Raw genomic sequence first — 110,312 nt, forward strand, 5'->3', positions numbered from 1 at the left:
CCCATTCCACTTGCAGACTATATTAACTGGGTCCTCTGCCGTGCTCCTTTTGTTCTCATTCCTGGAGTTTGGCATCACTATTTCAACAGCCCATTTTGGATGCCAGGCAGCTTGCTGTCCCAGCAATCAGGTAAGCCTTTGTTAGTAGGTTTGGAGATTGAAAAGATCTTACTGAAATGCTTGGTGGGTTGCTTTGTATCACCTGCTTCTTTAGAAGCAGAAGGCTGCAGGAAAGTACTGTGCTTTTTCTCTCAGGCTGCATGGGTTGCAATTAGTCCCCAATGCAAGAATCCTGGACAAAACATGAGAACTTGATTTTGAGATATAAAAATGGGAAAAGGATAATCTAGCTAAACACATATGACGTAGATTATGGGCCATGGGAGAAAAATGCCTCCAGTGCTTTCAGTTTTGATTAGATGGTTCAGAGAGAAAATGCCTTTGGAAAAATAACTTGGGTGAGGAGAAAATCTTTTTTTCTTCCCTCCCTAATGTACTTTCAGAATGACTCTAACACAACAGCTTTGGTATTGAGACCACTCCTCCACCCCTTAAATTTCTGGTGATTCAGCTATAATACAGAAAATACATTGATAGCAGGGAAGAACCTGGGGGTAGTCAATTGAATGATGATAATTAGAGAGGTGAAGTGGCACTTAGGACATTCCTGAAGGTGGCAAGGATGATGACACTGACAATGCTGGCAGCAAGGGCAGTTTTTCTTGTAATGAATCATTCTTTTATGTTACAGCAGCCAATGGTTTTTGTACCCTACACTGTCAGTGGAGGTGTGGTGGCTCCTGGAGAAGGCCACCACCCTCCTCCTCCAGCCTATAATCCCGAAGACCCATCTCCCAAATGAGAATAAAGAACACAAAGGAAACCAGCTATGCCAGAAGTTGAAAAACCGTGGATTCCCTTCTAGCTCCTTCCATGCACTATGCCCATTGAAGGTGACAGAGATGTCCTCCTTATCTCCCACATTAGATAGAATGCCTATTCTATTAATGTGGTTGCACATTTCTCAATTTTTAAATTAATCTGGGGGGGGGGGGTGCAATATTTCTTTGAGTTTGTGTAAGAGTTTGTGATTGCTTTCCTCTGAGGTCGAGAGAATGGAACTTACCCAGGGTCAACCAATGAGTTTTCATGGTTGAGCAGAGACCTGAACCTACACTGTTTTCTTGTGATCATTTTCCTTGAATTTGATTTGGTGAGATGTAGGATAGGAGGGAATAAAAGCATAGTTGAAGAAGAAAGGAAAATGAAATTGTATTAAGATCACATTGATCAATAATCGTTCATGTACTAACCATGCAATGTAACTGATTTGTCCAAAAAAGATAGCTTTGATTCCAAAAAACATGAAATGGAATCCCTTTCTTTGTCTGATTTTACTGAAATACCAATTCAGTGGGAAATGGGTAATTCATTTTGTTTGTACATTAACATATATTCTTTGTAAATCTTTCTCAGCTTGTTTCCATGTAAAACTGCATATAATAATAATAATGAATAATAATGACTTTATTCTTATATTCTGCCCCATCTCCCCAAAGGGACTCGGGCCAGCTTACATGGGGACCAAGCCCAGTAGAAAAAAAATAAAATACATCACCATAAAATAAATTTTCATTACAAGGCATTAACCACATAAAAACATGTAAAAACGTCATATAAACACCGAGAAGGCCCTCTCCCTCGTCCCCACCAACCACACTTGTGACGGAGGTGATAATGAGAGAAGGTCCTCCCCAACAGAGGTTTGAGCAGGTTCAAAAGATGTGATCGCAAAGTTAAGCTGGACCCAAACAACACAAAATGAGTAGTTTGCACAAAAATAAAATTGCATTTAAAAAGAAATAAACATTTTTAAAATTTGTTTTGTCTCAAAAATTGAATTATTTCTGTACACTTACATGATGTGCAAAACTGAGCGAATAAAGATACTTTTGTTGATCTTGACATCTTTATACATGGCAGTGGCTTAACAAGGAGGAATGACCATTCTAGAATCTGATTGTTAAACAAAAGGGTGGGGGGCAAATATTTTTATTATTTAAATAAAAGCACTCCCTAAATTTATTTGAAGAAACCCCTAGAGCTGACTTCCCTATTTATAGGCTGGCTCTGGCAACAATTCTGGAAAGACTATGCGCTGTCAGTTTCTCTCCAGCAAGAAAGGAAAAAGCAATTCTAGTAGTAAATGAATATCCAATGTTATTTATTATTAGGCATTCAAATGCAGTTTATAATCAAATGAAAATCAATAACAATCAAACAATACAATAAGAAATAAAGACAGTTTTTTTTAAAAAAAATCTCCAATACTTGATCTTCCCTCTATTTTATAGTTTTTTAAATGAGATATCAAAACAAATCAAGAAAAAAAAAAACAATGTTCAACGTATTTGTCTACATTTCTTATGATAATCCATTAATCTCAATTTTGCCTGGGGACAGTTCTGAGATGTGCTGCTATCACTGAAGATCTATATACATTAACTAAGAAAGATTATTGAACTAAACAAATAGCAGTATATAATATCATTCCTATAATCAAGGCCATCTACTAGCTCTAAGTAGTGTCTTAGCAAGTATTTATCTCTTGAGATTACATATGATTTACAATGTAACATATCAAGTATTATGATCTCAGTCATATGGTTTCCACAGTCATAAACAAAATTAACAAAGGGAACCATGTACTTTTCAAGTGGAAGATTTGATATTTTGACTGCAGAAGATGGGTAATGAAATATCCATTGTGGACACTGGATTGGGATTAGTTCAAAATTTAGATTGGCTTGCAAATTGGGGAAGAATTAAAAAAACACCCTAAGTGACATTAAGAGACAGGTCCTTTATACTAAAACCCAGAAAGGTGTGTGTAAATGGTATATGCAAACACTCCAGCATATAGAGAAATAGTCCAACAGAGGTCCTCAAACTTGTTAAGCAAGTGGCTGCTTCAAGGTCCCTCAGATTGTTGGGAGGCCGAACTATAGTTTGAAAAAAACATGAACAAATTCGTATGCATACTGTGCATATCTTATTAGTACTACAAAAACACGAAAGAAAAATGAAATATTTGATTCAAAGAACAATTTTAACCAAAATAACCAGTATTTCAATGGGAAGAGTGGGATTGCTTTTGGCTAAGATAGTCAAGTTTATTAGGGTTGTTGTTGTTGTTGTTTGCCTTCAAGTCATTTCAGACTTAGGGTGAAATTAGTTTAGAGTGGGGGCCAGGTAAATTATCTTGGAGGGCCTCATCTGGCCCGTGGGGACCCCTGGTCCAGGGCAATCTAGGGGTAGAGGACAAGGACAGGGAGGCAGAGGAGGTTCAGCTCCACCAGGAATAGGTAAAGGAGAAAAAGTACCCATAACTGAAAGAATACTCCTATGGAGAAAACTGAAGGATGCAGGGTGGACAAAACAGAAAACCAGTTAGTGCAGACACAGGATAGACTTCAATAATAGCCTTAGCAAACTACAACAACACAATTGTAACAAAACCTTTCCAACTATATTAGGTATCAGAATATTAAAGAATACTACTGAGGGGAAATGTGAAAATAATGGTAAGTCTAGGTTATGAGGATATGGAATCCTCCAGATTGCAAATGTAACACAACACCATGAATGCAGAACAATTCTTCTCTGGGAACACCGTGAAGTCTTCATAGCTTGAAAACACAAAGCTTTAAATGCCTTGGAAATAAAATATAAAATAATCTGCATGAAATACAACTGTTCCTCAATCCTAACTATACCAGCAACAAAAAAATAAATCTGTCACGTTACATCATGTACTAGTTCTCATCATTGGTTGTACTATTGCAGTATTGGCCTTCATCAGAACTTACAATAACTTTTAAAAACCCCAATTGATAATTATTTTTGCAATAGTTTCTAAAGCTCCAAGTAAAGTCTATATATATATATAACACATAGAATTTCATCTTTGTAAATTTGCTTCATTTCATCAACGAACCCAAGCTTCTTCACTGAAGAACTGAATTGTTTACTTGCTGTACTATGATATGCTTGGTTGAATTCAGTTGAGGAATTAAGTATTTGATATTTAATATTTAATTAAATATTTGATATTTAATGTGGGATGTATGATATATCTGAGTGGATCAAAATATCCCTGAAATTTCTAGATCTTTTATGTGCTATGATTGGTTTAGATAAATACCAATCTAAAACACAATCCAACAGAATTATTTGCCCCCTCACCTTAATCACACAGACATCTAATATACAAAAAATAATCTTTAAACACTGGCATTTATTACAGGACATCCCTGGTTGTCAATCTAAACCAATCATAGCACATAAAAGATCTAGAAATTTCAGGGATATTTTGATCCACTCAGATATTAGAAAATCCAGTACGGTTCCACGAAACCCAACCACCGGTAACTTTAAATGTGGTCATTGTGATTGCTGTAAATTCACAATGTCAAAGAATTCATACATCCCACATTAAATATCAAAATTAAATTAAAAAACTATACCACCTGTTCATCTGAAAATGTGGTTTATGTACTCTCATGTCCTTGTAATAAATTATATGTCGACAGGACAACCAGAGCCATAAGGATTAGAATACAGGAACATAGGTCACGAATTAGAAAACACAGAATCCACACTGTATCTACACTTTAAAGACAGCACCCATTCCTGTAACGACCTTAAGTAACTTGCCTTAGAAAAACTACAGACTTCAATTAACACTGATATCAAGAAATTACTCCTCTGCAGGGAGGCTTTTTGGATTCACAAATTGAAGACTTTAACCCCACAAGGCCTGAACGATAGGCTAGATTTCACCTGCTTCTTATAATGGGATTAGAAATACTTAAGTCTTTACAGAACTACTACTGAATGCTTGCAACCTGAGGTAGAATACTACATGTAAGGATCCTCCACGGACATGTAAGTTTCATTTGTTGTAAATCTTGATATTTGTATACTATATAAGATATTATTGGGGTGTATAATACATGTCTATCAGGGCCGGCCGGAGATAATTTTGATTGTGAAGCGAGGGTGCTGAAAAGCGCCCCCGCCACCGGCCCCGCATCCCGCGCCCTGGCCCCGCCCAGTGTGCCCTGGCCCCGCCTCCCATGCTGCGTGGGAGGCGGGGCCAGGGTGAATAGTGCGGGAGGCGGGGCCAGAGTTGCCCCCCCCCCCCCGCCCAGCATGCCCTGGTCCCACCTCCCACGCTGCGTGGGAGGCGGGGCCAGGGCACGCTGGGCGGGGGGGGCACCAGAGCTGGCCCCGCCTCCCACGCTACTCCCGCTCGCCCGTCTGGCCTTTTCTAGCTGGCCAGACTGCAGCGGAGGTCCCTGCAGGCCGCGATTGCGGCCTGGAGGGACCTCCGCTGCAGTCTGGCCAGCTAGAAAAGGCCAGATGGGCGAGCGGGAGTAGCGTGGGAGGCGGGGCCAACTCTGCCCCCCCGCCCAGCATGCCCTGGCCCCGCCTCCCACGCAGCGTGGGAGGCGGGGCCAGGGCACGCTGGGCGGAGGGGGCGGCGCCAGAGCTGGCCCCGCCTCCCACACTACTCCCGCTCGCCCGTCTTGCCTTTTCTAGCTGGCGATTGCGGCCTGGAGGGACCTCCGCTGCAGTCTGGCCAGCTAGAAAACGCCAGACGGGCCAGGGCGCACTGGGCGGGAGGCGGGGCACCGTCAGGGCGGTGCCCCGCCTCCCGCCCAGCCTGACGCCGCCCCCCCGGACCTGCGCCCGAGGCGGCGGCGTCAGGTGGCCTCATAGTGGGGCCGGCCCTGATGTCTATTTTCAGTATGGTTTGTATTATTTTGACTCAACTTACAAATAGTGCACTATATAGTTCTTTTCTATTTATTTTTAAAAGAAGAAATAAGACAGCAGAGCATCAAGATATACTACCTAAAGCAAACAGAGGAAACGCCAGGATTACCTGAAGAAGATCTACCTGAAGAAGGTCGCCAAAACTGGATGCATACCCAAGAGACCAGTCGATACCACAATCATAATATATAAGTGACTATATCACTTGAGAAAGTATAGAACTATAACTTACTTTATATTATAGTATATACCATACTTTTCTTTTTTTCCGTTTTGCCGGCTAACAGACAACACAAAGTGCCTAAAGATAAACATAAAAATGAACACAATATAAAATGCAATAAAATAAAACACAGTAGCCATGGGGTGGCAATTTTTAGTGGAGTAATGATTCAAAAGTGATTAAAATATCAGCACAGAACATTTTTATTTCAAGTATACAAGTCTTTTTCACCAGCATTATTTCTTTTTCCCTTAAATGTTTCAAAGGCAATAGGCAACATCACTGAGGCTCCAACAGTATCAATAGTCACCATCAGGTCTCCAACAGGGCTATCAATAGGTTCACCAAGAAAGAGGGGGCGGGGCAGAGAGTAGGTCTGATTTCAATCAAAAATGTGTGATGAGCATCCCTGCTAGATTTGTTATGGGGCAGACCAAAGCAGGCAATCTTTGCTTTTATTTGCAGCTCTTTTGAGCCCTCATTTAATTGATATTGTTTTAACTTGTTATTATTGCTTCTCATGTGATTTGTATGATTGTTGAATATGCTGTATTGTCTATTTGAATTTGTTGAATTTATTGTTGTATTTTTGATGGCACTGAATGTTTGCCTTTTATGTTGTGAGCCGCCGTGAGTCCCCTTGGAGAGATAGGGTGGGATAGAAATAAAGTTTTACTTACTGGCTTGCTTACGTACTTAATGCTGCCTCCTCCCTGCCATCTCATGAACAAAAACCTGAAGAAAACGATGGGGATGGAGGCAGTAGGATTTCCTATGGAGCAGGGAAATCATGCTACCCCTCAATTCTGCCTTGGTGAGACCATATCTGGAATACTGTGTCCAATCCTGGGCACTGCAAATGAAGGGAGATGTTGACAAGCTGGAAAGTGTCCAGAGGAGGGCAACTAAAATGATCAAGGGCCTGGAGAACAAGCCCTATGAGGAGTGGCTTAAAGAGCTGGGCATGTTTACCCTGCAGAAGAGAAGGCTGGGAGGAGACATGATGAGGGCCATGTATAAATATGTGAGGGAAAGTCATATCGTAGGAAGGAGGGAGCAAGCTTGCTTGCTGCTGCCCTGGAGGCTAGGATGTGGAACAACGGCTTTAAACTACAGGAAAGGAGATTCCACCTGAACATTTGGAAGAACTTCCTAACTGTGAGAGCTGTTCAACAGTGGAACTCTCTGCCTTGGAATGTGGTGGAGGCTCCTTCTTTGGAGGCTTTTAAGCAGAGGCAGGATGGCCATCAGTTGGGGGTGTTTTGAATGCAATTTTCCTGCTTCTTGGCAGGGGGTTGGACTGGCTGGCCCACAAGGTCTTCCAACTCTAGCGGTATGATTCTATTATTTTTTCTCCACAAAATATCTTGGAATTTGGCCTCCCCATTAAGGTTCTGGTCATGGAAACAAAATATTTTATGTATTTCTAGGCAAATAGCTCTGCTGCCATCCCCATATATATTCCCCTTGATTTGTTCTTTCTTTCTGGAGAGATGGCAGAGGAACTATTTTGTAGTTTTGAGAACAAGTGCTGGGAGTGAATGAAATTGAAAGCAAAAACAAGGTTGTGCGTTTTACATAAGTCAATGCCCAGCCCTCTCTTATTCTGATTATGCCCACCATATTGGTTATTGGTTGTTGAGGATGGTTTTGATTCATTTTAATGATGTTTTATACCCTGCTGTTTTTAATTGTTTAATTAGATTGCTATATGTTATTATGTTTTTAATTGCGTTTTAGTTGGTAAATTTTGTTGTATGCTCTGGGCTTGGTCCCACATGTAAGCCACCTTGAGTCCCTTTGGGGAGAGGGTGGTGGATTAAAAATAAAGTTATAATAAAAGGTAAAGGTTTCCCCTGACGTTAAATCCAGTCATGTCTGATTCTGGGGGTTGGTGCTCATCTCCATTTCTAAGCTGAAAAGCTGCCATTGACACCTCCAAGGTCATGTGGCCGGCATGACTGCATGGAGTGCCGTTACCTTCCCGCTGGAGCGGTACCTATTGATCTACTCACATTAGCATGTTTTTGAACTGCTAGGTTGGCAGAAGCTGGAGCTAACAGCGGGTGCTCACTCCGCTCCCGGGATTTGAACCTGCAACCTTTCGGTCTGCAAGTTCAGCAGCTCTGTGCTTTAACACACCTCGCCACCGGGGCTCCCAAAGTTATAATAGTCTATTGATATATCTGGTACAGTTCTAAACAGAAAGCAAACTCCCCAAACTGACCAAAGGAAGGGGGAAATCTTTGTTGTAATGTTCATAAAAACCAATCCCATGTCACTGCTTGGAACAGGCTAAAATATGGACAATACCAGAAAAAAAAAATATTGTCAGCGTTTCAAATTCCTCTTCATTCATCTGAAGCAAAATATTTCTTGCCAGGAAATCTCTGTAAGATGAAGGCAGCATTCACATTGCAGAATTATAGCGGTTTGATTCATTAATTACCATGGCTCAATGCAATATGATCCTAGGATGTGTAGTTTTGTGAGATATTTGCTCTTCTCTTTTGGAGGGTTCTGATTTCTTTCCCCCCCATGTCAGGAGCGACTTGAGAAACTGCCAGTCACTTCTGGTGTGAGAGAATTGGCCGTCTGCAAGGCGTTTTTGATGTTTTTACCATCCTTGTGTCCCCGTATGGAGCTGGATCTGATAGAGCAGGCGTGGGCAAACTTCGGCCCTCCAGGTGTTTGGACTTCAACTCCCACAATTCCGAACAGCCTACCAGCTGTTAGGAATTGTGGAAGTTGAAGTCCAAAGCACCTGGAGGGCCGAAGCTTGCCCATGCCAGCAATAGAGGGAGCTCATCAGCGCTCTCCCCAGGTTGGATTTGAACCGACAACAGCAACCCAAGCTTCAAGTCAGCAGTCCTGCCAGCACAAGGATTTAACCCACTATGCCACTGGGGGGGGGGGGGGGCTCCTGGTGCTGCAACAAGATACAAATGCCATGATGCCATGGGATGAAGCTATGGCAGTTAAAGTATGAAACTGCTATCATTCTGTTGCGTAGATGTTTTTGATGTCTCAGGTGTCACAGCAGGATGCGTGAGTGTGAGAGTCAAGTGTCATCACAGAGTGAGACAAGGACAGCAAGGAGTAAGTGTTGGATCTTCTAGGAGGGCAAGATAAAGCTCCTCCTACAAACTCACTTTCGTTTTCCCTTACTGCACGTGAGACACATTTCCAGCCAGCCACACTGGGAGTTTGCCAACAAATACAACACAGGCCAAAAAATGTGAGTAATTCTGGAGAGAGTTAATTTCACTCAAGAGCAGTGTTTAATTTCATCCAGAGCACACCTCTGAAAAGTTTGAATGAACAACAGGTTAGTTTTGTGTTCTGCTGGAAATGAATGAGAGGCATTATTTTATGGGAGAGGCTGATATCTGGGCAAATATACTGTCCAACATATTACAGCAGGCATGGGCAAACTTGGGCCCTCCAGGTGTTTTGGACTTCAACTCCCACAATTCCTAACAGCCTACCGGCTGTTAGGAATTGTGGGAGTTGGAGTCCAAAACACCTGGAGGGCCCAAGTTTGTTCATGCCTGTATTGCAGGATGTTTGGCCAAGCAAGGTCAGGCGGTGGGCTGTGGGGGTTCAAAGATGGCAGAGAAGAAGTTCTTCATGAGGAAGGACAGCCAAGTGAGGAGGGGCTGTGGCAGCTTGCTGTTGTATGGGGACTCATCCACTCTCTTCTCTCCACTGCTGAGTTGAGGGACTTCAAGCTGTACTTTTATAGTTTGAACTCACTTTGCAGCAATGAGCTAGGCTGAGGACAAAAGAGGAGAGGTGTGGGGGAGGAGAGAGAAAGGGGGCATTTTAAAAGCAGCTGAAAAAGTGGGAAGACAGAAGAATAATTGGGACTCCCTCCCCAATCAGGACATTAGTAAAGCAGGAGTAAGGGATGCTGTTCCTGTCCCCCGTCTATAAGGCTATCTTTGTGGAAATATTTTCCCTAAAAGCAGGCTCCCTGGTCTCAGACGTGAAGGAATTAGAAGAGAGGACTTGGGCCAGAGTGAGTGAAATAGGTGTTAGCTGTCTTCTTGTATGATTTCCTCTTTTCAAATCTGCATACTACATGATTTCCTCTTTTCAAATCCACATACTGCAGACACCTTAGTGTTTTTCTTGGCTGCATCACTAGAAAAGAAACTAATAGCCTGCTGAAAATGTATTCGCTGAGCCCCCTGCCCACAATTTCATTCAACTTGATTGAAAAGATATTGCTTTTTAAAATTGGCTCGTATTTGAAAGTCTCATTAAAAGTTTGAACACTGGCAACTGGAATTATTGTCTAGCCAGTTCAACCCAGCCGCCTTGTCTCCATGTCACTGTTGCTGCTTTCCACCAATGTCAAAATGGGGCGCCCATACAATCAGCAAGGAGGAGGGTCAAGTGGCTCCTTCTGCCATCAGCAGACATGGCCATAGTCATCCCAAAGGCATGAAGCCCAACATGAGGCCTGAACAAAATGGAGACCTCTAAATGTACTGACAAAGTCTAAAAGCCTGATTGTGTGGCCTGAAACAAAACGGAGGCCTCCCCATATACCAGCCCATGCCTAAAAGCCAACACAAAGCCTGCAATAAAATGAAGGCCTTCAAATATCCTGGGAAAGGCTTAAAGCCTAATCTGAGGCCTAAACAAAATGAAGTTTTACAAATATACCAACAAAGGTTCAGCGCCTGAACACATGGCCTGAAACTAAATGGAGGCCCCCCAATATATTAGAAAATGGTGATGATGGTGGTAATGATGATGATAATAATAATAATTTTACTTCTTACCAAGTTACAAAGTAATTAAAACACATAAATGCATTGTCGAAGGCTTTCATGGCCAGAATCACTGGGCACATGGCCATACAGCCCGAAAGACTCACAGCAACCCAAAACACATAAACATTGTAAAATACCACAAATACACATATTAAAACATATTTCTATAAAATGCATATTAAAATACACGAAACAGAGATTAAATAAAGGACACGGGCTTAAAATTCATACTTAAAAACTGGCTGGGTAGGCCTGCCGGCAGAGATAGGTTTTTAGATGGTTTTAAAATGTACAGACTGAACAAGATGACAAAGAGTCTCATATTTTGGAGTGTAGGCCTTCATTCATGTATGTGGGCAATATGTCAATTTCACAGAGAAGTACATTCCAAAATTAGCTGAAACCAATACTTTTATTTGGTATTTAATCGATACTTCCTGATTGTCAACACTGCCTATCATGAATTATAACTGTTCCTTATTGCTATTTTGAAAACCTGGGAATATTACTTTGACCCCATTTGCAAATGTTTCCCTTTGTGTCCATGAAATTTCTTGATAGCTAATGTTCTGCATTCTGCTGTAGCATTGCAAATATATACCAGTTCAAATAGAGATTTAGGAAAATGGAGAAAGAGGCTGTGTTTCCTAAAATGGGGTACTATGAAAACTCAAGCTGGAACACAAACTGAAGAGGAAGTTGTCCTGCTAGTTGGTTTGAGCAGTGTTGATCTGTTGTTTTTAGACGACAAAGGAGTTTACAATTTATCGACTTTAATTTTCTCTAGAACAAAAAGGCAAAACCCTTCTTTTCTCCCCCTTTTCACAATTTCATGTATGTTGTTGCTGAAAAGGAACAACTCATGCATAAGTTCCCCTATAACAAACTTTGAGGTACAGTCTATCTTGCTTATTCTATTACATTGCAATGATTATGAAGAGGCTAAAGGCTCTTTCACACAGTCGTATATCCAGATTATCAAGGCGGACAGTCTACAATATTTGCTTTGAACTGAGTCCACTCCACACTGTTATGGATGTATTAAGAAATATATAAACATAAACACACACATATTGTATGTAGAAGCACCTTGAAATATAGGAAATTAGATTTTTAGATGCAGTAGCTAGAAGGCAAAGGAATGCCCAAGAGGTCTGTTCAATGTAAAGGCAAGGGAATTAATTATCTGTTATCTGTAAATTCCAGGTATCAGGGAACAGGCTGACATGAAGCCTAATGGAAGGAAAGTGGTAGGGCATTTTGATGGATGAACTGAAAATATGTTTATAACTGCTTTTAAAAGAAATAATGTATGTAGCATATGTTGAGAGGATCAAAGGTTATCTCTGTGATGTAGAGCTAACTAGGCATGTAACTTTACTTGTAACAGGAATGTTTAAAATAAGATAATTCCCTTTGTTTGGGTCTCTGGCTTTTGGAACAGATTTCCAGCAGAGACATACCAGCTGGAAATTAAACTATGATTTTTCAAGTCTCAAGAGCAGTCTCGGTGACCTCTCTCTTCACCCACTTCAACACTGCCATATAACCCAGTTCAAAACAGATAATATGGGGTTCTATACAGTTGTGTGGAAGGGGCGCCAGAAGGATTTAATGCATCCTCCAATAAAGTCTTTTTCTGACTGTGTCATCACTTTCTTATGTCCATGCAATATTTAGTACTTGCAGAAAAATTATATTGTTTTATTTCTGTTAACCTGATTTTATAAATCCAAATGTGTTTAATGACTGTAATGTTTTGTGTTTTAATGCTTTGTCAACTGTGTAAATATAGATTCTCTGTTGATTGCTTATTCATGAATCAAATGAGTGGCTGGGAGTTTGATCTATGTGTCCACAATAGTGGATGTTGGTTCAAATCTGAGAGAATGTTTGTTTTTCTCCTTTGACTGCAGATTACTTATCTGAGGGAATTGAATACATCTGTTGAACATGGCTAGTGGAATAGTAGTGCACATTCCCTTTGATGGTGACAACGCATATCAAGCAGGCCAGGGATTTCCTGGTACAGGTACAGGTGTACAACAACTAGGGCAGCAGTTTGGAAGCCCCGGCAACCCACCTGAGCAGAATCCTCCACTGGGACCTCTAGAGAAACTCGCCAAAGTAGAGCTCAAGACTTTGGGGGTGAGAATCTTTGATCTCTGCTCAAAGAAGCAAGGACTCATCAACCCAAAACAAAAATAGTTTCCTTCCCGATTTTGTCAGTGTTTTGGCTTTGTGGATCAACATGAAATCAGGGAACACATCCCCTGCAGATTTAGAGATTGTACTGTGAGCTTTTAATTTCCAGCTAATTTAGCTGCCCTTTTGGTGAAAGAAGCATAGGAGAAATGAATAGGTCATATCCAGCAAAATGTGACTTCTTCGATAGAAACATCAGCCAATAAAACAGAATAAGGAACTAAGCATAAAATGCAAGCTGGATATTGTTGGTGTATTCTTAGGGTACATCTACATTGACGTATTTATTGTGAAGGGAGAGCTAATCAACTCTGTGCTGATTGCACAATATACTGACTGATTCTGGTTAACACAGACTTAAATTGGGTAACTTCTACAGAAGGGATGGCACCTATCTTGCCACATTGATCTGACATTTTCAGTCTCCACCAGTTATGAAAATGGTGCTAAACAATTATGTTTGCACAGTGAGGCCGCCATCCACCTTCTGAGCTGGCTCAGGGGTGTGCAGTGTAGCTTCCAGTGACACATTTCCAGAGTATCCCATTCTGGATCAGCATTGTTTTCTGGCCAGTGGAGAGCACCCTTAGAAAGCCTTGAGAAGGAGGCTAAAGGCCTGTCTACATTTGCCAAGAAACCTCGACTCACAGTGAATCCACAACAAACAGCAACTTCGGGGAGTATCACCGAGTTTTCTTAGGTTTAATCTGGCTTTGCTCTGCTTTAGGCCAGGTTGGAGCATATTCTGGAGTTTCCAGCAAACTCCAGAGTATTCCCTGACTTCCTAAAAGCCACAAAGTTCTGTCTGAATGCTTACCATTACAGTCATGTCACTGATGTCAGAAAGGCACATCCATGTGATCAGCAAGAAGAAGGAACAGCAGACTTAACAAGTGTTGGCCAGAGATCCATGGCCGGTGAAAAGCAGTGGTAGTGATATAGAGGACAAGGTGACAGTCCAGCAGGTCTAAGGCAATCCTGACTTATCTGGACACCGGTCCCACTTTCAGCATTTGTGAAACTGAATAGGAAACCACACCCTGTTTGTCCTTGCCTCACTCCAGAATTAAAGGGAATCACCTTTCTAGTTTTTGTCCTGTGTTTACAAATGCCATTTTCAAGCTATAAGTCAGGATTCATGTTTTCACAGGGAAAAGGGTCACTATTTTATTTTGCTTCTGCTGTATCTTTCTCCAGGCTGTCCAGATTATGATTGGATTACTAAATATTGGATTAGTGACTATTCTTTTTGACTGGCTCGTGTTATGTGGAGGACTTTTTGTAAGTAGAATATTGTTATTTTCATTGTTGATATCTGCCTGAGACCTTGTCAGTTTCATTGTCAATAGTTGGGAATCTAGATATTGCAGAATGGAGTACAATTAGTTTTGACAAATTGTGTGTAGTGATTGATATTGTATATACTCATGTGTAAATTGACCTCTTGTGTAAATTACAAGATGTTGGTTTTGATCTTTAGCCCATAAATGGTTTGGGTCCAGGTTACCTACAGCAGGGGTTCTCAAACTTTTTAAAGTAAAAGTTTCTCGTGCAGCCCCAAGATTATATTATATACCAGGCGTGGGCCAGGTCAGTGGCAGGTGGCTGGAGAATGTTTGTGTGAACTATTTCACACAGTGCAAAAAAAGGGGAAAGTGCAATACAATTTTTAAAATTAAGAACAATTTTAACCAAATTAAATTTAACAGTATTTCAGTGGAAGACCCCAGGGGTCATCCAGTCCAGCCCTTCTGCCATGCAGAAACAACATAATCAAAGCACCCCCCAACAGATGTAGTAGTAGTAGTAGTAGTAGTAGTAGTAAGAATAATAATTGCAGAAACTCCAGGGGGCATCCAGTCCAACCCCCTTCTGCCATGCAGGAAAATCCAATTAAAGCACCCCCTGAGCGGTGGGAGAGAAATAGTGCTTTGGAAGCAAAGAAAAAAGGGCAGTGAGAAAAAGAGACTGAGGAGCAAGGGAGGAGGGGAAAGGTATGTGCCCTGCTGTTTCCAGCAGCTCAAAACTTTAATTTCCCTACATTTCTCAAGAGGAGGAAAAAGAAGGAGGTGGGAAGCAGCATGGTGCTATGGAGCCCCTCACTATTATCTGCAGACCTCCAGGGGCTGCACACTTAGGTCCTCTGGGGGGCAGCTACTCCAGCCAGAACCCGACTGGCGACTATCACCTAGAGGACCTTTCCATTGGCTGCCTCAAGACTGTGGAATGACCTTATTTTATTTATTTCCAATATTTATATCACGCCCTTCTCACCCAAAGGGACTCAGGGTGGCTTACAACACTCAGGGCTGTGGCGCAAGCTGGTGAGCAGCTGAGACCAATCACTCTGACCAAGAGGTCATGAGTTCGAGGCCAGCTCAGAGCCTGCGTTTGTCTTTGTCTTTGTTCTATGTCAAGGCATTGAATGTTTGCCTTATATGTGTAATGTGATCCTTCGGGGTGAGAAGGGCGGAATATAAATACTGTAAATAAATAAATAAATAAATAAACACTGGCACAATTAGATGCCTATACAAAATCAATCAACAGTACATAAAATCAGTTAAAAAACAATTAAATACAATGTAAAATTACAGTATATAAATTTTAAAAATAAATGTGCTCGGATCCGTTCATCCGAAAACCTTGTGCCTTATCCATAGGTCAGTCTGTGTCATCTTTATCATTTATTTGTTAAAAGCCTGGGCACTTAGCCATGTTTTTAGGGCTGTTTTAGACCTGCCGGAAGAGCTCCAGCAGCTAAATTAGCTGTCGGAATTTAAAAACCGTCTAAAGACCTATCTCTTCCGGCAGGCCTACCTAGCCAGTTTTAAACATGAATTTTAAACTCCTGTTTTGTGTTTAATCTTCTGTTCTGTGTATTTTAATATGTATTTTATATAAATATGTTTTAATATGTATCTTTTATAGAAACGCTTATATTTATAGAATTTTTACAATGTTTGTGTTTTAATTATGCTGCAACCTGCCTCGAGCCACAAGAAGAGGCAGGTAAGAAATAAATCATTATTATTAAATTAATGACAGGTAATTTAATGGGAGCCAAAATTATGAATTTTGATATGATCCATTGATAAGTTGAGGGTCATTCCATAGAAAGAAAAAATTGTCAGTGCCATCTCAGGAAGCCAGTTGTCCCTGGCTGCTGCCGTCATTTCCTCAGCCTTCTGGCATTCAAAAACATCAGAGCCATGGTGGAGAGAAGAGAAATGATCAATGCTTCTTTTAGGTTCTTCCAAGAAAGATTAAGCTTGTGTGATTCACCACTCTAATCAAAGAAGGGCGTGGTTCCTTTTTTATCAATGTTAAGGTACAGTACTTCCAATTTTGTGGGGTTGATTTTTTGAGTAAAATTTCTCGACTTATGCATGAGTATATACAGTAAGCAATTGTCTTTAAAAGGAATTCCATATAGGTATAATGTGAAGAATAAAAAAAAAATTACTCGTTCATGTGCATATATGTTTATGTTATAGATGTTAAGCAAATTTGACAATCGAATTGAAACTCCACAAGAAAATGTCCCACTATTAGTGCTGAACCATAGAAACAGTTCCTTCTTCGGGGATTTCATTTGTATTCTGTATGCATCAGTTTTCTCCCAGTGCTGTTGATACCTTCAGTTTCCTTGCAAATAGTATTGTATTGCTACGTAAAGATCAGTAATTGGATTGTGATCTACATTTTGGTAGAAGAAGGTGATATACATTAAATAAGTCTCCTACTTGAAAGATGTCACTAGTTGGCCTCATGTACTCCCAGTGATTCCATTATTAGTAACAAAGGTGGAGCTGCTAAAACCCAGAGTAGTGTAGAGGGCTGCTGTTAAATCTGAGGATGTAATCACTTCTTCATAATAATGAAGCTACTGGATATACAGTATTTGACTGCCCTTCAAGGGAAAGAGTGAGCTATTTATTCAGCATTCATTCAATGCAAGACAAGTGTTTTGTTTGTAATACAGAGATATTTTTAATGTGAACTGTAGACCAGTAAGTTTTTTTCAAACATCAGCCTTTGTCCTCCCTAATCTTAATGAGTACAATCTTTGTATCCATTGGCTCAAACACTTCCTTTCATTTCTGGAAGCTCTCAGTGGACCAATAGTCAATGATTCGTGGACTGTACAGGTGCAGGAAGGGTAGTACTGTTCTAATGCATCATTTCCCTTCTTTTGGGCAGTTTATTGTTTCCGGATCGCTATCTGTGGCAGTTGAGAAACGTCTGACACGTGGATTGGTGAGCGAGACACAACAGTTTCGTATCTTCTATAATGCTGTGAATAACAACAAGCAAGCTTCCTTTTCATTACACTTTGGGAAGCTACTTCTGCAATCTATGTTATTTTGAATTTTGTTCTCTAAATTTAAACAGGGGACGCACTTACCAAAATTCCATGAATTCCTCCCAAACTGTTCAAGAGTAAGCTCTTGTACACATCCAGTTCTTCTGTAAATGAAGACCATCCTGAAAGGATGGGAAATTTTCAGACTCCTTTGCATCTGCTACTCAGCATCTAGTCCAACCACTTTCTTTGGTGACCCAGACAGACAACAGGGTTGTACAGACTGGGAGCCTTCCTTTGTAACTTATGCATGCACCATATGGGTTGATCCCCCCTGATCAGAAAAACCAAAACTTTTTGCTGCCAGCTACCAACTTCTACCTTTGAGGCGGCAAAAGTAATTTACCATATTTCACTGATTCATGGTACATAGTTTATCCCCAAATCAAGGTTCCAAAAAAGATAATATTTTTTATAAAAATACAACAACCACCTTGCAATAAAATGAACCTGGAGTGAAAGGGAATAGCAGTGACCAAGGACCTAATTCTATTGAGTCAGAGAAGCGTCTTCTCCTCGTTTCTCCGTGCTGCTGGCACACTGCCGCCACAGACTCCCTCAAAGCCTATCATATGATGCAGGGCTACTTCTGGCAGAGCTCCACTGGGCTCTGTGCCAGCAGCACAGAGAAACTGAGCTCATAAGAGTTGACTGTATACCTGACTTCATAGAAGAAACTGGGGAGAAAATGGGAGGAAGCCAGGGACAGCAGGGAAACATCATGGCAAGGGATCCCACAACCCCTGACAGTAAGAGAATGCAGTGTGATACTGTGCCATGGTTTTCCCTGCCTTCCACTGCTGTCCCTCAGCTTCTTGGCCTCAATGTGATGGGGTCCTAAGAATGGCAGTGACAGCCTGGAATCAAGAAGCCACACATATTGGCCATGTTGAGTGAGCAGTGGTAGGCACTTCAGCCACAGAGCTTCCATGGAAGTAGTTATCTGGGGTGTGGTGGGAGTCATCGGGCTCTGTGGCTGAATCTCCAAAACCCAGCTGCCATCACTGAAAAATTGTACGTATGAAGAGGTCCTTGTGTGGGTTGGCAGTAAGAAAAGAAGATAAGGTGAGGATAAGTATTCAGTGGGGAGTCAAAATAATAACCGCTTCCCATATCGTCTTGATCCCCTCCTCACATATTCTAAGATTTCTTTGAAGAATTGAAACTTGAAATTAACGTGCATCTTATCATTATGGCATCTTATAATTGATGAAATATGGTATTTATTTGCAAGGTGAAAGCAGGGTCCTCAGAGAAAGAAAGGCTGGAGTGAGATAAAAGAAGCACAAGGCTGGAGAGATATATGAGGATCTGTGAAATAGTGAGAGGCATGGATTCTCACTGAGACCTATGCTTTGTTTATTGCCATTTCATAGATTCACAGTCTCTCTCTCTCTAGCCTCATGCTTCTCTCCAGCCTTATGTCTTTCTCAAGCCTCTCAATTCCAGTATATACTATGCTGCTTACATTATGTCACATCTCCAAGATATCTCATTATGTATATGCAAATATTGCAAAATTTGTAAAAGTCTAAAACACATAGGGTTCAAAACATTTTGGATACTTGACCTGTAATGTCAGAAGTGCCAGGAGATCTGGGGTGATGGCACTATCTCTTGTTTCTTGAGTAATTTTTTCTGATGGTGAACACAGAAGCATGGATATGTTTCCTTCTGGTGTGGCATGAAGCTACTGGCTTAGTAACATGGGAAATAAGATCATACTCCAAATATATCCATGCCTGACAGCAACACAGGATCCAGAGTCCAGTATAGCAGAAGACGTACTAATGAGTTGTTTAAGGTATGCTTTGCTTGATACTAATTTGAGTGGAAGGATTCCTTTTATGTGACAATTTCCCTCCATAAAGACCTGTGTTTGCTTGCCTGCTTGCTTGCTTTCCTTCTCTTCCTTCCTTCCTTCATTTCTTTCTTTTTTCTTTCTTTCTTTCTTTCTTTCTTGATAGCCTCATTCTTTGTCTATCTCTTTCAGGTACGATGCAGTGTGGGAATGAACTTGACGAGCGCTATAATATCATTGATTGGCATCATTCTCTATATAATAGGTTTGGCTGTAGTTAATCACTATCTGAGTAGTGATCCAGATTACTCTCATCACAATGACATGATAATGGTAAGGGGAAATCTCATGCAGGACATCGACTTTATGATTAAGCTCCAAAAAGGTCAATATATGTAAGTGGGAGAGAAACGATATGTACCTTGAGTTTTCTGCTTTTCATTACAACAGTTCTCGTTAGTTTAATACATAGCCTGTCTTTTGGGTAATTAGAAATGTTCTGCAAGTTAAAGCTAAAAACCCTCAAATTATGCATATGATTCTCTTCCATTCATCTGTCTTTGGTTTATGGTTTTATAAACCTGGTTTTGGAAATCTCTGGGGGTCTAAGTAGACATTTTTGCCCTCAAGGTTAAGAATTTGTACTAGCAATAAAGAGTTGAATATGTTAATATTTCTGTCTATTGAATGTTTCACTGTTACGATTCAGCCTTTCTTCTTCATTGTGTCAGTGGACAATTTTTAAAGAGGCATTTGATTTTGTGGGGTTTTGCCAACTCTCACCTCGGCATCCACTTCCATTTTGGGGGGGGGGGGGGGGGGCTCATTCTGTAGTAATTTCTTGGATCTGTATTAAGGAGTTTTCCACAGTTGAAGAGTAAATTCTCTAAAATGGTGGGGTCACATGCCAGGAGAAAATTGGATATCAATGAAATGAATGAATGAGCACAGCAGCACTAGCAATAGAAATAACAACAGTCATTCTGGACACTTATAAAAATGATTTATTTTACAATTAATATGGTCAAAATAACTTGAATGATGTTCTGTCATTCCTCCACATTTGCTGTTTTGACTTTTGTAGATTTGATTATTCACAGATTTGACTAAATGTTTTCTCCCTAGGAATCTTTACCCTATTCCTAAATCTCATTGCCTTGTGATTTTGCACATGCCTGCCTTCCCTGTAATTTATTAATAACCCCACCATTTAGTCATGATGCTCGCTATGTATTTTCTGAATGTTATTTTGCTGTTATTGTTTTCATTATATATGCTGTCATATTTTGTATCTGTTGAGTTGGCTTGGTCCCCATGTGAACTGCTCTGAGTCGCCGCGGGGAGATAGAAACGGGTTATAAATAAAGTTTTATTATTATTATTAGTATTAGTATTATCTCTAGAATCTCAAGTATGACTCTATAGTCACTTTCCTCTAGCCATGCTGGAAGATTTAGGCCCTTTCTACATTACCATATAATCCAGATTAACAAAGCAGATAATACACATTATCTGCTTTGAACTGGATTATATGAGTCTACACTGCCATATAATCCAGTCCAAAGCAGATATTCTGGATTTTATAGGGCAGTGTAGAAGGGACCGTAGAGATCTCTAGAAATAAGATCTTTCTAGGAATCCATAGCCAATGTGATTTTGTGTTTAGTTTCCAATTGAAGTTAACGATAGAGTCATGCTAGAAGACCTAGATATTTCTAGAGAGGCATCCTCTCAAGCAAAAAAAAAAAGCAATTTCTTTATTTGTGGTTTTTCACTTTCATGGGGATTATGTGCTCCTAACCCCAGTGCACGTTGAGGGCTCAGTGTAAAGGATAAGTCAGCATAAATAACTCGTATGTTTAAAACTGAATTGACACTATGTGTGTATCTACACTGATATAATTTTACCCCACTTTAACTGTCATGGCTCATGCTATGGAGCTGTGGGATTGTAGTTTGATGAGGCACTAGCACCTTTTGGCAGAGAAGGCTAAAGACATTGTAAAACTACAACTCCCAGTATTCCATCATATTGATTCCATAACACAGGCATGCCTGGAACCTGCTTATGATATTGCAGCTTCATGCCCACTATCAAAGTTTTGACACTATCTCTCTAAAAGGTGCATCACCCACCCCCTACCCCCGCCCAATTCTGTATGCCTGGTAGACATCTCGGCCACCCAATTTGTCAGCCCTTCTGCCCCAAACTTAATGCTTCAATTGAGCATGAAGTTATTTAAACTCTTCAGCTGAACCAAGAGCTATATATTTGAGATATATTTGAGATGCCCCCCCCCCCAAAAAAAACCATTTTCACACACCAAAATGTCTTTCCAGATTCAGTATGTAACAACTAGAATCTATTTCCTGCTCCTCGTGTTCAACTTATTAGAATTCTGCATCACTGTTTCTGCAGCACACTTTGGGTGCCAGGCAACTTGCTGTAAGAGTGACCCGGTAAGATTTGGATTCCATACTTGGAATTTGAGGTGTTATTTGGCAGACTGAGGCCCCTTTTACAATGCCATTTAAAATCCAGATTATCTGCTTTGAACTGGATTATATGGCAGTGTAGAAGGGGCCTGAGATTGCTCTTCTTTTTTATTATGCTTATATATTATCATTGCATTAACTGCTTTTATGCTAATCCTGTTGGTTAGTCTCAAGTACAATTGGCCTGCTGAATCAATTACTGAATAGTGAGCCAACGCTGGTAAATTTGATTGATTTAATGGGTCTGTTCTAATTGGAAATGACAGTGAAGTTCAGGCCAGAGACTGACTTGCCTGAGACCATGTAGGGTGCTTCCAAACAGCCCCACAAAACCTGCTTTGATGCGGATTCCTGACCCTACTTCTTCCAAAAGGAGGTGGGTGGCTGACTACATGACACCCCAATTAAAATTGGGATGACATGCAGCCACCGCAAAAACCCCCAAATTTCCTCCTAAAAATTAAAACATACCTGGCTGCCATAATTTTGCTCCTTTCGCCCTCCTGGTGCATCATTTCCTTGCGCCAGGGGGCCATGAGGAAGAATGTTATGGAAGTCAGGAACTTTTTTTAAAAAAATTAACTTCATAATTGAATGGAGATTTGATAATCAAGAAGTGATAATAATTTCAGACAAAAGTACCAATGTGGAATCGACATACAGAAAAGCAGTTACCATCACGTCCAGTAATATATATATTGTCCTTAGAAATATACAAATACTATATAGTATATGTGAGAACCAGCGTGGTGAAGTGATTTTGTATTGGACTATGGCTCTGGCAATCAGGGTTGAAATCCTCCCTTGGCTATGAAACCCACTGGGTGATTTTGAGCAAGTCACGCTCACTCATCCTCGGGGAAGGCAATGGCAAATAAAATGTGAAGGTGGGACTTTACACGGCCACAGTGCTAAAGACAATGAATATGATGATAGCAAGGATCATGTTTCTGAGAATGGATTACCTTTTTATGTTACAGGAAGCTCTGGTTTGTGTGCAATACACTGTCAGTGAGGATGAGATGATGCTTCCTGAAAACTGCCCTTTTCTTATGGAGCCTTGTCTTTATTATTATGTTACAGGAGTCTGTGGCTTATGTGCCATGCACTGTCAGTGGGGATGCAGTGATGATTCCTGAAATCTATCCTTCTGCTCCTCCAGCTTATGATGTTCCGGAGCCTTCTTTTAAGGGGAATGAAGAATAGATGGAAGAAATTATGAGAGTCATTACACTGCAATGTCTGCCATCCAGGCACCTCAGGAGTAAAATATGAAGCATTTCCTTTTTCAGATTTTGCAAAATGTATTACATCTACTCAGACTATCTAATCTAATGTAAATCTATATCTATCTATATATATAATAAAAGTCAGTGTTTGTTTGTGCCAGCATTTTGATTGGTCGGGCGGTGTATGTGCCAGCTTTCTGATTGGCCAGCTAGAATATGGGTCAGCTTTCTGATTGGCCGCCACTTTCACAGGCCACTGGGACCCCTGAGGCAAAAACTACCACAAACAGGCTTCGGCCTACTCTCTCTCTCCTCAGAACAATGCTAGCTTTGGTACCCCAACATGGCCAACTATGCATACTGATAATAAAAAACATTGGGTGCTAGGAATTACAGTTCACTCACACATTCACAGCATTCTGAATCCAACTAATGATGGAAAAAGGGAAAGCACTCAGTAGTCAGCCATTCAAAAATGCCTGACCATCATAATTTTCCTAACCAGCCATTCAGAAAAGCCAAAGGCAGCACCATGCCAAAGAAAATAGAAGAGCTCAGTTCTTTGAGATCCCTTCTACGCCGCCCTATATTTTAGGATATGACCCAGATTATCTGCTTTAAGCTGGATTATATGGGTCTCCACTGCCAGAAAATCTGGAATAAACATAATCTAAGATCAGATCCTGGGATATGGGACAGTATAGATGGAGCCTTAGGCCCATTCTACACTGCCCTATATTTCAGATTATCAAAGAAAATAATCCACATTATCTGCTTTGAACTGGATTATATGTGTTTACACTGCCATATAATCCAGTTCAAAGCAGATAATCTGGATTTTATAGAGCAGTGTAGAAGGGGCCCAAGTCTCTCCAGGGCCAAGTAAGCCTTTCAGAAGGGGGTGCTCATTTTTAAATAGAATACAGTAGTCATATTCAACTAGGTTTTGGGGGTAACTTTTTTGACTAAAATTTCTAGATTGGTACATAAGTATATAGGGCAATATTTTTATTTCAAAAACATCAGGTGAAAATGACACAGGTTATCCATCTGGGTTCAGAAGCCCCTCAGGCACCATCACCAATTAAACAAGAAAGGACCTTCCAAAGAGTACTCATTTTTGGGTGCAGTAATTGGGATCCCAGTCTGGAACCTAGAAACAGTTAGCAAATGTATAGGCATTAGGCAACATTCAGCAGTGTTCTCTGGTTTTTCAAGGATGTGGACTATGGTGGTCCAAACATCACTAACTGAAAGCCTTTTAACCATTTTAAATTATCTCTTCCTTCATTTTTCCAGCTGAAATATGTTTAAACACAAGCAGTATTGAAAAAAAATACAAGTCAAAAGAGACACCTTAAAAGATATCTCACTCTCTTTTTCTTCCTCATGTAAAAAGGGTGTCACTTCAGTGAAAAGGCCAATTGTCACATAATATAAAGAAAACATATACTGTCCCCCCTCATTAGAATGACTGTACTATTAATATGAATACATTATCACTGATTGACTGTTGAAATACATATTAGCTGTGTATTTTATTTAGAAAGGACATGTCTATAAATAAGAATAGTTAAGAAGTCAAAATTGCATATGGTCCATTGTTGCTTTCATAGCAAATTCTGTAAGCAAATTACTCCAAAATGTTAGAAGCTGCAATGTATTAGAATTTTGTCATCAGTTTACATGGTTAATGTTGATGTAAAAAATAATATACATGGTTGAATATCATCTCAATATGTTGGAATTATGTATGTATACATCATCTCCAATTTTTTAATAAACTTGTCTGCTAATAATCTTTAAATAATTAATATGTGAGTTCAGTCAGAAACCATAGACCAAATACACCAATTCCAAATTTAGAGTTGGGGGATCTGTGGCCAGCAGTGTGTCCATTGGAGGTGTGGACACAGGTTTGGGCCTGACCCAGCTGTCAACAAGTTCCTGGAACATCCAAAGTAAATCTTGTTTCTCCTTGATGACTGGATAGATTGATTCTGTGATGAAACTAATTGTGCATCATCTGAACTCCACATAGTAGCAGAGAGGTGAGTCCTCTTTATTTGGCAGTGTAGACATGGCTTAGGTGCTTGCCAAACATGTAGCTGGAGTTCAGCCCCTTCAAGGTACTGGTGAGAACTAGTGAGAAAAAGTTGCAATGTATCCTTATCTCCAAACAGGAGTGCTGCTGTTTAAGGTTCCAGCCACTTACAAGATATTGGAAACTTCAAGTTGAGCATTCTCGTCTCATGTCTCTGAAGTCTCTTAAGTCACTTTGTATTTTGGAAAATACTTTGTCCTTTTGCCCATCGTGATCATTTATTGTTCCAGGACTTTTTGATCAATAAACACAAAGCAGTTAACACTTAACCAGCCTTTAGCCTAAGTCAGTGGTGCTCAGAATATGATCATTACATACTTCCTTAAGTTACAACTGAATTCATCTTTTAAACAAAAACAAATGTTTCTTGTGCCACAGGTTGCACAACTTTTCGTTTCTGCCCAGCTTTTATTGTTCAGCTTGCTGGAGTTTTGCCTCACAGTTTCAGCTGTTCTGTTTGAATGCCAGGCAACCTGTTGTTACAATGCATTTGTAAGTGTTTGAATCCTGATTACTTCTTAAACTGATTGGAAAAGATACCAAAATTTCTCTTACTTTTTATTGTTGTCTGTTCACATTATGCCCACCCTTATGTCAACTCAGGGGCCCATTTTAAGCCACTTCTTTCTTTCAAAGACTTAGGTCCCTTCTATACTGCCATATAATCCAGTTCAAAGCAGACAGTCTGGATTTTATATGGCAGTGTAGAAAGGGCCTTGGAGAACCACATGGCCACTAATGACCTCTGAAGTGCCTTGCTCGTGGTGATCTTCTTCACTCCTTCATGTCTACCTTCGCTCTCTATCCAGATATTCTCTGATTCCTTGAAAGACCTCTTTTCCATGGTGTTCTGAATTTTCAGAACTGCCCTTCTGGAAACATATGAGATGCAACCAGTTTTACATGTTTCAAACCATTTCTTGAAATCCACTTTTCTCACAAGGCCTGTAACTCAACCCACTGGTGCTTGTGCCTGACCATAACTCAACTTCCAATGAAGCCTAAGCATATCTATACTGTAGAATGTATGCAGTTTGACCCCACTTTTAACTGCCATGACTCAATGCTATAGAATCTTGGGAGTTACAGTTTGGTGAGTCACCAGCACTCTGCAGAGAAAGCTTATGACCTTGTAAAACTACCACTCCCATTAATTCTACAATGTAGAACCAAACATGAGTTGCTTCCCTGTTTACCCTGCTTTTACTGCCTTACCTGTGCTCAGTTATTTCACAGTGTTGAATTTAAGATTATTAAACTCCTCTACTGCAACGTTTTTACTTGGTAAAAGAATTGTTAGAGTGTACTTCAGCAACATCTGAAGAGCCACAAGTAGCTCATTCCTACCAGAAGGTGTTTGACACCTTGACGGCACACCAGCATCATCACATCTGCAGTCTGTTGTTTAGTTTTCTTCTAATTTCATTCCTTTATAATACAAAACATGTATATACTTCTGGAAGTCTTTTTATGGGAAGTGGGTGTCTAGTCAGGAACAGCTGAGGTTTTTACTATTGATGTCAAAACACGGGACCATTAATGGATGAGCAGAAGGATATGTTCCCATCCCCTTTTTTTCTAGTACATTTGATGACTTGTTTAGAAAAAAATTGTATTGTGCAACACATGTGCATACATCTTTTGGTTCCTACAAATAATCTTCAGCCTCCTTTCAAAGTTTATATCTTGCGCAAGGATATAGTTTTTTTCCCCTCCCAATTGGCAATTATTTTGTATATGGAGAAATGTTTCTTTTTTTTTGCCTCTTCAGAAAACACATTGATTCCAATTGTGGTTTCTAAATCAGATCTGACAACATGATCATCATGACTATCATTCGTTTGTGTTATAAAATAACTGCCTTTGTAATGGAAAAAACAAAACAACAACAATGAAACTACTGTGTCAGCCATTGGGAAGAATCATGTCAGGCTGAAGAGAGTGACAACGGTGACAATGATGACAGTGACAATATTATGTTAAATGTTTCATTCATTCCTTTATTTTTGCATTTCGGACTGTAGGATATGTTCCATATACTGTCCTTGGAGCTAGATTGGGTCATGCTGCAGGCAATCCTGCTCCTTCATACTATTCCAACCTGCTGGCAGTTTTCAAGCTTAGGAACAAATATAAACTAGAAGTTATGGATGATATCACTAACATTACCAGTCGCAGAAGTGAAATTATACCAATTTTGCAAACTGCATCAAGACTATGCTGTGGCTTCAGTTTGTTTAATGACCTGAAATCTAGGATGTGTTGAATATGATGGTCTTGTTACATAGCAGATTTGATGGCCCAGTCTTCCTTAAATTTCAAGCTAAGAAAAACTGGGATTGAAAACTGCCCCTTGTCTGGGTTCCTTTGAGCCCCCCCCCCCCCAATCATTTTTCTGTCCCAGACACTTAGGTCTATGGGCAGAAGAATGGCATTCTCTACAGCAGTGGTTCCCAACCCGTGAGTCCCCAGAAGTTTTGTCCTTCAATTCCCAGAAATCCAAACAGCCTCCACGGCACTTCGAGGCAAAGAGTTCCACTGTTGAACAGCTCCTACTGTCAGGAAGTTTTTCCTTATGTTCAAATGGAATCTCCTTTCCTGTAGCCTCCCGTAATAATGCTAAAAGATGGGGAGTTGTGCAAAATGTTCAATTAATAGGGGAAATACATGTTACGAGATTTGGTCCAGGAAAGGACATCACAGTTCTTTCATTTATTTTTTTAAGGAAATGAGAAAAAAGGCTTAACTTTTTGCTTTGTAGCTGAGACACATCCAGAATAGGCATCACAGCCCTACTAATTCATTATGTCTCAAGATTCAACTTACTGCATTACAAAATCCACTTTCTAAAGCTCTTTTAACGCATGCTCAGAAGCCAAAAGACAATGAGAACATGTTTTTATTTAGTACAGCTACAACACGACTTAAAGATAAGTTTAGGGTGATGTTGTGCAGTGGTGTTTTAATCATGTATAGGGAGCCTCCAGCACACTTTACAGACATGTGCAATAATCTCCACAGTAGCATAAACCTACATGAGCACAGCTACACCACTATTCCACAAAATAAAGGCAGCTTCTGAGGTTTAACTCTGCCCTGAGCACAGCTTGGCCATGGGGGAGGCTGTCTGGGCAAAATCCTGTTTCCTTGTGCCCCTGTGGAAAGAGGAAACCACTTTCACCTTCCTTGTTAAGAGCAAGGGCTGCTGCTTCTACCTGCAGGGTACAAGAACATCCAAACAGAAGCTGGATATACTTCTTTGGCCAAAGTGTGACCTGGAGGGAAAAGGTTGCAATCAACAGAATCTGGCACATCAACCATGGGCAATAAGGTACTGGATCCCTCTTTCTGCAATGCCTAAAGAAGTAGTTATGCTGATGTTTCTAGGGGTTATTTTAGCATAGACTGCCTGTGGAGTTCTGAAAACCCCTTAGTGAGATTCTGGACACTTTGAATATGATTAAAGGGACCTCTGAAGAACACAACATGTGTATAACACGACATGACATAAAAGGCAGCTGAGGCAAAAGGTGCAAAACCTATTGGGAAGGGCAAGAGTTAAATTCAGATTTAACACCCCTCCTATGTTTGGTGTCACTTGCCCTTACTTCCTGGTGAGGTAATTTACAAGGACTCTGAAAACACAGGCAACAAGGAAGGCACAGTAAGTACTTCTGATGGGAGTTAAATTAATTGGGATGGGGTCTGTATTTCAAATGGGTGACAGCTCTACCTTTAAAACATACCCAAAACTATGAGAGAGATTATCATTCTCATGATTTATTTATTCATTCATTCATTGCAGCATCCATATAAAAGGTAGAAGACATACAGGAGTTAGGTGTGTTTAGTCCCTAAGTGAGCTTTTTCCCTTTCTATCAGTTCACTTGGAACAGACATCCAAAACCAGTCTGGCTCAAGACAACTGTGGATCCTCTGTCCTTCGTATTCAGTCTGATTTAAGACATCCCATCCTCTGGCTTCCTCAGAGTATGTGGGTGAGAGGATGTGCACACATTAGCCATATCCAGTACAATCTTCAATCTTGACTATTGATAGTGCTACTGTTTTAAGTTATTTTAACTTTTGTAAGATGTGTTATTATACTTTGATTTTATTGTGTTACTGTTTTTATTGATGTAATACTGTTTTGGGCTTGTCCCAGTGTAAGCCACCCCAAGTCCTTCAGGAGATGGAGCAGGATATAAATTAAGTGTTGGTGTTGTTGTTGTTATTATTATTATTATTATTATTATTATTATTATTATTATTATCTCGTAATAGTAATAAGGTGGGCTTGCTACCCAGGGTGACAGGAGGAAAATGTTACACATACACACAAACACTCAGTTGAAGGCAGTAGCAAAGGAGGGGAAACTGTATTGCTGATGGGATTGACTCAATTGGCAAAACAAGAACCCTGAGTTTATCTGATCTGAAGGGGGGGGGGGCTTGACAGGAAATACACACACACACACACACACACACACACAAAACATGTATAGGTAAACTGATTTTAGCTGCTATTACAAGTGGAAAATAAAAATAACAGGAAAATTAGGATTAAAATGGCTAGGAGAGGGTACTTACAATCAAAGCTTTTGAAATGTTACATTTTGGACCACAGTACCAAAATTTCCCAGCCAGTATGGCCACTTGGATCTGGAAAAGTAATATTTTCAAGCTCTTCTTGTGATGCAGCTTCAAGTTACGTTTCAGCTATCACTGTTTGAGTAGACACCTAGGATCCATAGGAACTTAGGACCACTCCTATAGCTATATTCATTGTGTTGCTAGCTGCTTTATGTGATAAAAACCCTCTCTTTAAGAGAATGCTATAAAACTTGAAACATTTGACTATAGTCAAAATAAACTAATATAGTATTACAGGAATACTGTATAAATTTTCTAGGACAAATACTGACATTTCCTGGAAATGTTTATTATGGAGCTGGGAAATTTGCATATAGTTTAACTATTTGGCACAGTGTCATCACTGGCCTGTTCAAATCCTCTAGTGAATCATATTAGATTGACCACAGTAGTTTTTCGAGTTCATTGGTGATCCTATTTTTAGTGCCAGCTTCTAATTAATGCAAATACAATATTTACATTCATTAGTTGCACATTTTGGGGGTCAAGAATGATGCCACAATGTGTGAAGAAGTATAAAGGCCAGAGATAGCTGCTTCCCAGATTGGTCATGATCCCAAACATTGCAGAACAAAGTCATTTTGCTTGAACATGTCATAGAATCATAGAATCATAGAATAGTAGAGTTGGAAGAGACCTCATGGGCCATCCAGTCCAACCCCCCGCTAAGAAGCAGGAAATCGCATTCAAAGCACCCCCAACAGATGGCCATCCAGCCTCTGCTTAAAAGCTTCCAAAGAAGGAGCCTCCACCACAGCCCGGGGGAGAGAGTTCCACTGCCGAACAGCCCTCACAGTGAGGAAGTTCTTCCTGATGTTCAGGTGGAATCTCCTGTAATTTGAAGCCATTGTTCCGCGTCCTAGTCTCCAGAGCAGCAGAAAACAACCTTGCTCCCTCCTCCCTATGACTTCCCCTCACATATTTGTACATGGCTATCGTGTCTCCTCTTAGCCTTCTCTTCTGCAGGCTAAACATGCCCAGTTCTTTAAGCCTCTCCTCATAGGGCTTGTTCTCCAGACCTTTGATCATTTTAGTTGCCCAAGTCTCCCTAGATGACCATCAGGGTTTTCTCTCTTGTTTTCCCTGATATAGTGCAGTAAATGAGGTGAATAGTGCTAGTGTCCTAGAGCAAAAAAATCTTTATAGTGAACAGAGGGGTACAGCACACTAGGGATGGATCTCAGCAGGAATTCAGGGGCTCCACAACACAAGGATGCTCCAGTCATGAGATGATCCCCGATGGGCAGGCAGTGGTTTGCCACAGGCATGACAGAGCCCACCATGACATCCTGTTTTCTTCTTAATTCTTAAAACACATTGAAGTCAGAGGCAGTCAGCAGGGCATGTACATAGTTAAAGATTCTCAAGAAATTGAGAACATGAACAGACCATTAGAGGCGAGCAATGGGACTATAATGGCAATCAGGGCCGGCCCTAGGTAATTTTCAAGTGTAAGCAAACAGAATTTTGGCTCTCCCCCCAAAACCAATGACTGAAAAATAAAAGTGTTGGATAAGCGAAAATGTTGGATAATAAGGAGGGATTAAAGAAAAGCCTATTAAACATCAAATTACATTATGATTTTACAAATTAAGCACCAAAACATCATGTTTTACAACAAATCAACAGAAAAAGCAGTTTAATACATGGTAATGTTATGTAGGAAGTACTATATTTGCGAATTTAGCACAAAACATTGAACAGGGATATAGGGCAGTGTGGACTCAGATAACCCAGTTCAAAGCAGATATTGTGGGTTATTCTGCCTTGATATTCTGGGTTATATAGCTGTGTGGAAGAGCCCTGAGGCAGGCCCAGGCTGGCATAAGGAAGGGATACAGTCTCATAAAAACATTATACATTACAACCTAAAAGGCTAGAAAACAGTGGTATGTTGAAAACTAAAACACAAAAACACTTGCATTCCTTCTATTGTGTAAATGTAACCCTAAGTCAGCAGAGTACATAATTTTTTTGGGGGGGGTGAGCGGGTTGAGACCCCCACAAGAGCCTTGCTTCCTTCCTTCACCTGCTGAAACCTCTCTTAGCGCATGGTGGCTGTCATCCCATTTGGTCACTTACTGTGCAGAAAACAAGCACAAGGGGCTTTGCTTGCTTTTGCTTCTAAGCTCCAGAAAACAGCCAGACTGCGTTCCTTTCTTTCATTCACTCAAACACCCAAAGGGGAGGCAGCCAAGCTTACCTGGCAGAAACACTTCCGGGGAGAAAGCAAAGACGGGGCCTACCAGAGCCTTTCCCAACCTTCCTGGTCCTTCTCCGGAGATGGGCCCAGGCTGTGCCGCGGAGGCGGGCCCAGGCCACGGAGGTGGGCCCAGGCCACGGAGGTGGGCCCATGCCACAGCGGGCGCTGTGGGCAGAGGACCAGGAGGGAGGCCCAGGTGCAGCCTTCCTCTCCTTCCGCTGCTTTGTCCCCGCCGCCTCAGCCTATTTCTGGACGGAGGAGGTCAGAGGGCGCAAAGAGGGTGGGGGAGTCACGGAGGGGTAGGGAGGTAGGCTGCGCCCTTCCAACTCATGGCGCCTTCAGCAACCACGTAGTCTGCCTAACAGTTGAACCGCCCCTGATGACAATTTGAATGTAGCATGTAAGGTTGAAGAGTTTAAGGATAGATGACGATAGACAAGGATTTAGTTTCAAAATTTTGTGATAAAAGATTGCCAATGTCCGTAAGTTTTATCTGCCTAGGCTCAGGGGCTTGAGAGGTAAAGTAGTTGTAATTTCAAATGACTTTTTCCTTCTAGATGAGATTATGAGAGGTTTTGTGAATCTTTTTAAAAAAAGAAATGATTGTTCACATTGCAGAATCTTTAGTGAAATGTTTGCAAACTTTCACAGTTGGGGACCAAACATTCTTTCCACTCCTGGTGTAGAGTCCGTAAATGAGATGGAACCAGGGCCGGTCGGAGATAAATTTAAATATTAAGCGGGGGCGCTGAAAAGCGCCCCCCGCCGGCCCCGCCTCCTGCGCCCTGGCCCCGCCTCCCAACCAGCGTGCCCTGGCCCCGCCTCCCGCGCTGCGTGGGAGGCGGGGCCAGGGCACGCTGGGTGGAAGGCGGGGCCAGGGTTGGCCCCGCCTACCATGCTATTCGCCCTGGCCCCGCCTCCCACGCAGCGTGGGAGGCGCGGCCAGGGTTGGAAAGAGGGAGGCTTCACCGCCCGGGGAGGGAAGGAGGGGATCTCTCCTCCCCTCCCCGGGCGGCGAAAGAAGCCGGCTTCGCCGCCCGGGGAGGGAAGGAGGGGATCTCTCCTCCCCTCCCCGGGCGGCGAAAGAAGCCGGCTTCGCCGCCCGGGGAGGGAAGGAGGGGATCTCTCCTCCCCTCCCCGGGCGGCGAAAGAAGCCGGCTTCGCCGCCCGGGGAGGGAAGGAGGGGATCTCTCCTCCCCTCCCCGGGCGGCGAAAGAAGCCGGCTTCGCCGCCCGGGGAGGGAAGGAGGGGATCTCTCCTCCCCTCCCCGGGCGGCGAAAGAAGCCGGCTTCGCCGCCCGGGGAGGGAAGGAGGGGATCTCTCCTCCCCTCCCCGGGCGGCGAAAGAAGCCGGCTTCGCCGCCCGGGGAGGGAAGGAGGGGATCTCTCCTCCCCTTCCCGGGCGGCGAAAGAAGCCGGCTTCGCCGCCCGGGGAGGGAAGGAGGGGATCTCTCCAACCCTTCCCGGGCGGCGAAAGAAGCCGGCTTCGCCGCCCGGGGAGGGAAGGAGGGGATCTCTCCAACCCTTCCCGGGCGGCGAAAGAAGCCGGCTTCGCCGCCCGGGGAGGGAAGGAGGGGATCTCTCCTCCCCTTCCCGGGCGGCGAAAGAAGCCGGCTTCGCCGCCCGGGGAGGGAAGGAGGGGATCTCTCCTCCCCTCCCCGGGCGGCGAAAGAGGGAGCCACAAGGCCAGGGCGCACTGGTCGGGTGGCGGGGCACCGTCAGAGCGGTGCCCCGCCTCCCTCCCAGCCTGACGGCGCCCCCCGGGACCTGCGCCCGAGGCGGCGGCGTCACGTGGCCTCTATGGTGGGGCCGGCCCTGGATGGAACAGTGGTTGAAGTCAATATTGAGGACCTTTCTATGTTCTTTTGTGGCGTCAGGAAATTTTGAATGAATTATATTTGTCCAAATATAAGAGTGTGTTCTTTTTGTTTTTCATGCTTTTCTCCACTCCCTAGAAAATTTAACTATGGCAACAGATCCACTGAGAATGAACAATGGGATAATGGTCTTTATTCCTCCAAATGGAGATAATGTAATCCCAGCAGGCCAAGGTATCCCCGCCACTGTAATCTCAGCACCAGGCACAGTACAATATCCTCAATTTGCAAACCAACCACTTAGAAGCAACCAGTTCCAGCAAAATCGCCCACTGGGAACATTGGAGAAATTCCTAAAAGTTGAGGCCAAGACTCTGGCAGTAAGTGTATTTCTTATCTTTATGTTCCTGTCCATGGTGATTTCAGAGTTTTCCTTGTAGCAGCCATAGGGGAAATGCATGCATTTATATATTAAAAGAAAATGAAATATAAACATCCTTCTTGATACACCCTGGCTGGAATCTTGCTAGTTCCATACATAGATATACATTTTAATGCCTGCATATGTCCTTTTTTGGGCAGCAAAGAAATTGCATTCCCACCCCTTCTCCCTCAAAGAAGAATCTGGCTGTGTTTCATAGTGAGGGATGAAAAGTAGTGTTGAGACATCTAGAATACCCCAATGAGTCTAAGCACTCGTGTTCTCATTTGGCTATAATTGTTTCTTTCCTGGAAAGTCTCCATGGAGTAGACACTAGTGGCGTGTGGACCTACACTGGTCCACCACTTGGACAGCTATTGTTGCTATAACAGTCCATCAGAAAGTTAAAGCTCTGTCTCTCCATCCACACTCAGCCCATATTGTAAGGCACTTCAAGGGTTTTAAAATGAAAAACAACAGAGAAATGTCTTCAACAATAGCCAATAAATATAGATTCTATTAATGAAATGCAAATCTTTCAAAACACAAAGAAGATCTTTTTGATTGGGTGAATGTTGCAACCATAAAATGTTTTGCCCCTCAAAAATTGGGATGGCTTATCAATATTTGAAATTAACTGGTAGAATAAGCAGGGATGAAACTGAAGCAAAATCCTATTCATACACCCAGGTCTGTGAAAGAATTCTGCAGATGTGTGGAAGCCATTTACTATTTTTTGTATTTAATTTGTGATGGATTTAAAAGAATTTGAAAATGAGATGCTTGTTGTGAGTTACAGGTAAAGTTTCTGTCCCCTGTTCCATTTCTTTTAAATTTTGTAGCAAGTGAAAGACATCATTTGGCTTTTGTCTTAAATGTAAGCAGATGTCTCTCAACTGATTTTTAAAGTGCACATAAATACTCAGAATATTTTTTATTCTGGTTTTCATGAACCAGGACAGTAAGCAAAAACACATAGAAATAGAGAAAAGTATATCAAATAACAAATTTTAGTTCAAATTAAATTGCTAGTGCCATGTTAAATAGATTAACTGAATTAATTGTTGAGAATTAAATCAATATGTATGTAAATTCCAATGGCACAAGGGTTGAGAGCAGTTAGTAATTGAGATTTAGGCTTATATATCCACCCATCATTCCAGAACTTTATTTTGTATATGTATGTTCTCCCAACAGGCTATCCAGATTGTGATTGGATTCATCCACATTGGCTTTGGGGCTGTCTCATCTATTGTTGCTTATCCGTATACCAACATATCTACTTTTGGAGGTTATCCATTCTGGGGAGGATTGTTTGTATGTAGAACATCATTTATCTTTGAATACTTGTTAGGAATAATGCGAAGAGTGTGAGAGAGAATGGGCACATTTATTCTGTACACCCACACTTCTTGTGACACTTCCTCATCATCTTCCTTGCAGACAGAGTGAATAGTTGAATCCTTTTTTTATCTATGTAACAATGAAAGATTGCACAAAAGGATGGCATTGTGGTAGTTTAAAATTTTATCCCAACACCTTGACTCTAGGTGACTCAGTGGATCTTGCAAAGCAACGCCATAGATATCTGCAATTCAGGATGTAGATATATGCACACCGCACACATTTTGACATGCACACCAAGAAAAAATGGGTTCTGTAATACAGAAGCTTCTCTGTGTCCTCACTGACTATGAAGGAGACTTCCTTAATTCTGAATAAGAATGCAAACCAGTTGGATGACTCTTACAAAGTTTTCTGAAGAAATGCAGAAATCAGTATTTTGGATTTCTAATGTCTTTGAGAGAGACCTGGAGAATTGCTAGGGAAAGGTGCTTATTTTATTCATCTACATTGTTTTTCGTGTCAAGAGTGACTTGAGAAACTGCAAGTCGCTTCTGGTTTATCTAAATTGATGCCCATAGATTGAAAAATCCATTTTTACAATGGTTGAATATGGTCTGAATGTTATCAGTGATCTCAGAGTAGACACACTGAATCAATTGTTTCATAATCAGTCAACATTTCTATAAGTCAAATTGTTCAACCATTTATTTATTGGAAATACCAGTATGTTTCTGGTCAATGAAAAGGAGATGAAATATTTTTAAATAAATAAATCAGAACCAGATCCTGAGTAGTTCTTTGATTACAATCAAATTATTAACATCACTTCTGAACAAAGTTCTATCACTTTTGATATAACAGTCTGCTCTGACTGGTCTTTGGAGATTTTCTTTGGATAAACTCATTCCCTTGAATTTTAAATTATATTCTATAATTATAAATAAATTGGAGACAACTATAGCCTGTGCATCCTCTGGTCAGACTGATATTTGTTATACGGTCAGTCCTCCACATTTGCTGGAACTAAGAGTGTAAGAGGCCCTCAAATGTGGGCGGATGGGGAACAAATAAAACCCCCACAATTTTTAGACCTAAGGGAACACCTCTTTAGGAATCTGTAGGTACAGTAGGGTCTCACTTATCCAAGCTAAACGGGCCAGCAGAACCTTGGATAAGTGAATATCTTGGATAATAAGGAAGGATTAAGGAAAAGCCTATTAAACATCAAATTAGGTTATGATTTTACAAATTAAGCACCAAAACATCATGTTATACAAAAAAATTGACAGAAAAAGTAGTTCAATACACAGTAATGTTATGTTGTAATTAGTGTATTTACGAATTTAGCACCAAAATATCACAATATATTGAAAACATTGACTACAAAAATGCATTGGATAATCCAGAACCTTGGATAAGTGAGTCTTGGATAAGTGAGACTCTACTGTATTCAGCATAGATCTATAGCATGAATTGACCATAGAATCATGCTGTAAGACTTAGAAATTCCTAGAAATAACGTATCACTCATGTCTGTGAATAATCGAATCCACAAAAGTGAAACCTGCAAATATGGAAGGCCAACACTTATCTGATGCAGCCTGATGACATGGACCATCTGTCTTCATAGGTAATTATCCGCACAGGCACTATACTCTGGCTTGAAGCCAGCTCGAGGTCAGGGTGACCAGATAACATCCGCCCCACACAATGTGATATCCAACTCACATCTACCCAGAAAAGGCATGATAAAAAGACTTGGTGTTGTTGTATGTCTTTCGGGCTGTGTGGCCATGTTCCAGAAGCATTCTCTCCTGACGTTTCGCCCACATCTATGGCAGGCATCCTCAGAGGTTGTGAGGTATGGAGAAAACTAAGCAAAGAGGTTAATATATATCTGTGGAAAGTCTAGGGTGAGAGAGGTCAGTGTGAATGTGTAGTTAATCACTTAAATTAGCATTGAAAAGCTTATCTGCTGTCTTCTTCCTGCCTCTGGGGCATCCTTTGTTTAGAGTCGTTAACTGCCCTTGGTTGATTCATGTCTGGAAACCCTCTGTTTTCAGAGTATTGCTTTTTATTTACTGTTCTGATTTTTGAGTTTTGTAATACTGGTAGCCAGATTTTGTTCATTTTCATGGTTTCTTCCTTTCTGTTGAAGTTGTCCACATGCTTGTGGATTTCAATGGCTTCTCTGTGTAGTCTGACATGATAGTTGTTAGAATGGTCCAGCATTTTGGTGTTCTCAAATAGTATTCTGTGTCCAGGCTGGTTCATCAAATGCTCTGCTATGGCTGATTTCTCTGGTTGAATTAGTCTGCAGTGCCTTTCATGTTCTTTGACTCTTGTTTGGGCGCTGCGTTTGGTGGTCCCTATGTAGACTTGTCCACAGCTGCATGGTATCCGGTAGACTCCTGCAGAAGAGAGAGGATCCCTCTTGTCCTTCGCTGACCGTAGCATTTGTTGGATTTTCTTCGTGGGTCTGTAGATAGTTTGTAGGTTGTGCTTCTTCATCAGCTTCCCTATGCGGTCAGTAGTTCCCTTGATGTATGGTAAGAACACCTTTCCTCTGGGTGGATCTTTGTCTTGACTCTCCTGGCTTGTTCTTGGCCTTGCAGCTCTTCTGATGTCTGTGGTGGAGTATCCATTGGCCTGTAGAGCCCAGTTTAGGTGGTTGAGTTCACCTTGGAGGAGGTGAGGTTCGCAGATTCTTTGTGCACGGTCTGTCAGGGCTTTGATTGTGCTCCTTTTTTGACTTGGGTGATGGTTGGAGTTTTTATGAAGGTATCTATCTGTGTGTGTAGGTTTTCTGTAAACTGTGTGGCCCAATTGTTGATTGGGTTTGCGGATGACCAGAACATCTAGAAATGGCAGTTTTCCTTCCTTTTCTTTTTCCATGGTGAATTGGATGTTTGGGTGGATGCTGTTAAGATGGTCCAGGAACTTGCTGAGTTCTTCCTCTCCATGGCTCCAAATTGTGAAGGTGTCATCTACGTATCTGAACCAAACAGTGGGCTTTTTTGGTGCTGTTTCTAGGGCCTGTTTTTCAAAGTATTCCATATAGAAATTTGCTACTACTGGGCTGAGAGGGCTCCCCATGGCCACTCCATCCTTCTGTTCATAGAATCCAGTGTCCCACTGAAAGTAGCTAGTGGTGAGGCAATGGTGAAACAGGGCTGTGATGTCTTCTGGGAAGTTTTGTTTGATTAGTGTGAGGGTGTCAGCTACTGGGACTTTGGTAAAAAGGGACACCACATCAAAGCTGATCAGGATGTCCTTGGTGCTTAGATTGAGGTTGCTGATCTTTTCTATAAAGTGTGTAGAGTCCTTGATATAATGTGCAGTGAGCCCAATGTGGGTTTGTAGCTGTGTAGCCAGAAATTTTGCCAGGTTGTAAGTCGGCGATCCAATGGCACTTACAATGGGTCTGAGTGGGATGGAGTCCTTGTGGATTTTGGGGAGTCCGTAAAGCCTGGGTGGGAAGGCTTCTGATTTGCACAGCTGTTGGCGTATGTCAAAGTTAATGGAGGAGTTCTTGATTAGAGTGTTCGTTTTTCTGGTGATTTTGTTAGTGGGGTCTTGTTTCAGTTTCTTGTAAATTGTGGGATCTAGAAGTTGTCTGATTTTTTCTTTGTATTGTTTTGTTTCCATGATTACTGTGGCATTCCCCTTGTCAGCTGGAAGAATGATGATTTCAGGATCTGAGTTGAGATCTTTGATGGCCTGTCTTTCTTTTCTCGTTATGTTGCTGGGGGGGAGTTTTGCATTTCCCAGGATCCTTGCTGTTTCCATTCTTACTTCCTCTGCTTCTTCCTCAGGGAGCTGGTAAATTGCTGATTCAACATTGGCAATGATGTTTTCTACTGGGATCCTGGTGGTGGTGACTGCAAAATTTCCTCCTTTTTCTAGAATGGATACTTGGTCTTCAGTGAGTTGTCTGTCTGTCAGGTTGATGATGGTCCGTGATTTATCCAGTTCTGGCTTTGGCTGTTGCTTACGGCATTTGTCAAATTTTTGTTTTTGTCTCTTGGTGTGGAGAACCATGTCTTGCTCCATTTTCTTGTAGGTAAGGCTGTCTATTTTATCCCAGTCCTGGGTATTCATCTTTTGGCTGATGTTGATGTGGAGGTGCAGCAGTTCTTTGTCTGTGTTTGCGAGTTCTTTACGGATGGTGTGGATTCTCTCTCTCAAGAGGTTGCGTTCCAGGCGGTTGTAGATGCGATGAGCCTGTGGTGTTTTGAAGGTCCTTTTGGCTGCAAGAAATTGTGGGATGGTATCTGTGTCTCTGCAGCGTAGAAGGAAGGTCAGGGAGCACAGCAGATGTGCTTTCCTGGTCCTTAGTTTTTCCAATCTCCGTGTGTCTTGGAACAATTTCTCCCCGTAGAGATGTTCAATGTGTTGTCGAAGGCTTTCATGGCCGGGATACTCCACCACAGACATCAGAAGAGCTGCAAGGCCAAGAACAAGCCAGGAGAGTCAAGACAAAGATCCACCCAGAGGAAAGGTGTTCTTACCATACATCAAGGGAACTACTGACCGCATAGGGAAGCTGATGAAGAAGCACAACCTACAAACTATCTACAGACCCACGAAGAAAATCCAACAAATGCTACGGTCAGCGAAGGACAAGAGGGATCCTCTCTCTTCTGCAGGAGTCTACCGGATACCATGCAGCTGTGGACAAGTCTACATAGGGACCACCAAACGCAGCGCCCAAACAAGAGTCAAAGAACATGAAAGGCACTGCAGACTAATTCAACCAGAGAAATCAGCCATAGCAGAGCATTTGATGAACCAGCCTGGACACAGAATACTATTTGAGAACACAAAAATGCTGGACCATTCTAACAACTATCATGTCAGACTACACAGAGAAGCCATTGAAATCCACAAGCATGTGGACAACTTCAACAGAAAGGAAGAAACCATGAAAATGAACAAAATCTGGCTACCAGTATTACAAAACTCAAAAATCAGAACAGTAAATAAAAAGCAATACTCTGAAAACAGAGGGTTTCCAGACATGAATCAACCAAGGGCAGTTAACGACTCTAAACAAAGGATGCCCCAGAGGCAGGAAGAAGACAGCAGATAAGCTTTTCAATGCTAATTTAAGTGATTAACTACACATTCACACTGACCTCTCTCACCCTAGACTTTCCACAGATATATATTAACCTCTTTGCTTAGTTTTCTCCATACCTCACAACCTCTGAGGATGCCTGCCATAGATGTGGGCGAAACGTCAGGAGAGAATGCTTCTGGAACATGGCCACACAGCCCGAAAGACATACAACAACCCTGTGATCCCGGCCATGAAAGCCTTCGACAACACATAAAAAGACTTACTAGAAATCCCAGTTCCAGACAGGAAATCCACTGCATTTCTCCTGTGTATGAACAAGTCACAGGAAGGAGTGAATGCCAAATAAAAAACACTGAGAAAGCAGTCAGAAAGCATATACACAACTCAGCAGGAAGGTAAAGGAAGCTTCCCCCTGAACTCTTAATTTATCACCATGCTTTGCAGAGCTGTAAAGCAAGCTCTGGGGAAGCTATTTGCTAGGAGGTGAGGTAAAAAAAATAAACAAAATCCTTGGTTTTGATAGAGGCATTTAATCAGGATCAAAATGTGGCTCAAGAGATCTGGTGGATGTGTGGGTGTTCTTTGATCTTTCACCCAGTTTCCAGGGTGTCTGTGTAGGCACTTCGGAACAAACCAGATCTCTTAAATCCACATTTTGCTCTGGATTAAATGGCTGAGTGAGGGTTGTAGCTTCCTTTTTCCTACCAGCAGCTACATGAAAGGTAGGTGTATGATTATTCCCCAGATACATGAAATAATTGTTTCGTATTGAATTTGAAACAAAAAGATGTTCAATGCTGCTATTATTCTTATATCACATTTTACAAATAGAGATTTTTTTTCTCATAAAATTTTGGTGAATTAAAATGTTTTTTGTTTTTTTTCTCTGTACAGTTCATTGCTTCTGGAGCCATTTCTGTGTATACTGAGAAGAAATTTAATAAGACTTTGGTGAGAGAAAAAACAAAATAAAAATCTTATATGTGCCACTTCTATCATGTTGCTTATGCAAACATGTAACTTTTGTCCAGGGTTGTATCCACCAAATGTCAGAACCATTTTCTGTTTTCCTCTTTATATTTCATGCTGTACTCCCTAATGTCAAGTGGCAAAACTGGTCCTCAGAGAGCCAACTCATTCCAAATCTCCAGCTGACTTCCATGTTATTTCTTATTAGAAGAACAATTGCTATCATAACCTGCAGCACTTCCCACATGCGAACCAGGACACATTTGACTAAGCAGCATCATGAGTGCAGTCAAGAAGACAAAAAACCATGTAATGAGGAATAATACACCCATTAGGAGATGTTGCAGTGGTGTGATTTCACCTGAGTCTACAAGAAAGATTCCACCTTTTTTTCCCTTCTCCCTCCTCACAAGTTGACGGAGTGTAACTACTTTTGCACTTTAAAAGTATTATGGTGTAGTGATTTGAATATTGGAATACTATGCTGGGGGTTAGGGTTTAAAACTCCACTTGTGCATTGGAACCCATTGAATGGGCAAGCCACAGTCTCCCAGCTTCAGAGGAAAGAACAAATTCTGGAGAAATCTTGTCTAGAAACCTCTGTGATATATTTGCTTCCTTCTTTATTATTTTCTTTCAGGTAAAGTGTAATATGGGAATGAATCTTACCAGCGCTATCATGGCATCAATTGGAATGGTTCTGTTTATAGTTCAGCTGACTGTAAATTCTAATGATTATTATGGTCAAGATCGTTTACATGTAAGTGAACAAATTGCAACAACAACCCATGAATGAGAGAGCTCCAAGATCATTGACATCTCTGTTTAAAACCTCTGTGGCTTCCTTTATTGAATAAATCCATCTGCGATGTGCTCTTTTTCTTTTCCTACTTCTTTCAACTTTCAAATCTTTGCCATTTTTTTCTCTGTGTCATGTCATCTCATGATGTGTCTTTTTTCCAGTGAGAGTTCAGTGTATTTGCTCTTAGACCTACTGATTTGTCTTTTTAGCATGGTATCCTTGGAGCTTTCCGCCAGTGTCCATTTCAAAAGCTATCATTCTCTTCCTATTAGCTCTCTTCATTTTCCAACTTTTACAACTATTCATATATTGAAAATACTATGGCATGGATGATCTTGACTTAGGCAAAGATATAGATTCTAGTAATACATTTTCAACTCAGAAAGTGGTTGCTAAGATTCCTTTCACTGCCTCAACTACTGAATTCACTTGCCAATTCTGTGAGGTATGTGAGACATGCCATTGCACCTGCTTCTTTTCTCTACAGGCTGTAGGTACTGGTCTCTGTGTCATGCTCTTCCTGTTTACCTTGCTGGAGTTCTGCATTGCTGCTTCAGAAGCACATCTCAGATGTGAGGAAACCTATCATAACTGTGATATGGTAAGTTTATTAAAAAGTCCAACAAGGTGAGAAGAAGAATAAAACACTTCACATATAAAAAATAAATGAGCATGAATATGAATGAATGACTTCAGAAAATATCAATTGTTAGGGACAGAAGGGAAATTCAAAATTCGAATGTAGAGCTTCATTATGGCAAATAAGATTCAATACAACTAATTTGAAGTGACACATGGAGGAAGGAAGATGTTAGCAGCAACCAACCAAAAATGGGATGGTGGCATTGTGGATGGATAGCTTGATGGACATGTCAATCTTGGGTGAATCTGTAATAATAAAACAAAATTGTAACACCTAAAACACTGACAGGATAAAAAGATCCTCCCCATCATAATTGTGCTTCAGACAAATGAGGGGGGAGGACACAGAGGATTTCTCATAATGTCTAGAGAAGTGATGGCACTGAAGACTCTTGCTATGACACTGATGGTGAAGGCAAGGGTATTCATTCATACGGCAGCTTTTCCCTCCTGTTTCAGACGATGGCTTTTATGCCCTACTCTATAATTGAGAATGTGACTCCCACTCCACCAGCATATGATCAGGTGGTACGTCCTCCCAATGGAGAGATTCCAAATGGAGAAGCTTCATAAACTACACAGGAGAGGAATGAAGGCTACCCCTGCAAACAACCACATCAATTTAGAGCTCAGGACTAAACTACAGTGTCTGCCACATTAAATACAGTGTGTACAGCCTAAACTCTTGTTGTTTTCCTTTTTTGCTTTCAAGTTAGAAGTGAATGTGTTCATAGTCTAATTATAAATTACATTTGATGCACAAGGTTAATTTAGGTTGAGTGTGTGTGCTCTATGTTTAACATTGTTAGGAGCCAGCATGATGGATTGGTTTGAGAGGTGGAGGAGGACACTGGGAGATCAGGGTTCAAATCTCCACTTGGCAATTGAAACCTACCAGATAACCTTGGACATGTCACATTCTCTCAAGCTCAGAGGAATGATAAATCCTCTCTGAATTCTGTAAAGTTCACTTTAGGGTCACCACTTGAAGACACATAACAATAACTTTAAATCCATATCTCAATCTCTGTTTCAGATGTATGAATATTTATACTTTGTACCCTGCTGTTCTTGTTGTTGTGTTTGCGACTTATGGCAGTCCTCAGGCCAGTCTATCGCAGGGTCTCCTAGAGCTGAGTGTGTGAGAGACTTGTCCAGCACCAACAAATCAGGTTATCATGGCTGAACAGGGATTCAAACCCTGATCTCTAGGATTGTAGGCCAACACTCAAATCACTACATCACTTTAGCTCTAATAGTATCCAAATATGATAGATTTGGAGCAATTAGTTAATTCAGCTAATCACTTCTTGATATGAACTTAGATTATTATCACAAGAAAACGTAATATTGATCAGTTCATTCTATCCCTATTTTGATACATCTCCAATAGTTTCTTCTGAATACTTTTTTGTTATATGTAAAAATGATGTATGTTTTGCTGATGTTCTTCATTAAAAGACTTCTTATAGATGCTGCTCAATAAATAACAGGTTGCCTTCACGTTTGTTTCTTATTTTAATTTATGTGAGTCCACTGTGGTATAACATTTTAACAAATGTCTTAGATGATGGAACAGAAGACATGCTTATCAAATTTGCAAATGACACTAAATGGCTGGGCTGGGGGTGGAAGGTAGTTACTACTCCAGAGGATAGCCTGAGAATTCAAAATGACCTTGAGAAATTGAAGAACTGGGCCAAAATTAACAAAATTAATTTCAAAAGGAATAAACATAAGGCACTACATCTAGATAGGAACAAATGAAATGCACATATATAGGTTTGTGCAAAAAAGGCCTAGGTGTCTAGTAGACCACAAGCTAAGCATGAGTTTAAAGCCAGAGCCATTTAGGACTATATCAACGGAGCATAGTGTCTCAATCAAGGGAAGTATTGGTCCTACTCTATTCTGTTTTGCTTAGACCTCATTTGGAATACTCTGTCCAGCTTTGGTCTCCAGAATTTAAGAAGAACATTGACACGCTGCAGCATGGCCAGAGAAGGTCAACCAAGAAGATCAAAGGTCTTGATTTTTATAGCCTGGAAAAGAAAAGAAAGAGAGGTAATATGATATCTGTCATTTTAATATCTGAAGAAATGACATCCAGAGACAAGGACACCAGCAGATTCAAATTACAATTTTAAAAAACCCAGATTCCACCTAGAAGTTAGAAAGAACTTAACACTAAGAGCAGTTCAACAGAGGAAAACATTGCCTCAGAAAGTGGTGAAATTTTTCATCTTTGGAGGACTTTAAATAGATCAGATGGACATATTTCTGGAGTGCTTTCACAGTGTGTTCCTGCATGGCAAGGATTGGGCAAGATGACCCACATGGCCCATTCCAATTCTAGGATTCTAGATTCTACGTAGCTCAAATGCCTTAGGGTTTTGACAGGTGAGTAATACTAAAGAGGTGGGAGAACTTTTTAAGACTTTATTGCATAAACCACCCTCCTGCAGAATTTGCACGATAATTGATCCTGACAACTAACCAGAATGATCAACCGAAAATTGTATTACTTTGCTCGTAGCACAACAGTGACACTTTGCTACTCTGTGGTTTCACTGTTGTAATTCCTTTTGGGAAGGGAACACCGCCCTCCTGCATTCACCTAGCTGTGTAAGATTTTTTTAAAGCATTTCACAGATTCTATCAGGTTTACTTTTTAAAAATTAAAATATTTTTTAACTTTAACTACTGGGAGAAGAATTGGGGGAGGGGGGAGAGCAGGTCAAGGTGCACAAAAGCAGCCTCAGAGGGATCACTCCTGCTTGATATATTCTTCCACTCCAAGACAAGCCTAATACTAATCTAGTATAGTCTTAAGATCCTCAGAGAAGAGCTTTCTCACAGTTGCAACTCCAGGCAATATTTAATATTTCATTAAATTCTCTGCAGTTTGAAATTTAAATTTGTTTCTCAGGGGCCTTTGAAATAAAAATTAGATATGATTAAATAATGGTTTTATTTAAATACTTTAAAATACCCATAAAACACACCTGTGCAGGGTAACATACAAACAGGCAATTACCAAATTCATCAACTCCATTATGAAGAAACAAAAATGCATAGCTCTATTCCATTGTGAACATTGTTAGTGTATAAACGCTGGGCTGAAATACAGCACTGTCTGACTCAGACCGAACAACCATTTAGCAAATTCACTAACTCCATTATATAAAATTATGGTTTAATTCCACTGGCAACATTCTTCAGGTGTAAACATTGGACTGAAATACAGCAACTTGCCTCTTGCGTATATGCTGCTACATTCCACTTTAACAACACAGAGCCTTATTGCTCAACACCCCTCTCCTACTATAATTGTTTTGTCTGTAAAAATGCTATGCAATTGGGATTGCTGTGCTTTGTACACCTTGAGAACCATTCCAGGATTACAGTGCCTATTTATGCCAAAGCCTTATTGCACACCCACTACCTCCTTTATCATGCTTGTGCTCCTTTTCATTCTTTCTTTTCTAGGAAGTGCCAGACAGAGGGAAGGGGGAAGTGGGGAGGAGAAAACACATGCTTGTAGCACACTGCTTGGGGACAGTGGCAACCAAAACCTCCCCTCCTCTCTTTCTTCTCCATATTTTGTGGTTATAGCTTTGAGAAGGTAAATAAGGTATTATATGGAAGGGTCAAGCAGAAAAACAAACTCTTGTTCACCATCTTGTGTTTCTCATCCACCCTGATCCTGCAGAAGCTCAGCCATATGTGTGTTTGGATATGGATATTGAGAAAGAAAGGGAATGAGGCATTACCATGCCATGGCATTGTACCATTCTAGCAATAGAGACTCCGGAAAGGCACTGGATCTCCCATCCAAAACACATGCTCCTGATCCCCCACAACGGGCATAATAGCACAATTGAACTTTCACACAGGAAATCATAATGTGACAGAAATGGGAAAGGAAGTGAACAATGGATTTTTGTGTTAGTAAAAGAATCACTTGAAAAGGGTCTTCCATAGAATAACAGCAGAAGAGCAATAACATTTGTGCAGTAAGCCCCAACAGAAGCCACTATTAACCAGATGCAACTGCAATTTCCTTGCCTTGTGCGATAAGGCTCTCTTCTGCTATTCAGGCCAGACCAATAAACACATTAAGACATTTGAACAACCTTACACAATGTAATGTTTTTCAGCTTTAACTAATATTTAGGTCAATAAACAAATACAAAACATTTTTCTCAAACAGCAACAATTTTCTCAAGTAAACCAACTATCGTTCTTCTCAGTGATCTATGCTGATCATTTCATTTTGCCCACTGTTATAAGTTTCTCCAAAATGACAGTACAAATTGACTGCCTTTTATGGGCTCCCACAGAGAATACAGACCTGGGAGATTTTGTGTCAGTATGTGATGGGAAGCAGCTGTTTACCATTAGCTGACATTTCCCTTCCTCAGAACAAGCTTGTATAAACACAAAACCGTGATCTCAGTTCAAGGAAAGTTCAATATCCTCAAGTAAACTTGGAGCTAGGTGACTCTGAAGCCACATATCTGGAAAACCTCTATTTCCAGAATTGATTTAAAATTTCTTTACACCAAGGAATTAAAGCACTTTGATTCCCCTTGAACTAACTTGTAGCTCTCCCAAAATTGCGAATTCCAGATCTTCTTATACAAAAAAATTACTTAGTGAATCAACTGTGTATGAAATATTTCTCCCAAAATGGACAGGGAAGGGAATTGAGAAGGGGGAAATGTAATTTAAGAGGTGAATTCTTAAGTCCATATAGTACTGTAATCTTGTTTTTTATTGAGCATTATGGAAACTTTAAAGAGTAAGCCATTAATTTTCCACACATATACTGCCATAAGTGGATAGTGATGCTGGTGTACACCACTGAGCTTCCTTCACTTCCTTGCTCCTCTGCAGCCTAGGAGCTGCCCAAAACTGTGTTGGGAGTGGGGATTCCCAGCCTCCAGTGCAAGTTTTGAGGGTGTTCAGGTAGTCCGAGCTGAAAGAAAAGACTTTTCTTTTTCATCTTGGATCCTGCGGTTCTGCTGAATAGTGATCCAGAGTCTATGGTTGTAACAGGTTTTTGGCTTCATTTCCCATAATTCCTAACCATTGGCCCTGTTGGGTGAGAGGTTTGAGTTAAACTCCAAAATTATTTCAGGAGCCAAACGTAAGTGTACTAGGGAGTGTTTGGAATATCATGCTCTTGATTTGAGACCCATTGGGGACCCCACGGGCTGCCAAAAATATCAAAAAGAAAATCAAAATGTAAAGGGGTCAGACATGGCCCTTTGCATATTTGTATATGTTATACGATGCATAGAATAGAACTACAGCCTATTCAAAAGAGAAAATATCATTCCAAAGCTAAGGTTTTCCAGCCTGCACCAGCATACAGGGGTGGTTCACCTGCCAGGCAAACTAGGCATTTGCCTGTGGCGCCATCTTGTTCAGGCAAATCCTGGCTCCGCCAGGAAGGCGTTCTGTGCTTTGCAGACCAGAGAAGCGGCACCAACTTCTCTGGTCTGCAAAGCGCCAAATGCCTTTCTTCTCACCAGGAAGGCGTTCCTCAGCGCTCTGCAGAGCAGAGAAGCGGCGCCCGCTTCTCTGGTCTGCAAAGCGCTGAGGAACGGCTTCCTTCTCATTCCTTGGCGCTTCGCAGACCCCTCCCCTCCCTTCCCTGCTACTCAGCCCCCCCCCCAATTGGGGGGGGCACCAAAATTCTGATTGCCTACTCTTAAAAATTACCTAAGTACGGCTCTGCCAGCAGACTTAGTGTATTGGACAGAGCTCATTACATTTAAAAAGGAGCTCTCAAGGAATAAAATTAACAATATGAGGGCAGTTTGGTGGATCAATAACATTATTTAACAAAATTTCAAAAATAAAATTGTTCCTGGTTTGAAAATGTTATTTCCTGTTTAATTGTGCAGTACTTACTTTGAAGTTACTCCAGAGACTTTGTTTTTCTGGCTGCCATTTTTAACCTTTCATGTGCCATTTTAAACCTTTTTACAGACTGCATGAACAAAGTTTTTGTAGTGTAATAAAATTTTCTATGTTTTTATGATAGAACCAATTAGATAACAATATTTATAACCACTACACTGTGTTACACGATTTTTGTTCCTAGGTTATAAATGTCATAGAAGATAAGTGAGTGGCCGAAGATAGAGTGTCATTGAAAAGTAGCATCAGATATTGAAAGCTTCTAACCTTTTCAAAAGTATGACTATCGAGGGGTCATCATCATTGGAATTTTTTTCTCAAAAACCATTATTTTAGACTTGCTGTGATTGATTTTTTAGGTCATTCTGTGAGCAATCATTTAGGAATTTTCTTAAAAGGTAATTTAATCCTTCCCTGGAACATGAGATGATAGTGGCATCATGCAGCCTTGTCTGACTCCTTTGGACATGGATATTTCTCTAGAAAGTTGTCCCAGGTTTCCACATCCGATCTGTGGCTTACTATTGCTATACAGGGCCTTAATAAGGCCTAGAAGTCTTTTATAGTTCAAGTCTTGCCCATTTTTCCCATAGTTTATTTCTAGAGATGGAGTCAATGTTGATTTCAAGTCCATGAAGGCCACTGTGATTGCACGCCTGATCCTTTGGGAAAATCTATAGTGTCTGGCTTTACTCGAGGGCTATCTGTATACCTTCTGTTAAGATCAAGACCCTTAACATACAGGCACTTTAGGCAAGGTGAAAAGATAACCAAATAAGCCCCTGGTGGCGGAGTGGGTTAAACTACTGAGCTGCTGAACTTGCTGACCAAAAGGTCAGTGGTTCAAATCCGAGGAGCGGGGTGAGTTCCCACTGTTAGCCCTAGCTTCTGCCAACCCAGCAGTTCGAAAACATGCAAATGTGAATAGATCAATAGGTACCATACCAGTGTGAAGGTAACGGTGCTCCATGCAGTCATGTCAGCCACATGACCTTGGAGGTGTCTACATACAACACCGGCTCTTCAGCTTAGAAATGGAGATGAGCACCCCTTCCCCTCAGAGTCGGACACAACTAGATTTAATGTCAGGGGACAACCTTTACCTTTTTACTAAGATGATCAGAGAAGGGAGGAGGGAAAAGAGAGAGCAAATCCTTCCTTCCCTCATCCCCTCTCTGGCATTACTTTGTTTCTCTAGATATCATCACTCTAGGTGCTGAGTAATGAACAATGACATTTTTCAAGTGGGCAAGGTAAGTGTCACGGTTGAGCAGCACCAAACCACTTCCAGAGCTGCTCAGCCATGCAGCTGCAATTTAGCCACCAGGGTGGCTTGGGGCTGTGCAATAAAGGACCCATCTACACAGTACCTAAAACACTGGATTTCCCAAGTTCGAAGAGGGGGGTGGTTACATGACGCTAGCAGTAAATCCATGCCAATTCGCTCCGATGGGCAAAAAGTGTGGGGTAAAAGGGTCTCCTTTTATCCTGATTCCCACCAAAAATGCGCATATGCACATCACTGTATATCTCTGCACTCATGAAAAACACATGATTTCTTTCCCTCCCTGCTGTGGAGACTGCTCCAGCACATTTCTACTTTTTAAAAGCCCAAAACAGTTGATGAGCTGATTAGGCTGTGAAACGGACATATAACTGATTTATAGGAATCATGAATGGAGAGCAATGAGAACTCTTTGAAACTCTTTATTTTAAACTTTATAATATTAAACAGAGCTTGAATAAACTATTGGGGAAAGAGAGAAATCCAACGTTTTTTTAAAAAAAATCCCTCAATTATCTGCTGAACCTCATTTGTGCACGTGAATTGGCTTGTATTTTTATATTAAGATATTTGCATGTGCACATGTGCAATCTAGCACATAACAGAGTGATTTTTAAAAAACTTCCACTAGATGTTCCCCATCCGTCCTCAATCTTGTTCCGATACAGAGGAAGCCTGTGAGGATGGCTGGGGAAGAAATCCCAGGACCCACAGGTCTGTATGAGGACATGTTTTTTTGTTCTCCATTTAAAAACCGCATTTTTGTGCTGTCTGGAAGTGCCCATGGACTCCATCCAGCCCTGAGCTAGTTCAGGAGCATGCAGTATAGCCTCTAATGATACTGATCTGAAATATCCCACTCTGGATCAAAATCTCTATTTCTGGCCTGTCAAAATGTTCCCTCAGTTCCTCCAGTTGAAATGCTTTCAATTTCTAAACAGTCTGTACATTAATTGAAAGAAATTCATCTCAGTTTCTAAGTTGCACTTTCCCTGAGGACTCTCACATTTTCATGGTACACATCATGTTTTACATTTTACATCCTGCTGTCATTTCTTATCACTTGGCCCTAAGGTTGAAATACATTGTCAAACTAAGAACATCATAAACTTGTGGAGTAAATTAAATTAAAATTTAGGCCCCTTCTACACTGCCATATAATCCAGTTCAAAGCAGATAATCTGGGTTTTATATGGCAGTGTAGAAGGGGCCCTAGAGGAAGCAGGGGCTCAGCACTTCAGGGCACCAGGAATCCTGGTCCTAGGATATGAACGTTAATGAGGGGCTGTTATCAGTTGCACTTTCATTTCTCCTTCTCCATCAGAGTTCATGGAAGAAGCCTGTGTTTGTGTGGATCTGCTCCAATAATGAAAACCATCCTACTTCCTTTGTACGTCAAGCATAACATTCGTTTCTTCATTCTGCTGGTCTCATTCCAGATATACTGAGCAGCTGTGAACAAGCACTTCAAGGATCTTCTGTGAGTATGTATTCCTTTTGTGTTAAGTTAAATAATATTAGTGCTTGATTTCATCCAGGGACGAAAGGCTTCAAGGAATAATAATGTTTCTATGCATGCTCAAAGGCTTTCTTCCTCTCTAGAATTACAGATGCTGTTTTTAAAATCGAAGCCAGTCACCACCCTCAATTTTTGTGTGAAATGCCTTGTGAGTTATTTTCTCTGAGAATCAGATGCTGAGAAATTTATTGTGCTCTCATCAGCTCAGTTTTGAAAGTTATCGGAATAAGAAGGAAACTGAGACCCAAAATAAGCCAGAACACTTCTGATATTCCCTGGGATAATCTGATATTATCAGGTTCTGTGGATGAAGATTGTTTTTCAAATGAATAATGTTGCACAACATACTCTGGGTGCTTTTTAGCCTTTATTAGCTATCTAATAGAAGGCTGTAAAACGTAAGCCTTGTTTCTAAAGTTCTGTTTTTGTGGATGGGTGATGCCTGATGAGCAAAACCAGAGACAGATAACTTTTCTTTTTGAGTCCCACAATCTTGAACAGTAGCACTATTCCTTCAGTGCTTCTCTTAACCCTTCACCCCAGATGTAACACCTAGTATCCGCACTGCTACCAAATGAACCACAGGTTGAGCATCCCTTATCTGGAATTTCGAAATCTGAAATACTCCAAAATCCGAAATTGTCCACATGGGTGACTCAGGTAATGACAACTTTGCTTTCTCGTGGTATGCAAACTTTTATTTCATGCACAAAATTGTTAACAATTGTATATTCCTTCAGATTGTGCATATTTATTTGTATAAATTAATCTGCATGTAAATTTTGTGTTTAGATGGGTCTCCATTTCCAAGATATCTTGTTATGTAAATACAGACATTCCAAAATAATTAAAAAAAAATCAAAATCCAAAACACTCCAGGTTCCAAGAATTTCAGATAAAGGATGCACAACCTGTATACTGCTTTATAATTGACATGTTCCTACTCCTCTAACTTCCCCACAAGGAGCTCTAAATTCTTAATCACTTGAGAAGTTCCCTTGGATACCCTGTTCACCCGTTGATGAATAGGGGATTATAAAACCGGGTCAAGAAAAATGCTGTAACTACTGTACCTCAGTGTGTCCATGGAGAAAATGGACTGGGAGAGGCTGGGGGATTGGTTTGACCTGTTTCCATGCTTTGAACAACTTATGACACAGAATGCACATGAGTTGCCCACAACATGAAGATTAATGTTATCTTATGCTACTCTTGATTCGATACCCTGCTGCTAAAGACACAGCAACAGGAGGTGTTGTAAAAGTTGCCCACTTTATCTTTTTTTCTTCCCAATGTGTTTACCTTTATGATCTGTGCTTTGACAAAAGAAGAAAGTGATCAATGTCAGGGCTCTAGCCAAGGGTTGGGGGGGGGGGGGGATAAGGGTTCAACATTCCCCCCCCCCTGAAATTTTTCAGGTTTTAAAAAACCTGGTTTACTCATGAATTTTAACTGGTTAACCAAATTAAAAGTTTATCTGAAGTTTATCTGTCTTGAATGTCCACTAAAGTGTATCGATGGAGCCTGATTTCTAAATTATTTTGCGTTATGGAACTACTTTTCATGATTAGCTAAAAAAAAAAAAGTTTTAACCCCCCCCCCCCCTCGCTGATTTTTTTTCTGGCTATGGCCCTGATCAATTTATATGTTTGGAAACAACTTTGAGTCCCCCATCCAGGGTGAGAAAAGTGTTATACAAGTGAAATAAGCTATAACTATAGCTTGAGACAAATCATGAATAAGGAATGTTAGAAGCCTTGAGAAGTATCACATGGGTTTTATTTGGTAGATTCGTGTAATATTCATGGCCCTGATTTTCACCTTCAAAGATTTCATATCACCTTAAACAAAAAACAGCAGGACACTTATATTCAGTTAAATGGCAGTCAATTTACCTAATACCCAGTTCTAGCTCGGAATGCTGGTCTCAGAGATATCTGTGGTGCGGAGTAGAAAATGTTATGTCTGTCTACATGGACCACCTTATCTTAAAGCTTACAGCATCATTCCAATAATCATTCCAGGAAGGATTTTTACAACCCAAGCTAAGCTGAAGGTTACGGGTATTGTCTGTTCCAGATGAAACTGAACACCGCTTGATGCATAAAGTTTGGAACTTGGTGGGGGCTTCTTGACTGGCATTGTTCCTGGATACTCAGTTTTCTTTCTGCTGTTGGCTAGGAGTGTTGGGTGGGAGAAACTATTACATTTATCTGTACAGGGACAGCAAGTACTATTTTGGAACTGAGGGATTTATAAGAGAGTTACTCATGTGATATTTCAGCCTTATTCTGCTGCTATTGGTAATATTGTGAAAATGTTTTATTTTACAATTAAATGACCAGCTGACTTTGAGGTTTGTAGTAGTGCTTGTGTGATCATTCATGCACTGGAGCAAAGTATGGCTTGGCATGGCCTCCTACTTTCTTTCAATTTGTCTCATTTTTTTAAACAGGTCAGCTAATAAAACAAAATATGTTCACCTCTTTTCTTTCGTCCCCTCTTTCAAATATGGACAAGTGACTGGTTATATAATTGGAAGTCAGTGCCAGACTGATAAGCTTATGATGGTGCATGATATTATTAATCGCTAGAGTAATATAATTATTACATGACTGAATTGTGAATCATAAGCTGCAGACCAAGCATAAAAATCTCCCCATTTCAATTGTAACACAGGATGCCCTATGGCAGTGGTTTTCAACCTTTGGGTCCCCAGGTTTACCAGCTGTTAGGATTTCTGGAAGGCCAAAACATCTGGGGACCCACAAGTTGAGAACCACTGCCCTATGGATTTCGGCAGGAAGACATGTACCATGTTCATACTTGTAGGAATGAGTGCAGTTGTTTAAATACTTACACTGAAAATATTGATCAGTAGAGCCAAGACCAAGACTGAACAATTGGAATATCAGAAGAGGTAGGGACCTCTAAGTTTGGAAACATATTCCATCCACAGCAAACTTTCTGTATGAGTGCTATGGAACTTCTGTGAAATATTATATTTCATTTGTACTTTTTGTAAGGAATACTGAAATGTATAAAAAGTTAGATAATGAATATTGGAGAAACTGATAATATGATAACTGCCAGAATCCTTTGCTTTGTTCCTACAAGAGTCGTTATTTGAATACAGGCAGTTCCCAAGGTACAGACAAGATAGGTTCTGGAAGTTTATTCTTAAATTGAGATTGTATGTAATTTCTTAAGCTGAATTTGTATGTAAATCAGAACAGGTACATTTTTAAGTGTAACTCCAAGCACACACACACACGTTTTAGATAGTATAGAAAAGGGTTAACACCCCTGTGATGTTTATTTTGTTGGCTGTGTCCCTGTTCAGACAATTTCACCTCACTTTCTGTCCCTTTGATAATTGGATTTTTTTTAAAAAAATTGGCTTGTTGTGGAAACAAAGATTGGTGATAAAGCTTCCGTGGAGACACCTTTTCTCCATGATAATGCTTACAATAAGTTGAAGCATGTGAGAGTAGCTTAGCACCTCCACCTGCTCGCTTGCAGGCCTGGTTCACTGTTTCTACTAGAGTTATTTTCATGTCAAAGTAATTTACAGCACTCTCTGGTCATGTGGCTAGTTTATCTAGCTCGCATTCCACATTATCACTTTCGACAAGAGCTGAAAAATGGTTTGTATAAAAGTCAGTGATCCTCTTTTGCTTGGCTGTTGGAGGGGCTGTTTCGGAGTGTTATCCTCCACGTCTCTTAGACGCTTCTTTTGCCCCATGGTCGACTACCAAAAAGTGTTCTTATCAGCAACATGGCATTTCCTGCACACTGAATAACTGAAGTAAGATGGCTTAAAAATTACTTTCGTGATGAGAAGAAAGACATTAAATGTCTGTTAAAGAGTCTTATTTGTCCTTGCAGACAGGACATAATGCTTAAAAGAGTGATTTCCCCTTCCTAGGGTTAGATTTCCTTCCTGTTACTTCAGCCCCATTCTTAACTATGAGACATATGTAAGTTGGATGTCTGTAACCTGAGGACTGCCCGTAGTGACTCCTCAAAATTGGTATACACATAAGCTATTGATATCTGCTGGAGTAAAGTTCCAAGACTCCCAGTAGATCCCAAAATCCATGAATGCTCAAGTGGTATTGTACACATTGTGTAGTAAAAGGGAATCCCTTGTATAAAATGGAACAATCAAGAATTGCTTTTTGGAATTATTATTTTTAAAACTTTTTTTTTTCAATCTTTGGATGGTGGAATCTGGAAGCAAAATCCACAAATACAATGGGCCAACTGTACTTTTTTAAAAAAAAAATGGCTATCATATGAGCCAAATCCATGATAAATGGAAATTATTAGACTAGAGAAGGCAGTTCATAGGATAATAGTTTCATTGAAAATGGGTTTTATTTATTATTTTTATTATTTCTTGGAATATTAAAGTACAAAACACAATGCTCAGTGACTTGTCTTACTAAGAATGTTAGAGAAGCACAGAAGGTTGAAGAGAATAAAAGTGATACTTAAATAATACGTCAGGTTTGGGTGCATGTTTAAGGGTGTACAAATGATGGATTCCATTAACAACCTCTTTACACAGGGCTAAAATGGGCAGCTTGTGCCAATTTTAGCTCAGGTCACCCACAGAGCTGGCTGGCTCCCATCAGACAACGTCAGCACGGTTCTGTGTGAAGGAGGGTATGCTGCTGCCAAGGCAACACGGGAGGGATCCTGTATTGCTGTAGAATCAATGGGGGGGAGCTGCGCATTACACGCCATGTGATCACCCTCATCTGGATCCAGGCGATGCAGGGTGTGGCGCGCCAAATTCCCACGCCCCCTGATGAAGCACAGCAATGCTGGCGGCCATGTGACAAGATCGCAAAACCACTCTTTCCATAGCATCCATCCTGGAAATGTTTCAAATAACGTATTTAGCTGAATGGAGCAAGGGAGGGGAGGGGAAGAAAAGGATTCCAATGCCACCCTGAATTGGGTGGATATACCATCTATGAATGGAACACCAGCAATGGAAGGAGCCTCTGCCCAACATCAGGGGAACTCCTGTGTTCTCCCTTCATGGCAGTCTACTCCGGTTAATTTATTAATTTATTTATTTACAGCATTTATATTCCGCCCTTCTCACCCCGAAGGGGACTCAGGGCGGATCACATTACACATATAGGCAAACATTCAATGCCTTTTAACATAGAACAAAGACAAACAAACATAGGCTCCGAGCGGGGCTTGAACTCATGACCTCCTGGTCAGAGTGATTCATTGCAGTTAATTGCACTGGCTTGCTCTCCCGCCTGCGCCACAGCCCAGGCCCGGGTTAACAGGGAAACATTTGACAAATCATGTTTGAACAAAAGAGCTGGAATCCTGATAATGTCTTATGCAGATGGACATTTCCCTATGGAAGTGGAGGAACATTCCCAATTCCTAACAATAGTATTCAGTTCAAATTTGCAAAGGTAAAATTGCAATGCCATTTTGTACATGCAGATGTACATTAATAACTAATGTGCACCAGTCTTCCCCGGCTGATGTTGGAAGTACTACTTCTTTTCATTCCCTGTAACCATGCATGCAACTTTGGGGTGGGGTGATCCACAAGCAACATGGCCTCTATTAGATAGCTTCAATCTCAGACAGTGATAGTTAATGACTTCACAGAAACAACATTTCCCATTTTTGATGGCCATGGATGATATTGCTTAAGTGGACATCAAGATCTGGTGGCTAATGGCAGCTGGAAATGTTTTGGAGCTCTCCTGGTTGCTGTCTGTCAACTATGATGCATTTGAGAAAGGGAAGGGAATAATGGGGAAGTCTCAGGGGAATGCAAACATGAATCAATTTAGGGACTTAACAAAATGAGATGATTGGGCTCATCAAATTCAGTAAATCAATATTTTATTTATTTATTTATTTGATACATTTATATCTCGCCCTTCTCACCCCGAAGGGGACTCAGAGCAGCTTACACATTAAATTTACATACAATATTATATTATTAGCATAGCACAATACTGGCAATAAATTACTATATTGTACTATATCAATATATTGTAATATTATTATTAATATTACATGTAATATATAATATATAATTAACATTATTATATTGTATTTTTAGTATTATATTATATTACAAAATATACCATCAGTATTATTATAACGTTAGACCAAGGACTTCATCAGACGGGCAGGAGGGAAGTGGGGGAAAGCAACATGTTATCTCCCAGCAGCTTTCATCTTTGCCATCTTCTTCCTGCTTTCCTTCGCTTCCCCCCACCCCCCTGAGAGAGGAGTCTCTCTTCACTGACAAGACAGAATCCTACAGACGGAAGTGGCCTTGGTCATGGGATGGCCTCCATAGGACTCAGTTTCACCAGCATGTGAAAACTGAGAGAACATGGGGGGAACATCCATGTGATTAGGTCTCATGTTTCCAGTCTTTATCCATCACTTTCTTAGTTGTTAAATCAAGTGCTTTCACCTGCTAAAAGTTGCATCCCTAGCACACAGTCTTGCTTGTGAAAACATGAAAAGATCAGCCACATTTTATTTTACATTTTACAGTAGTTGATGCACTGGTATGATATCACCCCGAGTGACTCACTTCACAAAACCTCTCTATGTAGGGGAGAGGGCACCATGACATAGAGCAGATAAGCAGACTTGTCTTCAGTGTGATCCAATCCACCTGCAACAAGTATCCAGCACTACCTGCAGTCTGAAACACAGACACACGTGCGATAAACAATATTTTTATTGCTGTTAGCATCACCTTTGTCATCCCTTTTTCCAGTACACCATCATAGCATCATCAATAAAACTAGTGCCTAAAATGCATCTGTAGAAGAAACAGAGCTCAGTAGAGTCACTAGGACATCAAGCATTACCCACACAGAAAACCTTTCAGGCTATTTTACCAGGTGAGTTTTTGCAAATCACATTTTTAATGATCCCATATCCCACTTGTACCAATTTGGTTTCAATTTGCATTCTGTTATCTGAAGACTATGGTCTGTGTGTGTGTGTATCCTATAGAGAAGGGCTCCATCCTGTATTGAGATGGAATATTTAATGTGCTGGTACGGCTGTACCAGAAGCTTTGACTTTATTTTCTTGATGCAAATGTTTGCAATCATAGGACAGGCCGCCTGTCAATCATCATTAAATTTGGTTCCGCCCCTTGTTCAGGGCTCTGGGAGGGAAGGAGCCATTTTTAAGTCTGTCTCTCTTAAGGAAGCTAAGCTATAGGACGTAGACCAGCTCGTCCCATAGAAAAGCTTCATATTTCAAGAACATCCAGGGATATAGAACATCCGAGGAATCAGAAACAGAAATTCCAGGGGGAAAGTCCCAAAAGCTCTGGCTGAGAGCTTACAGCCTCTCAGCCTCACAGCTCCTAAGGGAAACAGCCCTAAGTTTCTAAAGACTCAAAGAGAGAACAGCATCACAGCTCCACGGAACCCCAGCTGAAACATCTGCAAGCCTTGGCTGGTAGGTCCACTCGATACCCAGACGCATTTGGAATCGGTAGTGTGTCCCACATCAGCTAAGCCCATATTGATAGACAGCCTGGGAGAGACAGTTATAAGAGGGTTTTCACAGTTATCCAAAGCCAATTGCCTGTCCCCTGGTGACAAGACTGAAAGGGCCAACAGTTTATTAAGGAAACTTCGAAGTGTTATTTGACTCCTTGAAGATATATTATTTGTTCATCAATAAAGACTTTGTTATTTCATTAAAGACTCAATAGGCCATCAGGGAAATCCTCAAGAACTTCTCTTTAGGCGCCCTGGCTTCCCGCTGGGCAAAAAGTATACGTCCTATACAAAAAGACAATAGTTACAGGCCCAGCGCGTGACAGAACATTTAAAATGGATGCATTTTCTGGAGGAAAAGTCAAATTTCCCCATTCACAGACTAGGAAAGGCTTCTCCTTTAGCAAGGGAATTGAGAAATAATAGTATTGCTTTTGCGTAACATGCAAGTATTCTTGAAATGCCTCCCGCCCAAACGGAAGGAATCCGGTCCTCATGTTTGCCAGTGGTTGCCCAAATGCTTTCTTGCCTGCAGAGCAGTTGGCCCTAGCCTTGTCCCCAGACACCTTAATGCCAAATGATTCCAAGAAGAATGGGGTCAGACAGAATGAGAGGAACTTAGGCTCCTTATTACTGGAAAACTGAAGTCATACGATATCCACACAAGGAACGGAGGACTGCTAGCACTGCCCCAGGCTCATGATCCAGGACTAACATCCAAAATGGATCATATTGTGCAATTTCGAGGCCGTTGCAAGATGTTCATCTGGAGACATTTTTATCCTTGAATAAATATCTCTCACTATCCCATTCCTGCCTTCTCCACAGCCTTTTCAACAGGATTTGCTTTCTAACTCTCAATTAGACATGGAATCCTCACAATGTCAGGAACACAACAGGCCTCGAACATCTACGCAGTGTTTCTGTAATATCTTTCTAAGTGAAACTGAACTGATCTGATAATGTAAATAACATTGAATGTGGGGAGAGATCACAGGAGAGCAGTGCTGACAAGTTTCCATCATTTAATTGAGGGCTCTGCCAGACATAGAAATGGCTGTTTGAACATGAGACGGCAAAATGTTCAGATAGTGTACAAGAACCTGGGCAAAAATCATCTGCATTGTGCTTCAACACAAAACAAAGTTCCAAATACACAATATTGGTCTGATAGGCAAAGGTAATGTGAATGCAATTCACTTTACCTTTTACATACTGGATGTGTAAATTGTGTGTGTGTGTGTGTAAAATATACACATAAATTTCTACTATTACTAAGAGAGAATCCTTGGCTACCTCACCAATAGAAACTGTGCAAAAGAGAGCAGGGGAATGCATTTGGCTGGAGTTCATGGACAAATTTTGAAAAAATTTCTCTCTGATCCTACCAACATCTTAGGTAGCAGCAATAAGGAAAATTATACTTTCTTCAGTTTTCAGGCTAGGAGTGCTTCTTCGAGGAGATGAGGTTCCAGAACCACAGCTTCTGTTTCCTTTGCTACCTTACCTATATGTCCTATAACATTTCTTCACTGCTATAGGCCTCCTTCTCATATTTTTCCTTGCCTATTAGAATGTTAGACCAGGGTCCAACAATTGTACTGAGAATAACAGAACTTTATTAATAGTATATTTGCAATTAAAGGTGAATCAGGGCACATGTTTGACCCTCAATATTATTTTCCTTGTTTACATTGAACCCCTACTTATCTTATTTTCATTTTAGCAGAACGTTTGCCTCCCTGCTATCAAATGAAGTCATGACCCTTGGATATTTTATTAGTAGTTTGGTCAGCCACCTTACATGACATTGACATAGTATGAAGAGCTTTTGTTTTAGGACCCTGTCCTTTGGAATCAAACTCTGTTCAGCAGCCTTGTGTTTCCTACAGTGGCCACATTCCTGCAAGGAAACCACTGTGTACCATGTACCTCAACATGACCAGATATCAAACACACTCATAACCCAGAGTGTTGGGACTTTATCACAAAGGCGTTTCCACATGACAGTGTCTTTCCAGTGGTTCCAAATAAGGGAATTTTGGTGCTAGGTTGCCAGGACTTTTCAACTGTGGTCCTCTATATGTATTGTGCAACCCATGGTGTCTGGAGAATAGAAGTTCCATTATTCCATTATTATTATTATTGCACAAGACAAGCTCATGGGCTGCTTGGTGTATGCTGGCACCATTTGGAGGCAATCTTTTATTGTGTTCCATTCTCTTCCATTCTCACTGGATTTGTCATTGCTGAGCTGATCACCATCATCATCATCATCATCATCATCATCATTATTATTATTATTATTATTATCCTGCTTTCCTTTCCTAAAGTGTGTGTAAATTAACAAAAATGATTTTAAATACTTAGTCAGAAGGGATAGACATAGCAAATGATTTCTATTATTATCAAACACACTGAAATCTGAGATTTGAATGTGAAATCTCTGACAGTGAACTGACTCATAAGTTGGGATTCAATGGGACCTTTACTCAGGATAAATAAATCCTGTAGTGTTCTGCAAATGTTAATTTTTTTTCATGCCATTTTTTCATTAACTTTCCAAGCTTTGAAAAAAGGAATAATCTCTCCTTGCCTTCCCTTTCTGAAGGAACAGCTCTTCCTTCAGAAAGGGAAGGCAATGAGGAATTACTCCTTTTTTCAAAGCTTGGAAAGTTAAATTTAGGAAGAACAATTGTAAGGGCACGCTGCAGCCACCCATAACTGAACAGTGATATAGAGATACCATTATATTCATTCATCCTAAAAGTGTCATTTGGAATCCACAGGAGGTGGAGGTGAGTTAGCAGGGTATCAAGCAAACATAAGGCAGAGTGAATTTCACAGCTACTGTTAAAAGGGTTGTGGTTCAGTCTATTCAGGATTTAATTCTAACAAGTTGTTTTAAGAAGGCGACTGTTTCAAAATTAATAACAATTCTAAGAAACATAAAAACAGAAGAAGACAAAAACAATTGTGTTGTGCTGAGGTATGATTACTGATAGATGTTGGTGCTAATAAAGCAATTCAGTATTGAAGCTCTGGCTTTATCTAATGCTTAGGTTTTACCAAATGGCAACCAATGGGTTCAATGAGACAGTGAATCTCCTCCATTGTTGGTCTCAATTAACCATGAGGGTGGCAGTTAGCATTTTGGAAAGCTCCTTTAAAGTTCAGACCATAACCTCTCATGAAAGCAAATAATTTCTGTTTCTCTGTTCTTTCTATGAGGTTTCCTAAGCCTCTGGAAAGCCATCGTTCTGCCAAGGAACAAATAGAAATGAATACCTTCTCCTCCCATCCCTCATCTTTTGACATGACTAACATCAGTAAACATCTGAGAATGCAACATAGAGCACATCACTTGGGAAATAATCTCCATCCACCCAGGTTCTTGGGCATTGGGTCAACTAAATTTAACTTGAAATTTCAAAGCATGTTATAATTTTATTTAAAGGATTCTAATGCTGCTATAATCAGAAGTACCGTAATATGCAAATACTGTATAAACATTCCAAAATTTGAAAAAATCCAAAATATTTCTAGTCTCAATCATTTCAGATAAAGGATATTCAATATGTACATATTTGTTAATGATGCATGACTGTAATGCTTTCAGTGTATATATTTAACAGAATTAATGATCAATGCTTATTGTGCCAGTGAGAAGCAGTGTGGTGTGATGGTTTGAGTGTGCAACTAAGGGTACACCTACACTGTAGAATTAATGCAGTTTGACAACAGTTTAATTTCAATGGCTCAGTCTTAGGAGTTGTAGTTTTATATGGTTTTTAGCTTTCTCTGCTAAAGAGTGATATAGTCTCACCAAGCTACAAATCTCGGAATTTCATAGCACCGAGCCATGGATATTAAAGTGAGCCATGGATATTAAACTACATTAATTCTACAGTGTAGATGTGCCATAAGATTCTGGGAGACCAGCGTTCAAATCTCTGCACAGGCATGGAAATCTGTGGGTCATTGTGGGCAAATCACCCCCTCTAAACCTTAGAGGAAGGTAATGGCAAACTTTCTGTAAGTAAATAGCAACGAGCCTTGGCAATTAAAGTGGTGTTGAACTGCTTTAATTCTACAGTTAGTTTTTGTATCATAGTACATTGACTTAAAAGAAACTTGTCAACAATTTCACAATGGCATAATAGACGACATTTAAAATAAGAAAAACCAAAGCCACCCCACTTCCTTCATATGCTCAATTTTGAGTGCTGCTTGCAATTTTGCCCCCCCCCCCCCCCATATTGGGCTAAGGTGTAAAACCATTATCAGGAGAAAAAACCTGTGAAAGAAAGAAAAGTAAATACTTGTAGAGCAGTGGTTCTCAACCTGTGGGACTCAGATGTTTTGGCCTTCAGTTCCCAGAAATCCTAACAGCTGGGATTTCTGGGAGTTGTAGGCCAAAACACCTGGGGACCCACAGGTTGAGAACCATTGTAATGTAGAGGAATTCAAATGAGTTTGATTTGGGTCAATACTTTGATTCAGGAACCAGTTCTGAAAGGCTTGATATAATAAAGAGCGTACTTCTAAACATGTCAGTGTATAATATTTCTGGTTAAAACGAATATAAAAAGAAAACATTCATAACTCTTTGAATAAGGAAAAACCACTGTCCGTCTTGTGGTGTATGCACTATGTTTGAATATTCTCTTTGAGAAATCAGCTCCTGGATGAGGATTTTCTCCTTCTTCTCTCTTTTGCAATATGGATGGAATCAGGAAAATAAGCCAGAATTAATTCCCCATTGCTCCCCCCCCCAAAAAAACAAACAAACCCCAGACTGCCTTAAATGCAGTTCTGATGTGTGAAATGGCTTTTCTCTTAAAGTCTACAAAAGATTGTGTCAAAGCTCTTGAGTCTGCCTCAAAAACTATCTTGTTTTTTCTCTGGAAGTTTATTTGTTGGACTCATGACCCATCTCCACAAATCCACATAATGGAAACATTTAGGAATAGCTTTCTTAACTATTTACAATCTGCAATTCTTGGGAAAATTAGACATTAATGAACTTAGAAAAATTCCATAGAGACAGAACACCCTTATTTTGCTTCCCCATGTTATTTAGCAACACCTCTGGGTTACATTTTATTCCCTGAACATTATGATCCAGATGACAATCTGTTTTTCTGAACTCAGTGTTATGAAGTTCACTTTATTACTACAAATCTGCCCCATACTGCTCTTTGAAACTCTTGCATTTGGCCTGGGATCTTTTGTGTTAAAAGTCACTGTAGCATTTTTTTTTGAAGCAAACAAAGCCATCTTCCTTGCTTTAAGTGATCATGGATCAAAGTGCATGGAGCATAATAATCTGTATACACATTGCCATGCACTCCACCCTCTCTTGAAACAGCGTCACAGTCATTTACTGGAAGGCAGAAAAGGAGGGGTAAGAAAATCCAGCAATAGCTGTAGAGAAATGAGATCATTCAGAAAGATCACGATTTCTGGACCAAAAAAGCAAAGTTTCTTGTATCTTCTGAACAGAGCCGGCCCTGGGTATTTTTCAAGAGTAGGCGGAAAGAATTTTGGCGCGCCCCCCTCCCAACCAATCACTGAAAAATAAAAGTGTTGGATAAGCAAAAATGTTTGATAATAAGGAGGGATTAAGGAAAAGCCTATTAAACATCAAATTACATTAAGATTTTACAAATTAAGCACTAAAACATCATGTTTTACAACAAATCAACAGAAAAAGCAGTTCAATACCTTGCAGAGGCAGGCCGCAGGAGACAGGAGTTGCCTCGATGGCGCCCCCAACAAGATGGCGCCACAGGCAACTGCCTAGTTGGCCTGGTGGTTGAACCGCCTCTGCTTCTGAAGTAAACTTATGCACTTCACTGTGGACATGAAACCCAAACATTGCATGGAAATAACATTTATACTGTTTTACCACTGTTCACCCCTTTCAGCCTCTTTAAAAGAAAAGAAAAAAGCTTTATATAAAAATATAATAATAATAACAGCAGCAGCAACAACAACATGGTAACATGACTGCAATTGTTACACCAAGTTCTTACTGAAAACTAGATTCTATCTCTGATTTCAGTTTGTCTGAGTGTTAGGGAATGGTGGTGCTCTTTCTCCATTTCTTAGGAAGGCATTGGGTTTTTTATGGGTTTTTCCCCAGCAAGACATCCAGTGAGAATGACACTTGGAAGAGTGGTGTTCCTTCCTCCTAATGGTGACAACAAAATCCAGCAAAGCCAGGGGATGCCTGCTACTCTTATCCAGCCACAAGGAAGAGTACAATATGTACACTATAATAACCAGCAGCCTTGGAGCCCCAATACTTCATTACAAAAATTCCTCAAAGTGGAGACAAAGATTCTCGGGGTAAGTGTCTGGACGTTCCTATTAAGTCTAATATTATATTAGATAGAGAGTCTGGTCACCCTTCCCACATTGAACCTGCAGAACAATTCACCCACTGGTCCACATAGGGCTCACCTCTAGGCCCAAATACCCAAGCTACGGACGGATCTTGAGGAGGAAAGGCGCAAGGTCAATGACATGAGCCCAAATGCTGGAACTACTAGGCACTCTGGAAGGGGATCTATTCCATTCAGGCTGATTCTATAACCACAATATAACATATTTAGCTGATACAATTCCCTTTCAAACTTTAAAAAAGATAACAAAATAACAACAGCCAATTCATAGCTGGCATAAAGCGGTCTACCCCCCTCCACAGGAATATATTTGATTTCTGGACCGCTAAAGTTTCTCAATCTGATCCATAGTTGTCCTTCTTAATAATTCATGAATCAGGTAACAAAAGACATGGCAGTTGAGATCCTCTGTGGCAGAATAAAGTTTGAACGTTCTGCAAGTGAAACTATTTATCTCCACTCATCTGCTCCCTGACTCACTGTTTAGTCTGATCTGTGTGAACAACTGCTTGCAGCCTCTTGCCATGTCTTTTTTTTTTACTATGGACCTCATTACATGGAGGTCCAGAAGCCATGGGACAGTGTGGGAAATTGTGAGGCAGCCCAGCTTCGTCACCTTACTGTTGTGGATTGTGGGCTGCCATCTCATGGTGTTTCCATGCTGTCCCTGGCTTCTTCAATTAGGAGGTGAATAGTCACTCGACTGTTCAGGGCACACACAGCATGGAGCCCGATGGAGCCCTGCTGAAAGTAGTCCTACATCACTTGATGCGCTCCGGCGGACTCCATCCTGACAACGTTCTGGCAACACACTGAGATGGGGAAAACTGCCCATCTGATGAAGTCGTTAGAGAAATACCATATTTACTCTAAATCACTGGATGATTTCATCCTTCCTAGGGCGATAGGTGTGGTAAAAATGGACTTTATGGGGATTTCCATGCAGAAAACATTTGGTTTCAGTGATTGTGGCTTACCGACTCAGTTTTTGACAGAGAACAAAGATTTGTACCCGTGTTTTCATGATCAAGGGCTGATGTGATGGCATATATCCAGGCACTAGTCCCAAATAGAGCTGATCCATTGAATCAATGAAATGAGCTCCATTCTGCTCTGCCATCAATAAGGCATTAGTAGCTTTTTGCAGCAGCAGTATGTCATAGAAGATTGTTTTTCTTTACACACCCAGTCTAAACAAAACGACCCAGATGCACAATTCCAGGAAGATTGTATTCTGTGAAATACTGCTGCTACAATTCTAATTGGGATTAATGGCTTGGAAAATTACTTTTTAAAAATAATTACATCCTGCTAGTTATGAAACTGTCCTCAAAGTTATTTGCCCCTTTTTGAACAGTAACTAATATTTTATTTGTTACCTGTGGCTTTTTTTTATTACTGGTGATAGGATTTTAGGGTTGATAAGCAAAAGGCAGAACAAATTGAATCATGAAATTGCTTCAAGAAATACCTAAAAGGGACCTTTAAAATAACTTTTTAAGTAATTATGCAAATTACTCATCAAACAGCAAAGTGTTATCATTCCTGTACATTTTATTAATTTTTAAATGGAACTCTCTTGTTACCAAAAAAGGAGGAACTCATCTCAGTTAACTCCATCACTTCTAATGCATTATTTCCAATCTCGGACTTTAGTACAAAGCAGTTAAAGCGAACTTAGGAGAAGTGGGAATAGCTTAAAACCAAGAGAGCATATGGAATGAACAAATAGAAAAACAGAGAATCTTTCTCACCCCACATAAAAACATGAGATGCTCACTGGTGGGTTTGTTGCCATTGCTCAGTTGTTGGATCTTACCCATATCTACATGGAAGAGGACTGGTTTACCTTGTTTGTATGACTTTTCCCACAGGCCATCCAGATCATAATTGGAATAATACACATTGGCTTTGGGGCTATTCCAGTTTATCTTTTCAGTCCAATCTATCAGCCTCTTTCTGGAGCTGGAGGTTACCATTTCTGGGGTGGACTATTTGTAAGTAGCATTTGTTTCTCTTTGGCAGCCAGTGAATTTCAGTATGTATGGAATTGACTTTAGCTCCTCATAGGGCATGGTTTCGAAAACCTTTACCATTTTAGTCAATCTCCTCTGGACCTGTGCCTGCTTGTCAATAGCCTTCTTGAATTGGGGTGCCCAGAACTGATATAGCATTCCTGGTGAGGTCTGACCAAAGCAGAATATAGTTTGATACTATTGCTTCCCTCAGTCTAGACATGATGCTGTATTGATACAGATTAAATCACACTGGCTTTTCTGATGCTGCATCACACTTTTTAGTCTACTAAGATTCCTAGGGCATGTTCACACTGAATGACCACTTATTGTGGAACAAGCGAGATCAGCTCCATGGCAGCCAAACATTGCATGGAGCTGATCCAGGGTAATGTGGCATTGCCCTGCAATAACTAAATTCAGGAGACAGTCTGAACAGAATTGTCAAAGACAGAACGCCACAAGATCAAAGATAACAGAGTTTATTGGATAACAGAACTCAAAATGCCCGTAAAATACAAGGGCCAGGCAGTATTAGCCTTTAAAAGCAAAAAGGGGCAAGGAAAAACGTTCAAAAAATAAACCGGATTAAACCGGAGTTTAATCCGGGTAAAAACAAAACAGCTTGCTTCAGCCTGGGGATAAACAAAACAGAAGCCGGGGAACAAAGTGTTCAAAAGAATGCAATTAATTGGCAGCAGATTCCTCTCTGCTGCCAGCACTGTGCTTTGAGTAACTTGAGTCACTCCTCCACACAGCAGGCAAGATTTCCAATACACACAGATCAGCCGAGGATTGAAGCAGTAGAGTAGACCCAGTTCCTTTCCGTAGTTCAAGCCAGAAGCAGACGTTTGTAGTTTCACCAAGTCCGAGTAGGGGGAAGTCAAGCCGTGGTCAGTTCAGTCCAAAATCCAAAGCAGGAGATGGCGTCCGTCAAGAAGACGACGGAAGGTCAAAGGTATCAGCACACGAAAACACACCAGTCTTCAGGAAAGCGTCCCACACAGATCCCAAGCGTTCGTCCAGATTACCTTGCCCAACGCAATTTGCAATTGCTCCCAAGCCTCATTTTATGCCAGTTACAAATCCTCATCACTATCAGCTGCCCTCCTTAACCCGGGCGTTTCCTCATCACTTTCCTCATCAGAGCTGGAACACCTCTGACTACGCCCCACAGCATCCCCAGCTGTGGATCCCGTCCCATCCCTCCAGCTTGTCCATGGGTCTAATCCTGAAGGTCCCCATTCATCTTCCATCCCATCATTGCCAGTGGCACCCAATTCCTCCCTCACCCGAGTCCAATCCATCTCATCCTCCTCCGAGCTAACCAGCCCCTCCTCCATTCTCTCCGTAAACCCCTCAAAAGACTCTTCGTCAGATGGTGCTGCAAAGATATCTCGCAGTCTCTTTCTTTCTCGCTCCTCGAGAGTATCTGACTCTCGAGGAGTCTTACGCCCACGTCTGCCAGTAACAGAGCCATGAGGCTCAATCATAACACTATCCCCTCTCACAAAGGCCTCCTCCCCCGAAGGCGGAGAGGTGGCAGTGATACCCTCCACTATAGCACCACGACGACTGGAGGTATCTAATTTTAACAGTGAACGATGGAAAACTGGATGGACCTTTAAACTAGACAGTAAACGCAAACGAAACGCAACGGAAGAAATCTTTTTAACGATAGGAAAGGGACCCAAATACCGAGGCGCAAACTTTCCCCCAGCCTGTTTAATATGTTTGGAAGACAACCACACCAAATCCCCTTCTTCCAACTCCTCCCCTGCCTGCCTGCGGCGATCGGCCTGAGTCTTTTGCGTTGCCTTAGCTTCCAACAGTAAGCGACGGGCAACATCATGCAACGCAGCCATTTCCGAAGAGCGGTACACAGGGTCAGAAGAGACCACATTGGTCGACGGCGCCACACCTCCCCGTGGGTGAAAACCATATGTTAGCTCAAATGGCGTATGCTGACTAGACGTGTGCACCGCATTGTTGTAAGCGAACTCCGCCACCGGTAGCCACTTCACCCAAGCAGTGGGTTGATCTAAACAAAAACAACGTAAATATTGCTCTAAGAGCCCATTAACCCGTTCCGACTGACCATCCGTTTGCGGATGAAACGCAGAAGAAACGTTTAACTTAGTACCTAAGCACTCATGGAAGTGTTTCCAAAAGCGTGACACAAATTGCGGAGCCCTATCCGAAATAATCACCTCGGGAGCTCCGTGCAAACGATAGATGTGCTTAGTAAACAGTAAGGCCAACGTAGGGGCCGCCGGAATGGTTGAACAAGGAATAAAATGAGCCAGTTTGCTAAATAAATCCACCACCACCCAAATACAAGTATAACCCCCAGACTTAGGCAAATCCGAAATAAAATCCATGGAAATGATTTGCCATGGCCTCTCAGGAACAGGTAGAGACGACAACAAACCTCTAGGGCGCCCAACAGGCGTCTTACTCTGCTGGCAAACAGCGCAGCTGTCACAAAAGCGCAGAATGTCTTGCCGCATCTTTGGCCACCAGTAGCTCCTGGTGATAAGCTGCACGGTCTTGAACCTGCCAAAGTGCCCAGCCATGGGTTCGTCATGGTGGGCTCTAATCACCTCCAACCTGAGGGCCCCCACTGGTACATAGACCTGCCCCCTGCGTACCAATACTCCGTCTTGATCTTGTAGATGAGGCAGTATTGTACGGTTACCTGCTGATAACAGCATAAGTTGCTCCTGAGTCCACACATCGTCCCTCTGAGCCTCAAGGATCTGGTCATGTAACCCGAGCTCATTATCTACAACACATAGAGAGGCAGTAGGCAAGATGGTCTGACATACTACCTGCTCATTGGTCTTAAACTCCGGCTTGCGGGACAAGGCGTCGGCCCGCAAGTTTGCCTTCCCCTCCACGAACTGCACTTTGAAGTTAAACCTGGAGAAAAACAAAGCCCATCGGATTTGACGCTGGTTTAACTTTTTTGCTGTTTGCAAGTGCTCCAAATTCTTGTGATCAGACCTGACCACGATTTGGTGCCGCGCCCCTTCTAGCCAGTGCCGCCACACCTCAAACGCCACCTTAATCGCCAACAACTCCTTCTCCCATATGGTATAGTTCTGCTCGAATGGTGTTAGTTGCCGCGAGTAAAATCCACAGGGACGCAAGGTCCCTGAGGAATCTTTCTGAGACAATACAGCCCCCAACGCGTAGCTAGAAGCGTCCGCTTCTACCACGAACGGTTTGTCAACATCAGGATGTGTTAGTATGTTGTCTGATTGAAAGCTAGACTTTAGTTGTAAAAACGCGTCGTGAGCTTCCCGCCCCCACACAAATGGCTGTTTCTTACGCAGGAGCTGCGTCAAAGGCACCGTGAGCTTTGCAAAATTAGGGATAAACTCCCGGTAGTAATTAGCGAATCCTAAGAACCTTTGCACATCCTTCTTAGTCTTAAGCTCCTGCCATGAGTTGACGGCGTCAACCTTATGTGGGTCCATTTTAAGTTCCCTACCTGACACTACATGACCTAGGAACTCCACTTCAGGCACATGAAAGACGCACTTGGAAGCCTTGGCGAAGAGCCCATTAGCCCGCAGACGGTGCAGAACCTGCTTGACATGTTGACGATGTTCTTTCTCGTCCTTAGAAAAAATCAAGATATCATCCAAATAAATCACTAAAAATTGGTCAATTAGGTCCCTAAACACATCGTTCATGAACCTCTGGAAGACCGCAGGCGCATTGCAAAGTCCGAAAGGCATGACTCGGAACTCGTGGCATCCGAAGCACGTGTTAAATGCCGTCTTCCATTCATCACCTTCCCGTATTCGGATTAAGTTATACGCCCCCCGCAGGTCAAGCTTGGTAAAGACCTTAGCCCCTTGCACCCTTGATAACAGTTCCGAGATTAAAGGCAGCGGGTACCTATCCCGAATGGTGTATTTGTTTAGGATCCGATAATCGCAGACCAACCTAAGTTCCCCAGTCTTTTTGGCTACAAAGAATACCGGTGCCGCAGTTGGAGAGCTAGATGGGCGAATAAACCCCTTGGCTAAATTTTCATCTAGGAACTCTCGCAAAGCTTGCCTTTCCGGTACAGTCAAGGCATACAGCCTCCCTGCTGGCAATTTCGCACCTTCCGCTAGCTTAATGGCGCAATCATACGGCCTGTGCGGCGGTAACTTGTCCGCTTCTTTTTTACAAAATACATCAGAGAACTCCCCATACTCAGCAGGCACTCCCTCCATATCGGATTGAGAAACGTTCAGAGTGCAACAATCCTGCCTCTTTAAGGTCAACTTACGCGTCACCCAATCTACTTGTGGATTTACTACAGCTAGCCAATCCATCCCCAGGATCACATCGTATCTGGGCAAGCTTGTAATATCCCACACAAACGTTCCCGTTACTCCCTGCACCTCCCACATTACTGCTGAGGTCTCATGGTTAACCACCCCAGTCTCCAGCAGTCTCCCATCCGCTCCTTCCACCCACACGTCGCATGCCTTGCGCACTCTAGGAATGCCATGCTTCCTAGCAAACTCAATATCCACGTAAGAGACCGTAGCCCCTGAGTCCAGCAGTGCCAAAGTAGAAACAAGTTCCTTTCCCCCAACAGATAATGTAATGGGTACGAAAACATGCTTCCTCCCCTCAGTTGACTGCTTTAGTAGCCCTAATGCGTTGGACTCACGTCGCACTAGGGCTGGCCTTTTCCCGAAAGCTGGGAAGGTTTCACATTACAGTTTTTGGCAAAATGCCCAGCATTCCCACAGTACAAACACAACCCCAGCTGCCTCCTGCGGTTCTTTTCTTCTGTAGACAGCTTTTTAAAGACCCCAAGCTCCATAGGTTCTTCCCCCATCACCACAGGTGCCCTGGTTACATGCATAGGTGGCGCACACATTGCTTTCGAGTGTTTACGGGACTTGAACCTGGCGTCCAAACGCAGCACCTTAGCTACTAAGGCATCCCAATTCTCAGCCGGCTCCAAGCGTGCTAATTCATCCTGGAGATAATCACTTAACCCAGCAGTAAACAAAAGCATGAATGCATTTTCCCCCCAGTCCAGCTGGTGGCGATACAAATTAAACTTATTTAAGTAATCCAAAACAGTCCCCTTTCCCTGTTTCAACCGATACAGAGCCCACCCAGCATTCTCCGTGCGGAGAGGGTCCCCAAAAGTGTCAGTTAGTAACTTCTTGAAATTATTCAAATTGTCCTTGACTGGGTCATTTCCCAAAATTAAATTAGTGGCCCATTGTCCTGCAGGACCAGTCAACAAACTCAAAATAAATGCCACCTTGCTAGTGTCTGTAGGGTAAGCATGAGCACTGAGCTGGGAAAAATAAAGCTCAACTTGTGCCAAAAAAGTTGGCAACTTGCACCTGGTTCCGTCAAAGCGTTCAGGAGTCAAAACATGTCCTTTAACAGCATTAGCTGTTTGACTGACAGTAAAGGCCGTTTGTAATTGATCGAACTTAGCCCTTAACTCATCCATCGTCTTCCTGACGGGATTTATTACTGCAATAAACCTTTTTTATGGCGTTGGGCAATCTGTCAAAGACAGAACGCCACAAGATCAAAGATAACAGAGTTTATTGGATAACAGAACTCAAAATGCCCGTAAAATACAAGGGCCAGGCAGTATTAGCCTTTAAAAGCAAAAAGGGGCAAGGAAAAACGTTCAAAAGATAAACCGGATTAAACCGGAGTTTAATCCGGGTAAAAACAAAACAGCTTGCTTCAGCCTGGGGATAAACAAAACAGAAGCCGGGGAACAAAGTGTTCAAAAGAATGCAATTAATTGGCAGCAGATTCCTCTCTGCTGCCAGCACTGTGCTTTGAGTAACTTGAGTCACTCCTCCACACAGCAGGCAAGATTTCCAATACACACAGATCAGCCGAGGATTGAAGCAGTAGAGTAGACCCAGTTCCTTTCCGTAGTTCAAGCCAGAAGCAGACGTTTGTAGTTTCACCAAGTCCGAGTAGGGGGAAGTCAAGCCGTGGTCAGTTCAGTCCGAAATCCAAAGCAGGAGATGGCGTCCGTCAAGAAGACGACGGAAGGTCAAAGGTATCAGCACACGAAAACACACCAGTCTTCAGGAAAGCGTCCCACACAGATCCCAAGCGTTCGTCCAGATTACCTTGCCCAACGCAATTTGCAATTGCTCCCAAGCCTCATTTTATGCCAGTTACAAATCCTCATCACTATCAGCTGCCCTCCTTAACCCGGGCGTTTCCTCATCACTTTCCTCATCAGAGCTGGAACACCTCTGACTACGCCCCACAGCATCCCCAGCTGTGGATCCCGTCCCATCCCTCCAGCTTGTCCATGGGTCTAATCCTGAAGGTCCCCATTCATCTTCCATCCCATCATTGCCAGTGGCACCCAATTCCTCCCTCACCCGAGTCCAATCCATCTCATCCTCCTCCGAGCTAACCAGCCCCTCCTCCATTCTCTCCGTAAACCCCTCAAAAGACTCTTCGTCAGATGGTGCTGCGAAGATATCTCGCAGTCTCTTTCTTTCTCGCTCCTCGAGAGTATCTGACTCTCGAGGAGTCTTACGCCCACGTCTGCCAGTAACAGAGCCATGAGGCTCAATCATAACAAGAATTCAGAGTATCCCCTGACTCTGGGCCCATGTAATCAGTTGAGCTGGTTAGAAGATATAAAGCATCGTCCAAATCCTCCATCTGGCTCGAGAATCTGTATTATACTCCCTCCCTTTAGAATCCCCCGGATGATCCTGTGGGTTGAGTTGGGTCTTAATAGTACTGGTATGTGGTCTTTAGCCTAGATTTTAAATTTTGTCAATGATTCAATTTTATAATGGTTTTTATTAATATTGAAGTTTGAAGTATATAACCTTTCAGGTTTCATATGGATGTACGGGAATGGGTACCCTTGATATGAGCTGGTCATTGATCGTAATAAAAAGTTTACTTACTTACTGTAGTATACATTAATTACTCTTGTTTTTCTTCCTCTTAATTTTTACCCGGACAATGTCTACCTGGTTTCCAAGATTTCAGTCATATCCCCCCCCCACACACACACACACACACAAATACATTTGACACATAATGCTCCCCCTTCTCCTTTCCATTTTGGTCTATTTCTCTGAAATAGGTTATGTCCCTCTATTACTGCAAATATTCTGCCCCTTGAAACTGATTCAAAATCTAAACAGACCTCCTTTGACTGATCTAACTACTGCTTCTTAGGGTGGGCTGGTCAAAGGTGGGCCAGGAGATGTTTTAGGACCTCGTCCCACTAAAGCTTGGATCCACTTTAAATCCACTTTAGGGAGGGGGCTTTAAACAGCTCAGCCAGACAGGTCCTGGGCCTCACCAAACTACAAACCCCAGAATTCTGCAGGAGGCAAAAACCGGATTTAAAGTGGATTCATGCTCTAATGTGATGACGCAGTTAGTTATATCTTTACAAGTAAGTAGCCAAAGTAGAATTCCAGCCATCACTAACCCAGATGGAACAGTGGTCTGAGTCAATATAAGACATGTATGGCCTGTTTTTATTTTAAATATATACTTCTCACATCAAAGCACACTCACCAGTTGAAAAATGTTGTCAATAAAAATTCCACTGGCTTCTTGTCACATACAATTCATTTCTGTTTGAAGAGATTAATAATTCAGATAGGCAGAAGATCAGAGGTTATTCTTCTTAGCAATGAACCAAAAGGACACAAATTTGCTTACATATGATTGCACTCCTACAAAGAGTGTTGCCAGTGGGAGCAGAATTTGATCATGAATTTTTAAGTGAACTGCACTGAAATACATTTTACCCCTTCTTTTGCACAGTTCATTTTTTCTGGATCCCTGTCTATTGCAGTTGAGAAACGTCTGAACCCATGCTTGGTGAGATATGCAGTGTTGTGGTTGTTACTGTCTGTCTTAAAGTTATTTCTAACTTATGACAATCCTAAGGTGAATTTATCATGAAAGTTTTTTGACAATATTTGTTCAGAAAGGGTTTGCCTCTGAGACTGTGAGAGTGTGGCTTGCCCAAGGTTACCCAGTGAGTGTCCATGGCTGAGCAGGGACTTGAACACTGTTCTCCAGTCATAGTACAGTGCTCAAACAACTACACCAAACTGTGTAATATTTTCCCCCTTTACTAATATCAGTGATGTCATCATTCCATATTTGTTAGAGGTCCAGGTTTAAATCAGCTGTCTGTGTTATTCATGCAATCTTTTGCCATAGATGTAAGTGGTTTTCTTGAATCATGCTCATCAAACTCCACCATTGTAAGATACCCAGATAAGGGAATCTGGCAACTCGGCCCAGTGGCTCCATTCAGTCCAGGTGGCACTGTAGACCAGAACAGAACTGAGGCAGAGGATTCTCTGACTTGAGTCTAGTGAGGAATGTAATGCATGACGAACCATCCTTAGAAACAATACAGTTTGCTCAACTCGGTTGATCAGCCAGACTAGAAAAGTTTTGTGCACTATAGCATCCCACCCCACACACATTAAAGACCAGACCATAGTTGTGAAGGTGGGTAATCAAGACGTTGTTTGCAGGACCTGTTGGGCATTGGTTTGGAAATAGGCATGGAGGGCTGATACTATTCCATTATTCCTAGCCATAAGCGAAAAAAATGCATTCCTTTCCCATTGCCATGCAAACTCTCTTTCCTTGTACTTCTTGAATCTACATAAGTACTGGGAGGCAGTTTGCCATCAAAATCTGTGCAACATTTCCAACACAATTCCCAGAAGAAATAAATATTCCATAGTAGATGTTTAAAAATTCACAAGACTGTGTTTATCTAAATGCTTGAAAAATAAGTACAGTGTGGTTTTTACAAAATGTGTGTATATGCGTGTGTGTGTGCATGCTGTATAAAATTTTGTGTGGACAAAAAAATGTGTAAAACTATAAACCAAAGCCAATGTGAAAATTAGATGAAATGAGCTTTCCAGTAAAGCAAGACAGAGAGACAACTCTCCAAATAGAATCAATTCAACAGATTTGCCTATTGTAATCTAGACCTCAAGAAACTAAAATTAAGAACCCTAGGGAAGCCTCAAGAAATGGGAGGTCGGGAGGTGATAGCTCAGATGTCAGTTATGTATTGCCTCCATTAGTTCTGGAAATACCAAAGTTATCATTCTTGGAACAGCCAAAGGAATCAAATCTGATTCAAGGTGTCATTCAGTTCTAGCCAACACCTCTAATGCGATCATTACTAATTTAGCTCAGGCTGAGAGACAGGAGCCACCTGAATATTCTCAACCCCCAAAGTAAAATGGCTCATGTCAGTAAGGGGCCCAGTGCATGAGTGCTCATTTCATAGAATTATAGAATCATAGAGTTGAAGAGGTCAGAAGGACCATCCAGTCCAACCTCCTAACATGCAGGAAAATACAATCAAAGCACCCTTGACAGATGGCCATCCAGCCTCTGCTTAAAAACCTCCAGAGAAGGAGCCTCCATCACACTCTGAGGCAAATGATTCCACTGCTGAACAACTCTTACCATCAGGAAGATCTTCATAATGTTTAGATGGAATCTCCTAATGACCTAATCTACAGAGCAGCAGATAATAAGCTTGCCCCCTCCTCAAATATTTAAATGTGGCTACCAGGCAGTTAAAAAGGCCAGATGGCACTACTGTGGAGAGATTAGAGCAGTGGTTCTCAGTGGGTCCCCAGGTGTTTTGGCCCACAACTCCCAGAAATCCCAGCCAGTTTACCAGCTGTTAAGATTTCTGGGAGTTGAAGGCCAAAAACATTTCGGGACCTCAGGTTGAGAACCACTGGAGTAGGGGGTACTTCTTTTAGATTCTCCTGAGATAAGTTAAACTCGCTTTTTGCCACTCCAGAGAAGGAGATGGTTGCCTTTTTTAAATCAGTGTTAAAGTACAGGACTCACAATAACTTGTGGATAAGTCACCCCAGGTTTGTGGGGTTGATTTTTTTGACTAAAATTTCCAGACATCTACATGAGTATATAGGTTATATCCATCCTTCCAAGGGTTCCCATCCTGACATTCATGGGCAAAACCTCAGCAGGTTTGGCCCCTGGCCACAATCATTTGCGCCAAAGTCATGAAACAGTCCCAAGTCCCAACAATATCCACGGGTCTCTAAAGCACAGGTATCGCACTGCAATCTCTTAAGGCCTCTTCCACACAACTGAATAAAATCCCACATTTTCTGCTTTGAACTGGAATGCATGGCAGTGTGGATTCAGATAACCCAGTCCAAAGCAGATGTTGTGTGATTTTCTGCCTTAATATTCTGGGTTATATGGCTGTGTGGAAGGGCCCTTAAATGCTTCTTTCACAACTGATCCCAGTTGCTGGCCACCCTCTCAAGGCCCTTCCACACAGCCATATAACCCAGAATATCAAGGCAGAAAATCCCACAATATCTCCATTGAACTGGGATATCTGAGTCCGCACTATCATATATTCCAGTTCAAAGCAGATAGTGTGGGATTTTATTCAGCTGTGTGGAAGGGGCCTCAGCTATTCTAGCTGAATGCCACACCTAAAAATTTTCTCTTCTATGTTGTGCAAAGGAAGGCACAATTAACTCTTCCTCAGCCTGTTGCTCAGAAGCCTCTTGAGTTTGGCCAGCAGGCTAAGTAGTTGTTACCTCTGGATGTGGCTAGGGAGTTGCTGTTCCAGACTGGTCTCTGCCAAATGCTCATCCACGTGATCCATGACAACTGTTCTCCCTATTAAAACATGGCTATCTGAATCTACTCCAAAACACATGCTTTCAGAATGAACTGAAACAGTTTGTTAATTGTATACACAATTCTAGCCTATTTCTTTAAATGAATAGTTCCGGAACTTAATTGTGGTTTAATTGGATTTTAATTTTAGTTTGATTTTTACATTATATATCTTGGGAATAAACCCCCTAATATGCAGGAAAGCACAACTGTATTTATTGTGCACATAAGCAACAGTTTTAAATCAGAAATTTCAGAATATTGTGCACCAACGCAGATTTCTTTACACCATAATGCCCTCTCTTTTCAAAAATAAACATTATATAGTTCTTCCATGGGGAAAATGAAAATACAAGTACAAAAAAGGATGAAGCCCAATAGAACAATTACAGCAGATTCTCTGAAGTAGCTTAAGACTAATCTCTGTTTTCATATTACTGAACCCCTCAGTACATAAACTTTCTTGTTGTGACATACTCTTTGTTGAACTGTTTGGTCTCAAGGAAACTTGGGCTCGCTTTGTTGTTTTCTGGCTGAATTTTCTGTATCTTTCAGGTAAAATTCAATGTGGGAATGAACATTGCCAGTGCTATTGTGGCATTAGTTGGCATCATTCTCTGTATATATGAGCTGCATTCTAATCAACACTCTTATGAAACCTATAAAAGAAATTTTAATGATGATAACACAATTGACCCATGGGTAAGTGAAAAATAAACCTCTTGTAAAAACTTGCATATGATGAGCAAGATCTAAAGCATAGGGGGAATGGGAGGGACCTTGGAAAAGCCGTGATCCGTTCTTATTGTTTTCAAGAAGCAGCCATCATTTAACCTCAAAGCAGCTCATTGGGCAACAGGAAATACTATAGAAAATATAGCAAATGAAAATTGCATTCATTAACACCCTACCCTACCCTATTTAATTCATTTATATCTTGCCAATGGTTAACTATGATTCACACTCACAGTATCCTCACCTGTCATATCAGCTGTGTATTTGGAACTTTGTTTTGCAAGACATTCTTGCCCTACTGCATAATGCTGTCACATGCATTTTAAAGCCTTTTGGATACATTCACTTGATCACCTCCATTAGAACAAACCTGCAGAATCTACAGAATTTATATAACTGTTGACATACCATGCTGTCGTTGATAGAATGGGTCTAGTCTAGTTGAGACTACTGAATGTATTTAGCCCTGATGTTTAAAGAGGCATTTCTATGCCTGGGGGAAAAATGGCAGACATAGATCAAATGAGTCAAAATAGTCACCACTCTGCAAGATAAATTCTCTCCCACCATGTTTATATTTGTAAATCAATTGCACCGAGAGGGAGTTTATGGGGGCGTTTTGTAGTGCTGTAAATCTTGGACTATGAGATATGTAAGTTGCACCATTTCACTTGCTTCTCTACTCTGCAGTCAGTAGGTGCTGGTCTCTGTAGCCTGTTCCTCTTGTTCACCTTGCTAGAGTTATTCATCGCAGTTTTTACAGTATATTTTGGGTGCAAGGCAGTCTCCTGCAACTCTAATGACACGGTAAGGGTGCCATATCTGTCTGAGAATTTTTAAGTCAATTGTGCTGAGGGGAAATTGGAAGTGGGATGGACAGGATTGTTACTCAAGGGTAAATAAAGGTCTTCAGGGTACTGTGGGTATGAGGACTGCCATATTGAAAACTGCAGATAGCTCTTGTACCTTTAGAGGTAGGTAGAAGAGGGAATTTTAATTGGCATTGCTTGTCATGCATTAAGGCATGTAAGGGCCAGGCGAAGTGACCCATTTCACCTGGCCTTCAGGGAGGAAATAGGGAACTGTGGGGCAAATCTGTCACCCCACATGTAGTTCCCTCTCGTGATGCTTTGCCCATCATATGGGCAAAGTGTTGCCCTCTTAGGGAGGCCCCGTGTTGGCTCCAATGGAGCCAGTGCAACACGGGATGCCTCCCATGTTGCCGAGAAAAGCATCTAGTGATGCTTTTACCCCAGTTGGGGGACATTGGGGGCGAAGCCACACACAACATTGTCTGATGGCTGCAGTGGGGCTCCATCCCCCAAGCTGGCTCCAAGCATCCTGGAAGTTTTGATTTGAGCTGTATGATGAAGTAGCTAGTTTGGCCTTTTGTCTAAGCTCATAACTTTCATACTCCCTCCCACTCCACCCCACCCTATCCCAAAAAAAGGAATCCAGATGGGGAAAATATTACATTGAAATGATAATATCCAGCTGTCAGACACTTAGACAATTTGTTTTTTATGGGAGAAACATAGTTTCTGTGTATGGATGAAGTGGGGCATAGATTAGCTGGTAGAACACAAATCGACCTGGATGTCTCACTAACAGGACATTGTTCTTTTAAAATTGGTTCAGCAGAATTAATCTTGACACACAGACACTAGTTTTTTTTTTCCAGCTGGGGCACGGAAAGATTTTTAACAATTAGAGGAGACTTGCTGGCTTTTCTGTTCACCAGTATAATTTTGGCAAACGACTAGCTTACCAGTTCAAGCACTAGCTTTAACAGCAAAGTTAATGGTGACACTGCAAAATGCTGGTGTGGTTGTGACAATTGTCAAGGTGTCTTCAATACAAATATTGCTTATCACACATGATGTTTCTGTGTATGAATGTATTTGTGTGTTTCAGGACACAATTGTATTGCCATGCACTGTCATTGGAAATGAAATGAATCCCAATGAAGACAGCCTGAATCTCCCAGCCTGTGAGCATGGTGCCTATTCTCCCGCATAGAGAATTCAAGAGAGAAGTTATGGCAGCCAGATACTGCCTCAGCATCCCAGCAAACCCCATTCAACCCTAATCCCCCTTCCTCTCTATGGCATTGGAGTGGAGGAAGCCCGTTTCCCAGCAAAATTGTACATGATTATATCTAAATCCAGCCCAGTGTACTGCAATATTCTTTAACTGCTTCACCTTGATATACGTAAACTGTTCTATCTGTGTAAGAGAAGTGGCTGAACTGAGTCCTATGCATAATATCCCAAAATGTAACATTCCAACTATTATTATTGCAATAACTCATCAATAAACTTTGCATTTTAAGGATGTGATTAGTCGTCTTCCTCCTGTCACAATGTCCTCAAATATCAGGGAGTCCATTCATGCTACACAGGTATAATACTACTAGTAGTAGTAACAATAACAACAACAACAACTCGGGCGGCTTACATGGGGACCAAGCCCAGCATAAACGAGGATTACAAGGTAAAACAAAATTAAAAACATATAACAAATAAAAAATATAATTAAAACAGAAACGTAAAAGCATCATAAAAATACATAATCAACTGACAAAAAGTGGGCATGTTCACATTTAATTGCCATTAGCAAGTCTATGATATCCTAGGATTGCCAGCTGAGAGACTGGCATTTAGAATTCTCAGGCAAATTGCTCTTCTGGTATCTTTGACCAAACTATAAGCTCCAGAATTTCACAGGCTGTTAATCTGGAATAATAATGTGATAAGTGTGTGGCAAGAATGCAGGGAGTGGTGGGTAATACATTTATTATTATTATTATTATTATTATTATTATTATTATTATTATTTCCTATCATCAACAACTCTGGTCAAGTTTTGCAGACTCAGAACCATGGCTTGTTGATTGGATCTATCCCTCTGCAATTTGGTCTTTTTCAATTGTTTTCTACCTTGCCAAGCATTCTAGTGACTCGTGCCTTCTCACAATACGGTCAAAATATGATGGCTTCAATTCATTTACCTTGGCTTCTAGGGAGAGTTGTGGTTTGATATGCTCTAGGATCCATTTTTTTATCAGTCCACAGTACCACAGAATTCTTCTCCAGCACCACATTACAATTGATTTACATTACTGCTATAACTATATTACTGTATATACTGTTGTATAAGTTGAAGGGAATTTTTGGGACTAAATTATGGATTTTGATATAACCCATGGATAAGTAATGGATAAATCTGTGGAGAAGGGAAAATACCAGTGCCACCTTAAGGGGTCAGCACAAGGGGTAGACTAGCTACGCAGGGGACTCTGAGGAAATGGCCTCTGCCCCTTCTGCAGGTGGCCACACTTGCTGTAATAGGTGTCTTATTTTAGGACAAGTCCTTAACATATGAGCTATACTGTGCACTTGCAGGGTAGTGGCACCAGCATTTATCATTCAGCTCTTATTTGACAGCCCTTTCTGGAAAAAATTGGAACAAGATTTTACATAATTTACATGTTTACATGGATATAGTCTTTCAATAAACATCTCTCCTCATTTCATCTAAACTGGCAGATGTAATATGGGTGTTTGAATGGAGGTTCAGTTCACCCAATCTACAAATGTATAGCACCCATCAATTTTTGAATGACAAATGGCCAAGCTGAAGAAAAAACTGAGGATCTGTCCAACATTAGAATAATGGTTCAGAAGTACAACTTGTTCTAAATGGAATTCATTCCTGTATTGATTTTGGGTGGTCATTTTTCTATTGTGGCTAAGAATGGTCTTGCTCAGCTTCAGATGCGAGGTTCATCAAGGTTGTTAGGTATTCCAGTAAGGATTTCTAAGAAAGAAGATGATGGAAAGCCATGATTGGGTAAGGGCTACTGACATGACCATACTGCATCTATCTTGCCTCAACCACTAAACTGGCTGCCCATCTTGTTTCTGGGAGGAAATCCAAAGCTCTCCATGGATTGTATTCAGGACACCACGTGGAGCACTTTTTTCTGTATCAGACTGTCTTATCTGTTTCAATCCGCAAGATAGGCAAATTCCTTTTGGTCTCCTTACTCCAGTGCAAGCCCAGCTGAGACAAAGAGTGAGTGCAACCAGACTGCAGAATATCTTTGTTTTTCAAGACACATTTGGTCCCAAGTTAACCCTCCATTTGTTGGAGACTTTCCCTTTCCAGCACATGTTTCCCTTGCTAGGCAGATAATCTTTTCTGCTGTGAACTTTCTCTGTCTTTGTTTTAATCTCGTAAGGCTGCATCAATTTTATATCACATTTTTTTCATTGTGAATGCTGGTTTTTATAGCAAAATTGGTTCATTTTAACTGTTCTAAAATTGCTCTTCCTAGTGCATGTGCATTATAGAAAGGTGAAAAAGAAATCCTTGAATAAAATTAAATGGAAGAAAACAAAACAAAATAAATGGCTCACTCAAAATCATACAGTGAACATGAATGTACCACAGCCTAAACCATCCTGAGCCACCCCCTTTCCCGTTTTCCTCTCACCTCAAACTATCATTTCAAACTATCATTTCTTTATCACACCCTGGTGAAGTGGCAGACCCACTGTCAGAACAAGGACATCACAGAGTATAATACAACATGTAAGTATTTTGACAGTGGGAGTGAATGCACCTAGGAACCATGATTTGTTCCATGGTTCAGCTCTGAACTGTTTGGTACATCCACATCTTCTCAAAGTAAGCTGAGGGGTTTTCCATCTTTGCTATTGAATAACCAGAAGCCATCTAAAGAACAGAAGGTAGTACATGAAGGCTTTTAACAATATGCCACAGTATAGTGTTCTATTTTTGTTGGTCAGTTGGTTGTCTTCCAAATGTGGAAGGATAGGTTTAAAATAGGGGAAAGGTGCATTTATTTTCTTAATCATTAGTGAAGTCAAAATCTAATGTATTTTGGTAATATTTTTAGACATTTTACATGTCTTAATTTTTATATCCGCCGTTTTCCTGAATTGATAGGCAATCTATTAATAGGAGTGTTTGTTCCATACAAAACCTTGTCAGTGTCCATAGCAGAACTTCTCTTTCATGCAAAAAATTCAGCACTTTTGTTCCATATTGCACTGTTCATTATTTTAGTAATTACCAAGATTGGGAATTATTATGTGAAGAAGTGGAGCCCTTTCCCTCACTATTTAAATAATCCTAACCAGTTAACTTGTTATTTGTGTCATGTTATTTCCACACCATTGATTCTATTTTCTAGGACAAGAATGGGCTATGTTTTATTTTGACTGAATATATTTCTTTTATAGGCAACATGTCATCAGGGCCAATGGAGAGTGCTAATGGAAACATAGTAATCATAGCCCCAAATGGTGCCAAAACAATCCAGGCAGGGGAGCAGATCCCCAGCACCTTAATGGACTATATTCGATCTGGAGGCCAACAGAATGGAAGTCTGAGTAGCCAGCCCCAGCAGAAGCACTGTGTTGGGGCATTTGAGAAGATCATTAAACTAGAAGCCAAGACTCTGGGGGTAAGTATATTTATTTAATATTCACTCAAGCTCGAGTCCAACATAATTTCAGTTCAAACATACTTTCAGTCCTTTACTCTAAGGAAATGGATCAACTGTCAGAAATAGTTATCTAATCAGTATAAAAAATGCAGATGTCTGGAACCAAAGAGGAAGCAATCCAGATTATTTTCTGATCTGAAGTAGATGCTTGGTTCCTGCTGCCTAACTGAATGAACTATCATACCTACTATTTTACTTGGCCTGTTAGATGAAAAAGAGAGTTTAGCTCACCCTGAGTGTAAATCCAACCTGTATGAATGATCAGGCACTAGACCGGAGGTTCTCACACAGTTCATCTCCACTCCTCCTGCATGGCCACTATGAGAAGATTGACAGAATTTACCTCCTCTGTTAAAGTAACTTCAGAATTAATGATCACATTCAAACTGGGCAGAAAACTTCTTAGTTTAAAGTACTGTTGTAGAAAAAAAAATATAGAGTCATGTTTTATTTTTCCACTGTATAATTTCCATAGATTGGATTAGCAGTTAATTCCAATTAGTTTAAATCAGGAAGAAGATGGTTTTGGTCTCCTCCTGGCAGCCAATTGAAAGAAGAATGTGGAGAGACTAAATCCATAATGCAGATACTTATTTTGTGTCTCCTAACAAACCTAGGACCTCATAACACAATGGAAATTCAGCATCCTAGGATGCTTTTGCCCAGTTGACTCATGGAACCCTGCACTGCCCATCATATGACGTAGCCTCACTTCTGATGGGGCTCTGTGGGTAAACTGGGTGGCAATATCGTGGGATGCTATGCCGGCAACATGGGAGCCTCCGTGTGGTCCATTTGGAACAACAGGGCTAGCACAGGGGGAGGCCGTGCAGTGATGCTTTCCCACATGTGATGGGGAAGTATCAGCTGGCAGTGAGGCACAGAGGGGTGCCCAGATTGCCCTGCTGCCCCCATTTCACCTTGGAAGCTGGCAAATTGGAACCCTGGACCTCATCAATGTGATGAGGACCTTAACTCCCTGCACTTTCCCCTCCTTCCAAACTATGGGCCCTTCTACACTGCAGAAAATGAGCAGGGAATCAGAGTTTCAACCTCCAGTTCCCTGCTCATTTGCTTGCACACAGAGAGGGCCAAACCTCATCTTTTTGGTGAAGGGTGGCCACATTCCCACCCTCACAGACTTGTAATCGGAATGGGAGGGTAAGGCCACCAACCTCCTAACCTCTCTCTTCCCCTTTTCAGGCTTGAAAAGGGTAAAAATAGGCTCCTTACTGAGCCTGGAGGCTTCTCCTTCCACCATGGAGCCTCTAAAGGATGAATGGAGCTTTTGAGGGGAAAATGTGTTCTGACCTCAGGCATATCCAGGCCTCAGGGATTTGCTTTATCTTCTATGTGCCTTTTATTTCCACAGGTCTTGCAGATCATGATTGGACTGATACACTTTGGTTTTGGGATTATTTCAGTAATTAATGCAGTCAATCACTTCTTAACTGCATTGTCTACGATATTTCCAGTGTATAGTAGCCTAATCGTAAGTCCTGTATTAGTTGTGTTAAAGAGCGAACGTGCTTCAGTGACTTATGCACCTCAGTTTTCATCTGTGAAATGTTGGAGAGTATAGCATTAATTCTACTGGTCTCATATGTTCTCTTTTCTGGAGGGTGTGCATGAACTGTTAACCTATTGGTCTCTGTGGCTGGGTTGTTAGGATCCTCAAACTTATCGAAATGGTTTATAACAGGGGCTGTATTAGCCATGTTTAAACATTTGAAAAGATGTAATATTGAGGAGGGGGCAAAGTTATTTTCTGCTGCTTTAGAGACTAGCACATGGAGCAATTGATTCAAATAGCAGGATACAAGCTGTAAAAGGGAATAGTCTGAAGGAGAAATATGATATTAACTGGAATCATTCCATAGCACTAACACAAGTATCTGTGTCATTTAGGAGTTTATTACACGAGGCAGGCAAGTCACAGTTACAGTGTCTTTGCCTTGGACATGTCACATAATGTTGTTTCTTTGTTGCTGCTCTGTCAGTGCAGCCTGGAAACCCATTATTTTACAAACATCATTTATTAATTATCTCCTTTTGGAAAAGAAATACCTTCCAATGGCCTCCTACTAGGAGAGTGGCAGGAAAGGAGCAATGTCATGTGATTGGTGCAAAGCAAATGCACTGTTGTCCTGCTGTAATTACACTTTGCCTGAATGGTGTGATAAAGTTATTAATAGTGGGCAGTTTTCCTTAAATTTTAAGTTAATTACCTTTATCAAGTTCACTGATTCCTTTTCTTGTTGACAGTTTATTGCTTCCGGATCTTTGTCTGTGTCAGCTGAAAAACACTGGAATACTAATTTGGTAAGATACAATCCCCCCCCCCCCAAATGCTGCAAAGTTTTGAAATATTGTTTTTTTATATTCTCCAGGATATTCTTTCAGCCAGCAAAATAACATTTCTCTCTCTTAGTAATGCTGAAAATCAATCTGAAAATGAACTACATATTCAGTGTGATTTCTATAACCAACATTATGCAAATAGGCTACCATGCATCATAATTATTTGTAGTAGTATTGCTCTTCCAGACCAAAATGTTTGCAGATAATTTTCTATCATTGCCAATTCCCACCATAGCTCTGTCCTGGTATGCTTCTTCTATGGCTTGGACAGATAACTGGGCACTCCTTCCACTTCCCTTCTTTTATTTTAGTCATCATTTTTACTAATTTTGATGGAAATCATGCAATTCACATCTAAAATGGGGGAAAAGCAAAAAAAATGACAAAGAAAGGAAACATCTATTCTGTAGAATTAATGCAATTTGACATTATTTTACTGCCATGGCTCAATGCTGTGAAATTCTGGGAGTTCTAATTTCTCTCCCAAAGAGTGCTGGTGCTTCACCAAACTATAGAGGTTGCTGTTTTTCCCAAGTATAGATCTGAGATCTTGGCACTCCACATGCTCTTCTGGTGATTTAGAAGATGTGTCACCATCCTCTTTTAAAATATTTTTAAAGAGCACAGAATGCCGTCATGCAATCTGGAGGCTAAGAAGAGTTTAGCCATATACCTTGGCATCCCCCACCCCACCCCTATGTATAGATAGTCTTTTAAAAAGTAAACTCCTGAGCTCAAAAATAGTTGTGGGAATAAGGCTACCTACTCCTCCTCTACTTTGCTGACTTTTCTATTTCTGTTTCAGAAAAATACCAGTGTGGCAATAAACATCTTAAGTGCTATAATGGCATCCTTAGGCATTATTTGGTATATATTTGACATAGCTCAAATCGTAAGATTACCCAAACAGCTGATTTCTTCTTCATCCCACGTAAGTGAAAGGGAGATGGATTAATGGAAAAGAAACATGTAAACACACTTTGAGCTTTGTGGGGAAAGGGGTTCCTTTACAAGTTCTTGCTGCTAAAGAGATGAACTATTTAGTTTCAAAATATCTTGTCTCTTATAAGACATGCCATGTAAAAAAACAGCAAGCAAATCTCTATATGGTTCTCCAGCTCATCCCTCCATTTTAATCATAGTGAATCATAGTGTTTCCGATATGGTCTCAGTCCAGACAAACATTCACATCTTTACAAATGAACCAGGATTTGGCCACAAATCTACAAGTTTTGTTCTTCCTTTGTAATGGAAAATTATCAGTTTGAAACAGCACAATGTTTCAAACTGTTGGGGTGGGCTGGATGTGCTCCTGATACTTTAAGGCATGTGTATGATAGTGCTGTAAACAGTTTAGATATCCGTTGCAACAAAACTGATTTCCTCCAACACACTCTGATGTCTTGACACTGTTTTCACAGATAAGGAATATGCTGAGATCATGAGTTCTTCATAGAGCTCAAGTTAGTTCAGAAATGAGCATATCACACCTATATTAAAATCACTCCACTGGCTGCCAATTGATTTCTGGGCAAAGTACAAAGTGCTGGTTATCCTTTTAAATCCTACATGGTTTGGGTCCAGGTTACCTGCAGGATTTTCTTCTCCCATACAATCCGCCCCTTAGAACACATTGGTCCTCTGGGGGGCGGCTACTCCAACCATCCAGAACCCAACTGACATCCGTCACCCAGAGGACCTTTTTGTTGGCTGCCCCAAGACTATGGAAGGACCTGCCAAAGGAGATTTGACAGTTAAACAACAGAATTAAAGGGCAATCTCTTCCAGAAGGCTTATGTCTATGTGTTTTTTGATCTATGTGTTTTAAATGGTTTTATCTACTGCATTTTAATTATGTTGTTTCCTGCGTTGAGTCTTGGGGAGAGGCAGATAAGAAATAACAACAACAACAACAACAACAACTTATTATTAAGTTGACAGTGTCTGGGTCCTCAAGTAATATGTCCTTTTTGCCACTTGGGAAATGGGATATCATTGACAAATGTAAGAAATACAACGACGACAGCTGATCCTTATGTGTCATGAATAAGGCTGAAATGGCTTCTCAGTTTCATTTGTGCTTAAAGCAAAGGTGAACAACTGCATAGATGTCATGGGACAATTTCCTCCTCACTCCACCCCATGTGCTCTTCCAAGAAGCCTAAACACTTGCTTTTCATTTGCAGTCCCTTGCAAAATGGTGACCTGAAGTGATGAGCATTGACTGTCACCATTTTGAGAGAGAATGCAGTGGAAAATGGAATATTTGTACAGGTTGTACAGAATTTTACTGTACTTATGAAAGGTGGAGGTACTTTTATGTGCTTTATGAGGCTTTCTGCATGATATGGAGCAAAATTGCACCAGTGTTTAAATACTAGGGTTAGGAAGCTGGGGACTTTCAGGTGCCACAAAATGGGAAAATATGCAGCCCATGGGCTATCCCAGGTGTGGGCAAACTTCGGCCCTCCAGGTGTTTTGGACTTCCAACTCCCACAATTCCTAACAGCCTACTGGCTATTAGGAATTGTGGGAGTTGAAGTCCAAAACACCTGGAGAGCCGAAGTTTGCCCACACCTGGCCTATCCTATGTTTACCTCTGATTTTAAATATAATTGCAGATCAAACCATTTAAAATGTAAAAACTCTTTACTGAATCACAATGTATAAATATTTTAAGAAGGGTTTTTCAGGGATTGAGGTACCATTCTAGGTTTTGCAATTTTATATCTTCACAGAAAGATGCATATATTGGGCAGATTGCTTATCCTGAGGATTCAGATCCTCTGTAGGTGAATTGCTCCGAGATGTTATTAGGATTATCAAGGGCAGAAAGTAGAGCCCTTTTTTATGAACTAGTTTTACACAATTAGATTAACGCACACACTCATACAGATCTTCCATCTGTTTCTTTCCCCAGGTGTCAATACATCTCGCCTTCGTTGCACTATTCCTTATATTGACTTCACTGGAGTTCTGCATTACTGTCATAGTGACACATTTTGGGTGCCGGGCAAACTGCTGCACTGATGATACAGTAAGTATTTGATCTTTGTTTCAGAGTTTAAGCAGATCATGACCACTGCAACTTCAGTGACTCTGTGATCAATCATGTGAATTTGTTAACACAAAAGGCAGGCAGACATTTATAGATACAATTTTTTTACTGTAGCAGTTTTTAGTTCATGAAGCTGTCTGTACGGGGGATGTGTGCTGCTGCTGAGGACCGAACACAGGGAAAACCATGAGCAGATTCCCTGCAATTTTCCCTAAATATTTTCCAAATAATTAGCTTATTCTTCAATAATAATAATAATAATAATAATAATAATTTCTCCTTGTGGCTCGAGGCAGGTTACAAAACAGCTAAAAACATATAATCATTATATAAAATACACATATTAAAATGTATTTCTACAAAATACATATATTAAAATATACATAACAATTATTAAAATACAGTGGACACTAGACATAATTCTAAAATTCATGATTGGAACTGGTTGGGTAGGCCTGCTGGAAGAGATATGTCTTCCGATGCGTTTTAAATTCTGACAGCTCATTTAGCTGTTGGATCTCTTCCAGCAGCAGGTTGTTCCACAGTCATGGGTTTTGAGTTTTTATTTAATTATTGACTAGTAGATGTAGCTGTTTTCTCAAAGCATAATTCTGTTACCTGCATATTCAATTTTATGACTCCTGAGTATTTTCAATTTTATGAAACTTAATTTTTTCCCCTTCCCACCTTCCAAAATATGTTCTATGCCATTCTGAATTTTACCCCAACTGGAAACTTTTTGTGATGTGATTAGTATTCATGAAATTATCTTTCCTCCACTCCATCACTGTAAAGACACATAAGCCATGATCTTGCACTGCAAATCATGTGTAAAAGGTGCATGTATGTGTGCTTTGTGATTACTGAAATAGATATAGGTAAATTCATGCTTCGTTGAATAAATATTATTATGTGCCTGTGGTTCTTGCTATTTACCACAACCTTTTGTACCAAAATGTGCACATAATAATGTCTGTGTCTTTCAGCTCTCAAACATCTGTAATTTATCATATGTGGCTCTTGTATTTGGCATGTTTGGCCACCCATTCTCTAGGTTATGCATTTATAACTATGACTATTAATTCTGGCCAATACTTTGTTCAATACAGCAATAAAAGGATTGTTTGACTTTATTCTTCACTGCTGTGGTAATAACAGCAATGCTTCTGAGTCTTTGGAATGATTTCTTTTATGACGACTTGAAGAGATAGGGCAGCCTTGGAGAATGTCATCATGCAGCTACCATTGAGAATAGATGATAACTAATGAAAATGCTTATTCTGTTTTAGGCTATTGTGTATGTGCCCTGCACTATCAATGGAGAGAACACCATTCCTACTGAAAAAAATGTGGCTTCCCAGCTAGCAGTTTAAGAAGGAAGAAATTATGCAAGATATCATACAGGCAATCAGCACACTGATAATCTCACCATTTTCTGTAACTGTTCACAATATATTTACAGCTGTAATATTTAGCAGATTAAAGGCCCTCCCTCCAGATGCCCCTGGAAACAAGAGAGAACCTTGACCATGAGGCGTGCCTCATTTGTTGACAAATGTCCTCTGCTGAAGGCTCAGTCGGCACCTGAATTGTGGTATATTTAGCACCAAGTCTCAATCTCTTTGGAGATGTAGGGAAGTCACAGAACTGTTTTGAATGGTTGCCTTTAAACTCATTTGTTCTCTTCTATTGTGGCCAAACTATGGGCATTTGTTAAGGCATTTTGAGCAGACATATCCAGTATCTAGCTAATTACTTTCCATTGCTTTCTTTACACTGTTCTGCCATAGCTATTAAGATCATAAGTGGTGTGCCTGTGTTGTGATGTATCAACCTGTTTTCTTTCTATAAATATTTTTGGGCAAAATAAAGTCTATATTCTTCAAACTTCCCTTGTATCAATGCCATTTAGCTGCTTTTTGCATTATATCAAAGACAGTGAATAATGTATTCTGTGTGCACCACACCTTTGATCATAACTCTTAATACTGGCCTGTTTGCTGAGTACATAGGAATACATGTAAGTTTGCACAGACAAAATAGGATCATCCTACCACTCCAGTGGGAGGTGTTTCCTTGCTCAGACCATGCATGTGATTGTGTACATAGACATGTACAGTTGTGTAGCCATCTGACCTGGGATCATAGCAGCAGCCAAGTTGTTTTCCTAGTTCTTTTCCATTCTTTATGACCTCACCAGACAGGCGGGGGAAAGTGAACCATCCTACTTCATTCCCTATAGCCTTTTGGTCTTCAGGGATGGCCTCTCATCCAACGTCCTTTCCCCGCTTCATCTCTGTGTTCTCTAATTAGGAGTTGGGTAAAATCCGATTCCTGGAAATTGAGTCTTCTCTCTGTTTTCAGGTGCTGGGAAGACAGATTCCCACGGGCAGCCACTGGAAATGGCTGTGCATCATGAGATGGCCTTTTGCTGGACTCCGTTTTGCCAGTGCCTGAAAAGGGAGAGAAGAAACCGTCTGATAAGGTCCTAGATGCTGCTTCAAGTCTGTACAGTAAGATCTAGATCACTGGTTCTCAACCTGTGGGTCCCCAGATGTTTTGGTCTTCAACTCGCAGAAATCCTATCAGCTGGTGAACTGGCTGAGATTTCTGGGAGTTTTAGGCCAAAGCACCTGAGGACCCACAGGTTGAGAACCACTGGTCTAGATGATCTAGAAACACCAGAAACTATGTTCCCCTGCTTTGGTTTTAAAATTTCTATGCAAATTTATATAGATATACACTCACCTGGATTTATACAGATATATGCTCATTTCGATGGAATCCTTTAAGAAGATTACAATCTCATTTATGTGGATTTACAAAATCCTTTCCCAGTCACTTTCCAATAATACATTTAAATGGGATTCCCGCTCTGTTCAGCGCATTTGCTAGTCCAAGAATTTGGTGCACAGATGTACCAGATGTGTGGCAATTAATGTTGCTGATGTTCTTGCCAGTTGCGTGGCTCATACAACTTATCAATAAATATTTTGCATTTCAGGAGCTGTACCTCAAATTACATGTATGGATGTCTGTGTAATGTTCCACTCTACTGCTTTTGGTAACTCCCAGCAGTTTTCTCATGCATATATAGGTAAAACTATGGCCTAAAACAAATTTAATGCTAGCAGAGTGAAAATCTCTGTACGCACAGTTATGTTGGATTGCAACATTACCCCATTGTTAGGGTCCATTTACACTACAATGAATGCAATTTGACATCGCTTTAACTGCCATGAATCAATGCTATGGAATTCTGGCAACTGTAGTTTGGTGAGACACTAGCATTTTTTGGCAGAGAAGCCAAAATATCTTGTGAAACTACAACTCCCATGATTCCCCAACATTCAGCCATGGCAGTTAAAGTTATATCAAACTGCATTAATTCTATACTGTAGATGCATCATTTGTCTTCAGTCTATAGCCATGAAAATGCACAAATAACTTATAAAACAAGGAATTGGATGATGTCCCAGTTTGAATTTTGAAAATGTAAAAGAGTTTGTGCAACAGAGGTTCATCAGCACAGTGGTGCAGTTACGGTAGTTTAAGACTCTTGTCTTTTAACTTGAACATTCATGGAGTTTCCATGCATCTACACTGAAGAATTTATGCAGCTTGACACCAATTTAACTGCCATGGCTCAATGCTATGGGATCATAGGATTTATAGTCTGGTAAGGGACCAGCACTCTTTGGCAAAGAGGATTAAACCACTACAATTATATAGCATTTGAGAAGTGGTAGTTAAAGTGGTGCAAACCTGCATTCATTCTACAGTATGCATGTACCTTAAGGTGTGTCTTTTCCTTAATAAAGTATTATTATTTACATAGACGCTGTAGGCTACATTTCAGAAGAAGCTGCTGGCCAAACCGCCGTGGTGTATTCCTCACCTAAGAAAACCCTATGAAATTAATGAAGTCACCATAAGCCAACAGGCAACCTGAACACATTTTACAAACATTTTTAGAATTTGCCGTTTTTCTTCAGCACTTGTTTTACCTTAAATAAATATTGAGAAAGGTGAGCTACCTCCAGGGGTTTCCCAAAAACTTACATAAAAATAATATGCCACAGATGTACAAATGGAGCAACCACAAATATATTTGGGAAGAAGAAATCTGTTCATATTGTCAAGGACAGAACGCCACAAGATTCAAAGTAACAGAGTTTATTAGATTACAGAACTCAAAAATGCCCGTAAAACACAAGGGCCAGGCAGTTTTTGCCTTTAGGAGCAAAAAGAGACAAAAGTAAATGTTCAAAAGATAAACCGGATTAAACCGGAGTTTAATCCGGGTAAAAACAAACTGCTTGCTTCAGCCTGGGTATAAACAAAACGAAAGCCAAGGAACAAAAGATACAAAGAATGCAACTAATTGGCAGCAGATTCCTCTCTGCTGCCAACACTGTGCTTAGAGTAACTTGCGTCGCTCCCACACACACACAGCAGACAGGATCTCCAACACGAGCAGATCAGCCAAGGATTGTAGCAGTAGAGTAGACCAGTTCCGTTCCATAGATCAAAGCCAGAAGCAGACGTTTGTAGTTTTTCCAAGTCCAAGAAGGGGGGAAGACAAGCCGTGGTCAGTTCAGTCCGAGTTCTCAAAGCAGGAGATGGCGTCCGTCAAGAAGACGACGGAAGGTCAAGCTAATAAGAGTAAGCACAGGTTTGCACAAACAAATGCCCACACAATTCCTCCCGCCGTCTGACCCTGAATTCCAAAACCACTTACGTCTCAGCACAGGAAAACACACCAGTCTTCAGGAAAGCGTCCCACACACACAGATCCCAAGCGTTTGTCCAGATTACCTTGCCCAACGCAATTTGCAATTGCTCCCAAGCCCCATTTTATGCCAGTTACAAATCCTCATCACTGTCAGCTGTCCTCCTTAACCCGGGCGTTTCCTCATCACTTTCCTCGTCAGAGCTGGAACACCTCTGACTACGCCCAACAGCATCTCCAGCTGTGGATCCCGTCCCATCCCTCCAGCTAAGCCATGGGTCTAGTCCTGAAGGTCCCCATTCATCTTCTGTCCCATCATGGCCAGTGGCACCCAATTCCTCCCTTACCCGAGTCCAATCCATCTCATCCTCCTCTGAGCTAACCAGCCCCTCCTCCATTCTCTCCGTAAATCCCTCGAAAGACTCTTCGTCAGATGGTGCTGCAAATATGTCTCGCAGTCTTTTTCTCTCTCGCTCCTCGAGAGTATCTGACTCTCGAGGAGTCTTACGCCCACGTCTGTCAGTAACAGAGCCATGAGGCTCAATCATAACACTATCCCCTCTCACAAAGGCCTCCTCCCCCGATGGCGGAGAAGTGGCAGTGATACCCTCCGCTATAGCACCACGACGACTAGAGGTATCAAGTTTCAACAGCGAACGATGAAAGACTGGATGGACCTTTAAACTAGACGGTAAACGCAAACGAAACGCAACAGAAGAAATTTTTTTAACGATAGGAAAGGGACCCAAATACCGAGGCGCAAACTTTCCCCCAGCCTGTTTAATATGTTTGGAAGATAACCACACCAAATCCCCTTCTTCCAACTCCTCCCCTGCCTGCCTGTGGCGGTCAGCCTGAGTCTTCTGCGTTGCCTTAGCTTCCAACAGTAAGCGACGGGCAACATCATGTAATGCAGCCATTTCCGAAGAGCGGTACACAGGGTCCGAAGAGACCACATTGGTCGACGGCGCCACACCTCCCCGTGGGTGAAAACCATAAGTTAGCTCAAATGGCGTATGCTGACTAGACGTGTGCACCGCATTGTTGTAAGCGAATTCCGCCACCGGTAACCACTTCACCCAAGCCGTGGGTTGATCTAAACAAAAACAACGCAAATACTGCTCTAAGAGCCCATTAACCCGTTCCGACTGTCCATCCGTTTGCGGATGAAAGGCTGAAGAAACGTTTAACTTAGTCCCCAAGCACTCATGGAAGTGTTTCCAAAAGCGTGACACAAATTGCGGAGCCCTATCTGAAATAATCACCTCGGGTGCTCCGTGCAAACGATAGATGTGCTTAGTAAATAGTAAGGCCAACGTAGGGGCCGCCGGAATGGTTGAACAAGGAATAAAATGAGCCAGTTTACTAAATAAATCTACCACCACCCAAATACAAGTATAACCCCCAGACTTAGGCAAATCTGAAATAAAATCCATGGAAATGATTTGCCATGGCCTCTCCGGAACAGGTAGAGACGACAACAACCCTCTAGGGCGCCCAACAGGCGTCTTACTCTGCTGGCAAACGGCGCAGCTGTCACAAAAGCGCAGAATGTCTTGCCGCATCTTTGGCCACCAGTAGCTCCTGGTGATAAGCTGTACGGTCTTGAACCTGCCAAAGTGCCCAGCCATGGGTTCGTCATGGTGGGCTCTAATCACCTCCAACCTGAGGGCCCCCACTGGTACGTAGACCTGCCCCCTGCGTACCAATACTCCGTCTTGATCTTGTAGATGCGGCAGTATGGTACGGTTACCTGCTGAGAGCAGCATCAGTTGCTCCTGTGTCCACACATCATCCCTCTGAGCCTCAAGGATCTGGTCATGTAACCCGAGCTCATTATCTACAACACACAGAGAGGCAGTAGGCAAGATGGTCTGACATACAACCTGCTCATTGGTCTTAAACTCCGGCTTGCGGGATAAAGCATCGGCCCGCAAGTTTGCCTTCCCCTCCACGAACTGCACCTTGAAGTTAAACCTGGAGAAAAACAAAGCCCATCGGATTTGACGCTGGTTTAACTTCTTTGCTGTTTGCAAGTGCTCTAAGTTCTTGTGATCAGATCTGACCACGATCTGGTGCCGTGCCCCTTCAAGCCAGTGCCGCCACACCTCAAACGCCACCTTAATCGCCAACAACTCCTTCTCCCATATGGTATAGTTCTGCTCGAAGGGTGTTAGTTGCCGCGAGTAAAATCCACAGGGACGCAAGGTCCCTGAGGAATCCTTCTGAGACAATACAGCCCCCAACGCGTAGCTAGAAGCGTCCGCTTCTACCACGAACGGTTTGTCAACATCAGGATGGGTTAGTATGTTGTCCGATTGAAAACTAGACTTAAGTTGTAGAAACGCCTCGTGAGCTTCCCGCCCCCACACAAATGGCTGTTTCTTGCGCAGAAGCTGCGTCAAAGGTACCGTGAGCTTTGCAAAATTCGGAATAAACTCCCGGTAGTAATTAGCGAAACCTAAGAACCTTTGTACATCCTTCTTAGTCTTCAGCTCCTGCCATGAGTTGACGGCGTCAACCTTATGTGGGTCCATTTTAAGTTCCCTACCTGACACTACATGACCTAGGAACTCCACTTCAGGCACATGAAAGACGCACTTGGAAGCCTTGGCGAAAAGCCCATTAGCCCGCAGTCGGTGCAGAACCTGCTTGACATGTTGACGATGTTCTTTCTCGTCCTTAGAAAAAATCAAGATATCATCCAAATAAATCACTAAAAATTGGTCAATTAGGTCCCTGAACACATCGTTCATGAACCTCTGGAAGACCGCAGGAGCATTACAAAGCCCAAAAGGCATGACTCGGAACTCGTAGCATCCGAAACACGTGTTAAATGCCGTCTTCCATTCATCCCCTTCCCGTATACGGATTAAGTTATAGGCCCCCCGCAGGTCAAGCTTGGTAAAGACCTTAGCCCCTTGCACCCTTGATAACAGTTCCGAGATTAAAGGGAGCGGGTACCTATCCCGAATGGTGTATTTGTTTAGGATCCGATAGTCGCAGACCAGCCTAAGTTCCCCAGTCTTTTTGGCTACAAAGAATACTGGTGCCGCAGTTGGAGAACTAGAGGGGCGAATAAACCCCTTGGCTAAATTTTCATCTAGAAACTCCCGCAAAGCTTGCCTTTCCGGTACAGTCAAGGCATACAGCCTCCCTGCTGGCAGTTTCGCACCTTCTGCCAACTTGATGGCGCAATCATATGGCCTGTGCGGTGGTAATTTGTCCGCTTCTCTTTTACAAAATACATCAGAGAACTCCCCATACTCAGCAGGCATTCCCTCCATATCAGAATGAGTAACATTTAGAGTGCAACAATCCTGCCTCTTTAAGATCACTTTACGTGTTGCCCAATCTACTTGTGGGTTTACTACAGCTAGCCAATCCATCCCCAGGATCACATCATATCTAGGCAAGCTCGTAATATCCCACACAAACGTTCCCGTTACTCCCTGCACCTCCCACGTTACTGCTGAGGTTTCATGGTTAACCACCCCAGTCTCCAGCAGTCTCCCATCTGCTCCTTCCACCCACACGTCGCATGCCTTGCGCACTCTAGGAATGCCATGCTTCTTAGCAAACTCAATATCTACATAAGAGACCGTAGCCCCTGAGTCCAGCAGTGCCAAAGTAGAAACAAGTTCCCTTCCCCCAACAGATAATGTAATGGGTACGAAAACATGCTTCCTCCCCTCAGTTGACTGCTTGAGGAGCCCTAGTGCGTTGGACTCACGTCGCACTAGGGCTGGCCTTTTCCCGAAAGCTGGGAAGGTTTCACATTACAATTTTTGGCAAAATGCCCAGCATTCCCACAGTACAAACACAAGCCCAGCTGCCTCCTACGGCTCTTTTCCTCTGTAGACAGCTTTTTAAAGACCCCAAGCTCCATGGGCTCTTCCCCCATCACCACAGGTGCCCTGGTTACATGCATGGGTGGCGCACACATTGCTTTTGAGCGTTTACGAGCCTCGAACCTTGCGTCTAAACGCAGCACCTTAGCTACTAAGGCGTCCCAGCTTTCAGCCGGCTCCAAGCGTGCTAATTCATCCTGGAGCATATCACTTAACCCGGCAGTAAATAAAAGCATGAATGCATTTTCCCCCCAATCCAGCTGGTGGCGATACAGGTTAAACTTATTTAAGTAATCCAAAACAGTCCCCTTTCCCTGTTTCAACCGATACAGAGCCCACCCAGCGTTCTCCGTGCGGAGAGGATCCCCAAAAGTATCAGTTAACAACTTTTTGAAATTATTCAAATTGTCCTTGACTGGGTCATTTCCCAAAATTAAATTAGTGGCCCATTGTCCTGCGGGACCGGTCAACAAACTCAAAATAAAGGCCACCTTGCTAGTGTCTGTAGGAAAAGCATGAGCACTGAGCTGAGAAAAATAAAGCTCCACTTGTGCCAAAAAGGTTGGCAACTTGCACCTGGTTCCGTCAAAGCGTTCAGGAGTCAAAACATGTCCTTTCACAGCATGAGCTGTTTGGCTAACGGTAAAAGCCGTTTGCAATTGGTCTAATTTGGCCCTTAACTCATCCATCGTCTTCCTGACGGGTTTATTGCTGCAATAAACTTTTTATGGGCGTTGGGCAATCTGTCAAGGACAGAACGCCACAAGATTCAAAGTAACAGAGTTTATTAGATTACAGAACTCAAAAATGCCCGTAAAACACAAGGGCCAGGCAGTTTTTGCCTTTAGGAGCAAAAAGAGACAAAAGTAAATGTTCAAAAGATAAACCGGATTAAACCGGAGTTTAATCCGGGTAAAAACAAACTGCTTGCTTCAGCCTGGGTATAAACAAAACGAAAGCCAAGGAACAAAAGATACAAAGAATGCAACTAATTGGCAGCAGATTCCTCTCTGCTGCCAACACTGTGCTTAGAGTAACTTGCGTCGCTCCCACACACACACAGCAGACAGGATCTCCAACACGAGCAGATCAGCCAAGGATTGTAGCAGTAGAGTAGACCAGTTCCGTTCCGTAGATCAAAGCCAGAAGCAGACGTTTGTAGTTTTTCCAAGTCCAAGAAGGGGGGAAGACAAGCCGTGGTCAGTTCAGTCCGAGTTCTCAAAGCAGGAGATGGCGTCCGTCAAGAAGACGACGGAAGGTCAAGCTAATAAGAGTAAGCACAGGTTTGCACAAACAAATGCCCACACAATTCCTCCCGCCGTCTGACCCTGAATTCCAAAACCACTTACGTCTCAGCACAGGAAAACACACCAGTCTTCAGGAAAGCGTCCCACACACACAGATCCCAAGCGTTTGTCCAGATTACCTTGCCCAACGCAATTTGCAATTGCTCCCAAGCCCCATTTTATGCCAGTTACAAATCCTCATCACTGTCAGCTGTCCTCCTTAACCCGGGCGTTTCCTCATCACTTTCCTCGTCAGAGCTGGAACACCTCTGACTACGCCCAACAGCATCTCCAGCTGTGGATCCCGTCCCATCCCTCCAGCTAAGCCATGGGTCTAGTCCTGAAGGTCCCCATTCATCTTCTGTCCCATCATGGCCAGTGGCACCCAATTCCTCCCTTACCCGAGTCCAATCCATCTCATCCTCCTCTGAGCTAACCAGCCCCTCCTCCATTCTCTCCGTAAATCCCTCGAAAGACTCTTCGTCAGATGGTGCTGCAAATATGTCTCGCAGTCTTTTTCTCTCTCGCTCCTCGAGAGTATCTGACTCTCGAGGAGTCTTACGCCCACGTCTGTCAGTAACAGAGCCATGAGGCTCAATCATAACACATATGATATCCTCCAAAAACAAAGTGATCGATTTATTAGATACTGAAGTCTTGTGCTTTTCAGGATGCATTTGTAGTGGTCTAAGAGAAACTCACACAAGGACTATTTATTTTGATATCATTCTCAAACACCCAGGTGGCCAAGGCATCCTGCAAGTGGCCTAGAACCACTTCTTGCCATTCTGGGTTTTCTCTTCCAAATTCTTTCCCTCTGACCTCAGAAATAAAAATCAAGAACATGCTAAAGTTCACAAAATACTCACAAATAAACCACAGGACTTTTAAAAAATGACTTCAAGAACACAACCTCCCTCCTTCAAATGCTGTGTAGACATTGCATATCCTATACAAGGCCACACAATAAGGTTTCATGAGATCTTATATACTTAGCTGAAGACATTTGGGGAGCAAAACATCCAGGTTCTCTGTGGCATCTAGAGCTGTTGAGATCTATATCCTGTTAAGAGAGAAAAAGCACAGACAACACACACACACACACACACACACACACACAATTTTAGCACCATTCCCTTGTTACTCAAGGTGGTTTCTTCATCATATGAACAGAGGAATTTTATACTCCATTTCCTTCCATCATCTCTGGCTTCATGTGGAAAGTGATATTTCTGCAGTGAGGAGGTTGCTGTTTGCATGGAGACTCTTTGTACAAACTAGAACCCTGGAAAATCAAGATACCTTGGCCACTTAGAAAGCCTTCAAAAAACTGGAAACCCTTCTCTACAAACATATCATTTTTGATCTGAGGAAACTGACAACAGAGGACTGCAGGACTTAATATTCCTCAACTTGTACAAAGAGAAGACAAAATTAATATTGAGTAAATAGGACTTTTACATTGAAAGAATCACTATCTGAAAGTGATCCTTACATCTGAAAGAAGCACAGGGTCCCAGCTTTGTGTTATCTGTTCAATTGCTTGCTTAGTCTTAATGAATATTTTCATTTCCTGTCACTCTTACTCTTCATGAAGTCTTTGACTTAGTGATGTAGCTTTAGCCAGCCACCCTGAGTCACCTTGTGTATATATCATCATGTGAGCTGGATGAATATACTCATGAATTAGCCATGTTATTATTAAACACAACAATTGAATCTTGGTGATTTAATGATATGAACATCAACTTTCAGCAGAAGTGTTTAAACTTTTTCTCATTTGTTCACAAATACATTGCCTGCTATAGGGAAGGTCTGCTCTCTGGTGGACATTTCGAGTGGAACATATTGTTTAATTTGCTCTAAGTATATTCAGTTTACATGCGAAGACTATTTTTGGTTCTTTTCTCAAGAGAAAGGATTAGTACTTTCCTGGCATTTATATTAGGAATTTCTCAATATAACTTAGAAGTTGGAGGGGACAAAGTCTATCCTGCCACCCCCTTCAGTGTTCTCTATGGTTTGAAGCAGTGGTTCTCAACCTGTGAGTCCCCAGGTGTTTTGGCCTACAACTCCCAGAAATCTCAGCCAGTTTACCAGCTGTTAGAAGTTGAAGGCCAAAACATCTGGGGACCCACAGGTTGAGAACCATTGGTTTAAAGAAAAAGGAAAAAAAAACAGGAGAATAGACATGGTCTGAGAGATGCTAAAAAAAGACATGCCAGTGTTCTGTGTCATAAAACTATACAGTGTTCCCTCACTTGGTGTGGGGGTTATGTTCCAGGAAGTAAAAATCTGCTAAGTAGGGACACTATATTTATTCTCTGTGTGGAGGAGAGCAAACCACAGACCACTTACTACAATGGAGTCTGTACTTTATTTTAGCAGTTACAATATACAGTACACCGGCAGAAAAGAAGAATGGAAACTAAATAACCCTTTTTTATTTCCAAACCTTCCCTCCCCTCCCCACCGCTTCTTTATTTCTCCCCCCCCCCTTCCAAAACCCTTTGCACACCGCAAAAACCTACAAAACAGTGAAAATAGTGCGATAAATGGTGTACATTAATATTTATTGGAAACCCGCGAAACAGCGAGGGAACACTGTATACTGCTATATTCTGAGCAGGGATCCATTGTTTTCACCTAACTGGCCAAAAGATCAGTGGAGCAAAAAAAGGTTTGGTTTATTTGTTTGTTTGTTTTTTACTTGACTAAGATCTTAGAGGTTGATTTTTTCTTTTTTTTCACTTTTCTTTATTTACTTATTTAAAAACATTTAATATTTTAGTTACATCGTCTATTGTCAGATACCCTGTTTTCCCTAAAATAAGACATCCCCAGAAAATAAGACCTAGTAGAGGTTTTGCTGAATTGCTAAATATAAGGTCTCCCCTGAAAGTAAGACCTAGCAAAGTTTTTGTTTGGAAGCATGCCCGCTGAACAGAACACCAGAGCATGCAGGATCGGTAAATGTACGTACCATAAAGTGTTGTACATGGAAATATTGGTAGTAACAAGAAATTCTTGATAGGATTCACAGTTTGTCTGGTTATGCTGTACAGTATATAATAAATGCTCATTTTTTTGTTCAACAATAAATATGAATTCTTCTTCATGGAAAAATAAGACATCCCCTGAAAATAAGACCTAGAGCATCTTTGGGAGCAAAAATTAATATAAGACACTGTCTTATTTTCGGGGAAACACGGTATATACATGCCCCTACCATCCAACATCATTAATATAACATTATAAAAATACAGATCTCTCCATTCTATCACTTTTACATATTCTAATTTCACCCATTGCATAAAAGTATTATAATATATTTTCTAATTTATTTATTTATTTACAGTATTTATATTATGCCCTTCTCACCCCGAAGGCGACTCAGGGCGGATCACAATGCACATATAAATGGCAAACATTCAATGCCATTAGACATACAACATATATAGACAGATACAGAGGCAATTTAACATTTCAGCTTCCGGCTTCATGAGGGTATGTTCAATTCCAGCCACAGGGGGAGCTGCCACTTCATCATCCACTTGTGACACCGAGTCCTTGATGGTCCTTCCTCATTCTTCCGCATGCTGCTGGAAGGTTTTATGGTGTCATAAATTAGTTAAATTAGCCTCCCCGCATAAAGTGGTACCTAAATTTCCTACTCAAGGGATGCAACTGTCTTTTGGACAGTAGTGATTTATTGCAGAAGGCTACTAACCAGGTGCTTTCTTAGTCATTTGATGGTTAACCATTACTTTTTATCATCATCAGCGATCCCTAATGGCCGAGTATGATTACCTTCCAAGTATAGTATTTTGTCGGTGGGTTCATAGGTGATTGTAGAGACCTATTCTTAATCCGTATGTTATTTCTCAGTAAGGACATCGATTTCCAGATGGAAGGCAATCCTGGTCAGGGTTGGCTTGATGTGCCTTCCTCTTGACATATTTCTCCCTTTCTCCCTCCATTTGTGCTTCTTCAAATTCCACAACACTGTTGGTAACAGCTGACCTCCTATTAGAGCGCTCGAGGGCCAGGGCTTTCTAGTTCTTTGTGTCTATGCCACAGTTTTTAAGGTTAGCTTTTCCTGTCCACCCACATTTCTTTTTCTGTTCTTGAATTGAGAATATAGTAACAGCTTTGGGAGACTGTGATCAGGCATTCAGACAACGTTGCCAGTCCAGCAAAGTTGATGGCAGAAGATCATTGCTTCAATGCTGGTGGTCCTTCCTTCTTCCAGAATACTGGCATTTGTCTGCCTGTTTTCCCAAGAGATTTGCAGGATTTTTCAGAGTCAATGCTGATGGAATCATTCCAGAAATTGAGTGTGATGTCTGTTTGGTGAAGCACCAGCACTCTTTGGCAAAGATGGCCAAAACCACAACTTACAGGACTGCACAGCACTGAGCTATGACAGTTAAAGTGGTGCCACTCTCCATTCACTCTGCAATGTAGATGCACCCACTCTTGTTCCCCATCCTGTAAGTTCCCATACCGTAGGTTCCCCATTTTCAGGGAGTTTGTGGGAACAAGACCCCCAGGAAAGTAGGAAAACCACACATTTAAAAAGACTATATTTGGTAGGGGTTGTTATTTACCTGAGAAAACACTTCTCTAGAAATCTCTAGGTTTAGGGTATTTAGGGAAAGAAAGAGGAATCAAGACTGCAGCAGAAGAAAAGCTAAAATCAAAATAGCCCATTTTAATTAAAAACCATAATACGAGCAGGAATGCTTGATTCAAAAACGCTTCAGGAAGGGAGTAACTTAGAGCAACTTCCTCTTGTTACTTTCTTGTTCTTTTTAAAATAAGGAACAAGTGCTTCTTCCCTTTTCTTTCCATTCCTTCTTTCCTAACTTCTAAAATCCGCAAAAACATGCATCTTGCTTAAACTGTTAGGATTTTCTGGATGTTTGGGCAAACTACTCAAAAACAGCAGAGCATCCAAAATATGCAAAAACAAAATACTTATAGTCGAGAATTCAGCTCACAGCAAGCAGAGCGTGAAGTGCCATGTTTCACTTTCAACAGAAATTTCAACAGAAAGGAGGAAAGCATGAAAATGAACAAAATTTGGCTGCCAGTGCAGTAGAGTCTTGCTTATCCAACATAAACAGCCTGACAGAATGTTGGATAAGTGAAAATTTTGGATAATAAAGAGGGATTAAGGAAAAGCCTATTAAACATCAAATTATATTATGATTTTACAAATTAAGCACCAAAACATCACATTTCACAACAAATCGACAGAAAATGCAGTTCAATACATGTTATGTAGTAATTAATGTATTTATGAATTTAGCACAAAATCATCGCAATGTATTGAAAACATTAATAATAATAAATAATAATAAAACTTTATTTATACCCCGCCACCATCTCCCCAATGGGGACTCGGGGCGGCTTACATGGGGCCACGCCCAAAACAATACAATATAAACAGCATATAAAAGAACAGCACAACACAATACAATAAACAATACAGTAAATAATATCCATTACAAAATAAAACAAGGAGACAATAAAAACAAGGGCAGACCACATGAACATTAAGTTAAAACTCGGGGTGAGAAAGACATAAAAATAAAAACCACAGCGAACAGGGTCATAAGGGAGTGGGGTATTCTGGAGGATAGATATTAGGGGGAGCAACGGAAAAGAAATATAACATGGTTACTCTCCAAAAGCGCAGCGAAAGAGCCATGTTTTCAAGTCTTTCTTAAAGGCTGCTAGTGTGGGGGCTTGCCTAATCTCCGCGGGCAGAGAATTCCACAATCGGGGGGCCACAGCAGAAAAGGCCCTCTCCCTTGTTCCCACAAGGCGGGTCTGGGATATCGGGAGTGGGGACAGGAGAGCTTCCCCTGATGAGCGAAGGGATCGTGTAGGCTTGTGGTAGGAGATACGGTCACGAAGGTAGGTGGGTCCCAAACCGTTTAGGGCTTTATATGTGATGGTATACACCTTGAATTGGGACCGGAAAATAAAAGGCAGCCAGTGGAGCTCCTTGAACAAGGGAGTAGATCTTTCCCTGTAGTTCGCCCCCGTAATTAACCTGGCAGCCGAGCGCTGGACCAATTGTAGTTTCCGGGCCATCTTCAAGGGAAGCCCCACGTAGAGCGCATTACAGTAGTCCAGTCTAGAGGTAACTAAGGCATGCACCACCGTGGTCAAGTCAGACTTCACGAGGTATGGTCGCAGTTGGCGCACAAGTTTGAGTTGTGCGAAGGCCCTCCCGGCCACCGCCGACACCTGCGCCTCAAGCGTCAGCGCTGAGTCCAGGAGGACCCCCAAACTGCGGACCTGTGATTTCAGGGGGAGTGCGACCCCGTCCAGCACAGGTTGCCACCCAATACCCCGATCCGACGCGCGACTGACCAGGAGGGCCTCTGTCTTGTCAGGATTGATCCTCAGCTTGTTCCTCCTCATCCAGTCCGCCACAGCGGCCAGGCACTGGTTCAGCATCCGAGGGGCTTCCTTGGAGTCAGATGGGAACGAGTAGTGGATTTGCGTGTCATCTGCGTAGAGATGGCAACACCCTCCAAAACTCCGGATGACCTCTCCCAGCGGTTTCATGTAGATGTTAAATAGCATGGGGGATAGAATAGACCCTTGCGGGACCCCACAGGTCCGAGGCCAGGGGTCCGAGCAGGTGTCCCCCAGCTTCACCATCTGGGAACGACCCTCCAGGAAGGACTGGAGCCACAGCAGAACCGTGCCACCGAGTCCCATCCCAGAGAGCCTCCCCAGAAGGATACCATGGTCAATGGTATCGAAAGCCGCTGAGATGTCCAAGAGAACCAGCAGGGTCACACTCCCCCTGTCCAGTTCCCTGCGGAGGTCATCCACCAAGGCGACCAAAGCCGTCTCAGTACTGTGCCCAGGCCTGAAGCCAGACTGCGAGTGGTCCAGAAAATCAGTGTCATCGAGGAACTCCTGGAGCTGCGTGGCAACCACCCGCTCCAGAACCTTGCCCAAAAATGGGAGGTTAGAAATTGGTCTGTAGTTGTTACATACAGATGGGTCTAAAGAGGTCTTTTTTAGTAATGGTTTTACTACTGCCTGCTTAAAGCAGGATGGAACTGACCCCTGACCCAAGGAGGCATTTATAATAGCCACAAACCAATCCAACAACCCATCTTTGGCCAGCTTAACCAGCCAAGAAGGACAAGGATCCAGAGCGCAAGTGGTCGCCCTCACAGACCCAAGAATCCCCTCCACGTCATCAGGAAGAACAAGCCGGAAAAAATCTCACAAGATCGAACAGACAGGTACCTCGGTTACCTCCGCTGGAACTACAGTTAAGCTGGAGTCCAACTCACGGCGTATCTGAGCAACTTTGCCTGCAAAATGGTGCGCGAAATCGCTGCACCGAGTTGCCAAGTCATCAGGAAGCCCCTGGGTCTCGGGAGGCCGCAGGAGCTCCCCAACAACTCGGAACAACTCCGATGGCCTGTTGGCTGCAGACGCTATGCGGGCAGTCGTGAAAGCTTTCCTGGCTGCTCACAGAGCCACAGAGTAAGCCTTAATAGCGGCTTTAGCCCGTGCTTGGTCAGACACATCCTGAGATTTCCTCCAGATGCACTCTAGTCCCCTCCTCACACGCTTCATCACAGCCAGCTCCTCAGTGAACCAAGGAGTCGACGTGACTCTATGCAGCAAGAGGGGACGTTCGGGAGTGATCGTGTCAAGTGCCCTTGTCAGCTCACTATTATAGCGATCAGCCAGGACATCGACAGGATCGCCAGTCTCCAGAACAGGAAGATCCACAAGAGACCACAAAAGTCCATCCGGATCCATCAGCCTCCTGGAGCGGACCATCTTAGTGGGTCCACCACCCCTGCGGAGGTTAGAAGACACGGCGAAACTTAAACAGATCAGATGATGGTCAGACCATGACAATGGAAGGATGTTTTGCTCTTCCACTCTGACTGTCCCACCGTCCACAATAAAGACAAGGTCCAGCGTGTGTCCTGCCTGATGTGTGGGCCCAGATATAACTTGAGTCAGCCCCATGGTCATCATGGCAACCATGAAATCCTGAGCTGCACCTGTCAATGTGGTCTCGGCATGGATGTTAAAGTCTCCCAAAACTATGAGTTGTTGGGAGACCAGGGCTGAATTGGAGACCACTTCTGCTAGCTCAGACAGAGAGACTGCTGGGTCGCGGGGTGAACGGTACACCAGCAGAATCCCCAAGCTGTCTCGGGCTCCCACCTTCAAGAAGACACACTCGAACCTCGAAGATTGCGGAACGGTGCATCTGATCAGGGCGATGGACTGCCGAAAGATCACCGCGACTCCTCCTCCCCGCCCCCCAGCCCTGGCCTGCTGATGCACCCCGAAACCCGGTGGACACAGCTGGGTGAGATTCACTCCACCCAGCTCGTCCAACCACGTCTCGGTGATTAACCACAAAAGCATTGACTACTAAAAAAATGACTATAAATAAAGATAGAATTGTGTTGTCAAAGGCTTTCATTGCTGAAATCACAGGGTTGTTGTGAATTTTCCAGGCTGTATGGCCATGTTCCAGAAGTATTATCTCCTGACGTTTCACCCACATCTATGGTAGGCATCCTCAGAGGTTGTCAGGTCTGTTGGAAAAACTAAGCAAGGAAAGTTTATTTATCTATGGAAGATCCAGGGTGGGAGAAAGAACTCTTGCCTGTTGGAGACCAGTGTGAATGTTGTAATTAATCACCTTGATTAGCATTAATGGCCTTGTAAGCTTCATGTCCTGGCTTCTTCTTGTCTGGGCAATCCTTTGTTCCAAGTTGTTAACTGCCCCTAATTGATTCTTGTCTGGAATTCCTCTGTTTTCAGAGTGTTGTTCCTTATTTACTGTTCTGATTTTAGAGTTTTTAAATAGAATAAAAAAGATAGAATTGCTGCCTAGAGAAACAATTGTAGATCTAGGCGGGAGGCAAACTGCATTGGATAATACAGAATGTTGGGTGTGCAAAGGTTGGATAAGCGAGACTCTACTGTATTAAACTCTAAAATCAGAACAGTAAATAAAGAACAATACCCAGAAGACGGGAATTCCAGACAAGAAAGAGCCTGGGACAATGTGTTGTTGAAGGCTTTCATGGCCAGGAACACAGGGATTTTAGCCTGCATAAATAGGAGCATAGCATCTAGATCCAGGGAGGTCATGCTCCCCCTCTATTCTGCCTTGGTCAGGCCACACCTGGAATACTGTGTCCAATTCTGGGCACCACAGTTGAAGGGAGATGTTGACAAGCTGGAAAGCGTCCAGAGGAGGACAACTAAAATGATCAAGGGTCTGGAGAACAAGCCCTATGAGGAGCGGCTTAAAGAACTAGGCATGTTTAGCCTGCAGAAGAGAAGGCTGAGAAGAGACATGATAGCCATGTACAAATACGTGAAGGGAAGTCATAGGGAGGAGGGAGCAAGCTTGTTTTCTGCAACTCTGCAGACTAGGACGCAGAACAATGGCTTCAAGCTACAGGAAAGGAGATTCCGCCTGAACATTAGGAAGAACTTCCTGACTGTGAGAGCTGTTTGGCAGTGGAACTCTCTGCCCCGGAGTGTGGCAGAAGCTCCTTCTTTGGAGGCTTTTAAGCAGAGGCTGGGTGGCCATCTGTCGGGGGTGCTTTGAATGCGATTTCCTGCTACTTGGCAGGGGGTTGGACTGGATGGCCCATGAGGTCTCTTCCAACTCTACTATTCTATGTTATTGTATGTTTTCCGGATTGTATGGCCATGTTGCAGAAGTATTCTCTCCTGACGTTTCGCCCACATCTATGGCAGGCATCCTCAGAGGTTGTGAGGTATGAAGAAACTAAGCAAGGAAGGTTTATAGATCCTGGACAGCTAACACCTCCCAACAAAGGATTCCTCCAAACAGGAAACTGCCACGCCTTGAAGCTGCCAGGCTATTCAGTGCCAACCAAGGTGATTAATTGCAACATTGGGCCGGGCTGTGGCGCAGCTGGCTAGTAACCAGCTGCAATAAATCACTACTGACCGAGAGGTCATGAGTTCGAAGCCCGGGTCAGGTTAAGCCCCCGACCATTAAATAGCCCGGCTTGCTGTTGACCTATGCAGCCCCGAAAGACAGTTGCATCTGTCAATTAGGGAAATTTATGCGGGAGGCTTTATGCGGGAGGCTAATTTAACTAATTTACAACATCATAAAACTGCCAGCAAAACACGAGGAATGGAATGAGGAAGTACAACTGGACAGTGAAGCAACAGCTTCCCCTGTGGCCGGAATTGTGAAGCTGGAAAAAAAAAAGTTAAATGCCTCTGTGTCTGTCTATATATGTTGTTTGTCTGTTGGCATTGAATGTTTGCCATATATGTGTTCATTGTAATCCGCCCTGAGTCCCCTTGC

General features: G+C 41.8%; 3 protein-coding genes and 1 non-coding gene across 11 annotated transcripts in view; all 4 read left to right on the top strand.

Annotated features, from left to right (window-relative positions):
- Window positions 1–2,478, top strand: part of LOC100552209 (uncharacterized) — a 7,313-nt gene extending 4,835 nt beyond the window's left edge. The window contains exons 2-3 of the transcript XR_010001869.1: window positions 17–130; window positions 752–2,478. This is a non-coding gene — a transcript (uncharacterized LOC100552209). The remainder of the gene's footprint in view (window positions 1–16; window positions 131–751) is intronic.
- A 6,666-nt stretch (window positions 2,479–9,144) lies between these two features.
- Window positions 9,145–24,755, top strand: LOC100566241 (membrane-spanning 4-domains subfamily A member 8). 3 transcript variants are annotated; one of them, XM_003224108.3, is made up of 7 exons: window positions 9,145–9,302; window positions 12,765–12,996; window positions 14,251–14,334; window positions 17,257–17,313; window positions 19,413–19,553; window positions 21,561–21,680; window positions 22,800–24,755. In XM_003224108.3, the coding sequence occupies exons 2-7, from the start codon at window positions 12,802–12,804 to the stop codon at window positions 22,920–22,922; spliced, it is 720 nt and encodes a 239-aa protein (XP_003224156.1). In that variant the 5' UTR covers window positions 9,145–9,302; window positions 12,765–12,801; the 3' UTR covers window positions 22,923–24,755. The 3 variants fall into 3 exon arrangements, with proteins under 3 accessions (XP_003224156.1, XP_003224155.1, XP_003224157.1); XM_003224107.2 differs by having other exon boundaries at window positions 9,178–9,392; XM_003224109.4 differs by lacking the exon at window positions 9,145–9,302 and adding an exon at window positions 9,743–10,085.
- A 3,290-nt stretch (window positions 24,756–28,045) lies between these two features.
- Window positions 28,046–44,488, top strand: LOC103279651 (membrane-spanning 4-domains subfamily A member 15). Its single transcript, XM_008115832.3, has 7 exons — window positions 28,046–28,713; window positions 33,860–34,101; window positions 35,340–35,459; window positions 41,467–41,523; window positions 42,182–42,301; window positions 42,831–42,944; window positions 43,445–44,488. Exons 2-7 carry the CDS (start codon window positions 33,871–33,873, stop codon window positions 43,556–43,558), a joined length of 756 nt encoding a protein of 251 aa, XP_008114039.2. The 5' UTR covers window positions 28,046–28,713; window positions 33,860–33,870; the 3' UTR covers window positions 43,559–44,488.
- A 7,012-nt stretch (window positions 44,489–51,500) lies between these two features.
- LOC100566696 (membrane-spanning 4-domains subfamily A member 8) lies at window positions 51,501–91,958 on the top strand. 6 transcript variants are annotated; one of them, XM_008115835.3, is made up of 7 exons: window positions 51,501–51,685; window positions 65,405–65,606; window positions 67,537–67,659; window positions 75,490–75,546; window positions 78,937–79,083; window positions 79,807–79,923; window positions 81,031–81,450. In XM_008115835.3, the coding sequence occupies exons 2-7, from the start codon at window positions 65,418–65,420 to the stop codon at window positions 81,133–81,135; spliced, it is 738 nt and encodes a 245-aa protein (XP_008114042.2). In that variant the 5' UTR covers window positions 51,501–51,685; window positions 65,405–65,417; the 3' UTR covers window positions 81,136–81,450. The 6 variants fall into 6 exon arrangements, with proteins under 6 accessions (XP_008114042.2, XP_008114043.2, XP_008114041.2 ...); XM_008115836.3 differs by having other exon boundaries at window positions 51,501–51,681; XM_008115834.3 differs by having other exon boundaries at window positions 51,502–51,681; window positions 65,401–65,606.
- Window positions 91,959–110,312: the final 18,354 nt, after the last annotated feature.

The sequence above is a fragment of the Anolis carolinensis genome, chromosome 1 (genome assembly GCF_035594765.1).
Source record: "Anolis carolinensis isolate JA03-04 chromosome 1, rAnoCar3.1.pri, whole genome shotgun sequence".
NCBI classification, from domain to species: domain Eukaryota; kingdom Metazoa; phylum Chordata; class Lepidosauria; order Squamata; family Dactyloidae; genus Anolis; species Anolis carolinensis.

Excerpts from the sequence above, each read along its gene's own strand:
- LOC100566696 (XM_008115835.3), top strand. The coding sequence starts at position 65,418 with ATGACACTTGGAAGAGTGGTGTTCCTTCCTCCTAATGGTGACAACAAA. Across the intron at positions 65,607-67,536 it reads TGGAGACAAAGATTCTCGGG|GCCATCCAGATCATAATTGG; the intron begins GTAAGTGTCTGG and ends CTTTTCCCACAG. Across the intron at positions 79,924-81,030 it reads CCTGCAACTCTAATGACACG|GACACAATTGTATTGCCATG; the intron begins GTAAGGGTGCCA and ends TGTGTGTTTCAG.
- LOC103279651 (XM_008115832.3), top strand. The coding sequence starts at position 33,871 with ATGGCAACAGATCCACTGAGAATGAACAATGGGATAATGGTCTTTATT. Across the intron at positions 35,460-41,466 it reads CATTCTGGGGAGGATTGTTT|TTCATTGCTTCTGGAGCCAT; the intron begins GTATGTAGAACA and ends TTCTCTGTACAG. Across the intron at positions 41,524-42,181 it reads AGAAATTTAATAAGACTTTG|GTAAAGTGTAATATGGGAAT; the intron begins GTGAGAGAAAAA and ends ATTTTCTTTCAG.
- LOC100566241 (XM_003224108.3), top strand. The coding sequence starts at position 12,802 with ATGGCTAGTGGAATAGTAGTGCACATTCCCTTTGATGGTGACAACGCA. Across the intron at positions 17,314-19,412 it reads AACGTCTGACACGTGGATTG|GTACGATGCAGTGTGGGAAT; the intron begins GTGAGCGAGACA and ends TATCTCTTTCAG. Across the intron at positions 21,681-22,799 it reads CTTGCTGTAAGAGTGACCCG|GAGTCTGTGGCTTATGTGCC; the intron begins GTAAGATTTGGA and ends ATTATGTTACAG.